Genomic DNA, 144,179 nt, shown 5'->3' with positions numbered 1-144,179 from the left:
CATGGGACTGAGTGAACTGATGAGGATGATAATAATTTTTGTGACTTTCTGTTTGAATAAAAAAAAAAAATCAGATTATCTTCCCTCAAGGAGATTAGAATCATACAAGGGAAAAGAGAGAATTATAAATAACTGCACTAACAAGATCATAGGAGGAAAGAGGCATGGATGGTACCAAGAGTCCGTATCATGGAAGAGTACAGAATATTTACATCCTAAAGAGAACAGAAGGGAAATCTCTGTGGAGAAGAAAGTACTGGCATTGGCTTGAAAGATGCTTAGAAAAAATATGTGGTAAAGAACAGCATGAGTTAAAGATGTACACATATGCATTCTTTGACACCATCAGTAAAAATGAAAAAGGCAGAAAGTGACTAGATGGACCTTTAATTGAACCATGAGAAGCCAACAACTAGCCAGATATTCATTAATTCTTCCAGCAAATATTTATTGAAAGATCCTGGATATCAGGCACCATGTCCACCACCCTTTCTGGTCTGACCTCTACTTGCCTGTCCACTTCAAATGTTTCTTTTCCCCACCACACATGCCATGTCTTAACCCTCCACTTTTCCTCCTCCTTCCCTCTTCCACTTTCTCCTCCTCCCTTTCATCCCTATGCAACTCATCCAATAAAATTCCCCTTCCAAGTCACTTTTATCAGGTAAATTAATACACCCCGCCGCCGCAGATGCTCTGGGTGGGTGCTCCCCACTGCTACTGCCACTATATATCACAATTAGAGACTAACCAAGAACATCAATACCATTTGGTATCAGTGATTGATGTTTGTATCCACAGTACATCAACTAAAAGTCAATAATAATTTGACAGTCGAGAGAACATTGTTGTTAATGGCAGGTGGGCTTGTTAAGGAAGTTTGGTAGATGGAGTCCCAGATGGTTTAAACTACAAAAACACTTTTCAGCTCAGCTTGCTGTGGTGAAGACTGGGCAAAGAATGCAGAGGCAGAAAAACATAATACTGTGTGAGGTTTCTTTATTTCCTCCTTTCTTCCTATTTGTAAAAATGGGTGGAGGAGGGGAGGCATCTGAAAGTATCCCATCACACTGAAGTTTTTCTTTCAGAACTCTCACCCACAACAAATCTCAGCAGACACAGGAACAATTTTCTCCAGGTGAATCAGGTCATTGTACTGAGCTTCCCTTTACAGCAAGGTATGCTAATGGCATTTTGTTCTTTCCTTCACAAAGGGAGCCAGAATATCTGCCTCATTTTCTCTAAACTATTCACATCTCAGCTAATGTCAGATTCTTTCTTGTTCTCATGCTTGGCTACCTCCATGTTGTTGACCTAATAAATCAAACGTACCCAAATGTCCCCAGATGTGGCCAGGAAAGAGAATCTGATTTTTTTTTTTTTTTTTAAATAAGCACATACTCGCCAATCATTTAGACTCCTTTGCACTTCTAGCGCTAAGGAGACAGTCCCATTATCTCACGATGTCCCCTGTTAGTTCTCTCTGGTTTTATTAAAACCTTTTCTCTTTCATTAAAATAAAAAGCCCCTGAAAAACTACAGTTACAGATTTTCTGCAACCCACAATTTATGGCTGCTACTTGCAACCTTCAAAAGCTTTTAAAAATAGCATCAGCTCTATTATTCTGTATTATGGTAATTGTAGTAAAGATTTAAGAGGCACTTTAAGACTTTTTAGCTCTACAGTATAGTTCTGTTCCAATTTCTTGCTTAGGCATTTGGGAAAGAAGCCTTATTTAAAAGCTTTACCCTCTGCCCTCTGATACACAATTTCCCTCTTAACTAGAGTAACTAGACCTCACCACACAATTAGGGAAGCCAGGTCTCCAATTAGAGCTCAGCAAAACGCAGGGCAAAGCACATCCTTCCAGAAGCCCATTCCATTTATATGCACCTGACAATAATCAAAATTTTTCTCACGTGCTAGGAACCTTTGACCCCTTTGTTATGCTTCACATCCCCTTGTTAACTCCCTACCCCTCCTTTGCTCCCATAGGAAATCAGCGAAGATAATCACAAGATTAAATAACTCCAATGCCACTAGTGCTAAAACGTTCAAAGCCATTAATATGACAAACGCCCAAGTGGCCACAGGGATTTATGTAGCACTGAAATTAAACTGACCTCACCCTATCTTTGACATAGATCTGTTCTTCCTAGTTAACCTGTGTTCTTCTCTTGTTGCCTAGTCTAGGATGATTGCAATTCAGAACAACCAAGGAGGGGCTTCCCTGGTGGCGCAGTGGTTGGGAGTCCGCCTGCCGATGCAGGGGACACGGGTTAGTGCCCGGGTCCGGGAAGGTCCCACATGCCGCGGAGCGGCTGGGCCTGTGAGCCATGGCCGCTGAGGCTGCGTGTCCAGAGCCTGTGCTCCGCGGCGGGAGAGCCGCGGCAGTGAGAGGCCCGCGTACCCCCCCCCCAAAAAAAAAAAAACAAAAAAACCACCAAGGAAACAGCTAATGGAATTTCCACAACTGAGATGAGCATTTTAAACACAATTCCCTCCACATACTACCTTGCTAAGGCATTTGTCTTGGGCACACACCATATGGAAAAACCATGCGTTCCCTGCTCTTTCCCTTCCCTCCTTTAGGATTTCAGTAGCATCTGGACAGCACAAATCTGTAATGGTCCCCAACTCTGCAAAGGACAGAGCCACATCCCAGACTTCCCTTGTTCTGACTCAAGCCTTCCCACTGCAGAGCCAGTTTTTTATTATGTCAACAGTTATCAGCTGGGGAGCTTTTCACATGAACTTCCTCACTGAGTGCGTTTTCCCCCAACTGCCAGCTTTCTCCCAAAGCAAAAGGATAGCTCTATTCCACACCCATAGTAAATAATCTTAAGTGTTCCCCCCTTGTTTCGCCTTGCTCCAAGTTTCCATGTAAATTTCAGAATAGTGAAACACACAGTGATTCCTGCCCACTGGTATTTTATGATTTTAATTTGCTCAAAAGCTCTGAATTTCATTATATTTTCCCACTTGGTGCATGGGATTTTTACAGTTAACAGATGTTCACTTAATAGAGCCTCCTAGTGAGCAAATCAGTTTTCTCCCTCTGGTATTCATGTAACTTTCTAGTCCTGCAGTAGCTGTTTCTGGCGCCTGCCAAGTTATCTGGCAGTGGAAGCTCAAATTGCAAAGTGCAACAGCTTTTTGGAAATGCTCGTTCCTTTAGTCCCACTCATCCCAACCTGACTCCTTCCTCCTAAACACCATGTTGGAAAGCCCCCAGGGGAAAACGTCAGCCTCAGACCATAGACAGGTTTCACTCACAGATGCAAAGATGTTCTGCACCCAATAAATATTTTCTCAGCCTACGGCAACTGCAAATGCCAAAAATTATAATGCACCCAAAATACTAAAGGAAGAGTTTCCCAAACAGCTGTCCCAGGCCAATCTCCAACTCATCAGTTGTTTGGAGTTTTTTTTACTCAAATGTATCTCAGGACATGAAAATAAGTCACAGCATTGAAGAAGAGTCTGCATCCCAGGAATACTGACATGTCTGCTTATAGTTTCTTACCTAAATAGGAGAGGTTCTAAGGGTGTCTGCAGAGGCTGTTATTACAGGTCTCCCTCAGTTTACAAACGTGACCTAAAAGTCTGAATATCTAATGTCCCACCAACCTCTTATCTGATTCAGGATATAAAGAATAATCTTTCTTTAAACTGAAGTATTGTTTTTTTGTTTGTTTTTTGCCACACTGCACGACACGTGGGATCTTAGTGCCCCCACCAGGGATCGAACCCGAGCCCCCTGCGTTGGAAGGCAGAGTCTTAACCACTGGACCACCAGGGAAGCCACAAATTGAAGTATAGTTGATTTACAATGTTGTGTTAATTTCTGCTGTACAGCAAAGTGATTGAGTTATACACATTCTTTTTCATGTTCTTTTCCATTATGGTTTATTACAGAATATTGAATATAGTTCCCTGTGCCATACAGTAGGACCTTGTTGTTTATCCATCCTACATATAATAGTTTACATTTGCAAATCCCAAACTCCCAATCCATCCCTTTCCCATTCCCCTCCCCTTTGGCAACCACAAGTCTGTTCTCTATGTCTGCGAGTCTGTTTCTGTTTCATAGATAAGTTCATTGGTGTCACAGATTCCTTAAGTAAGTGATATCATGTGGTACCTGTCTTTCTCTTTCTGACCTATTTCACGCAGTATGATAATCTCTAGGTTCATGGAATGATCTCTCTTGAGAGTCTATTTGAAACCCCAAATTATCCACTGAGTAGCAGAACTAGAGGACAAATATCTTTACAAAGAAATCAAAGCTCTCAACTTGCCAGAAGTCCTCTTGGTTATTTCTTGGTACGACTCCTAAGATTAGGGCTTGTAACAAGTGAAGGATAAAGAAAAGAGATGGGAGGAATTTGGGAATGTCATCCAACCTATTCCTTCTCTGCTAATCGAAGATTCCAAAACATCTGCAATGGACTTACTCCTGTTTGGTTCCTAACAAGAGCTGTCTGGCTATCTAATGTGGTCTTTTCTAATGACCTTATCTAGAATGTTTATACCCTCACCAGCTTTCCAGTCTGCCTGTAACATTAATAGTCTCTGGGGTAGTCATCCTTCAGGACTCAGGCCAATTTTCCCTCCTTCATGAAGTTCTCCCGGATCCCCACCATTTATCCCCAACCGAATTAATATCTACCTTTTTGTATCTGAGAAATACATTATTTTTTATATGTCTTACTGAACAGGTAGGTAAAGTGAGGTCCTTAGCACATAAGGTATTAACCTAATTTCTCATAGATGGCTTAACCCAGAGGCAGAAATTAAACCCAAGTGTCCAGTGTCTGACTGGAAGCACTTTCTACTATCTCACTTACAACCCACTTTATCATCTTTTAATTTTTACTTTTCTTCTATCCCTGATCCCTAATCATTTTGAGGCTTCTTGAACATCTCTTATATAGTAGGGGCTTTAAATGCATTCTTTACTTAATCCTGAAAGATTAAGTCACAGTCCAGTTAGGAAAACAGAAAACACGCTAGGTGTTCTAAACCAAGAGCATTTCAAGTAGGAAATCGGTCACGAAGGCGATAGGAGAGTTGAGAAGCGTAACAGGGATAGTAAGGCTACTCAGAATTGAGCCAAAACAGGAAGCTGCTACCTCAGGGCTGGAGAGATAAGGGAGAGGGCACGTCACCAGAGCAGATGGGTCAACCTCAGTGATGAAAGCTGAAGCCATAACCAACTTGTCTGCTGGGAGCTGGAGCCCTGGGAGAGATGCAGCTGCTGCCAGAGAGGCTGCAGGAAGCAGACAGAGGGAGAAATACTCTAACTTCTATGTTCCTCCAGCCCTCCACTCTCCCACCAGTGGATCCCATTGGCCAAATCCCGCACAAGTCAGCTGACAAAGGAGTTTGCGGAATCAGTGTCCGCTTGGATTTGGAGTAGAACAGAAGAGTGAAGAATGGCTCTGAGAACAAACAGGTAGCACAATAATTACCATCAACTCTACTTACCAGTTCAGGAGCCTTAGGCTGAAAGTGAAGATACCTACCCAAAGTGATAACTGATAAGCGATGGACTCTACATTCCAACTTCAACACTGTGCAATTGATTCCAATGCCCGTAATCTTACATTGCCCCCTAATCAATCCAAAGCCCATAATCTCTCAGTGTCCTGCCTTCACCCTCACACATGAACTCACAGTGGGTGCTTAATGGGCGACCAATGAATTAGACGTAACGCCAAACAAGCAGCCTGCTTCTGTTCATGTGTGAAGGCCTCCCTATGTGAGTTTCCAGAGGTTGCTGATTCCGTTTAGGCTTAGAAAAATTCTACTCATTTCCCACTTGTTGAAAAGAGAGATGCCACAATGGACTCCTCCAAATCATAAATTTCCATGGAAGATGGTTTTAGAGCCAGTCATAAGTGGTTCACATCTTAAATAATATGGGATACAGCTGTGTTTAACGAGCAAGGGTTTTGAAATTAGACTGAGCTGGACACAAATCTTTGCTTTGCTATTCACAAGCTGTGTAGTCCTGGACAAGTGAACTTCCCTGAGTATCAGTTTTCCCATGAGTCAAATGAAATGAAAATAACAACACCTACCATACAGGGTTGTTAGGTGGACTGTTAGGTCAGTTACGTAAAAGAAATAATATGGTACCTAACACACTTCAAGTGCTCGATAAATATTAGAAAAGATAATAATGATAAATGTTCAGAAAAGCATTCCCTGGGGGGAACACAGCTTTACACGGATAGACCAAAGAGTAATAAGGCTTCTCCTGAGTACTCCCACAGTAACTTGTGCTTCTGTGGTGATTAAAAAATAAGTTGGCAGTAACAGGTTAGCATCCCAGGGTCCCCAGGGTCCATACTATTACTGTGGGGGGCATTTAAATGTTTTTTTAGCTCTTAATCGGCAACAAGTTAGTAACCCAAGACTTATAAAGAACTGTATTTATCTGCATCCACTTGATCAATATTCACTCAGCATGCTTCAGCTCCTAGCATCTCAGAGGAATAAAATAAATTGTCAGTCAGTAGCACAATTTTGTTGTGATGCTGGTAGTAGTAATTTTTTTTTTGCTAAATTATTCACCTTCTCGAAAAGCAATTTGATAAATGTTTATTTCTTCATAATACATTCTAACAACCACTGATTTGTGACCCTCGCTGTGGACTGAATTTAAATTGGAGAGGAGGTAAGGACTCCACGAAAATGCTAAGACAGGGCCACAGACTAGCTCTAGGGCTCCTTCTTTCTTGCTCTCAGACAGCACACTGGCCTCCCATGGCAAGAGGGTACTAATTGAATTTAAGAGAGTAATAAGTGAGAAGCGAACACAAACATGACGGGCAGTGAGAACGCCAACACCACGGGCTTGGCAGGAGATTCGATGGGAGCACAGGGGAGCAGACCCACAGCCAAGCCAGAGACCAAGACTTGGAGATGTGTTGACAAGCGTCCTGGGAGACAAGGGGACAGGGAAGGGACAGGGAAGGTGGAATTCTGTGCGCTTCTGGTTTCAGAAAGCATCCTGACCAGGAAACACAACTAAAACATACATGAGGTTATTTTCTTCCTGCTGCCTCTTCTGAATAATCTCTCTCCGCTGCCCCCTGCACTGCCATTGAGAGGTTCCCCAGGTTGAGAAACAGTAAATGCTTCTTGCAGTCAGCAGGGTAGGAAGGTGGTTCGCCCAAGGGATCCCTTCTGCACTTAGTGCTTCCCTATCATCTTGATATCCTTGATGGCAAATGACTGAGAATTTCCACCGTCTTTCCTCCGGACATTTAAGAGGATTTAAATTAAGAAGAACTGCACCTCAGTGTGCCAGGGGCAGCAGGCCAGAGCGTTATTTTCCTTCACACAGGAAAAGTACAGAAGTGAACACCTGCTGCCTGGAATGTGGCCCTGCTATGGAATCACGCCACAGAAATTCCCTCACAGCGAAGGGTCATCACGAACATCCTGACTTTTGTCCTACCTGCACCATGAGGCAGACTGCTCGGGTTTAGCTTGGTTGGGACTACAAACTTCTAATCCATCATTTCCCATTTTCAAATTCTCTGACATAGAAAGTTCTGGGCAAACACCATACCAAATTCTTTCAGGTATCTGCTTCTGAGCATGAAGACTGTTGCTTTTTTCCCATCAACCACCATGTGTTACACATACAACTTTTAAAATAGCACAGGAGAATTTATTCCTAAGTGAGGCAAGTTCCCGACCTTTTGTACTCATGGTTGCCATAGTTTTAGTGCCAGCCTCTGAGCTCCTGGTGGCTCACCCTTTAGATTAGGGACATAAGCTCAAATACCTACACAGGTCAGGAAAAATAAATAAATGAGTGAAGCCAGCTAGGTCACGGAGTACAAGGCAATGGTATGGACTGTGGAAAACTTAGCACAGGGGCTCCATTCACTTGAGGCAACTATCACTGAGCTCCCAGAAAACTGCCTTCCTGGGGAAATGAAGTCTCAGTATTGCCAGTTCTTCTACTTTTGCCAAAGAATTGCCAAGTTCTTCTAATTCTTCAAAAAAAGCTGGAGATCTAAATTTTATATAAAATTAATTGGCAACAAATTCAATAAAAAAATAAAACAAATACAGCATGGGCCAACAGGTGCAGCTGCAGTTGTGATGTCTAACCAGTATTTCCCCTTCCAAAATCCACGGTACTTTGAATTAGGCTGATTAGGTTGCAGTAAGAAATTCAACCAAATACCTAGTGGCTCTCAATACAACAAAAGGTTATTTCACGCTCACATAACAGTCCACAGTAGGTCCAAATCTGTTGGGGTTAGTGGAAATGGAGGATGCTGGGATAGGCAAGTTATAGTTAACTGTCCCATATAGTTATTTAGGAAACCAGGTTAAGTGACTCTGCCATCTTTAGTACATAAATTCCAAGGTCACCCTGGGAGTTACTCCATCCAAGTCAAATATTAGCTCCTCTCTCCCGTTCCTTTGCACAGAGGCAAAGGGGGACAGAGAGGGAAGATGGGAGTAAAAGATAAAACCTGACTTTCTCCTCATATGACATTTTCTATTAAGGGTATGGGGGGTTTTTAGTCTAGGCAAATCTGGAGAAAAGCTGGTGTCTTATATCCGGGTTCTTTCTGATTTTTAAAAGCCAACAGATCAAAGATTTCACGGTATTTGAAGTCTGTCAAGGTATACATACATCATTCTCCACTGTCAGATGGAAAAAGAGATAAAGTTAATAGCGATTGCCAGTAATGGGCATTATTTCATGAATATCATAGAATTAGAGCTGGAAGCTCACCTAATAAATTGATCCCAGCCTCAACTGAAAGACAAGTGTTTATCAATGGTCACACAACTCATGCGAGGCAGACGGACAATTAGAAAAATCCCAAACCACTGTTTTCTCCCTTACTTTATGTTTTCTCCACACTGTCCAAGCTACAAATGTAAATCACTTTTCCAGATAGTTTAAAGGAATATTATTGTAAGATGGTCCATTTTTTTTTATAGATTTCGAAAGCCAGTAGTAAAATAAAAGGGCAGAGGGAATGTGGTGGACATTTGTCATTTTTCATTTTTTTGCCTTCCCAATACCCTCTCTCTCTTCTTCTGGCAATAGCACCCTGCTTTTCTGTTAAGGAAACACCTCTCCCCAGTTTTTGAATGTTGTTTGACCCCATCTTCTTCCTCAGCTCCTGGGATAGGCAGGTGCACCCGACCTGACCAACCAGAGTACTCCTACCAATTCAGAAACAAACACATGTTCCAAGAAAGTCAAGATTCACAGTTCAGGGATGTTTGTTAGATTGCTTGGGAAAAGAAAAACACGATTTCTGCTGAATCTGAAGATTACAAAGAGGCTATAAAGCCAGGAGCTATGGGCCTAGAGAGCAGAAAAATCCTGCTTAATCATGAAGCTAAGACAGGAAAACAGGTACCCGACAGAAAGGCCTCCATCCTCCAACATCATATGAACCTCTGACTCCAGCTGTATATAACACCAACCTTTTTTTTTTTCTTTCTTTCTTTTTTTGGCTTAAGTCAATTTGAGCTGACTGATTAAAAAAAGTCCTGCTAACAGAAAAAAGTATTGCAAAGAAATCAGATACCATACCCAATGGGAAAAAAGTCAAAATTGACAACTTATTTACTGTTTGTGAGGAAAGCTCCTTTTAGGAGGAAGACACAAAATGATAAGTAACAGTCACAGCAGTAAGTACTCAATAAGTGTGATTTCTGCCAGGTGCTGCCCCCAAAATTTTACATCTATTAACTTATTTTAATTTCAGAAGCCTGTGCGGTAGGTATTATCAAGACCCCCATTTAACAGACAAAGAACTTAAAGTTTACAGAGGTAACTTGCCCAAAGTCCTAAAATTAGGAAGTGGTAGAGCTAGGAATCCAACCTTTATTTTATAAAATTCAAAGATATATTCCTCATTCCTGCCATTGTAATATCTTGGGAGATATTTCCTCACAGAGAACACTGGTTCAAGAAAATGGTAAGATTTCCTGTAAAATGTTGAACAAAACACAAGTGCTTGTTCTACTTACCTGAAAGATAATAATCTTCCTCAATGAGGATTTTCCCTAGTCTGAAAATAAGAAAACTCAAGTCAGGGCCCCTGCTAACCTACATGAACCTCTGGATAAACGCAGCCTCATTTCAGGGCTGATCATCACAGTCACCCTCTCAGCCTAGTGCTTGTGTGCAGTGCACCAACTGCAGAACGAGACCCAGCAGCCCTGAGGAAAGTCCAAGTTAGTTCAATGAATTGCTCAACATTAGAAACCTGGAAAGAAACAAAGACAGAACCACAACCAAGGTCTCCAAATGTCCATGGCAGAATAAGGGACAATTCAACCTTCTCCTGGGTCCTTCTCCTCATTCCAGTATTGCTCACACACTCTCAGTGCTATAAATATCTGCGACATGTCTTTACCCCAGTCAGCTGCAAAGAATACAGGAAGCAAGTAGTAATGGACAGAGCAAGGGCTTTGCTGATGCCAGCTGTTTGTTTTGCTATCTGTGTGGCTTTGAGCAAGTTGGTTAAATTTCTAAGCATCAGTCTGCTCATCTGTCAAGTGGGAATAGATATCTAATCCACCGGTTGCTGGCACAGTGATTACAGCAAACAAATGACAGGTCTTCCTCTCCCACTTCTGCCGACACCTGCAAGTAGCAAACAAATGACAGGTCTTCCTCTCCCACTTCTGCTGACACCTCAGGATCTCTGCTTAGCTAGACTTTCTGAACAAGGCCCATACTTTTGGAGCATCCAGCAATAGTGTCCCATGACTCCCTGTTTTTGATTAATGAGGAGCATGCAAAGCTCAGTGGAGCTCTAGCTAGGGTGTTTTGATATACCAGTGGTATTCCTCCCTTTCCTCATTTATATTTTATTATTTTTTTTCTTTGCGGTACGCGGGCCTCTCACTGTTGTGGCGTCTCCCGTTGCGGAGCACAGGCTCCGGATGCACAGGCTCAGCGGCCATGGCTCACGGGCCCAGCCGCTCCGCAGCACGTGGGATCTTCCCGGACCGGGTCACGAACCCATGTCCCCTGCATCAGCAGGCGGACTCTCAACCACTGCGCCACCAGGGAAGCCCACTCATTTATATTTTAGAAGAGCCAGACCAGACACTGTACATTCAGTTTGCTCCCACAGGACAGAATTGACCTGTAAAGTGAAAATATCAGTGATAACTTTGCCAGAGATGATAGCAATGATTAGTGAGAGAAGGTAAAAAGCACTTAGCTGACCATAGAGGGCAACTGGAAAAGAAAATTCAATAACCAAAAATACTTTTTAAACATCCGGATAAAGTAATAGAGAAGTTCAAGAATCTAGTTAAATGCTATTAGTTTGTATTTAAGTATTTAAGTAGAGAGAAATACCCCAGTGTGGCAAATAGCAATTATTGCTTCTTGAAAAAAAGAATGAAAGAATAAAACAAGAAAGAATGGGGGGGGACGGGGGGAAGGAAAGAAAGAAGGAAGGAAGAAAGGAAGGAGGGAGGGAGGGAGGAAGGAAGAAAAGGGAGAAAGGAAGAGGGAAAGAAATAAAGAGAGGGAGGGAGGAAAACAAAAAAGAGAAGGAAAGAAAGAGTGAGAGAGAGGGAGGGAGGGAGGAAGAAAGGGAGAAAGAAAGGAAGGAAAAAGCCAATGCGATTCTTTATTCAGAAAAAAAAAATTAACTATCTTTCTTTTTAGCATCCTCTATGTGCTTTCTGTGGTACTAAGTAAAGTAAAAACTCATCCCTCCCCCTGAGTCTTATGCTTAGAAAAAAGTTAAACAAGAAGGGAAAATAAACAAATATATGAGATAAATATTTTTAGTTATCAGACAGCTGATGCATTCAAAGGCTACCAAAGTTTATAGGGTAGAAAATTCAATCAGATCTCCACTCCTCCCTTCCGTTCATATCCACATCCAATCAAACACCAAAACCAATTTTCTCCCCCTTCTCCACCTCTCTCCCAACACGTTCTTTCCATCACCACTGCCCCTCCCATGAGTCAGGGCACCACCATCTCTAGCCTTGACTAGACATTTCTGCAGCCTGACAGCCTCCAGGCTTGCCCCTCTCCATACTTAACATGAATTAGGTTTTTTTTTTAATGCAAACTGAATCAGTGTTGAAACACTTCAATAATGCTGAATAGGTTTCAGAATAAAATCAAAATAACTTTAAATGATATGAGAGTCCTTTGTACTCTGCCTACCTCTTCAGTCTTATCTCCTGAAAACCTTTCCTTTGCAAATTCAAGGCCAAACTGAATGCTGAGGTCTCCTATCTGATCTTTGACACATTCCCTTCTCTCTGTCCAGAACAACCTCACTGTCATTCATTGTCTTATTTCTGGATTATTCCCTATTCTTATATCTGGTTCATCCTTTTGGATTCAACTTTGAATGCCATGGTCTCCTCCATGAAACCCTCTCTGACCCTTCGCACAGACAGACAGGAAGAGAGTTGGTATCCCACCAGGGAGACTCCCCAGAATACTGTATTTACCCTAATCATAATGTTAAGGGAACCACTGACTGAAACCACCCACCCTGGCCAGGCACAATAGTAAGCACTTGTATGAGTTATCTTACAGCCGGAGGTCGAACAAGTACCACCAACCAGAAGAATTCGGGAAGGGTCAAAAGGAGAGAGAAGACACCAGTCCATAAGTCCTACCAACCTCCCAGAATCCTTCTCGCTGGAATCCATCTTGGCTGAGTGATGTGTGCACCACCAGGAAGGATCCTGAGTCAGAATGATTGGCCAGACGCAACTCAGAAACTAACTCCATTACAATAAAACCAAAGACCACGAGCCATGTGGCAGAGCAGACCTCCTGGATTCCCTTACCCAGCTGCTCTCTGCCCAGGTGCTCCTTCCCAATAAAGCCTCTTGCTTTGTCAGCACGTGTGTCTCCTGGGACACTTCATTTCCAAGTGCTAGATAAGAGCCTACTCTTGGGGCCTGGAAGGGATTCCTCTTCCTGCAACAACAATATTAAATTGGAATTTCTGTTTACTTCTCTATCTCTCCATTAGACTCAAAGATCACTGAATCTGGGAGTTCTCCCATCATCGTGCCTTACAGAGATTCTAACAGACATTAGGCGCTAAGAAAGTACTTATTAAATAAATGAGTGGATAGAGTTGCTGGGGAAGATATTTCTAAATCAGATTCAGAGGAATTTAAACATGTACAATGGAATGAAGAGGACTTTCCAATAATTTTTATCTTCAATAAAGCTTAATAACATGCAAATATCCTTAATGGTTGGCACCAAAAGGTATTAACTGTTTATCACCAAACGTGTTCCAACCTAAAGCTAGGCTCTGTATACATAAGACAGAATATTGGAGGAGATAAACTTTTGGACACTGGAATGTTAAAAAACAAAATTCAACCAAGTAAATTTAAAGGTCTAATTGGCTTTATTTAAGGGTTCATGGATTAGGCAGCATCTCATTTAGTAAACAGAAGGGCACTTGAGGGGCTGTGTAAAATGGAAGGTTTTTTTAAGCAGAAAGAGGGTGGGGCAAGAAGAAAAGAAAGGATTGTGTCAGGCCAAGTCATCATCCTCCGGGTCTTTATCATGCAGATTACCTCACCAGTGTTGATCAGGAAATTTCAGATGGACTGTTTCTAGGGTCTCTTTTCTGGGAAAGGCTGAAACTACAATAAAGTCTTGGTTTGTTGTTGCTGGGGGTAAAAGACTCCTGTTCTTTTTTTTTTTTTTTTTAACAGGAAGAAAACAAAACTCATTCTTTCTAAACCAGATTCCTCCATTTTAGTCTGTTCACTCTGACAAACAGCAAAATTTTAAACACTGTACTTGGGGGAAAAAATGCCCTAGATAATAAAAAATATTTGTTCCCAAAATATTAAGTGCTATATTAAGTGACTGAAAAAAAATGGATGCTCCAGGAAAGCAACAATGTTCAGTGGCTCATCACCACAGCATGAGCTCCCACTGTCTTAACCTGACATTTTACATTTTCCCATCTTCTTTTCTTGTTTTTCTTATTATTCCTTTCTGTACCCTTTCCAATAGCCCATGGGAATACTATATATTCCCAGATAAACCATAGTTTTATTTTTATATATATATATTTTTTAACATCTTTATTGGGGTATAATTGCTTTACAATGGTGTGTTAGTTTCTGCTTTATAACAAAGTGAATCAGTTATACATATACATATGTTCCCATATCTCTTTTCTCTTGCATCTCCCTCCCTCCCACCCTCCCTATCCCACCCCTCCAGGCGGTCACAAAGCACCGCGCTGATCTCCCTGTGCTATGCGGCTGCTTCCCACTACTACCTACCTGACTTTCCACATCTTGTAACTTTTTCCAAAATACTCTTTCCCTTTCCTGAGCTGGTGAACTCACTCATCAATTCCCAATTCACATTCTTACCTCCTCTGTGAAGTCATTTCCATCCCCTGGCAAGGTGAATTCATTCTACCATCTCCATTCTGCCATAGCTGTCTATTTATCTCTATTCAAATACTTTCTGAGGACTGTTAATTTCATAGACTGTCAATAGGTCATACAGGAACCAAGGGTTTCCATTTTCAGTAATTATGAAATATTGGGCTAAAGATGTACCATTTCTGTAGCATTTCTGAGTTCTTTATGCACTGTAAAACTTAAAAAGATATTATGGTTTAATGTATTTTTCAAATTTATGTAGTCATGAAATTCTTGAACACAGGACTCCCTTTCTTTACAAAATAATATGTAGGGCTAGTGTATCCAAAACATTTGAGGAAATGTGGCTTATTTTGTTGTTATCTACATGTCAGTCCCCACAAAGAGTCTGTATGCTCATTGTGAACAGTGAAATAAAATGGAGTCGCTTATGTCAAGGGGTTTTAAAATGGAGCCAAGAGGCCATTAAGGAAGTAGGCCTTTCACATCCTCACAGAGTAAAACATGAACTTTTGAAAAGGACCAAACCACAAGTATTCCAAATATTCTAAGAACTCCACAAGAATACCTACAACTTGTTCCAGGAAGGGACTTTTGTTTAGTGATAGTCGTAGCAACCAGTAATGTTTGATCAAGACTAGCTTTCTGTCACCAACACCAATCAAAATTCTCTGTTAAGGGCTTCCCTGGTGGCGCAGTGGTTGACAGTCCGCCTGCCGATGCAGGGGACACGGGTTCGTGCCCTCGTCCGGGAAGATCCCACATGCCGCGGAGCGGCTGGGCCCGTGAGCCATGGCCGCTGAGCCTGCGCGTCCAGAGCCTGTGCTCCGCAACGGGAGAGGCCACAACAGTGAGAGGCCCGCATACCACACACACAAAAAAATTCTCTGTTAAGAGAATTATGCAGGAATTCCCTTTTTTGTCTTTAAAAATCCCTGACTTTTGCTCCCTAGCGGGACACTATTTGGGTTACTACCCAAATCTGTGTACCCCACATTGTAATTCATTGATGACAAATAAAGATTTTGCTTAATTGTTGCCTCTTAACATTTTTAGTTTGACATAACTGGTGTCATAAGTGGAATCTCAAGCCACCTCGCTGCCATAGGACCAGCATAACCTGGAACCAGATGTGGTACCCACCTGAGCCTTTTGTGCACACCACTTCCACAAACCACCATCTCCTTCAACTGAGAGTCCTCTTAGGCTCTGACCTCCCTCCTTTGGTTGAGGTTCTCTGGGATCAGGTGGGCAATAGTCCTGGGAGATGATCGTCTTCTGGTGCTGCCTCATGGCTACATCCCTATGGTGCGTTCTCAATTTTTTTTTTTTTTGGATGCTCCTTTAATTATGAGATTGTTTTTTCCTAAGTCCTCCCAAGAGGATTATCCTCCCTTAGAGAGGTCAGCTGGTTTTATGTTTAAAAACAATGGTCCTTTATCTTGTAAATTTATATTTCAATGGACCAATAACACCAAGGATGACTTATAATTACAGTGACCATAATGGAGTTTTACTGAAGTCCCCAAACTTGTTTTCCTGCACAATAAACTTAAAAATCTTAGAACTAAACAAACTGAACGGAATGTTTGCTTTAATTTGGTATTTAGAAGCCTCTAAATGAGTCTATGAATCCAAATCACTTCCCTCCAATACATAAATTCTAAACTCTCCGAAAAGATTTCTCAATTACATAAGACTCATAACGCTTCTCTGTCACCTCCTTCTGCTATTCAAGGCTGTACTCTACCCTCCACCTCTCTTCCTTCTCTTTACCCTTCTTTTGCTGAATTTCCTTTGTATCCTCAAGACCCTGAAGGCCCCCTCAATCCTCCAGCCCCAACCTTTTCCACTCAACTGGTTTAAATTCATCCCTTTAAATGAAGACCTAATATTGAATAATAAAGGCACCCCTTTAAATGTAGCTTATACACCTTGGACTAAGGCAGAATTACAAATTATAGCCAAGGAATTTCACAAGATTACTGTTTGGCAGAGGAATTTAACATTGTCATTTAAACCTATGAACCTGGGTTTTCCTATTTCTGTCAACTAATTTACATGCTCATGGGATAAGGTCAGGCCACCATCGGATGGAAATCTTCAATTAACCATGTCAAATGATAAATCTAAAGCACCAGGAAGAGCAGAAGCCTTCCATGAAGCCATCCCTCTGTCCCTCCCAAAACCTATTGATGGGAATAAAATCCAAGCACGCACTCAAAGGACTCATGAACCTGTGCATGACTATTTTAACAAACTTGAAATTGCTTTTAAGGAAAACTTTGGATGCCTTTTAGACACAGAATCTACTAGAGCAGCGGTCCCCACCCTTTTGGCACCAGGAACGGTTTTGTGGAAGACCATTTTTCCATGGGGGGGGGGGCGGGGCGGGGAGGGAAGATGGTTCAGGCGGTAATGGGAGTGATGGGGAGTGGCAGACGAAGCTTCGCTCGGTCACCCGCTGCCCACCTCCTGCTGTGCGGCCCAGTTCCTAACAGGCCATGGACTCGCAGTCTGCAGCCCGGGGGTTGGAGACCCCTATACTAGAGGTCTTTTAACTCTATGTTCATAAATGGCCTAGATGAAGATCTTGCACTTCTAGTAAAGTGAGCTCAACTTAATTGGGAAACTATGGCAACTCCTGATTTGGTTAAACTGGCCAAACAACTGGTGCAAACCATACAAAAATCAAATAAATGAAAGGCCACTAAAATCATGAATTTCCAGCTTCAACAGCCATCAGCCTCCTCCCAAACTCCTTGGCAAACTAAATCAAAGCCTCCAAACTCTAAAAATCTTTGCCATTATTTACAAAAAAACTGGTCATTGGAAAAAGGATTGTCTTAACCTAAAACACTTTTAAACAATCCTCCAATGTTAAGCCTTTAGCTCCTCCATGGATTAAAGCTCCTTCAAAGACAATTAAGGAATTTTTCTGATCTTTCCCTTACTCAGCTGGGTGAAACTTCCCTTATGATCAGAAACAAGGTCATTACTGTCTTAATCAATATAGAGCCACACTTTCCATGCTCAACCTCACCAAACTCAAACAACCCCTTCCTCAGAGTACTGAAAACATTCAAATAGTGGAAGTATCTAACAAAACCCTTACAGCTTACAAATCCCTTCCTTTACCCTTCCAGCTGGGCCCCCTTCAGGACAACCATTCCTTCCTATTGAGCAATTTTATTCCTGTCAACTAACTAGGATGAGACTTTTTAGAAAAATACCATGCTGCCATCTTTTTTTTCTCAAAAGGGAGAAATAATTCTGGAACTCAACTTAGGCTCCATTTCACCTGGCACTACTGAAGACCTTTCAATGTCCTTAACAGTTTTGAACCTTAAACCAACTAAGGAAAATAATGAGAGCTTAACCCTCTTACAGCAAGTTCCTGAAAAGCTTTGGTCAAAAATCCACCACAGATATCTGGTGAGTTCACTCAGCACTCCTGATAATAATTCAAAGAAATCCAAGTAAGCTTCTCCCCAACATCAGATGCTCTTGACCATCTGACCCTTGCAGGAATTAAACTAATTATAAAAGAATATAAGGCCCAAGGTCTTATAATCCCTTGCACTAGCCCTTGTAACACATCCATCTTCCTTGTTTAAAAAAGACACAAAACAAAAAAACCTTGGGTAAGAATGGAGATTTACCCAGGACTTCAGAGCCATTAGTAACATGGTCATTTCTCAATATGCAGTTGGCCCTAACCCCCACACTCTCCTAACTTCCTTTCATATGGAAAGCAAATTCTTTACTGTAATTGATCTTTGCAGCACCTTCTTCAGTCTTCCTGTAGATCCTGAAAGTCAATTTTTGTTTTCCTTTACTTGGAAAGGACAACACTTTACCTGGACTGTCAAGTCACAAAGCTATACAGAGTCTATCCTACTTTTCACAGACTTTAAAAGTCAGACTTGGCAGATGTTACTTTCCCATATGAATCAACCCTTGGCAGTATGTTGATGACCTCCTCCTCTGCTCTCCTTCCAAGCAAGGAAGCATGTGAATGGGACAGTATTCACCTCCTCGAGCTACTAGCAGCCAAAGGCCATAACGTCTCCAAGGAGACACTTCAATTTGTCCGAACTCAAGTTAAATATGTGGGACATTTAATTTCAGATCAGGGACTCCTTCTGGACCCTGAGAGATTCCAAAGCATTTTAAACTTCCCGCAACCACAAACTAAAAGACAACTGAGAGGATTTTTAGGGCTGGTAGGATATCATGGAAATTGGATACCTAATTTTTCCCTAGTAGTTCAACCCCTCTACGCCTTGCTAAAATCTGATAAATCTAACCCTATAGAATGGGAAAAGAATGTTCATGCACCTCCTGCCAATTAAAAGAAAGGTTCAGCCTATCTACATTATTCGGACACCCTAATTATCAACTTCCGTTCTTCCTTTTCATATGTGAAAAGGAAGGAAATGCCTTGGGGTCCTTACCTAGAAATATCGAGATCAGCACTGACTCTTTGGCTATTACAGCCAACAACTAGACCCAGTAGTCAAAGAATTTCCTCCTTGCATGAGAGCCAGTTCAGCCACAGCAGCCCTTGCCAAATCAACAGAAGAGATGGGCTTCTCCTCACCATTTATGTTGTTCATGCAGTCCAAGCTTTAGTAAAATTCCCATCACATTCTACATCTTTCTACAAGCCTATCTCTCATGAAATCCTTTTGCTAACTTCGCCCACATTACACTCCAGCTGTAGCAGTTTTAACCCTCCACCTCTCCTTCCTCGACCTTCTGACAAGACACCTCATGACTGTTTAACTTTGACTGACCAACTACTGACATTGAAAGATGACTTGCAGGAAACTTCTATTATGAATGCCAAACTTCCATGGTTTACCGATGGTTCCTATTTAAGAAATGATGGAGGAAAATATTGCACTGGGTATGTTATTATAACTCCTTTTGAGGTGGCTAAATCGTCTCTGCTGCTGACAGCCACTTGAGCTCAACAAGCTCAACTATAGGCTTTGACTAGAGCTTGGACTTCAGCAAAAGGTAAAACTGCAAACATTTATACAGACAATCATTATGCCTTTGGGGTCCTTCATGATTTTAGTATGTTCTGGAAACCGGGAAATTTTCTAACCTCTGGAAAATCTCAAATTAAGAATGGATCCTTCATTAATGAATTACTAGATTCAATCTAACTTCCATCTGCCTTGACCACTGTCAAAGTTCCTGGACATTCAAAATTAGACTCAGAAGAAGGTGAAGGCAACAATTTGGCTGATTAACCAGTGAAGCCTGCCTTGAAATCTATCAAAACCAAGGCTCTTATAGCCAACATTAATTACCTCCTGACAGAAGATGTAAAATTCATTATTAAGGATGTGACCGATCTACGGCACCTCACAAGGAAAATCTTTATTGGGCTGACAATGGTTACAGTTTCAATCCACTGAACAATTTATGGTCTGGCCCAAATAAGAAACCTGCCTTGCCAGAGTCCATTAAATGACCCTCATGGAAATGGCTCATCAGATGACCCACTGGGCAGTTGATAAACTTGTTTCACAAAACAACAGATGGGGATATATTTCTAGGGCTGCTCAAGAGGCATGACTGGTTTGTACTGTATGTCTTAAATGCAATCCAGGGAAGACTATCCACACAGCTCCTGGACATTTTGACTTACCTAAAGGACCTTCTAAAGTATGGCAAATGGATATTATCCAGCTGCCCTTCTTGGCTGGAATATATTCCCAAATCCATACCTATCAAAGAAATCATAAATAACTCTACTCTTGGTGATGTACTATGTACCCCTTCTGGTTACACCTTTGTACGTGATTACAGAGGAGAACCATGGGCTTACGAATGTCTAGACAGTTGGCGCATGGCTGGTCAATGTCTTTTGGGCTACCACAGTATTCCATTTCAAGTGTTAAAGAAAAAACCCAAGTAAATAAAATGTGACAACCCTCTTTTCAAACCCCATCTACTCTGCATTGATTACCAGTGCCAAATAATTTGTTCCTTGGATTGGTGTGATCCATAATGACCTACTGATAAAAAATTTACCCCTAACTGTAGCTGAATTAGCAAACCCCACTGCTGGAGCCTCGGCCCAGCAGCAACAATCCTTGGGTTCCCTAGCAAGGAATAACACTCTATTATCTCCTTGCAGAATAAGACAACATCTATGCCATAACCAATACCTCCTGCTGTACCTGGATCAATACTTCTGGTGAATTAGAACTTGAGAAAATTAGAAAAATACCACAAGATCTCTCCATTCCCATGTCTTTTAATGGCACCCTCTGGTTCCCTATTGATGTTTTTAGCTGGCTTCCTTTAGGTAAAGGCAATTGGTTAAGATCAGGATCTAAAATATGATCGGTGATAATGTGGGGAATTTTTTCTATATGTACCTGTGTTTAAACTTCTTATACTACTACTTACTCAGTTCTTCTCCAAAACCTCTACAACCACCAAGATTACAGTCACTCAACAGGTTGAAATGATAAATAAGGCGTATTCATCTAAACTTCCTGGTGGCTTAATGAAGTTCCCAGGCAAGGAAACTACCTAACAACCACTTCCTGACTGCTTTCTTTTTGCTCAAATGTGGCCTAACCCTTATGACACTGACTCCTTGAAATAACCATTAGAGATTTAAAAATTACCCCCACGTAGGACATGACTTTCAGGAACATGTTCATCCCAGCAACACAGGACTAAGCTAATCTATGCTTGGTCAGCAATGCCTTCAGAGAAAGATCCAGATCCAAAAAGCTAGACGTGAAAGATGAAATAAAATTAAGTCACTTACGTCAAGGGGTTTTAAAATAGAGCTAGGAGGCCATTTAGAAGTGGGCCTTTCGCGTCCTCACAGGGTGAAACATGAACTTTTGAACTGGGCTAAACCACAAATATTCCAAATATTCCAAGAACTCCACAAGAATACCTGCAACTTGCTCCAGGTACAGAATTCTGCTTAGTGATAGCCTTAGCAACCAATCATGTTTAGCCAAGACTAGCTTTCTGCCACCAACACCAATCAAAATTCTTTGTAAGCCAAGTATGTAAACAGTCCCGTTTTTGTCTTTAAAAGCCCTGACTTCTGTTCCCAAATCTGTGTACTCTGAATTGCAATTCTCTAATCCCAAATAAGCGCTTTCGCTTGATTATTGCCTCTTAATATTTTTAGATTGACATCATTAAGAGTAGAACCCATTTCGTATTGGTCTCTGCAACTTCAACAACCAGGACACAGTAGTTAATGACTATCTCTGGAATTACTTTAGAGAAAGATGATAAGGGTGCTGGGGGAAAAAAGGTAATAGGGATGGCCAGCCCCATGGATCTCTCATGACAGAAGGAAATACACACTTACGTATACCTATACACCCACGCAGACAAACATAATATGACTTAGTTGCAAGTTAAATCCAACTCAAACTAACATTTACAAAAGAGAAATGTGTTGGCCATGCACCTGAATATTGAAGTAGGTTACAGAATTGATGAAAAGCCCACAAAAATCTAGGACCTAGGGAAAAGAATGAGCAACTCCAAGCTGTTGGGACACATATTCTCTCTGTGTCCATCTTCCACTCATTCCAACACTGTTTCTCTTTGTATTTATGTATCCTCCAACTAAAATAGGTTAGTCAAAATGGCAGGAACCCTGGGAACAGTAGCCAAACAAGTACCCTTATTGGAAAGCGGGAGCCTCCTTCTCCCAGGGTCTATATACCAATATCATGTAAGCATTCTAGTGGTCTTTGCATGGTTCATGAGCCCATGCTTAGGATCAATTTCTGCTGCCAGGGAGATGGATAATAGAACCAAGCCTGACCGCAGTTCCAGCCATTCCAGTGTTCAGGAGCCTAGGTGCATTACCCAAAAAAAAAGGAGACAGAAAGGCTTGATGAGCAGATCAGCAAAGAGCTACTACCGTTCCCTCTAGTTGATTAAACATGGCCCAACTAGAAGACTCTCTGGACACTTTACCCTTGGTGACACAGGAAGATAACATTTTACTGTTGTTGTGGGAAGAGCAGTGCCTCACTTTGTGTTTTGGCTTCAAGCATCTCTCTCCCACTGTGAAGGAAGAAAGTTTCAAAAAGCAAAGCAAAGGGACATAGAGAATATATACTTAGCTTATTAAAGCGGAAATATGCTGAGCATGACCTTAAAATGCAAATATCTGAACCCTTTGAAACCCCTGGAAGCTAGGTAACAAGAGAAACACCTGTCTGATAGCTTAACCATGTCAAGTTATGTCTTTATTTCACATGTCTTTTTTCTGGTAGAAACACAATTTGACCTCCAGACTACCCATAAAATTTGGACAAAAAATAAGCCAAGTTATACACAAGACTGTTACAATCAACATAAATCTAACATTACTTAATGCTTATCTTTTCCACTTTACCAGGAAAAAATTTGGAAGAAGCACTGGGATTCTGCTTTTCTCTACTGCTTACCTAGAATTTTCCAGCCATCAATGGAGCAGAGTTTAATTTTTCTGAGAGATAGAGAAAAATGAAGAATTAAATTGTAATTAGAAAAATTGCTTCAATTAGAATTGCACTTCAAGATGCTTGAATGGATAGGCTAAATAAGTTCAGGCATCCATTAGTTTCCAAATTGAATTAAAATATATTGAGTGCTAATTCAAAAGTCTAAAGGCAGCCAGCTGGAATAGAATGGGAATCATCTGGGTCTAAAAGGGTAGTGCAGACAACACAAAGCAAGGAAAGATGATGGCATTTTTTGCTAACCTGAAAGAACAAAACAGAAATCGTAAAAACTGCTAGTAATTTATTACAGCTCATTATACTAATATTATTGCTGTTTACTCCAAGCCTGCATTATGGGGGGTTCCCCTTTGATTCTGCACAGCACAACAGCCCAGTCCTAACCCTCCTTTCTGCTCCTTCGCACAGCCTTTTTTCTCTGCCATTTGCTGTATGCAGCAGAGATGACCTGTGGTAATTGCTGAAGACATTTTCACCCACATTTTTTAGCAAATGTAATTTCCTTTTGATGCAGCCACATCCTCTCCCCACCCTGCTGTGACAACGAACTCCAATAATCATGCGACTAACATTCAGATAGAGATCAAGTAATGCGGCCAGCTGTATCACAACTTTTGACTTTCAACTTTGTACTTACTTGGGTGCACATATTACCACATTTGAGGAAATGAAAAACATTTTTTCCTCTAATGAAAATAGCTTTTGGCCTGGGGTGAGGCTGGTGGAATTGTCCTGAGTTTAATTTTTTTTCTTCATATAATTTGGCTGTAACAAAAAAAAGTGAATCCTTTTCTATAACACATTTTCAAAGCACCTCACGGTTAAAATACTCATTATTTATAGACTTGAAGAAATAGTCCTTACTTTTAAGTGTCCACCAAATACTGTGAATCTTTAATTTTTTTTTTTTGAAGGAAGGGAAGGAGATAGAAAAAAGAAGGAGGGAGAAAGGGTTGCATATCATCAAGGAATATATAACAAATTACTCCAAAACTTAGAGGCATAACCATTTGTTATGCTCACGGATTCTGTGGGTCAAAAATTCAGACAGGGTTTGGAACTAGCAGATGCAAACTATTATATATAGAATGGATAAACAACAAGATCCTACTGTACAGCACAGGGAACTACATTCAATATCCTGTAATAAACCATAATGGAAAAGAATATGAAAAGGAATGTATATATATGTATAACTGAATCACTGTGCTGTACAGTGGAAATGAACACAACATTGTAAACCAACTATACTTCAATAAAATAAATTTTTTTAAAATTCAGATAGGACACAACAGGGATGGCTTGTCTCCTCTCCCACTCAGCTGAAGCCTCTTCTTGAAGACTTGAAAGCTGATGTATGGAAGCATCTGACTCAGCGGTCTGGCAGTCAATGGTGGCTACCAACTGGAGAACCTAGATGCGGCTAGTGTCAGTTGGAATACATACCCATGGCCTTTCTGCTTGGCCTGGGCTTCCTCACATAATGGCAGTATGAAACCAATATGATGTCTCCCAAAAGACCAAAACATGTTATGCCTTTGTACCACTTGCTCAGACACCCAGTAAACTGATGGACTAACATCTCCTTGGAGACCAGCCAAGAAACAGAGTATATCACTTGAACCAAGGTCACTCCCCACATGATGTCATCTTGGGAAGGAAGAAGAAAGGCTGCTTAAGAAGAAAAATAGACTTGACAAGTTCCTGAACTTTGAAATGACTGAATATTTACCCAAAGAAGATTGTTTTATATCTAAAGAGTTTGAGTTCATTTTAAACATGAAGCTTAAATATTTTCTGTTGTCAGCAGAAATGGGAGTCCAAGAACAAGATGAGATCAGTTATAAAAATCATAAAGAAAGCCACTTTTATTTTGATATCTGGGTTGAAATACAGACATTCCTCCTAAACTAGGAATTTGTTTAAGTTTTCAATATGTTAAGAAGTTAGCTCGGGACTTCCCTGTTGGTGCACTGGTTAAGAATCCACCTGCCAATGCAGAGGACATGGGTTCGATCCCTAGTCCAGAAAGATCACACATGCCATGGAGCAGCTAAGCCCATGCGCCACAACTACTGAGCCTGCGCTCTAGAGCCCATGTGCCACAACTACTGAAGCCCGCACGCCTAGCGCCCATGCTCTGCAACAAGAAAAGCCACTGCAATGAGAAGCCCGCGTGCACTGCAATGAAGAGTAGCCCCCGCTCACCGCAACTAGAGAAAGCCCATGTGCAGCAACGAAGACCCAACGCAGCCAAACAAATAAATACATGAAGTTTCTTTAAAAAAAAAAAAAAAAGTTAGCTCTTCCTTAGACCATAAGCTAATTGAGCTGATGAACTGTGGTTCCTTTCATCTATTTAATCTATTTTCAATGAATATCTACCATGAGCAAGGCATTCTAGTAGGCACTCAAAATATAGAAAAGAAGGGCACAGTCCCTTCCCTCAAGAAGCTCAGAGTCTATAATATAGAAAGAAAGCAAACAATTCTTTTAATAGGGGAGCTCCATTGGTCCATTCACACCAAAAGAAGATCCTGTACGTGGTTTTAAAACTTCAGGAGAGAATGAAAGAATCATCAAAGTTGTTTGCGAATTAGGAAAATTTGTGCTAAATACACAAATGGTTTATTATCTGCTAAATGCTAAGTACACAAATGCTAAATTTGCTACATGCTAAATACACAAATGGTTTATTATTATCTGCTTAGCTCAGTCAGTTAGTGCAGACTAGCAGTAAAGTCAGGATAGTGATAGTTAGCTCTGCACATGACAAACTATGCCCGAAAGCCGTAAGCTGCATTTCTGTTTCCAATCAGTCATCATCTTGAAAATGCACGATTAGGACTGACTGCCAAGGGTATATGGTTGAAAGGCACTCATTCTCTAAGAAAATATCTCAGTACTTAAGAGCTTCTGACTGTTGCTCTGTTCCATCAAGCTAGGGAGATGGGAGAGATGTCAATTATGACCCATTTTGGAAAACTGGACGTACTATATTTTACCAAATCTAAGACATCAATTATAAGATGCTCCACTATTCTATTTACCACCAGGAAATACAAATGGTATCAAATAAATGATGACACTAAGCCGAGACGTTCTCACATCCCAAGTTCAGAGATGTAAAATACATGAAAAAAAATCTCAGCTTATAATCAATAAAATATCATATCATGAGAAGCCCTGATACATCTCCAGGGAGAAATAATGAGGCAAGTTCTTCAGACAACTTCACAACAGAAAGTCTTAAAGAAGCAGAAATGATTTTCACTAGCTTTAGGATCCACACTCCTTGTCATGGCCTACAGTACAGCCTGGCTCTTCTGGGCCACCCTACCCTTCACCTATTCTGCTCCAGCTTCTTGATGGCTCATTCTGCTGTACTTTGTTCCCTCCACCTAAAACTCTCTTTACCCAGGGCTTCACCAAGAGGTATGCTTCATCTCATTCAGGTTTGAGATCAATTATCACATCCTTTGATCATCCCATCTAAATACCCCTCTCTCCTGTAACAGGTCTTATTTTATAGTCAGCTTTACCTTTCTACATGACACTCTACATCTGGTGCTTATCCTTCCTAAAATAATTATACATTTATTTGTTTTCTTGTTTATTTTCTATTTCCCCCCATGGATACAAGAACTTCATTAGGGCAGGGAAATTGTCTTTTCTCAATGTTAAAAGAATGCCTGACATATAACAGACATGACATAAATGTATGTGAATAATTGACAGTCATCTAAAAGTAGACAAAGAGCTAAAATGTTTAACCCAATCCTGAGGCTCTGATTAGCATAAATAGAGAAAGAATGTTAAATATGAAACTGGGTGATGCTATTTGAGTTACCCTCCAACAAAGCCCCTAGAATTTATTCTCAATTTTTTCAAGGTTAGAGATAATTAGAAATTGAAAAAGCAAATCTGGAGTTGCAACGTAAGGAATACCTATTGAGCCAAATTAAAAACTGTTAATACCTGTGTATCGAGTTTTCTTCTCATCCCCACCAAGGGACTCAATACTATTGGCTTTGGGAATAACCAAGTCATCACAGATAAAGACGAGAGAGATGACCACAAAGTGATAACTTTTATTACCGTGGAATGACAAGGATCATTTGAGGATCAGGAAAAGAATATAAACAGGCAACAAGGTGCCCCTAAAAGGTGCCAGGACCATCCTGAGAGCAATAATTTCCTAAGTGCTTACAGGTACCAGTTAAGTTGTCAGAGAATGACTTGGGTGGGCTAACTCCATTCATTTCCCACCATTTTCTAACTTTCCTTAAGTCACCTAATTGGTTTCAGATATTAAGCAGTTTTTAAAAAGGGCACAAAAAGGAAAAACATAAAAAACCAAAAAAAAAAAAAAAACAGAACTCATCGGTGTGTTAGAACAAAGGAGAAAAAGAAAAAGTAATATCACTAATCTCCAAGCCCCCTTCACCAACTCTTCCATCTTTGGTTTCAAGAATTGGGCATGTCATGTTTTGGGATGAATGTAGCTTACAGTGAGCCTCATGTTATGATTCTTCTAGAAACATCTTTCCCATCCCTGGAGGAGCTAAAGAACTTGAGTAGAGTCTTGGGGCTTTCTTTTTTAATGTATTTGATATAATAAAAATTTCAAAAACTCTAGTCTGTATCTAGAGTTCAGAGAGTTTAAAGGGACTCTCACAACTTCTTCAACCTGAGCGGAACCAGCTTCTGCCTGGTGCCTCTCCTCCGAAGATCATATACCAGAAAGAAAGGTAGGGAAAATTCCTCTGGGGTTATTTCATCCTAAGACCCAGAAGAAAAGACAGAGGCTTTCTTATAAGTTTTCTTATACAGAGATTTAGGAATAAAAGCTTAATAGATGACAGCGTTTCTCTGATAGCATACTGTTGATTGGCACAAAGTTATTTTCAAATTCATTGGACTATCTGCAAAGTCACCATCAAGAGCCCTGGATTTGAAGTATGACTAATTCGTGTTCTTATACCAGGAGAAAAAAAAACTATAAAAGAAAGTTCTCATAAAACTGGGCACAGGGGTGTGGGAGGTGGGTGGGCAATGTGGGCTTAAACAATTTGGCTTCAGGGTGAAGCACAGTTTGCGGGGAGTTGGAAGGTATACTGTTGTAGTTTATCTTATGACAGGGCCGAAAGTAAGCTCATCACACGAGATGAATTGTGTCGAAGCACAGCAGTGGAGGGCTGCCGCTCGCTCAGGCAAAACGGCGCCGTCTGTCCTGCTGTGGTAGTTTTTATTAAAGCATTATCTAGGTTTACATTTTAAGACTTGTTTTCTTATCATTTTAGAAATGCCAAAGCAGTAACCTATGTTTTTATTAATTATACAAGCAATAACTGGCTTTCTTGAGAACCTGCCGTGCTTCGTCCTTGAGCGCAAAAGGAGCACAAAGTTTCCACCATTGCTTTGATTACACTGAAGTAGCACAAGGACATTTCCTTGCGTTCCCACCACTCTGATTATACTGAGGACATCTCATGGATCAGTGCCCAAAGCACTCAACGCTTCTTCGCAGGCCTCCGGTTTGTCGCGGGGGGGGGGGGGGGCTCAAAGCAATCAGGACTGTTTGCAGTTCTGGCTTATTCGCCAGCCCCCAGTTTGCTGGGGGGGGGGGCTCATGGGTCACATCTCCTTTCCATGTCCTCAGTTATTCCATTATAGTATCCAGTCACTGCCCGGCTTATCTCCATCTCAGAGTCCTGTTTCTCCCTAAAGGAGAAGGGGAACTAGTGCTTTGTAGATGGGTCTCTCATAATCTCTTAATTGCAATTATTCAGACACAAAGAGAAATTCAAGTAAAAGCAACCACAATAATTGGCACGCTTTCCATTTTGAACACAAAGACATGTTCCCAGGACCACAGAGGTGGTAAATAGCAAAGCTCAAAGCCAGTACATCTCTGTGGTCTTCTCCCTGAGCTTTCATGTCAAGGGGAAACACATGAGAGTAAAAAGGTCAAGGGCAGGGGACAAGGAGGTGGACACAAGTGGCCTGTGACATTACAGACCATGGTTAACAACTCAGAGCTCTACTGGGGGATGGAAGGATTAAGAAAGAGGGGTTTCAATGATTCAACCAGATTTTAAGTGTTTCAACCACTTCTAAATCTTCAATGCAGACTGGACTCTAGGGTGTTTGCTCAAGAGCCTTCAGATGTGTCTTAGAGAAGGGACAGGAATGAATCTTAACTACCACCTCCCAAACTTTTTTTTAATTGTTGGAAAGTGATATTATTATTACTATTAAAAATTAATACTGGGCTTCCCTGGTGGCACAGTGGTTGAGAGTCTGCCTGCCGATGCGGGGGACACAGGTTCGTGCCCCGGTCCGGGAAGATCCCACGTGCCGCGGAGCGGCTGGGCCCGTGAGCCATGGCCGCTGAGCCTGCGCGTCCGGAGCCTGTGCTCCACAACGGGAGAGGCCACAACAGTGAGAGGCCCGCGTACCGCAAAAAAAAAAAAAAAAAAAATTAATACTATATAGAAAAATGAGGAGAATTACACATCAAAAAATAAAGATTAGGTTTGTGGGGGGAACTGGGGAGTTATTATTACAGGCATCTTTTATTTTCCACATTATGTATCTTTCTAATGTTTGACTTCTTGACATTGAGCATATATTACTTTTATATTTGGGGAAAACAAGGTGGTTTGAATTTTTTAATCACTGCAAGAAAATGAAAGATCACGAAAAAACATTTACAATGCAAGAGTCATTAAAGAAAAGTAAAAGATTTTGAAAGTTTAAAAACAGAAGGGAAGACATTCGAGCCAAGGAAAAAGAACTGGTGTTTTAATTAACAGTCCTCGCCTCTTTCATTTTCAGAAAAATAGATAAGGTACAGTGAGAAGGGAGGAAAGAAGCCACTTTCTTATTACTTGGAGGAAGAGGATTCAAAAAGAACAAAGCAGCTCATTGACAGGTCTAACCACAGACGTAAGAAGAGGGAGAAAAAAAAAAGGAGAATTTGGAATCATAAGCATTTGTTTTATCTGTCACATTTCCTTCTTCACGGAGGCACAATGAATTTGCAAGCCAGCTACTAAAAAAGAGTGGCCAAGTAAAATAGAGAGAGGGAATGGGAACCATCTATTCCCCCTAGGAACGCAGTCAATTAAATGCAGCCTGGAAGGGATCTAATCTAATATCAAAGAGGCTGTCAGGGGATCAGCTCCCCAGAGTGTAGGGTTAATGATGTAGAGCAGGGCAGCCTGGCCAGGAGCAGAGGAAAAGAAACTCACCAAGATCAGGTGTAACTAGAAAAGACCAAAATAAAATAAAATAAGCATTTCCAAGAGTAATGGAGGACCTTGGGCAAAACCTTCTGCAGACATGTCACAATATCCTCTGCTTGCAGCAATCCTCAAGGGGTTGGGTTCTCCAAGATTTAGCATGTTTCACTGTAAATCGAAGTTTTTTGCCTAAAATCATAATCAGCATTGAAGAATGACCTCCCTTGATATCATTCACAAGTCCTGGAGTATTAATCTAGTAGACCCCAAAGTAAGTCCCTCTTCTACCCAGGGTTCAACTGAAAGCATCGTATTAATCCTGAAGTTTTTATAAAAAAGAGCTCTGAAATGAAGGTTACTGGTAAAATTGTACCTAGAAATCTGAGTGTAAGTTAATTACCTACCAGCCTACTGTCCACTTTGGCGAAAATCAGTGGCCAACACAAATGGAGACAAGGTGAACTACTAAATGCTAGGCCTTCGCTAGCTGTGGTCAACTGAGCCCTCTTTCTAGAGTGCTGTGAATCTGTGAAAAGATTCTCCCGCTATTTCTGAGGCCAAGTGTGAGAGATGAAGAAAGAAAGAAACACAACCTATTCAAATAAACAGGCAGATAGACTGCAGCCCATGTTCAGTATTTAATCTTTTATAGTTACTAAAATTCATAAGCAACTTGTCTTTTTGGTTTCATAAATTTCATTTCCAACAACATGGTGGACCAGATATCTTGAAAGTTCACTGCACCTGAAAAACAATTCTATTCCCTTTCTCGCCTCATCCTTCCTAATCATAATCCAGGAGTTATCCTGATAATTAGTATTTCTTCTAGCTGTGTACACTGAGGGAAAAAAAAAAAGAAAAAAAAGGCCCACGATGTGCTTTAAGCCTTTGACAGATGCTATGCTTCTCATTTTACTCAATTCTTTTATTTAACTATTTTATTAAACTATTTGGTGATTTAAGTTTTCATAATCAGTAAATGTTAAGTCAGATAACAGAAAGGCAATATGAGAGACAGAGAGAGGCCTTTGTTAACCTTTGCTGGAATTACTCTCTTTGATGGAAATCAAAGAACAAACAACTCCATAGAGCTGTAATAGGTCTTTTGGAGAGAGAATAAAAAACAGTGTACTCCTCAAAGCAGTCATGGGAGCCTCACCATTATTTAGAACTTAATGGCTCTGAAAATAGTAGTGAGAAAGGAATCAACTACTTTTCCCTTTTGGAAAGAAGTGTTAACTCTTCCAGGATGCCATTTAGAGACCCAAGCGAGCCAGTTTACCCAATGGTGCATAAGTGGTCTCTAAAAATTAATGGACCTTTCAGAGGTTGCTACTTATTACCTGATGCTGAGGTCTAAGGCTAGGCATTGTTGAGGAGGAAAAAGGAAAAAAAAGGTGGGAACACACAGATGCTCAAGTTTTGCAATAGCCTGTTATCTAATCCTGAGAGTACAAATGGCTTTTGTGGATGACATTTATTTAGCACTTAATAAATGCCACACATCAGGTTCATCCCCTTACACACATTAGCATACTTAACCTTCACAACAACACTGTGAAGAAGGTACTGCTATTATCTGTGCTTTACAGAAGGAAACTGAGCCTTACGAAGATTTTTAAAAAGTGATCCAACAAATCCCCACACAGGAAAATTTATGGGCACAAAAAAAGAAAAACTACTTAACGAGAACACTAAGCATTTCTGTTTCTGGACAACTGTTCAGAGGCCAAAAAGCCACTATGCCTCTCAAAATAGTAAATGACAAGTCAAAAATGCATATTAGCACACCGTCTCAGGAACACTGTGAATTCCAACCACAGAATTCAGAATAAACCACAAACAGCAATGGAGAATTTAACAACAAGGGAAAACCACAAGCAATTAACATTAATAACCTCACATGGACATTATAAAACCATATTTATGAGTCTCAGACTCACAGACCCTCTGGATCCTGACCCTAGAAGTTTTTGTGATGGCAACAGAGCAGGATCTGATTAATGCGAAACTAAACTGTCATATCCATGCCCTTTTATTTGACAATCCATCATGTAAATGCAACTAAAGCACAGAAATTTGTCAGTGTTCACAGTGTTTGGCTTGGAACTTCTCTACAGACCCAACACTCATAAGATCTGTTTGAAGTTTCTAATCACTATCAAGCTCCCAGATTCTTAACGAAGTTAGTAAAAGAGTAGGGTAGTCATTATACCTGATCCATTACATTTGCACATTCATCGACAAAGAAAGTTTCCTGGAACCAGTCATGGACTATCTTTGCCTAGGCTATAGTGCCTACACAAGAGAGATTATTTTTCAGCAACTGACTTAAAAATAACGGAATGAAATATACACATACACACACATATGCATGTATATATGCATACATATCTACTTGCAAGTGCATACATATATATAAACATATACATGTATACTGCTGTAAAAAAAAAAAAAAAAGACAAGTCTTTGCCTAATAACAATTTCAAGTGTTTATATGAGCAACAAGCCAAATTCTACAGGTGCCATCAGCAGGAAACAATCGGACCCTCATCTTACTTCTCCAATATGGAGACCTACTGACCATCTAGACAGATGAAGAGACTGCCACGGGAGCACAGGCTGCAAAACTTGACTTGCTTTGGAAGGCTGTGAAAGGACATTACCAACTTTTTTAAAATGGCCTGTATAAGGTAATAGGTTCATCTAAATTTCAAAATGCTACAGCAAAAACACTCCTGAAATGTAAATGAGTTAAGTACATGACAAAACCATTACTTCATATAGAATGCAACAATCTTAGAAAAATAGTTACCTTCTCCCCACCCCCCTCCCAAAAAAAGGACCTAAACAGACATGACAACTAAATGTCATGTGGTATCCTAGATGGGACAGTGGAATAGAAAAACAAAAGGCATTAGGTAAAAAGTAAAAGAATCTGAATAAAGTATGGACTTAGTTAATAGTAATACATCAACAGTGGTTCATTAGTTGTGGCAAATTCACCACACCTGTATAACATGTTAATAACAGCGGAATCTGGGTGTGAGGTGGAACTCTCCCTGCTCTCTTGGCAACTTTCCTGTAAATCTAAAATTATTCTAAGATTTAAAATTTATTTTTAAAAACCTAGTAGGCATGACATTTTTTGGCAACCACAAACCTATAATCTCTACATCTGTCCAAAGGGGAGGAAAATAAAGCTTATTTCCTTACTTCCCCAGGCTCACCTCAAACAACTTTCTCGTCTCTAGCATGGTGCACCCCTCTCCGATCTTCAAGGATGACATTTTGTAAGATTCTGCACGTACTGTTCCACTGCCAGAAAAACTCTCCCTGCTTTTCCCTTTCTTTTCTGACACTTTCTTTTCTGTCTGAAATAATCCAAAAGACCTATTGCAAATGCTTAGCCACACATATACAAAAGCCATGCTGAAAGAGCGAAGTGGCATATCCAATCTTTCTTTGACCTTGATAGGAACCAGCAGAAAAAATAGCCCTGATTCATAAGGCAAATAGATTGTGGGAAATTCAACAAGAGATACAGAAGAGGCTCTAGTGTTAGGAAATGTTAACTTTCTATTCCCGTCTCATTTTCACTTTTGATGCCCATCAGGCTTTCCCTGCTACCTGGAGCCCAAAGCTGCCCAGCTCCTTTGTGCCAGCCTTACAACCAGAAAAGCAATGGAAACAGCCACTAACTAAGAGGCCAGGAGCCATCTGAGGTGGAAGCTTCTGGTCTGCAGAAACTCTGAAACTGATCCCAACAACTACGAGTAAGGATTGCTGTTAGTAGCAAGCACGGCAGATCTGTACACTCTTTTCTTGTTTAAGTGCCTGGAAGGCACACAATACTTTTGATTTCCACAAATCCATAGAGGAAACATAATCCAAACTTCTCCAAAGGCATAAAAACAGAAAAAAGTAAAATAAAAATAAATAAATAAAATTTAAACGGGGACTGTTTACAAAAGCCAAGGTGAGGGGCAGGGTGGGAGGCAGGCAGGCATAATTTTACATGACTTCTCCCCCTTTTAAGATCTAGAATAAGTGTCAGGTCGAAGATTTTGTCCATTCCCTGTCTTCTTGGTGGCACTCATTCCACTTGTAGTTTTTTTTTGTTTTTTTTTTTTTGCGGTACGCAGGTCTCTCACTGTTGTGGCCTCTCCCGTTGCGGAGCACAGGCTCCGGACGCGCAGGCTCAGCGGCCATGGCTCACGGGCCCAGCCGCTCCGCGGCATGTGGGATCTTCCCGGACCGGGGCACGAACCCGTGTACCCTGCATCGGCAGGCGGACTCTCAACCACTGCGCCACCAGGGAAGCCCGCACTTGTAATTATTAATATCTGTGTTCCCTGCTGTCATACTGCAGAGATCATTCCATTCTGTTAAATCCTCAGGACCTACCTTAGTGCTGTTACATAGTAAATGCTCAGTAAACAAACCTCCTTATGCCTCTTATCTAGTTTTTTAACTGTTTTAACACAACTGTGTATTTTTTTTATCTCTACTTCCTGGTCTTAATAAAGTACTTAAAATCAATTTGCCTTCAGGGGCTCAGCTATCTTATTAATTGAGTAAAAAAAACTGGTTTTAATTATAATTTCTCAACCTACGTTATACCCAAAGACAAAAGATTTTAATCAGAAATGTATTTACAATTAATTTGTCTTTTATTTTAAAAGGCATAGAAAACGTCTGTCAGTCACCTTTGAAAGATCTGGTTAAATGACTCAAACATTCCTGTTAATCCAGCCACAGGGAGTATTAAATATTTAGGAGTGTGGTGGCGTCTAGTTTGTCAGAACAGTTCCATTTAAATTAAGCTCCCCTGTTACCAATTGTAGCTGATGATTTAATTAGGTGGATGGAGTGAGTTACAATGATCATTAATAAGCTGTGTTAATGTCATCAAAATTCCTATTCTCCAGAGTTGGGGGAACAGGAAAAAAAAAAAAAAAAAAATCCTGCCTAGTGAGGAAGATGGCCTATTTCTCACAAAATTCATTCTGTTTTTTTTCTCCCTCCAGTAATTAGCCTTGTTTTGTTTGGTATGTTCACACTAATTACAACAACAGCTTTATTTTGCTGTGTATAAAAGATTGCTCCATTTGATTACATTTGCAGAGAGTCTGCACAGTATAGCTATTATAAAGTGTCCAAAAGGACGCTTTTGTGTTCTTTTCCCAAGGCATTCATAAGAGCTGTTCTTATTATTTAAACTGTGATATAAAGAGTATCAGAAAACTAATATGCAAATAAAACTAAGTTCTTTAAAGACTATATATCACAATAACCTTTTAAAAACACCTTATTTTAGAGCCCCCCCAAAAAAACTTTTCCATTTCCTAAATGAAAATTGTTATAGAAGAATGCCTGAGAAGAACATCATGTAGGACCCTGGATTTGCTTCAGAGGCTGACAGCTCCCGGAAAATTTCCCTGCAACCTGCTCAGAGGGCAGACAGACAGTAACACTGAGCAGGAAGAGAGAATTCCATATCCGGTTGTGACCGGACCCACTGTGACCTGCTGATCTTAGTGATTCCATACAGCACCCACAAATGAAAGAGGTTTTCTCTTCTCATCTATTAAGCTGAAGGTGATCTCAGCAATGAAGAATCCTATTTCCAATCCCCAGTTATCCACAGGACAAACCCTATACCATTCGCTCACAGGGACAAGAGGAAAATGGAGAGCACATTAGTCCTCTGAATAAGGAGAACAACAGCCTTGAGCGATAGGCTCAAAAAAAAGCCCATCTGCCCAAGAAACTCCCTTTAAACCTAACAGGCAATTCCCACAAGGATTCATTATTTCTAGGGGTCTCTGCATTGAAATGGATGAAGACTTGTCCTCAAAGAAAGAAACATTAGACAACTAATTCAATAGAAAGGATTAGTTTATCTCTGGAAACAATTAGAGTCACTATCACCTAGAAAAAGTAAGGTGGCCTGAAAAATGCACCAGGAGGCCAGCAGCTTTTATTTGAAAATAGGAGGGGCAACATCAAGAAAATCCCATGCAAGGAATTCAACGAAGGGCACATTGGCAGGGTCCATCAACATGAGACCTTATGAACATTCATTCATTTTTTCAGCATTTTTTTTTACCAAATATGCAATATATACAAGGTCCTGTACTTGCACTAAGTGGGAGAAGGAGAGAATGTAGCATTGGATGACCACCACTTATTTGCCAGCAGCTTTCCCTGGGTTTCCTTGTTTCTCTCTCATCACAGCCCCTAAAAGGTTGTCATCTTCATGTTACAGGTGAGGAAACAGATGCATCGAGCACTGAGCAGTCTGCTCAAGATCACACCCACCAAATGGCAGAAGCAGCATCTAAACTTTCTTCTGCTGACTCAAATCTCCATGCAAGTTTCTGCAGGAAAGACAAAGACATCCACCTACCCTCCAGAAATGGATCCCTGAACCAGGGAGAAAGGGCAAAGATAAAGATCACTCTAATAAATGTTTCTGTGATGATGCTATAAGGAAGGATACGTCTAGTGCCTTAGGAGTTGAGAAATGAGGGAAGAATTGAAAGAAATGAAATATAAGCTAGACCTGTGGTAGATTTTGGCATGTGACTCACAAAGCATTCCAAAAGAAAGACAAAATATAAACAAAGGCACAGAAACAAAAAAGTACAATGTAGGTTTGGGACACAACGAATGATTGATTTTGGCTTCAAAATAGGGTACAGGTAAGCAATATGCAGTGGGTGAGTTACAACGTCAGCTTTGGAATGAGGCTGTCTGTATTCCAATTCCAGCTTGACCACTCGTTAGCCGTGTGAACTTGTGCAAATTATTTAAGCCCTCTAAACCTCAGCATCCTCATCTGTAAAATAAGGATAATGGTACGTATCCCAAGATTTGTTTCAAAGATTAAATGACATGATACATATCAAGCTCTTAAGAGGATATCGCATACCTGGAAAGTGAGTGTTAGCAATTGTTACTGTATGGAGGTCGTGGGAGATCAGCTTGAAATAGAAGGTTGGGACCATACTGAAGACTGGTGTGAATGCCACAGAGAAGAGTTTGGACAATGTATTGTGGGCAAGAGAGAAATAACACTGAAAATTTTTGACTCAAGGAATTTTATGATGAGAGTTATACTACAGAAAGAATAATGTGGCAGTGGTGTCCATAATGGACTGGGAAAAAGAAAGATGAACATAATGAAGACACCAAAGATATTCTATAATTAGCCCTCATGCCCTACTGCAGAGGCAGTGTGCAATTAATGAGCTAAATATTAACTGATCCTATAAACTCACTGCCTCTACAGTGATAAGAGATGCATAAATGAGATCCAATGTCAATCACTGGCTATGTAACTCTACAAATATTGTCTCCAGTCTTTTATGTTTTATAATAGATGTTTGGGATACAGCATTGATCGTGACATTATTCCCACCCTCAATGCACTCAGTCTAGTATGAGTTCTAATGGTACATATACCAGTTGCTCAATAAATAGTGAATGGAAGAATCAAGCATAATCACATCAATATTTTTAAGGTCAGAAGACCAGCATTAAAATCTCAGCCCAGGGCTTCCCTGGTGGCACAGTGGTTGAGAGTCTGCCTGCCGATGCAGGGGACACGGGTTTGTGCCCCAGTCCAGGAAGATCCCACATGCCGCGGAGCGGCTGGGCCCGTGAGCCATGCCTGCGGAGCCTGTGCGTCCAGAGCCTGTGCTCCGCAACAGGAGAGGCCACAACAGTGAGAGGCCCATGTACTGCAAAAAAAAAAAAAAAAATCTCAGCCCAGATACTCATTAAATTTGTGACTTGGGTGAATTATTTAGTATTCCTAGCCTCAATTTTCCTTACCTGGAAGTAGGGATAGTGAGAGTTACAAGCTGACATAATTATAGTGAGGATTAAATGAAAACACATACTTGAAGACTGTAAAGACTAGAAGATCTAGAACACAAATTAAGAATATTTAAAACATTTAAGGAACTAGAAAAAAAGGAACTGAAAGCACAAAGAGGGGGAAAAGAGACTATTAAAAATTATCAGGAATTTGAAAAAGAACCAAAGAAAAGTTTTAGAAATGGAAAAATAATAGGTAAAACTTTAAATATATTGGATCAATTAAACAGAAAATTAGACACCTCTGGCAAGATGAATAATGAACTGAAAAACAGAAATGAAGAAACAACTCAGAAGTAGTAAGTACACAGAGTTAAAGAAAATCAAATATGAAAAGAAATTAAAAGAGAAAAAGTATAAATTCCACCACTTAAATTTGGAGTTCCAGAAATAACGGGAAAAAAACTAAGGAGAAAAAACATTTAAGTGAGAACACTTAAGATGTCTTCAGGACAGTAATACTCTGGTTTGGAAAACAAAATTCTGAAGTTTGAATGAAAAGAATCACCAAAAAAGACATGCAATAATATTTCAGATGAACTTATTTGCAAAGCAGAAATAGAGGCACAGATTAGAAAACAAACTTACGGTTACCAAGGCAGAAGTGAGGGTAAAATGAATTGGGGGATGGGATTGACATATATACACTACTATATATAAGTTATATCCTATATAGGATATTAGTTATCCTATATATACAGTAGGATAACTAATGAGAACCTACTGCATAGTGCAGGGAACTCTACTAAATCCTCTGCGGTGACCTGAATGGAGAGGAAATCTAAAAAAGAATGGATATATGTATATGTATAAGTGATTCACTTTGCTGTACAGCAGAAACTAACACAACATTGTAAAGCAACTATACACCAATAAAAAAATAGATACAAAGAAAAGACATAGTAACGAAAACTGAATTATACCAAAGACAAAGAGAAAATCTTACAAGCAGCCAAAGATCAAAGACAAACTCATGGTTGACTTCACTTGACTGGTTACAAAAGCCAGAAGACACAGTAATAAAATCTCCATAAAGTTCTGAGAGAAAATAAATGTTAATCCAAAAGTGTAAATTTAGCAAAACTTACAATTTCAAGAACAAAGGACAAATACATTTCTTTCAGACAAAAACTTTACAACCAACATATACTCACTAAAGTTATTTGAAAGAATGTACATTAGAAAGTTGGGAAATGGGGACTTCCCTGGTGGCCCAGTGGTTAAGAATCTGCCTGCCAATGCAGGGGACACGGGTTCGAGCCCTGGTCCAGGAATATCCCACATGCCACAGAGCAACTAAGCCTGTGTGCCACAACTACTGAACCTGCACTCTAGAGCCTGCGAGCCACAACTACTGTGCCCACGGGCCACAATTACTGAAGCCCATGTGCCTAGAGCCCGAACTCCACAACAAGAGAAGCCACCGCCATGAGAAGCCTGCGCACCACAACGAAGAGTAGCCCCTGCTCACCGCAACTAGAGAAAGCTCGCATGCAGCAATAGAGACCCAACGCAGCCAAAAATAAATAAATATATATATTTTTTAAAAAGCAAGTTGGGAAATGATTTCTGAAAAAAGGCTTAAAATGCAAGAAGAAATCTTGAACAAAAAGAATGATAAATGAGGATAAAAATTTACTCTAAGATCAAATTTACTATAAAATAAAAATTACTCTAGTGAGCATGATGAAAGTATCATCTAATTTGTGTGGTTAGAAAAACAGCACATAAATAAAATATTTGATAATATATTTGATGGTAGTGGGCTGTATATGTTGAAGTATCATTAAATCTTTGTGATGTTTGAAAAATAGGTATTTTAATTTGTTAAATGAAACTGTAGAAACAAATCCAAGACTATAATATTGAATATCAATACTATGATACTCATAATAAAAGCAAATGAACTCTTACAAAAAGAAAAGAGAGGAATAAAGTTGGATACACCAAGTAACTATCAAGCCAAATAAAGTCAGGGAAACAGAATTTATTTCAGATAACGTACACCTAAAGGAGAAAAACATCATAAGGAACAAAAAAAAGGATATTATAAACAGGTTAAAGGAGTAAAAAATCAAAACAAGAAAAAGTGATAGAAAGGGGCAGGGAGAGACAGGGAAAGGAAGAGAGAGGGAAGGAGGGAGAGAGGGAAGGAGGAAGGAAGGGAAGGAGGGAGGGAGGGAGGAAGGAAGGAAATAATAAAGGTAAGGACAGAAATCAATGAAATGGAAATAAATGACAAAACCAAAAGTTAATATTAGCAAATCCCTGGCAAGACAAATCAAGAAAAATCATTTAAAATGTATATTTCAGAATTAAAGTGGGTAAATTATTACAATATAACAAGTATTAAAAATATAAAAATGCTATGGAACATTATGGTAACAAATGTGAAACCTAGACAAAAAGCAAACATTTTCGGAAATATGTAAAATGTCAAAATAGGAAAGTTGAATGGGCCAACAGCCATCAAATAAATTGAAAGTGGTAATTTTGGCAGTTTGTTTTCTGTTAAGCTAAAAGTGATATGTTAAACGACAAGATTCCCAGAATCCCCTTCCATGAATGATTCTGAGTTAGCTCTTGCCAAAAGAGAAATGTGTAAAAGATGTGGAAGGTGGAAGTGAAGTACGGTCAGGTGTGGTGATAGACCAGTGCTGTGCTGAGGCCAGCCTGTGCCGTATCACAGAAGTTCATTATGCTTATTTCTTCACAACTTATCCTTCAGAGACCATATTGTTAGCTTGAAATCAGACACAGTGGCAATATTTACACCACAGGTATTGGCAAAGACTTAAATCAGGAAGCCACCCCCTCCCCTCACGACCCCCCACAGAGAGCCTGTTATTAAATATTTTCAACAAATTACTATGACAGATACAAAGCTGTCCATAGGTTTCCTACTGAACAAGAGTAATTCTGGGCCCATTATCAAATGCTTTGAAGGCAGTGATGATCTCTGTCTTAATTCAAGAAATTCTAGCAAGCATGAAAAGAATGTGAGCTCCCTGATTATACTGCAAAGCTAAGGATTAACCTAAAACCAAATCTGGATACAAGAAAATGACATTATAGGGTCATTTCAATATATGAACATAGATCCCCAAATCTTAAATAAAATGGAAGCTAACTGCTCTAATTCTATATTAAAATGTGTACATCATAATTTGACAGTTTACCCCAGGAATGTAGAAACTGTAACATCAGACAATCTAACCACCATAATGCACCATATTAACGGACTAAAGCAGAAAAAAAGACATGATCATTTCAACAGAGGCAGAGGAGGCATTACACAAATCTCAACAGTTTATAGGATTATTATTAAAAAAAAAACAAACTTGTAAAACCTGAAGTAGAAGGGAACTTGCTTAATTTGATAAATATCTGCCCAAATTTCCACGTAATCAATGGCACAAGTGGAGACATTTTCCCTTCAACATCAGAAACACTGCCAGTCCTCAACACTGTACTAGAAACCATAAGCCATAAGAAAGCCATAGCCCGATACCATAAGCCAAAGAAAAGAAATTAGAAGTATGAGGATTTTGAAGAAGGTAAAATTACTATTACTTAGTAAATATTATCTCTTGCATAGCCAACCCCAGAAAATTAATAAAATACTTTTATTAATAAGAGTTGAGAAAACCTTGTAAAACATTAGCGTGAAAATCTACACATTTGTCTTTAACAACAGCAACTAGATAAATGATATAACAGAAAACAAGATACTAGTGACAGCCATGACAAAGCAGCTAGCAAAAATCTAGGAATTACCCTAAACTAAAAGGACATTTGCAGGAAAAAAAATAATAACTCTATTGAAAATGTTTTAAACTGAGTAAAAAGTTCATGTTCAATAAAGAATTTCATAAACAAAATATGAGTGACAGACTGAGGGAAAACATTCACGATAATTAAGACAGTCAAAGGACTGATTACAATATACAGGGCATCCTTATATATCATCCAGAAAAAAACTGGAAATCTATAAGTAAAATGGGCAAGGTTATGAATAGGCAACTTCCAAAAAGAAAATCCTTTAATGCCTAATAAGCATATAATGTTTGATCTCATTAGTAATCAGAAAAATGCAAATTAAAAGAACAGGATGCCACTTTACATACACTAGAATGGCAAAATTTAAAAGATCAGATAACATCAGTTACTAAAAGCCTCATGAACTACTGGTGGGAGAACATCAAGTCAGAGTATATGCTGGCACCCAACAATCATCCTTATGGAGACAACTAGGAGGGTAACTGTTGAAGCACTGTTCTCATACTAAAATGCTGGGGTCCTCCAAGCTGTCCATCACTAAAAGAATAGGTAAGTAAAATGTAATAAATGTATATGATGGAAAAAATAAATAATAAATAATATACTTTATAATAATAAAATATATTTTGAATGTTGAGGAGATAAATCAGGAGTGTGTTTTACAGCCTAGTACCACATATGTAAACTAAAACCTCACACACACAAAAATAGCAGCATGTTTGTTAAGGATGTATACCTGAATAAACTTAGGAACATAAGATTAGAAAGAAATATGTTAAATTCAACAAAGTGAGTGCTTATAGACAGAGTGGAATGATGGGAAGGATTGAAGATAAAGAGAGAAAACATCATTAAAGAAGATAAAAGATATTAAGGAATGATGTGATTGCCATAATTTAAGATTAACTCAATTCTTGCACCTAAAGTTCACACTAAGAAAAACAAACGGTCAATGGCACACATCTACGTGTTTGAAGAGAAATGACCATCTATGTCATGTAGCTAAATGCCAACTGTAAATGCCAACTGACAGATTCTACTCTCCCAAACTGATTTCCAGGTGGGTGAAACATTCTTATGTCCAAAGGATAAACTTGAACACCCAAATGAAAGGGGAGAATAGTATTTCTCTCTTCTACCCTGTCCCCCACTTGCAAAAAAGACAATAACACTGATATTGGCATAGGAAGAAGCTGCCATGTCTAAATAGTATGCAGTTTTTCAAATCACAATTTTATTATCTCTATACTTCTGAAAATTCCCAAATCTCCAAAGAGGAATAACTCTCATAGATCTCAGATTCAGTCAGGGGATAAACTTAAAACAGAAGTAAAACAAGGCACAGTTTGTCTAGAGATTTTTCTTTAGAAAACATAAACTACTCTATGTAATTATGTTGAGAATTGAAAACTGCTACAGATGGCTTACTAAAACTATTAATACCATAAGACCATTATATGCAATTTTGTCATTAATTGCTAAAATCTCATTGATTTTAATCTACAGAACTAATAAATCCAACATACTGTAACTGCTTGTAGTTTTAAACCCTAAGAAATTAGACATTTTAAATCTTCTTGTCTCTGCCCTTAACTAGGGAATTTAAATATTAGAAAATAAATTTGAGCCTTCTGCTTTAGGGAGGAAAAACATAAAAACAGATGAATTCAGTGTGTACTATTTACCTCACTACAGCCTTTCTATAAAAATTATAAGATAAAACTGAACATTAGCAAAATTTAATATTCTTGACTCAGAATATGACCTAACATGGGACTCAGGTAAAATAATATTATAACCTTGATAGATTTTAGAACATATTTTCTTATGATTATAGTTATACATATTTATTGTTGTTATGCTTATGACTTAAAATAATAGTATTTATATAAAAATATTTTCAAATATATAGTCATAACAACTGTAAATACTCTTTACTAGGTTTTAATTTTACACTTTAACAGTAGTCAAACACAGAAATCTTAATGGCTCTTGAACAGACCGTGTTCTTAATGTTAAAGGATATACAAAGAAAGGGATAGAGTGGGAGAAAGAAAGATTTACTTTCAATATTAAATTATTCTGAATTATTTTATTTCTTTAATCTTTGCACGTATAATTTTGATACACAAAGAAACAAAAATGCAGATAATGGTTATGTCTAAGAGGTAAGATTACAAGATATACTTAATTTTCTCCTTCATACTTTTATATATTTTTCCAATTCTCTTCCAAAAGAATATATTTCCTTTTTACTCAGAGGTAGAATAAAACTTAAAAGTAAAACAAGACAGCCCCTGCCAGCAATACTGCTAACCAGATATCTAGAGTACAGCACAGACACAAACCACCTAAATCTCTAGATAAAATATATTTTTAAAAAAGAACACTTTTTAAAATTCATGGCTAAGAGTTTTTTTTAAATGAGAGGAAATGGAGTAAGATGCTGGACAAGAAACAAACATTCCAAGTTCTAAGGGAAGCTTATTAATATTGATAAAAGTCTAAAATTAAATATCCATGTTCAACTTTAACATTTTACTGTAAGCTCTAAAAAAAGTATAGTGTCCATTTTCATACCAGTTTTTAAATAGTTTTAGTACCATCTGAGGATATGAGAGGACTATCACTGCATATTAATATGGAAATTTTGCCTTATTCAATATATGGTGTTGAGACCATGGGCTGGTCATATGAAAAAAAAAGAATCCAATTGAAACTCTCTCATGCATCAAAAAATTCAAACTAAAACCACAATGAGATACTACCATAGACACATTCAAATGCCTGAAATTAATAAGACTGACAGTAGCAAGTGTTGGCCAGAATGTGAAGAAATTGGAACCTTCATACATGGTAGGTGGGAATGCAAAAAGGTACAACTACTTTGGAAAACAAGTTTGGCAGCTTTATAAAGTTAAACGTAAACTTACCACTCCTAGCTTGACTCACAATAGTCAAAAAACTGTAAAGAGGTAAACAGACGCACAAACTGCGGAATATCCACACAGTGGAATGGAACACCACTCAGCAAAAAAGAGAATAAAAAGGAACCAAGTAGTGCTACATAGAAAAACATGGGCAAATCTCAAATACATTTTGCTTAGTGACAGCAGCCAGATGCAAAATAATACATACCGTTCGGTTCTGTTTATAGGAAGTTCTAGAAAAGATAAAACGAACCTCTGGTTACAACACAGATGAGTGCTTGGTTGGGGCCAGGAAGGTTAGAGGGACTGACTACAAAGAGACACAAGGGAGCTTTTGGAGGTGATGAAAATGTTCTACATCTTGATTGTGGTGGTGGTTACACGAGTGCACACATTTGTCAAAACCCAAGCTGTACACTTTAAATGGGTGTATTTTATGTGAATTAGGCCTCAATAAACTGTATGTATATGTATAATTTTAATATGGATTAAAAACTTAAATGTTAAAGACATGACATTAAACACCTTCTGGAGAAAATATACCAGAAAATATACCAGCTCTACCCAGTTTTCTGGGTAGAAAAGAATTTTCTAAATAAATCACAGAAAAAAAATCATAAATGGAAAAGAGAAATGGTTTTGACTACATTAAAGTTATGAACTCCTTTTCTTCTCAGATACATTAGAGTGATAAAAAAAAATTAACCAGCAAAAAGATATTTGAAATATAAAATGACAAAGGATTAGCATCCAGAATATTTTTAAACTCCTATGACTCAAAAAAGACAACCCAATCAAGCAACGGGCATAAAATAAAAATAAGCAATTCACTTAAATGCAAACATGATTGTCTAATAAATAGACAAAAAGATGCTAAACCTTGTTAGGGATCGTCAAATTAAAACTACAACTTGATACCATTTCACACCCACCAGATTTGTAGAAATTAAAGTGTCTGACAAAGTTAGGTACAAAGACAATAAGGCTTTCAGTAAGACTGGTGGTAATCTAAATTGGCACAAGGGTTTATAAAAGTATTTATCATTACCTACGAAAGCTGAATAAGTCCATACCCTGCGACTTAGCAGTTCTACTCCAAGGAGTAAAATATTTTAAGTAATTAATAGCAACCTAGGTAAATTGGGTATACTAGATTTCCTTTAGGGCAGTAGGTCTAAAATCTTAGCATGCATGAGAATCCCCTGGGAGGCTTCTTAAAGCAAGGATAAATCCCTGGGCCCATCCCAGAGTTTCTGATTCAGTAGGTGAGATGTGGCCCTAGAATTCGCATTTGTAGCAAGATCTCAGGTGATCCTGATGCTACTGGTCTGAGAACCACACTTGGAGAAGCACTGCTCTAGAATAATGTGCTGTCCCAGATTTACACCTTGACACAGACGTATAGGAAAGAAATTCTTCTTTTGCCTGAGATATCTCCTCTGTCATTTCAAGGAGAAGCATTATCCCTGAGAAACAAAAACAAAAGGGAAGTAACAGTGAAACAAGTTTACTCCAAAAAAGGAGTGTGTCTCAAAGGGACTGACGCCTCTGATTTTAACACACAGTAGATAGTCTAGGTTAAGTTACTTGCTTTGTACACCTACAACCTGAAAAATGACACTAGTACTTTATCAGTTTCAACAAAACTAATCAATCATTTTCTAATTGAGAGACTTTTCTGCCAACATGTCTAGTTTCTTACTAATCTGTATACTGCTTTTTATAGAGTATTTACTAAATTATGCAAGAGATCTAATTATACATATTTTTCAGAAGACAAGATGAGTAAACCATGGACTTAAATAGCAAGAAATGAACATCTGATTTTAATTTACTTGCTCTCAACATCAGGAAAAAGAAGAAAATTCCAATTACAGGTTACATTCACAAAATCTAATACAGACTGACAACCTCTAAACAATTTATTTCAAAAACCATTGTTTTGCAATTCCCAAAGATACTTCCCCTGAGATTTTCCATGACAGGTTTAAAATCGTAAAATTATGTGAAACTTGTACAAGGCATATAATATTGGACCAGATTTGTCATTTTATGTTATGGCATCATCAAGCAATTTCATAGAACCCAGTAACCTTCTATGACTAACAAAAGAAGATACATGGTTATTCAAAGAGCTATGAGGGTTTTTTTTTTTAACAAGAGTGATTTTACCAAAAACAGGAAACCTCCTATACATGAGCTTTTCATGTATCTGAACGCAAATAAACTCATTCATACAGGATGCCAGTAACTAGTCAATTAAAAATTAATACAATAATCATCTAAAACCAATTTCCACTAAAAACAAATAGAATTATATAAGGTTCCATGAGCAAATACTAACTACAATAGTTGTTAATAGTGTAATAACTGAGAAAATTATTTCATGTGAATAAATCAGTGAGGTGACAGATACACCTGAGTAAGTACATGGGCGTGGGTAAATAGATAATAGGAAGAAGGGAAAACTTAAAGAGGATAATCAATAATTGTTTAGTCAAGAACACTTATTCAGAGACCCACCAAAGATGCTAGCACCCTATTGTCAAAAGCCAAGAAACGCCCCATGATTTATAGCCATTTAGTAGGCTGATTCACTCCTCTAAACCTGAAGCTTTCGTATTGTAAAATGGGAACCGACAAGGCTGCCTCATCCGGGGGCAACATGCATGTACTCCACAAAGCACTTTGCTTTAGGGGGAAAGCAGGAGCCCAGATGCATTTCTGTTCTACTTAGTCAGACTTGTCACCCCCCTCCAACCAGAGGGGCTTCCTTTCTCTACTTCAGGAACCATACAGACTAACAGCATTCCTTTTATGAGCCTATCCCATCCTGTTGTTCTAAGAATTAATTAAAGGAGGTAATGAAGCAATATGTCAAACATGCATAAAGGTTAAAGGAGGTAATGTATGTCAAATAGTATAGTGGCTATAATATAGTAAGCACTTAATAAATGTTAGCTATAATTGTAATGGCAGCTTTCATCAAGATCTGATGATCATGGGAAAAGAATCTAAAGAGTGGATATATGTATATGCATAACTGATTCACTTTGCTGTACACCCGAAACTAACACAGCATTGTTAGTCAACTATACTCCAATAAAATTTTTTTAAAAGATAATCAATTAAAGAAATACCAATAAAAAATTCCAATAGCCAATAAAACCCTTGGAACTTTGTTTAAAAGGGAAAAAAAAAGATCTGATGACCAGGACTATGAAAATATCATCAAGGACAGAAAGATTTTAATACCGTACTCTAGCTGGATCCAATTAAAAAGGAACCTCTCAACTTTCTGAAGATTCTTTATCATGATTGTAGTGTTGATTACATGACTGTATATACACTGTGAAAAATTAATGTGCATCCTTAAATTTGGTAACTTTTACTTTAAATAAATTATCCCTCAATGAAGTTAATTTTTAAAAAGAATATAAACAAATCTGCTGGAGTTCTCCTGAGATTATTTTTTTGTGCCTGACAAAGAGATAGAAGAACATGAGGAGATCTGTCTCTCTTGTCACCCTGGCAGATCCTCTACTTCCTACCTTGAACACAGTCATGTTAAGATGATTTCTGGGCATTTGACAGCCATTTTGTGACCAGGAGGTAATACATCTCAGAAGCAAACAGAGAAATTATAGAGAGAATAGAGGAGGGAAAAGACATAAAGCACAGGGAGTTCCCTGTCAGTCCAGTGGTTAGGACTCCGTGCTTCCACTGCCGGGGGCCCAGGTTCCATCCCTGTTTGGGGAAGTAAGACCCCACAAGCTGCGTGGTGTGGCCAGAAAAAAAAGAAAAAAAAGCTTGTAGGTTCTATAGATATCAATGAGCTGTCAAAGCAATCTCTCTCTGTTCTTGTGTTAATCCAAGAGGCAATGCTGTTAGATCTGCGTATCTATGACTTGCAGCACAAAGCATTTTGACAAGTACTTACAGCACACAGTATTTATGGAATGTGACAGAAACATTGCATAGGGAATATCAGATGACACAATGAACAGAGTCTTCAACTACAGAGTAGTGGATATTTACTGTTGTGCCTTCCTTGTACCTCTGCCTTCTTCTGGAAACAACATGCTTTGGGGGGTCTTGCTCCTCTCCCATTGGATCAATGTCCCATTCCTCACTACTGTGGGTAAATTAACCATTCAAACAGAGCTTTTTAATTGCCCAATTCAGCTGATTATTGGTTGTTTCTACTGTAAGTTAATAATCACCTTAGTCCCTTAAAAATAAATGTTTTTATTTATTATTTGGAGAAATAAAATGAACTTGCCTGGGTCATTTCCTCAATACTACAGAAGCTGGCCCCCCATCATACAAGTCTAACTAAAGTTGTCTTCCACTGAACTTTTCAGTATGCAGAGCTATGTGTACGTGTAAAAGTATGTCTGAATGCTGTTATGAGCATAACACCTAATGATTCGAGTTTGAGATGTTTATACTCATGTCTAACCACACAGATAGAACTCTATTTAAACAATCTATAATTTCAAGTTAAAATACCATGGGACATTTCTGGTTGAAACTTCATATTTACCTTTCCACTTACCTCAAATTCTTCTCATCCTTCAGGATCTATCTTGAGCCTCCTTTTTAATGGGGTTGTCAAACTATGACAACTTATATTGACTTTCCCTACTCTTAAACCATCCAGCATATATCTGGACTCTACATGTTAACATGTTGATCATTTCATATTTAATTTTATTTTCCAATCTTATTTCTAAATACTGCATGAAATGCTTGACATACAGTAGGTTCTTAGTATATACTGTCTTTGAAACTATCACCCTTTATCATCTATCCAAACCATGGGTAGCATGGTAAAGACAGAATGCTAAACTTATGTTTAGTATTTAAATTAAAAAATTGGATACTAAATTAATAGCTTTCTTTTAAAATCTTTCTTTTTAAATTAAAATATGGAATCTTAGAAATAACATGGTCTAATAAAACGTGTAACATATTGATCTTCCAAATAAACCAATGGGTTTTTCCAGGGCCTCTGATTAACATATTAAAAACACACTATTATGCATTTTTAGTATTCAACGATTTTTTAAAGTTATGATTTCTCATATTTGCTTTGAGAGATGCATGAGACAGATGATATCACGCCCTGTGATATAAGAAGATACCGGAGCTACACAAATAATAATTAGGCTCTCCTAAATCTCAGCTCCCTGCCTGTCTTTCTAGAGACAGAGTTGTAGAAATGGCATTATCTCATAATTCTAAGAAATGTCATGTCCTCCATAAAACCCAATTTGTTGGCAGCTAATAAGTTGGAATCAACCTAATGGGTCAGACAGTATGATCCCATATATACTTGCAGTTCTTAAAAACGTAGCTTTTTATCATAAAATATGATTAAAGTAAATGTGTGACTAGAAATAGAAAACAGTAAAACAATCATATACCAAGGTGATAATGATGATACACTGAGAACTCAGGTCACAAATTTCTATATTGATGGTCCTGTTAGCAATTAAACTGGTAAAACTAATGTTAGAGCACATACATGCCCAGAAGCATTATTGGAGAAAACTGTGAAATGGAGTTGATGTGTTCCAATATAAATGTCTGCTATCCTTCCCATCTGGAATGATTACTGCTCAAAAATAAAACTAACATCCCCCAAAATGTATATATCATGCCTTTACTTTCTCCTTAAATCCTTAATATTACTTCATCCTCCTCAGCATTTATCTGTATCTAATCCATCTTCTTCCTACTAGTCTTACAACTAAGAACTATCACTCTTCTTAAGAAGAGCCTTAAAGTTGATTTTATTTTTCTCTCCCTTTCCACTTGAGCCTTCCCCTCCACCAAAAGCTGTCTCCTAATCTACCTACCCTTGGTCCCTATCACTCAAGTCTTCTTTTGCTTTCAGCCTGTCTACCTCCCTCCCTGTCTTCACCATACAAGATCCTGAAAGAGTAGCTCATGCTTGTCTCTACTCTTAATCCATAGCAATCTATGCCAACTACCATGCCCAACTGCCCCTGAGAAGGTTTCTAATGGCCACTTCATCACAAAATCCTAAATCTATTTCTCAATCTTCCATTTTCTTGATCCCTATATAGCTGTTTATAGTCTTGACAACTTATCTTCTGAAACTCTCTTACCTCATGGGACCATTATTTTCCTATGTGTCTGATCCAATGCAGGTCCTCTTGCTGCTCCTTCACTAAATGTGAGCTACCCTGCAGACGTATCCTGGTCCTCCCCTCTACTCTTTCTACTTCTCCCCCTACCCCCCTGCTATTCTTGATATATTAATCCAGTCTCATGGCTTTAAATATCACCACTATTCAGAAGACTCTCTGATCCATATCTCATCTCTCTCTTCCCAGCCCGGACTCCTCTTGCAAATTCTAGTCTCCTTCCTGATCAATTCAACTTTCAAACATTTAGTCTCTGTGTTCTCTGGGACTGAGAAATTCATACAATAATGTTTCTTCTTTCAAAGATCTCTGTAAACGTAACTACAGAATATCTTTGATAAATACTGAACATGTCCTATCGATACATCTAAAGATGAAATCATCTTCCCATTACCCATCTTTCCCATCACCATTTGAAAACATCTTCTTCTTCTGTGCTCATAATTTTGGTTAATGGCACTGCCATTCTTATAGGTTTCAACTTTGAAAAACAACTTCCTCTCCTTTGCTTCCTACTTATACTTAGTTTTGGAATCCATCCCCTCCACCTTATTCCCACTAGAGTCTGATTGGGTCATCACTATTTCAAGGATGCAGCACAGCAAAGAAATTAGAAGTACAGACACTACAGTCAGGATGCCCAATTCCTCATCTTACAGAGGAACACAGCAGGGGAAAGCAGCAATGAGGAATCCACAAGAATAGAACTAGCAACATTCATGGTCAATCTCTTGAAGCTTAGGACAGACAAAGGCAAGATGATAAGTAAAGGCAATTCTTACCAGAATAGGACTCTGATGGGTGCCAAAGTGTTTTAGTTACCAGAGTACTCACCAATGAAAGGGGGGGGGGGTGGGTGAGTGAAGAAGACATGGAAAGGACAGCATCTACTCCAGTGATTGAGGCTCACAGTGAATACTATTTTCATCTTTTTCATCTGTATTCACAATATTTGAACTGCACCATAATTTCGCTTCCCAGAACCTAGCCCATAAACAATAGGTATTTAAATATCTGTTGAATGAATATTAACAAACAGCAGCCATTTACTAAGCACTTATTGAGTACCAGACACAGAAAAAGTCACTACACATATAGAAGAAATTATTTCACCCTAATTAGACGAGGAAAATGAGGCTCCCATGATTAAAATATTTTGCCCAGCCTCCCATTAATTTACAAATGATTGGGTCAGAATTAAAACCCAGTTCCATTCAACATGAAAGTCTCTACTCTTTCTGCTGCATCATAATTAATAATTCTTTGAAGATACTAAAAGATGTTTTGAAAGGTCCTACAAGGCTTCAACCATGATCTACTGTTTGCATGAAATGCCATCATGAAAAGTAGAATCCCTCCTGAAACACATAAATTTAACTCCTTCTCCCCACATAATAACTGTTAAGCTGTTGTTATTCATTTTGTTTGTAGAAAGGAACGGAGAAGGGGTTGTACAAGAAAGTAAGTAAAAATAGGGTGGAAACAGAGTGAGAAACTAAGATGATCAAAGATCCCTAACTCAACACACTTTACAATTTTGCCTAAGGCCAGCCCTGAATTATCATCTCCAAAAATCCTAGAAATAAGACTTATCTCAAAGAACCAGCTGTCTTCATTAAATATAAATGACCAGGAAAGGCAATATGTGAGAATGGAATAACCCACGTCCTACTTGTCCAAGGCAAAAACTTGGAGAAAACCAATGTGAGACCATTTTTTTCTCTGACCTGTGACATAATTCTGGAGGCAGGCATTCCAACTCCCAAGAATTAAAGATCAACATGTTGAATTTTATCATTGTAAATGGCTAATGTGAATTATTCGAACCAACTACCCCCTTCATCTCCAATACTACATGTAGGAAAGAAAATTAAGCAAAGCAGAGTGTTCTCTTTGTTTGACTAAAGCCCCACCATGTACTAACTATGGATTTGAACAAATAACTTATTCTCTCTATACCTTAGTTTTCTTTTCTTCAAAATGTGGATAATAACAGGACAGTTGTTGTTATTAAATGATTTCTTAAATGAAGTAATAGAAGAGGGTTTAACAATGGTAAGCATCAGTAAATATTAATCGCATTATCTCCACCCCCTAGAAAGTTCCATAAGGGCAGGGATGTTAGTCTGTTTTATACATTACTATATCCCCTTGAGCCTATGAAGTATATATCATATAGGACATGTCAATAAATTTTTCAATGAGTGAATTTTTAAAAAAGTAAATAAAACATGTTTACCTGAGTCCTCTGACAATACAAGTAAAAGTGGAGTTGCCTTTGTAATTAGCTAGTCGGCCAACTGCTTCTACTCTCATTCTACCAGATTATTGAGCCCTGCTCTGAAGACCTCTGGGGTAACAGTTCCCTGTTTTCATGATTAGAAGTGTTTAAGGCAACTGTGGTCCACCTCCTCATTTATCCTCTTAGTGCTTAATACTGCCCATCGGTTCATCAAGTTGGTCATATCGGTCATAATCTCTAGGGAAAGAAGACACCTCTTTCATTTGGGGTTCTGACTTTTATGAGGAGAATGCTGCTGGTACTAAAATAATAATAATTAATGGAGATGAGGTCATCAACATTACTTGCATTATGAATCCCTTTTCCCTGACCAGCCAGGTGTTTGATGGACAGTCACTTCATCGCTCAAACCTCCACTGTTGGGAATCTCCTACAATGAACGTAAATTCAGCTTTATTTGCTGTGGGATGAATGGCAAGCAATTAACAAACATTCACAAAGTATTTGGAAAGAGATAATGGCATGATATAAATGTTACAGATTATTGCACCATGAAGCTTAAAATCGTAATCAACTCTAAGATGGGTTAATTGGAAAGGTAACAAAAACTCTTCCAAAAAGAGCCTCCTTCCAGAGAAATATCAAAAAGGAATTGCTTTTCTGTGGCCGATAAATCAATACCAGACCTTCACCCCTCATCCAAACCCTTGAGGAAATAAGGATAAGAAGAAGCTACATGGCTATGATGAGTAGGGGGAAAAAAGAATACTGATAAAAAGAAAGATAAACATAAAATCATTACCTATCCAGAATTAAAGCAGAGAGAGTCCTGGCTTTAAACTAGGTTACTAGGGTGTCACAAACAATTTTTATGCAAGTCACAAACAGCGTAACATAGAAGGCAGTGTGCACAATAGCAAAGAACATCCTGGCTCTTTGCTGACTGGTACTGACTGCTCCCAAAGGTATACCTCCAACTCATTCTCAGTATCCTGTTATCTCCACTGCATACCAAATAGACACCTCAAACCCAACATGTCCAAAACCAACCTCTTGATCCTCCCCTAAAAACCTGTACCCCCATCAGCCACAGTGCAGCCATTCTCTGCAAACTCCACCTTCCAGTTGCTCCAGCCAAAAACCTTGGACTCAACTCTTCTTACAACCCTCATTCAATCCGACAGTAAAATCTGTTGGCTCTAATTTCAAAATATACCCAGAAATCAACTTCTTACCACCTTTACTGATACTGCTCTGGTCCAAACCACCATTTCCTCTGGCCTGGATTATTGAAACAGTCTCCTAATTTGTCTCTCTGCTACCTCCCTTGCTTTCCTTCCCGCCCCCCATACATTTATTTATTTATTTATCTTTTATTTTTGGCTGCATTGGGTCTTCATTGCTGCACGCGGGCTTTCTCTAGTTGCGGTGACCAGGGGCTACTCTTCATTGCGGTGCACGGGCTTCTCATTGCAGTGGCTTCTCTTGTTGTGGAGCATGGGTTCTAGGCATGCAGGCTTCAGTAGTTGTGGCACGCAGGCTCATTAGTTGTGGTGCACAGGCTTAGTTGCTCTGCGGCATGTGGGATCTTCCCAGACCAGGGATTGAACCCGTGTACCCTGTACTGGCAGACAGATTCTGAACCACTGCGCCACCAGGGAAGCCCCTCCCTTGCTTTCCTTTAGTGTATTCTTAGAAAGTCAAATCACGGCATTCCTCTGCTCACAATCCTGAAATGACTCTCCACTTGACTCCAACTAAAAACCAAAGAGTCTTTATAATGGCTTATAAGAACCTACATGATCTATCTCCATCATCTCTGAGCTGATCTCCTACAACTCTTTCTTCCTTCCCATCTACTCTAGCCAAACTGGCTTCCTTACAGCTCCTGGATGGTACCACGAATGCATGTGCCTCAGGGTCTTTGCACTTGCTGCTCCCATCTATCCAGATATCCACATTGGCTTGCTCCCTCACCCATTTCCCTTTTATACTCAAAAGTAATAACTCAGTAAGAATTTTCCAAGCCAATCCTTCTCCTTTCTAAAATTGCAAGCCTCACCCCAACCTGACTGTCCCTTTAACCCTTATCTATAATTTTTCTTCTTATTATCTATCACTATTAGGCATTACCTGTTGAGTATTTATTGCTGAATACTTCCCCTCGTTTGAACGTACTCTACATGAGGGTAGTAACTTTTGTCTATTTCTTTTCTTTTTTTGTTCACTGTTGTCTCTCCATCCCCAGAAAAATGTCTGAGATATAACAAACACTGGATAAATATTTTTACTTTTTTATTTATTTTTTTTTTTGCGGTTCGCAGGCTTCTCACTGTTGTGGCCTCTCCCGTTGCGGAGCACAGGCTACGGACGCGCAGGCTACGGACGCGCAAGCTCAGTGGCCATGGCTCATGGGCCCAGCCGCTCCGCGGCATGTGGGATCTTCCCGGACCAGGGCACGAACCCGTGTCCCCTGCATAGGCAGGCGGACTCTCAACCACTGTGCCACCAGGGAAGCCTCGGATAAATATTTTTTAATTTACTTTTTTGCCATTTTACTGGTCCTTGAAATTCCAAGTGCCAAAATTATTGCACTAATAATCTGTGCTAAAGAATCACATGGCATCATCAAGAAAAATACCAGGAAGGCAGCTGGCTTGCTCTCAAATTTTCAAATTGTATGACTTCTGGGCATGAAGATATTAAAGGGTAAAGTTGGAATTTGATTTTTCCATAGTTATTAATATTGAACACTAGCCCTCTAATCATAAAACGCAAGGCTGGTTTTTACTCGTGAGTCAGGCTGGAGGGGAAGAAATCAAACCAAGATGCACATTTCATACTCTGGCACCGTCCCTTGGATAAAAGAGACAGTTTTGTTCAACAGCTAAAACAATGTTTTTAAAGTGTAAATTCTAAAAGAAAATTAAAACTGGCAGCTACTTGATGTTTAGCAAAAAAAAAAAAAAAACCTCCTGTTCAGCAATCATTAAGATCTAGAGCTGCAGAAATTCCCTCTAATAAAAAATAATTTATGATTTTCTTGGAGTTGAGAAAATGATGGTGCACCTGAGCCTCTGACTTATAAAAAATGCATCTCCAACTCTTTTTTTTAACTGCATCTTTATTTCAGCTTTACAGCTCTTCAGTCGAAGCAAATCACAATAGTAAGCCCTCGACAAGAAGGTAAAGCCCACAAAAGGAAGCTTTCTCTAAACTGCAGGGGAAAAGGAGCAGACTTAACTTTGCAAGACCCTCTCAAATGTGACACAGTGGTCTTCCCTGACCATCCAACCTAAGTGTCCCCTCCAGCATCTCCCAATCATCCAATTTTAATTGTTGACAGAGCAATCATCCTTCTCTTGCTGTGTATTAACAGTCCCCGAACTCTAGACACTCTCAAAGACAAGGACCTGTCTGTCTGGTCCACCAATGTACTTACAATGGCCGAAATGACACCTGGCAAAGAGTAGGTGCTCAGTACAGATTTGCTGCATGAATGATTCCATTGTACATTTGAATTTTTCCCTCTTGCACTCTGTCCAAGTAGGGGCTATGATTCTAACTCTTGCCGATTAATAAATTAACCTGAGCATCTAAGAAGATTCTAGAGAAATGCACGCTTCTTTAAGGTCTAAGTTCTGCCTATACAAATTAGTGCTGTAGAAAAGAAAGTCCTATAAGAGTAAGCCCATTCCTGTTCCCCTCCCCAATTCCCAATACAATAAATGAAATGTACATTCCTGTTGGCTTCTATGTGCTGGTGACATTTAGTTTTAATTCGAACCAGTCTTCATAAATTCTGGTACTGTGCACAACATCTTAAATGGCTCTATTCTTTATTCAAAATCATCCCTCTCATTCCCAGAATTGTAATAAACAGATCTTCTAAAGGGGAAATAAAACTCTGTCAACAACAGGCCTATTTCAGTGATTTTTCAAAAGGTATTTCTTGCATTCCCTTGGCTAGAACTTCCGTTTTATGCTTGGGAAGTTGTGTTACATATACATGTATTTTAGTCCAAATGGATGTGGCTTTTTGTTGTTGCTGTTACTGTTGTTGATTTCGGCTTTTCTATTTTCCACTTCAGTATGTTTGCAAAAGCAAAACTTCGTATTTCTCTTATTTCTGCATTTGTGAGTCTCTATTACTAAACCCATGTTCTCTTTCAAAGAAAGCATACTCAGAACACTCTGTGATTCATATTTTCCCTAATGAAAAAAGTCAAATTGATAGATCAGAATATTTATAGCATATAATAATCTCAAATAACCTCTCACTTTTCTACACAACTTTTAAGGACTGACTTACATGCATAAGAATCTTTTCTAAGTTTTGCTTCCCATATACCCTCACTATCAACTAGGGTCCTCAGAATTATCATCAAGCCAGAGACCGTTCCACACTATCTTCCACAATGCTGAGAGAGATGAGTGGAACGGAGGAAAATATTTCCAAAGTCATCACTCCTTCCTCCTCTAATCAACAGCTTCAACGTCACCAACCCCTTTCTCCGGCCCCAAGCCCCTTGGTGACTTAAAACCTTCAGACAAATTTTAAGTAATTTTAGCTAATCCTAAGGAAACACTCAGAACAGTATACCAAATGTATCTATAAAAGGGTTTATCACAATATTATCCTATTATAGTATCAAAAATATACATATGCGCATCCATATTGGACAGAAGAAAAGACTGTAATGAAATAAAACCATTTAATACTATGATACATCCCTAAATAAAGGGATTATCAATTATTCTTGTTTTCTTTTTACTTTGTGTTTCTGTTTTTTTCAACTACTACGTGTTCCATTAAAAATTCATAGTTTTAATGTTTAATAAAAATCCTTTTAACAATAAAAAGTAGAGGAGTCCTCTGATCATAACTGTCTTTTTTTAATATTTGTATCTGCCTTAACTGCCAGAATAAAAGGAACAGAGTCTCAGCCTAAGATAATATTGAGAGACTCAGTATCATGTGGTGAAAACACATCTCCTAAAAGCTAACTACCAACAAGTCTGTGGATATAAAAATAAAGAAGAGCAGGAGAAAAAGGAGGAGGCTTTTCCAATGCTAGAGAATGTATCTTTCATAAATTTCACCCATTGTTTCTTTCCTTTTCTCTTAGAAGCCTATGGAGCAACATGGGATTTCTGATTGATTACATTTATGAGTCAACATGATCAATGACTATTTTTCTAGCCAAATCTTTTGACAGATGAGCAACTCACAGCTTTTTGGAGGCATCTCCAAACAAACAAACAAAAAATCTTATCCAACGCCATCTTTCCCCAATTTGTACTTATATTTTACTAGAAATATATATCAAGTTACCATCTCCCATATTAACTATTTTCATCTACGTTTTTCTTTCTAATCCTCATCCACAGACACTTCTATTTCATGGAGTTGTAAACATGTTAAAAGATTCTGCATTTTGCTCTCTTCGTTTAATTTTAGAGAGATTCTTATTTTAAACTATTGTATGGTTTTAATTCAAAGAGAAATGATAATTCTATGAGATTTTGACTAAAGATATCTTTCCACCCAAGTATAAATCCTAAAAGTAAAGACAGCCATTAAAATTAATTACACCAAATTGCTTGAGCAAGGTAAACAGAAAACCCAGGGCCGAGTGCTAAAAACTCGAGTCAATTATCAAGCTATAATAATAATTATAATTATTATAATTATAATCGATAATCCTCCAGCCTTACTTTTACAATGACATTAGAAATAACATTCAATTTTTTATATATAAGCAACGCTCTCATGGAAAGCTGGTCTATGCTAATCTTTTAAACCTATTACCAACATTTTATGCATCATAATCCTAGCTAAATGAGAGTATATATATATCTATTTAGGTTCTCCCAACAACAGCACTTTCTAAAAGGGTCCCTGCCAGGCAGTAACACCATTCATTTACTAAATATTGCTTGGGGACCCAGCCATGCATGACTCACATTAAGGCAGATGGGAGTTTCACAAGTCATAACCGAGGTCTGTGGAATAAACGGAGTAACCCATTATTGGTTCTTCTTCTCTCGTATCTATTTAACGTGGATCATAAAAAGAATTTGGTCTACTATGCCTTATTCAATTGCCAGATACCATTAGGTTCATATTTTTAGACTTTGTTTTCCCTTTGAACCTAGGTATCTTTTATCCTCATGAGTTCACAGGTAGGGGGAAATCTATACCTTAAGCCATTATCCTAAGACTATATCTTGATCAGCCACCTGTTGTCTCTTAATTATTTTATTCGCATAAATACAAGTAAAGGAAATTTGATACTCATAAAAGTTGTACATAGGATGTAAATCTGTATTCTAATGACACCAAATACTGCATGTATTCACACCACAGAGGATAATTGTTCTATAACAGAGCAGTCTGTCAATTTGATTTCCTAATGTTAATATTACTCACCCAAATGATGATGCTCACTTAGGGCTATACAAACAAACAAGTAAGAGACACTTGTTTCTAAGCGTTCAACAATATGATGAAATAAATTACAGCCTATCCATCCAAGAAAATATGTCAAAGCCATTGAATATGATGTATAGGTCCCTATTTATTGTCCAGGACATATTACCAATTAAAAATTAGCAAATAATAGGTCAAGGTGGTAGATGATCGAATTTTAAGACTGTATATGTGCGTTAAAAGGGAGAATGGAAGAGTATACACCAAAATCTTATCAATGGTTATCTCTGATAAGATTACAAATGAGCTGCTTGCTCCTTCTAACCTATCAATATTTTATATAATGATAAATTTAAGTCTATATGATAAAAAGCTTGGGGAAAATGTCTGAGAGACAGAGAAAGTAAGAGAGGTGAGTTAGGATCAAGCGAGACAGACAACCAGCCCGTCCTTCAGTTCAATACCAGACAGGTACATGCTACTTCATATAAAGGATAACTTTATTGACTTGGGTTAAGAATCCTGAATCTAACCATCAGTTTGCAACTTCCAGGACACAGACAGTTAAACCTTAGCACACCAACGCGTCTTTGCCATTCTTTTGTCCTGTGCTGCAGACTAGCTCAATTTCCTTACCCACATGTCCTCCATTAATTGTCTTTTCAATGGATTACTAATAAGTTTTTGATGTTAAGCAAACATCCTATTAAAGTGCGACCAAACACTGTGACTATTTGTTTAATAACACAGTCTGAATGAAGGATGGAGTTCAATTAGCACTGGAGCTGATACAGGCTTCATTAGGAAGGAGAGGCAATTAAAAATGGAAGGCTGCAGGAGGCACCGATGTGCACATCATGCGGCAAGTGGAAAAGGACAAGCGGCACAGAGTTCCTTTGAAAAAACTGTAACCTGAAGACTTCAGACAGAAAGAAGGATCATTAGCACAAAATTAAGCACCCTAACAGGGTGATTCCTATCCTGCCAGCTCCAGAAATAATATGAGGCCAAATCACGTAATCTAAATAAACTGCAGGGTGTCAGGACAATTGGAAGGAACGGGAATTATCTAACAGATAGAATTTCAGTTAGCAAAGAGCTTGGTTCATAGACATTGCTCAATGGATACTGCTGAGCACTGTTTGAGGAGTCAGAAGACCTGCCTGTACCATTAACTAGCTGTGTGACCTTGAATAAGTCACCCAACCTCTGTAGATTTGTTTCCCTCTTTGTAAGATTAAGGATTTAGATAAATGAGCTCTTCTACAAAAATTCCATAATTTTACGATTCCAATTACTCATTGTTATCATTGTTACCTTAGAGATCCAGGGGACAGTGCAAATCACAAATTACCTAAAATTTACCAATATTCATATTATTTTCTTAAAAAGATGGTGGTAAATATAAGCAAAAGTGCTGTAATTTTGTTTTTTTAAGGTACATACAGATAGGTATTTTTCATGACTAAAATCCCAGGATGTCTTTGATCTATTCCAATTTCAATATATGTTCTGGAAATTTTAAACCGATATGATAAATCCAATCTTTTCTATACCTTTTCTTTGTGGTATTGAGTATTTACAATTTAGTGCCAGACATTTGAGGAGAAATAAGTGCGACTGAAGGATGAAGAGGAGATTCTTTCATCTATTAAACTGTTTAATGACAACTCTGTCATACGCCAAGGTCACTCTTGAAATCACAACCTTGTGAAGAGGCCCATGGGGATCAGACCAGCTGCCTAGTGCCTGTTTCTCCTCCAGAGATCCCAGGAGGGAAAGAAACCGAGCCAGCCTTCCACGGTAGAAACAGCAGATAGACTCACAGAACCATTTTGAAGAAGGGCAGGAGAACACTAAATAAGATAGGCAACGGGTGTGGGAAGGAGGAGTGTAATAACAGAGGATTTGAAAAACACAAACAATTGCAATGAGCACGTAAGGAAGCAACTTTGTTTCTAGAAATTTATTCTACACAAGCATTTATTCAAATGGACAAATATATGTTCATTCAATACTCATTCAACAAATATGTAAAGCAACATTTGAACAGAGACCCAAAGGAGAGATAGGGGAGTGAGTCAGGAAAGTATGGGGGGAAGGGAGAGGCTGGAAGATTTCTAGGCAGTGTAAACTACAAACACAGAGACCCTAAGGAAAAACTGTGCTTATTACATTCAAGAAATAGCAAATATCTCAGTGTGGCTGGTATGCAGTGAATATGGGGGAAGAATGGTAGAGGTCCAGGTCAGAAAAGTAGCAGGATGCTGGTTTATGGGGAGCCTTAAAAGACCACAGCAAACACTTTGGATTTCAGTGAGTTAAATGGGAGATACTGAAGAGCTTTGACCAGAGTGATTTTTAACTGACTGAGTTTTAAAAAACGACTCTTGGCTGCTGTTGGGAAGAAGAGACACTGCTAGAAGATGATGACAATAATTTAGATAAGAGGCAATGATGGTTTGGACCAGATGTTGGTGATAAGAGGTGCTGAGAAATGGCCAACATATTTAAAAAACAGAATCTGCATATATGTAAAAATTAAAATCCATAGGATTTGCTGTTGAATTCGATACAATAATCTCTGTGTTAGAGAAAGAGAGATATCAAGGATAATGCCAAGGTTTTAGGCCTAAACTGGAAAAATGAAATTTGCATTTACAGAGATGTTAAAGACTAGGATACTTACTTCCATATAGTTTCCTGTTTTCCGGTAACTACAAATAATCTAAATAGCAATGAATAGCATAATAACTAAATAAATTATGGTATACCCATACGATAGAACCAGTAAGATAAATTAAGACAGAACCACACAACCTTTCATGGAAAAACATCCTCAACACATAATAAAGTTAGTCACAAGCTACAGAAATATGACAAATAATATACAACAAACTTCAATAGTAGCTATCTTTATGGAAACTGGTAGGTTAGGAGTGACTATCATCAATTTTATCAATTTTACCATAGACTAAGATTTTAACAACTTACGTATCTTACTACTCTCCATTAATAATTAGCATGTATTACATTTTATATTTACAAAAAATTTATTTTAAGTAAACGTAAACAAGAACATCCAGCCAGTGTCAGTCTATAGCAAAATTGTGAAAGGCTTGGACTCTGAATTCAAATGCTGGCTCTGTAGCTTATTAGCTACTGACCAAGAGAAAACTGCTTAACCTCTCTGTGCCTCAGATTTCCATTGTTAAAAAATGGATAAAAATAGTACCTATCTAAAAACGGGGTTGTGAGGATTAAATGAGGTAATAATTGCACAGTTCTTAAAACAGTACCTGGAACAGAGAACATGCTAAACTGAAGTGAAAAACGAATAAAACTCTACTGTGAGATAAATCATCATAAATTGCATAGACTTTACTTTTTTTTTTTTTTAGTACAAAGAAGTACATGTGCATGTAATTGTGTATGTGTATATTTAAAGTTGGTGGGTTTACACCGGAAGAAAATGAACACTAATGAGGACTTGAATTTTAGTCATTGTCTGTGGGGTTTTTTTGTTTGTTTGTTTTGGGTTTTTTTGTGGTACGCGGGCCTCTCACTGTGTGGCCTCTCCCGTTGCGGAGCACAGGCTCCAGACGCGCAGGCTCAGTGGCCATGGCTCACGGGCCCAGCCACTCCGCGGCATGTGGGATCTTCCCGGACCGGGGCACAAACCCGGTCAGCAGGTGTTCTCTCAACCACTGCACCAAGAGGGAAGCCCATAGTCTGTGTTTTGAGGAGGAAGATATTTAGACTGGCACTCAAGGAAAAATTGTACTTATTACAGTTTAAAAATCTAAAAGATCAATATTCGAATTACAGGGGTCCCAGAAGAGCAGAGAAAAAGAAAGGGACTGAGAAAATATTTGAAGACATTATAGTTGAAAAATTCCCTAATATGGGAAAGGAAATAGTCAATCAAGTCCAGGAAGCGCAGAGAGTTCCATACAGGATAAATCCAAGGAGAAACACGCCAAGACACATAGTAATCAAACTATCAAAAATTAAATACAAGGAAAAAGTATTAAAAGCAGCAAGGGAAAAACAACCAATAACATACAAGGGAATCTCCATAAGGCTAACAGCTGATCTTTCAGCAGAAACTCTGCAAGCCAGAAGGGAGTAGCAGGACATATTTAAAGTGATGAAAGGGAAAAATCTACAACCAACGTTACTCTACCCAGCAAGGATCTCATTCAGATTCGACAGAGAAATTAAAACCTTCACAGACAAGCAAAAGCTAAGAGAATTCAGCACCAACAAACCAGCTTTACAACAAATGCTAAAGGAACTTCTCTAGACAGGAAACACAAGGGAAGGAAAAGACCTACATTAACAAATCCAAAACAATTAAGAAAATGGTAATAGGAACATACATATCGATAATTACCTTAAATGTAAATGGATTAAATGCTCCAACCAAAAGACTTAGACTGGCTGAAGGAATACAAAAACAAGACCCATAGATATGCTGTCTACAAGAGACCCACTTCAGACCTAGGGACACATACAGACTGAAAGTGAGGGGATGGAAAAAGATATTCCATGCAAATGGAAATCAAAAGAAAGCTGGAGTAGCAATTCTCATATCAGAAAAAATAGACTTTAAAATAAAGACTATTACAAGGGACAAAGAAGGACACTACATAATGATCAAGGGATCAATCCAAGAAGAAGACATAACAATTGTAAATATTTATGCACCCAACATCAGAGCACCTCAATACAGAAGGCAAATGCTAACAGCCATAAAAGGGGAAATCGACAGTAACACAATCATAGTAGGGGACTTTAACACCCCACTTTCACCAATGGACAGATCGACCAAAATAAAAATAAATAAGGAAACACAAGCTTTAAATGACACATTAAACAAGATGGACTTAATTGACATTTATAGGACATTCCATCCAAAAACAACAGAATACACTTTCTTCTCAAGTGCTCATGGAACATTCTCCAGGACAGTCCATATCTTGGGTCACATATCAAGCCTTGGTAAATTTAAGGAAATTGAAATCGTATCAAGTATCTTTTCCAACCACAATGCTATGAGACTAGATATCAATTACAGGAAAAAAATCTGTAAAAAATACAAACACATGGAGGCTAAACAATACACTACTAAATAACCAAGAGATCACTGAAGAAATCAAAGACGAAATCAAAAAATACCTAGAAACAAATGACAATGAAATCGCGACGACCCAAAACCTATGGGATGCAGCAAAAGCAGTTCTAAGAGGGAATTTATAGCATTACAATCCTACCGCAAGAAACAAGAAACATCTCAAATAAACAAGCTAACCTTACACCTAAAGCAATTAGAGAAAGAAGAACAAAAAACCCCCTAAAGTTAGCAGAAGAAAGAAATCATAAAAATCAGATCAGAAAGCAATGAAAGAAACAATAGCAAAGATCAATACAACTAAAAGCTGGTTCTTGGAGAAAATAAACAAAATTGATAAACCACTGGCCAGACTCACCAAGAAACAAAGGAAAAAGACTCAAATCAAAAGAATTAGAAATGAAAAAGGAGAAGTAACAACTGACACTGCAGAAATACAAAGGATCATGAGAGATTGCTACAATCAACTATATGCCTATAAAATGGACAACCTGGAAGAAATGGACAAATTCTTAGAAAAGCACATAGCTGATTCACTTTGTTATGCAGCAGAAACTAACACACCATTTTAAAGCAATTATACTCCAGTAAAGATATTTAAAAAAAAAAAATGGGTCTCTTACAAACAACAAAAGCCAGAAGATAAACAAACAAAAAGATCAATAGAAAGAGACAATGGTAAATTAAGAGAAAAACAGTCCATGTAGGGACAAAAGACCTGAATGAACTACTCCAAATTATCAGGTTGATTACTTTTAAGAAGATCTGGTCTTTTAAAAGTATATTGTTACCGATATTATTTTGGCTTATTTTTTAGAACTCATTACCATATATATACCAAAATAGATTGTGACCCTGAATATGATTCCTCCATTTTCCTAGAAAGAAGATTCCTAAAATATTTCTAGCTGACTTAAGCACATAAACTTTTACATTAAGATAGAAGAGTTAAACATTTACTTCTAATGACTTTTTTATTCCTTACACTCATGTTTAAAAATCACATATTATATGAAATATATTAATTTAGAATTACTCCTCTTTACTATTCTCATATTACTTGAAGTAATTTTTTTTTAATTTATTTAGTTTTGGCTGCGTTGGGTCTTCGCTGCTGCTCGCAGGCTTTCTCTAGTTGTGGCGAGCAGGGGCTACTCTTCGTTGCAGTGCACGGGCTTCTCATTGCAGTGGCTTCTCTTTTTGCAGAGCATGGGCTCTAGGCACGTGGGCTTCAGTAGTTGTGGTGCACACGCTCAGTAGTTGTGGCACACGGGCCTAGTTGCTCCGCAGCATGTGGGATCTTCCCGGACCAGGGCTCGAACCCCTGTCCCCCACATTGGCAGGCTGATTCTTAACCACTGCACCACTGGGGAAATCCCTTACTAAAATAATTTTATTTGAATTCTTCACATGTATCGTTATCATTATGTCTGTATCAACTCTGGATCCTCATTTTGAGATGTCTAACAGCTTTCCAGAGCTCATCGAGTTCTCCTCCGTCTAAACTGTTTGAATTTGTGAAAATGCGATCGGTAGCAGTATTACCCACACCTGAAGCCTCATCAGCATGACATTAGGGCACTTACTCTTCTCATCATCCTGTAGGAATATATTGCTAATTTCCACAAACCCAAACACACAGAATTTTCCTTCCTTAAGGACTAAAATGTTGGTTTACACTGGCATACAATGCTTAAAGTTGTGAGGTCAAACCCCCAGGAACAATTACAAGCTGTGTTAAATAGTTTTACTTCTTTTTAAAACCTATGATGGCAGACTAGCTCTTTAAGGATGCAAAACTAACATTCAGTGGTCTTTAGGGCTTCTGTGTTTTCCACAAATCTTAACGCTATTTTACAGTGCATCCCTTATGAGAGGCTTCCGAAGAACTTTTTATTAAATGCCACTCAGTCTTCCGATGGATAATATTTTAGAGAAAAGAAAGCCTTTCTTATGTTTAAACATCCATCAGGCAGTATGCTAAGCATCTTATATGTAATGTGTTCCATATGAAATTTTCAAAATAACCCTGTGAAGTGGAAAATATTATTGTTGCCATTTTCCAGATGAGAAAACTGAGGCAGTTAAGTAACTTGCCCAAGATCACAAGGCTAAAAAGTGATGGAATGAGTATTTGAAACTCCAAAATCTATGCTCTCAGCCATTACTTTCTATGGTGCTCCCAGTCAAGACTACTGGCATAACATCTGTTTTTGAAGAAAGGCTAAGAACTATGAAAGAGAAGGATCCAGACAAAAGCATGAGTCTTTTCACTAAAAAAGACGAAGAATTCAAACAGGAGAGGAAAATATGGCCAAAGCTGGTTTTTTAAAAACGAATATAATTAAATCTTCACAGACCAAAGGAAGAACAATTTTTCAGAAAAAAAGAGACATAGCTATTTCAAGATATTTTTCTACAGAGGACATTACAGAACCACAAGGGATTTAAGTTGAGTAAAATTTTTCTAAAAATGCAACTTTTAGGGCCTGGGAAGTTTACTTAAGAAAACATTAGAATTTATCCTTTCTGGTTTCTTTTTACAAAGTAAAGGGTAGGGCTGGGGAAGCTATGTTTTTTCCTATGACCAAAATTTCTCCATAACAACTGTCTTTGACATCAGTGGGTAGAAAACCTCGTACTGGACAATCAGCTGTGTAGGAAGGAAAGGACTACTAAATTAAGTAGTCGAGTCAGGAAAATATGATTCAGCTTCCTTGTGATTTATTCAATGGTGTTTCTGTGGAATGCACTGGATTATTCAATAAATATACCTTGAGTATTCATTATTTGACTAGCACTTTGTTAAGCATTTTAAGTTTCTAAAAAAGGGTCTGTCCTCAAATCTACTTAAAATTTAAGAGTAATTATTATTGGATGGTAGGATTATGTTGATTTTTATATTCCCTTTTGGACTATATTTTCTAGCTGTATCAACCTGGGGAAATTAATCTCGCTAAGCCTCCATTCCTTCATACATAAGGCAGGAATAATAGTATATCCATCTCATAAAGTTCATGTGAGAAATAGATGAAATAATGATACACAGTAAATGTTTTTCAATAAATATTAGCTATTGGGCTTCCCTGGTGGCGCAGCGGTTGGGAGTCCGCCTGCCGATGCAGGGGATGCGGGTTCATGCCCCGGTCTGGGAAGATCCCACATGGCGCTGAGCGGCTGGGCCCGTGAGCCATGGCCACTGAGCCTGCGCGTCCGGAGCCTGTGATCCGCAACGGGAGAGGCCACAACAGTGAGAGGCCCGCGTACCACAAAAATAAATAAATGAATGAATAAATATTAGCTATTATTTCATTTTTATTGGGATTTTATAAGGTTTAATTTTATTTATTTTTGGCTGTGTTGGGTCTTCGTTGCTGCGCACGGGCTTTCTCTAGTTGTGGCGAGAGGGGGCTAATCTTCATGGCAGTGCACAGGCTTCTCATTGCGGTGGCTTCTCTTGTTGCGGAGCACAGGCTCTAGATGCACAAGCTTCAGTAGTTGTGGCATGCGGGCTCAGCAGCTGTGGCGCGCAGGCTCTAGAGCACAGGCTCAGTAGTTGTGGCACACAGGCTTAGTTGCTCTGTGGCATGTGGGATCTTCCTGGACCAGGGCTCGAACCCACGTCCCCTGCACTGGCAGTGTGATTCCTAACCACTGTGCCACCAGGGAAGTCCCTTTATTGCAATTTTTTTTTTTTTTTGCGTTACGTTCCCTTTTATTTTAAATGCTTGCTATTTTTAACAGGACTGCTACAATCCAATTGTGGTTGTGGAACAATATGATACTTATCTGATATTAAACAGCTTTTATTTAGCTAATTTATTGCTACCACAAAAAAATATGTAATTAAGTGCATAGTGAATGTCAAACAGAGTCAAGAACTCAAAGGAGAGATCACTTTTGCCTGGAGTGATCAGAAATGACTTGACAGACATGAAAACTTCAAGTTTCCATGAATGAAGATGAAGCAGGAGAGAACACAGGCAGCCCATGTCAGAGGCCATGGAAAAATTAAGCTCAAATCATGGACCTTGGAATAGAAGCAACCAGGGGGTAGAAAGGAAAGAACAAAGAGCACTGAGGGCATTCCTTCATCAATTCCCAGGTTACAAAAGCCTTTCCCTTTTAAGTTTTTTCCATCCTGACATTCGCATTTCCACTTCTCAGGTGAAAAGCTATTCTTCCTTTTCCTATGGCCCAAGCTCTGGCAATTTTCTCTGTGTTCCTTTTCCAGCTGCAAGTCTTTTAAGAATCAATTAAGCTCACCTACCCTTGCCAAGTGTAGGAGTAACAGGTAATCATGGCTACCCAGAAAGAAATATGAAAATTCTTCTCTGTACCAGGTGCTATAATACAAAAACCATAGGCTAATGAATCAGCCTTAAGTTCCGGTCCTGGTTTTGCTTACATAACCGACATTTCAGGGCCTCAGTCTTTCCATCTGTAAAATGGGGTGGTAACACCACAGTTGTTAAGAATATTAATTTAATAAAGTTGATAAGGTGCTTAATATAGCTGATATACACTTAGAACTCAGAGACGGGGTGGTTATGAAAATGAAGGCACAGAAGAAAAGGAGGAGAAGAATAAGTGAATACAAAGACAGAACTTCATTGCAGACTTTTTTTTTTTGGCAACGCTTGTTTTGAAGAGAGTCAAAAACAAATGAATCATTGGGAAACCAAAGGAGAAAAAATGTGTTTCAAAGTTGATTTATCCTGTATTCTAGTCTAACTATTTCAGCAATAGAGCTCCACATTTTGTTTCGCAACTTGAAATTTTAAAAATGTCCTCTAATGACTTATTCAGAATCTGTTAACAACCATACTAATTTAATTGCCATTATATTTTAGTGAGAGAACCCTATTCTCCTTACCCTAAATGATATAGCCCTTAAATTTTTTTCTGTCCACAAATGTTTACAGCCACTTCATCTGTGATAGCCAAAAACTGGCAACAACCCAAATGTCCATCGACAGATTTTACATCCATACAATGGAACATTACTCAGAAATAAAAAGGAACAAAATAGTAGTACCCACAATAACAGGGGCAAACCTCTAAAACACAGTACTAAGAAAAGTGAAACACAAAACACTACATACTGTAGGGATCCTTTTATATGAAATTCTAAATAAGATAAAAATACAATGATAAAAATCATATCAGGCTTCCCTGGTGGCGCAGTGGTTGAGAGTCCGCCTGCCGATGCAGGGGACACGGGGTTCGTGCCCCGGTCCAGGAAGATCCCACGTGCCGCAGAGCGGCTGGGCCCGTGAGCCATGGCCGCTGAGCCTGCGCGTCCGGAGCCTGTGCTCCGTCACGGGAGAGGCCACAGCAGTGAGAGGCCCGCGTACCGCAAAAAAAGAAAAAGAAAAAAAAATCGTATCAGTGGTTGCCTGGGGCTGGGGATCAGGGCCTACTGCAGAGTCATCAGAAAATTTAGGGTGATAGAAATGTTCCTATGTCTTGCTTATGGTGGTTGCTTGCACCACGGTATACGGTTACCCTAATTCAAACTCTACACTAAAAGGGGTGAATCATATTATAAGTTATACCTTAATAGGTTGGGGAGGAAAAATCTCTAAAGCAACTGCTGCTTCCTAACAAATAACAAGAACCTTCTCACACACAGTTTTAAATGAACAATGATGCAACTCCACCAAAGCAAAATCAGGTCCTAGTATTTTTTTCACTCTCATTCAAAAAGGTTATACTGTATTCCCAAACTATTTGCATACTACAAATGTGAGAAGAGCCCTTATTCACCTCTGTATCTGACTTCAAAAGCTCTGATAGCTTCTAGCATTTGTATAACCTCAGCTGCTTTCCATACATCATTGGTTTCTTCCCCCAGTATCATTAATTTTGCTGTTTACGTGACCTGCATTAAACGACATAAGGTCCGTTTTACTAACACCTTCTATCTCCACCCAAAGTTCTGAGTAAACTCCTGAAAGAATTTGTAAGAGAACTTACTGCAAGCAGCCGAAACAGCCTGTTGGGCCTCAAAATGGTTTCCCTCGACAATCAGCGTGACGTAGCAAACCGGTCCCGCTCGCGCTGCGCCTTCAGTGAGTCCAGGATCATTTCAGGGTGTTCAGGGAACTCCTGAAAGCAGTCCATCTTCTCTTCGGCCTCCACAGCTATCAGCTTGCTGTCCAGATATTGCGTCACTGTGAGGGGCTCCGGGATCTTGCCGAGCGCAGACCCTGGAAGGGAAGAGCCAGCAATCCCACTCACCCCACTTGGGGCGGAGCCAGCAGAACGGCTTTGGGGCTGGGCGAGGGCGAGGGCGAGGCCGCGTGCTGGGAGCAGGAAGTTGGCTGCGTGGGGCTGGGCTTATTCGGGCTTGGCTGAGCCGGGGGCGGGGATCCTAAATCACTGCCCTTCCTCCTTCCACCTGACCTATCTGACTCCAGGTGTGAGTGCTTCTCACCCGGACCTCAGCATCAGCCCTTAAACTTTTTTTTTTTTTTTTTTTTGCGGTACGCAGGCCTCTCACTGTTGCGGCCTCTCCCGTTGCGGAGCACAGGCTCCGGACGCGCAGGCGGACTCTCTACCACTGCGCCCCCAGGGAAAGCCCTTTTAAACTTTTTATGATGGGTCTAAGCTTTGCCTCAAAAACTCTTCCTCATATTTACACTGTATCAGCCAACATAGCCAATAAAACTGTCTCCGTTCATTCAATGTTTTGCGTTTATTCCATCATATTTGTTCACATAACCAACATTTACTGAGCAAGTTCTGGGTCAGAAACTGTGCTAGTTGCTAGAGTTATAACACTGACCAAAGGAGATGCAGGCCCTGCCCGTCCCTGGCTTTACGGTCTGGTGGAATCACACGCTGCACACTGCCTCTGGTGAGGGCAGCAAAGGGACTGTCCCTGAACATCTACTGCTCACCAGACTGTACAAGGCACTTAGCCTGCCACCTCATTTTAGCCCACAACAACTGCATCAAGTTGGACTCTGATTATTTCCCACATTTACAAACAAGGACCACGAAGCCCAGAGGTTAAATCATTTGTCTCATATACTGGTAGGGTCATCCCTAGGCAAAAACATAAATGTGACTGTGATATAGCTGATCCATGGTACTGTCTTGCCCTCACCTTGCCACAAAGAGCCTTTTTCTAGTCTCCTTAAAGGCCTCTATATGAGGGATCATCCACTCGGCCAAATTGGTGCTCATTAAAATTTTAAGCCAATGAATAACGTTTCCCTAAAGTCCAGTGGTTCTCAAATTACAGCAATACTACAATTGTTTGAATGGCTGATTCGAAGTCAGCTTGCTGGGCCCCAACCTAGTGTTTGATTTAGTAGGTCTGGGGTAGGGCCCAAAAATTGACGCGGCTGCCAGGGATGCTGAAACTGCTAGCTTAGGAACAACGTTCTGAGAAGCCCTACTCTAAAACAATGACTGTGGCTTCTAGCCCACCTAACGTAAAGAGTTCAAAGTTAACAACAACAAAATCTACAAAACTCTTCTTGTTACCTGCCTGACACATGGGAACAGGAACAAGCAGAGCGCATGAGAGAAGTTTGCACCCTTAAAACGTTTACAGGTGAAGCAAATGAGGTTCAGAACAGTTGTATGGACCTTAATATAAACTATGGACTGGGGATGCCAATGATGAGTAACTGTAGCTTCTCAGCTGGAACGAATGTACCACTCTTGAGGGGGATGTTTGTAATGGAGGAGGCTGTGCATGTGTTGAGGCAGGAAGTGTAAAGACATCTCTGCACCTTCCACTCAATTCGGCCATGAACCTAAAACTGCTCTGACAAAGGATAATCTTAATTTTTAAAAAATATTAGGTAGTCCTTGGTTTTCTATAAGTGACAAGGCTGAGGCTTGGAATCAAAGGCTATATGACATATAAACCAAAGAATTTTCTTACTCTGATGCTAGAGTTTTACACATGGAGAGCAATAAGTACATTACAGGTATCAGACATCACTCCCCTTAGTGCCCAGGATGGCAGAGTAGGGGGACTTGGGGTGGCCTGGACCCTGTAAACAGCCTCCTCCAGACCAAGTTCAGCTGAATCTCTTGAACTTCTCTTAGGCCCTGGCCCACACCTAGAGTTTGCAGTATGTAGGTTTGAGTGGGGCCCAGAAATCTGCATTTCTCCAATCACACAGAATTTTGAGAAAAATTATACGGTTGTTCATGCCTCAGGGAAATATTAACCATATCCAAAGCAATCCTCTCCGCCGTTACTTCTTACAATGTTCTGATTAGGTGTTAAGTACTGGGGTCAACATCAAAGCCCAGCAGGTAGCAACTCACCCTCCCTCCCTCGATTTTCCACATGGTCAGTGAGCTCTGCAAATCGGACTCGTATTGGGTCAGTGGATCTTGAATCTCCTGGATGATCTGAACAGGAAAGATGGCCCAGCAGCAAGCCAAGACTGAATTCATTTCCCTTAAAATCTGCATTCCATACCTGGTCATCTCCAGTTCTCAATTAATGGAACCGAGCTTCATCCAGAGCATCCGTTCCCACAAAACGGTCTATTATTCAAGGAACCAGAATCTGATCAAGCCTTAAGGATGTGTGTGAATGTGAACAAAAAGAGGAAAGGGGGAGATTAATTAGTATGCACTAGAGGTTAAGAAACTGTTTTCCTACCCAACTCATGTACTCATTGATCAAATGCCTACCCTATACGCGTGCTCTACGCAAGACCCTGAAATCTCAAAGGAGCACTAAATCATGCTGTCTTCCCTTATGCAGCCTGCAGTCTAGTAAGAGTCCGCTATTCAGAAGTAGAGGGGAACAACCCTTGCCTCATTTACACAAAGAGGGGACCCAAAACAAGTAAAACCAAGTTGGAAAAAAGTGACCAAGTAGTAAAGTAGATGGATTTCGCATCTTCACTTCAGAAAGGAGGCACTGCATACTTTATCCAGCAACATAATGAATCAATTCTCCACGTTTTCCTTTCTACATAGGATTCGGGAGAGCCCTGATCAAATTGTACCCTGCAGTTGCCCCCAAATCTCTCCCCGACAAAACAACTGTCCTTCCATTACTCACACCCTCCTTTCGGTTATGCTGTTTTCCCTGATCCTTTTATAAAGACAGTTACCCCTCAGCAGATTTATGCCTTAAGCCAGGAATCCTCAGACTTTGGTGAGCATAAGTATTTCTTGAAGCTCTTTTAAAAATGCAGATTCCTGGACCTTTCCCTCAAGATTTCAAGTCAGTTATCTAGAATAAGATTCAGAAAGCTCCATTTTTAACAAGTACATGAAGTGTTCGATCCAGACACTGAGCTTTAAATGTGGTGTTGCACTTACTGCTCAAAATAGCCCTATTTACAGAGGGGGACATAAAGCGAAAGAAAAATAATTCAACTAAACTTACACAGCAAGGAAATGGCAGACTCAGGATCCTAACAGAGCTTCCAGACCCCCCAAACCCAAGGACAACCCCAAGTAGGCAAGCCTGATGCCAGAGGTAATTAAACTGAAAACTAACAAAGTTTAAGGGGAAATGGAAGGAAGGCTTAGGTTCAGTCAGAGGAAAGGTGAACAATGAAATCAGAAGGGGCTCAGAAACAGACTTCGCCAGCCACTCAACTTTGGCTAGGGCCAGTTCCACTCATGCTAAGGCCAGCAGAAGTGTACCGGTATAAATAAGGCAAAGCAGTTTCTATAAATGTGTCAGAAAAAAACTTGAGGTTTTACATGCAATTAATTGCAAAGACATTTCTTAATGGCAGCCTCCTCTTGACTTTCCAAATTAACGAGTCAGAAAAGCACTCCTCTCAATAGCATCTTTAGAAATGGGCAAGCCCCCCTCCTGGGCTCCCATTAAAACACAGGACCTTCGGCTAAATGCTGCAATGTCCTCCAATCTAGAAAGTCATCTCAAAACTGTAAAAGCCTGTGCACAGATCCCTTCCTTGAATTCCTTTGGTCCCAGAAAAAAAAGAGAAGCAGGAAAGAAATGAAGATGTGTCATCTTGGTTAACATGTCATTTGGGTAATATTGTGGATAACACTAGAGGTAGTTAATTGATTTAAAAGATGATTCTTCCTGTGAAGGAAAATGTCTTTTTTGTTGATGAATAAAAATTATGCAAGTAAAGAGGGTGGGGCTGGAAAAAAAAACCCTCAACTATTGTATACCAGGAAGCACACTCAACAACAGCATTTTCAAGTTCTTTCTGTTTTTACTATAGTGTGTGTGTGTGTGTGTGTGTGTGTATGTGTGTGTGTGTGTGTGTGTGTGTGTGTGTGTAACATATATTGGGAGGAATTCTTATATAACATCCAATCTATGAATAGATGAAGTCTAATGGGCTACAGCCTATCACCAAATTAAACTCCAAGTTAAAGGCCTGGGTGGCTACCTGGAAATTAGCGTTCTGTAGAGCCTTGCCTTTTAAATGAACCAACAAGGGCCCACCTGTGTTTGTTGCATGTCCCTTGGATAATTAATGCTGGTAATAACACCGAAATGTTAGCACACAAAGCACCTGGAATGCAGCTCGCCATACACATTCTAATCACATCTGCCACCTAACTCTCCAAATGACCTTCTGCAAAACAATGACTGTCTCTGAAACCACCGAAGCCAACCTAGGAGGAAGCCGTTTTTTCCCAGGATTTGGCTGCAGCGGAGCAGTTCCTAAAGCTAGAGTGGCACCAAGTGGTCAGGACAGGAATCAGTTTGTATTCACAGCCTCTGGCCAGGCTGCATGCCTGTCAACACAATGTTGCTCCCAGGGCTGCAGGAGGTCTCAGCCCCGTCTCCTCAGAATGGTGACCAGGACCAGAGAGGAAAACAGAGGCCCACATACCCCTGATACCTTAGAGGTGATTCTGAAACTCACATAAATCCTAAACTCTCCTAATTTTAAGGAGACTTACATTTTAAAGATCACCAAAACAGGGGCGGGGTTGGGGTGGATAGCAATGAGGACTGCCTATTCTATATCGCTGTTTATAAGTCACATAGTATTTTCTATTTTTACTAAAGTCTGTCTGTGTCACTGTGCCCCACAAAGAAAATGAGAAATATTGTCTCCATATGACAGATAAAAAAGAAGGGGTGAAGTGATAAGAACAATAGGGAGAGTATTAGAGAACAGGTAAGTGTTCTATGAGTTTTATAGTCCAATTCTCCTCCTGTCCGTTAGCTTTTCATGGCCCCAACCAATCTTTTTGTCTCACACACACGGTTTCCCCTGGGACCAATATCACTACTCGATATTCTGACTTTCTCTTCTTTTTTTCATATTTGTCTTACTCTGTTTCTTCCTGCTTTTCCCCTCTAATGGCTCAGACTCAGATAACTTGGGTGCCTTCAAAGACCACTAACAGAAAGGGTTTCTCCCTCCTGTGGTATCATATAATTATAGACATACCATTTTCCCATAATGCTGCAGCATCGTTAATCACTTCAAATACAGAGAGAGCCAGGCATGCTTTTCTGGGAGCAAAGAGCTCACGGTCCCATTTCAATTTGTGATTGTATCAATAATCTCAAGACTGTCTTAGGTGAACTAACCCATTATTTCTAGAGAAACTGGAAGGAAACTGGTAGAATCATATAGGTTGGCTGACACAGGGAGTATGTTTGTATGATATAAAATTCCAGATGACATGTGTCAGCTGCTTTGTCCTTTGTTTCTAAGTGGCAAAAAGGCAATTTTGCCTTTCCTGTCAGGGTATTCATGTAAGGAATTATGAGAACCTCTATCATTAAAAGAACAAATTATCTAAGGATCTCTCCCACACACAGCAGAGGCCAGTATGAATTTAAACTGCTTATAGATCAGAATAAAAACAACAACAAATTAATCCTGATGTACTTTTCTAGAATACCCTAGTGTAATTTTCATGCTGCAGCCCCTACACATCCAAGACCCAAGCAAATCTTGTAGCAATTTCACAGATAATATTATGGCAGGTTGGAAAGATTAGAGGAAGCAACATTTCTAAAGAAATCATTTCATAGAACAAAAAGCTTAACATAAATAGTGTAATTTGTATTGATTATTTCTCATGAATACATCTTTAACCAGGCTATCTTCAACATAGAATAAAGAGATCACAGGTCATCTCCAAACAGGAAAATACTTTTCTTTGGGATAATAAATGAGGAATAACACATACTGCTATGGTCAAACAGTGGAACCACAAGACTGTAGGAGGGAATGTTAAGATATAATTTGCCTTTAAAGAAAATGCATTCACTTGTACAAAAAAATGTCTATTGAGTATCTACTATATGCCAGGTACAATCTTCAGGACACCAGACAAGTCCCTTGGACATTATAATTGTGCTGTGTAACAATAATAAACAAATGAATCTAAAGTCAGGTAGGGAAAAAACGCTACGAAGCAAAGTATACCACTTGAGAACTATATTATGAGCGGCAGGGTGGTCAAGGAAGGCCTCTCTAAATATATAAACTTGAAAGCAATGAAGGCCCATGATCAAATGTGCATTTTAGGATTTAACCCTAATAGCAGCCAAAAGGAAGTGCCAAAGGGAGAAAAGAGTGGAGGTACCCAACAATGGGGATGACTTTTATTCCATAGGGAGGGTGGAGAGGGATAACTAATCCTCAGGGATATTAAGTGCCTGTTCCTCAACTTCCTAGAATCTAAGTGCTTATCCAATGCCTTCTGCTTTGGCAAGGGAAAGAATAAGGGTCACACTATAAACAGATCATCCTTGACATTTCACAGAGGTTTGAAGTAATTGCCATGGGATAATAGCATCAAGACTTAAGCTTATAACAAATGTTACTTTTAAATCAGTTATGCAAATACAGCTTTAAGAAGCCTGATATATGTAGATTTATGACTAGTGCTTCACAAGTAATGATCTAAAAAAAAGTCTTCTAAAAAATTACACTAATGTCTAAGGGGAATTTCTAATGCAAAATAAAAATAAGAGAAAAGCAAACAATGGACCACTAAAGTTTTTCATCAACAAAGAAATGTAGCTTATCTACTAGAAATAATAATATAGGGCTTCCCTGGTGGCGCAGTGGTTGAGAGTCCGCCTGCCGATGCAGGGGACATGGGTTCGTGCCCTGGTCCAGGAAGATCCCACACGCCGCGGAGCGGCTGGGCCCGTGAGCCATGGCCGCTGAGCCTGCGCGTCCGGAGCCTGTGCTCCGCAACGGGAGAGGCCACAACAGTGAGAGGCCCGCATACCGCAAAAAAAAAATATATAATAATAATAATAATAATATAAACCCACTGATTTCTTTTCTCACACAGCATATTTTACTGAGCTTTTGCATATATCAGAAGGCAAAAGCAGCCAGCAATCTGGAGCTCTGGCACATAGTAGATTTCATCTCATTTTGCATATATAGGGCCTCATGCTGTGGAATTAACAACTTTTAGATTGTTCTAGTGCAACCATTGAGCTGTTGCATTTGAATATGATGCATATTTTTTAATTTAAATAAAATACATTTAATATTGATTTTTTTCATCCATATTCAGTATGCCATCCAAACCACAAAATATACTGATGGTAGAAAAAGTCCCTTCTGGAGCTTAACAAATCTTCTATGATTCTATATGATGTTTCATTTATACTTAGTACAAATTTGCCTCTCCAGAATTCCTCAGCCTTCTGTAGTCCAATCAATAATTGTTGATAGTTTATAAAATAAAAAGGGTTTCTCCAGATACTAAGCAAGTATATTATCCAATGTGTTTTATGAGATTCTATAAAGATATAGAATTAATTTCTTAGATGTGTGGCTATTGAATTAGCAAAGCATTGGCATACTACCAAAATGGTCAATTTTATAAGGAGACGTAATAAACATCACATTAGCCTGTACACTGAGCATAATCAAAGGTGAGTATGTTTGGGACAGATTTCCTCTGGGCATGAAACCATGAGTGGAAATTGCCTGGAAATGCTTGAAGGACCTACTACAGTGGAAAATTTTCAAAACAACTTCTTAATGACATGGGGAAAATGATCTAAGAAATTATTAGGAATTAACAAAAATATATTCATAGTTGATGTTTATGGAATTTTACATAATCCCGTCCAGATTCCAGATGAGAAAACTAGCAGACAAATATTTGAACAGCATCATTGAGTCCTGTAGGTCACTGGTGAGTTTTGTTTGCCTGGGGTGGTGATATTCTATACGACAATTAAGAGAGGGAAGATAAATAATCTAACAGTTCAGATGAGACTTTTTTTTTTACACCAGAAATTTTAAAAATATTTTTAAGTGTTTTTTTTTTTTTGGCTCCATTGGGTCTTAGTTGCGGCACGTGGGATCTTCGTTGAGGCATGCGGGATCTTTTTCGTTGCAGTGCATGGGCTCTTGGTTGCAGCATGCAGGTTTTCTCTCTCTAGTTGAGGTGTGCAGGCTCAGTAGTTGTGGCACGCGGGCTTAGTTGCCCTGCAGCATGTGGCATCTTAGTTCCCCAACCAGGGATCGAACCTACGTCCCCTGCATTGGAAGGCTGATTCTTTACCACTGGACCACTGGGGAAGTCCCTTTAAGTTTTTCAATTTAGTAAAAGTACAAGAAATAATGTACATACTCTTATTTATAATTATATCTTCTTTCTGAGTTTTATGTGAGCTCAAGTGAAAACTTTTATTAAAATGCAGAAAAGTCAGATCATATGGTGCAGAGAAGCAAAAACCATCTACTTTAAAATGCATCCCACAAAAAATTTATAATTTCCTGATAGATCTCCTGTCATCTTCAAAGACTATCAGTGAAAGTAGCAAATCCTTAATCATTTTTAAGTAGCAAATCCTTAATCATTATCAAAAGAATTTAAATTTGAGGTACCCATCTGTTGCATTTTTTAGAGGCTCCAAACACCCTTCATAGAGAGAAACCTTGGTTTTGAACTTCAGTGATTAAACAGTGGTCTCCTTTGTACAATCTGCTATACTGCTGTTAGATAGCAAGTATTTTAATACCAACCTTCAGTCAAGAGCCTCTTGTCCTACAAGACACTCATTATTCAAGAAAAAAAATATCATCTACATTTAAAAAATGAAAGGAGGGAATCTGTGCTTACATAAGTGTTTTATGTTGTATTTTTTTTTATCTCCAAATCAGAGGCTTTGCAATTATCAGAATTGTGAAGATTTTTCCTCTCTGAAATAATAAAGAGACCACTTAATTATCAACTCATGGTCATTTTGCCTGCTACGTGCGGATTGCAAAACCCAATAACAACTCTAATGAAAAGCATTTCTTCATGGCCACAACCTCTTTACACCTGGACTCTGGCTTTCAGGAGATGATTATATGGCTGCTGCAAGAAGGTCACCACACGAGGCTAGAGTCACAATCCAGATACCTGAATTCCTCCCAAGCACTTTACCAGCACATTGCAAAATGAATGGCTCCAAACGATGGAGTGGCTTATGAAAGAGACTTTCAAAATGTCATTTTAATTTTAAAATGTTTTCAAAAGACAATTTCAAGTGCTTTTAAAAGACAATTTTAAATAACTATCACTGTACACAGAGGTTAAGATAATGGACTGACTCTATAAATGTAGTTTGAAGTAAGAATTAGGGTAAAAGGAGATGAAACTAATATTTTACAAGAATTTTCACCAAAGTAAATGAAACAATGCTTCAATAGGAGAACCTAGGAAGAATGCAGAATTCTACCCATCAATTTGTTATAAACAACAGCATATGTTGTGTTTTATTTTGAATTCTTTGATAAATGAATGTTTATTCTGGGATCAGTGGTTCTGGGTGAATGGCAGATTGCAGCAGCAATTGCTTTCTCACCAAGAGAATTATCTAAAATCAGATCTCCTTTGTTTGATGAAACTTAAATTGCAGGGGGAATATTTAAACATCTAAGGAGAAAATCCATAGATAAGCTAACACATGGCTCCAAGATGCATTTAGCAGAACTAATTGTCTCTATTATTCTTTTATTCTAAAAGCTACAGATAGAATGTAGAAGTCAAATAATAAAATGCCGTATCATTACAGGTACCCTGATAAGGGACAATAGGCCACCAAAATGCTATATTTACTTCAAGTGATATTGGAGGACTAGGGCAAATGAGACATTATGTCTATGGTAAATCCAGCTAAATAACAGGATTAGGAAGAAAAACTCCTTCCCTGTGCTGTGTGATATTTCTGTGAGGCTAAGCAAAACATGGAAGCCATCTCTTCTGTGCAGTGTCCACGGCCACACATGTCCTCAGCATGCCCTGGGACCAAGAAGGCTCTCTGTTCCGTTAGGTGACCACAGACCCACCGCCTTGATGAAAGTGGTAGAAAAATTAACCACAGTTAAGAGCCTAGCCTCACGGGGTAGATGTATTTCGGAATCCTGCATCTGCCACTCATTAGATGTATAATCCCAGGTAAAGTACTGAACCTTTCTAAAGCCCCTTTTCCTAATTGGTTAGCAATGGAATGATAAGCCTATGTAAAGTATCAAAAGGCTATCTTATCGCCATATTCTTGCCTCTCATGTACTTCTCAACCCACTCCTGTATGGCTTGTTGCCTCCCCACTCCACTGAAACAGCTGTCCTTAAAGTCACCTTTGTCACGAAGTCACCTTTGTCCCAAGCCAATGGCCACTTTCCCAGCCCCCACTGTGCTACCACAGTGCCTCAACAGCATGGAACAATGTTGGCCACTTCTGCCTTCGTGAAACAGCTCCTTCTCTCTGCAGAAAGATGCACAAAAGAGATACCGCTGTGGTGCAAGGGACAGCAGCTACCTGAGTTTCTTTGGGCTCTTGGAACTAGGGTTCCAGCCTTCCTGACTTTGGGTTCTGTGACCCTGTCATGAATCTTTGCTGTGAATGTCCCTTTGGGGTACCTTAAAAGATCAGAGACACTATACAGATGGACAGGACCACCATTTAGTCAATTTTAAATTTTTCTCTTCAATAGCCTGCATTGTGTCCCCTCGCACACCTTGATTTCTTAAGCTTTGGCAACAGACAAGCACATAACATATGCATTTGACAGGCACTGGGAAGGGGTGAAAAGAAACATGAAAGTCCATCGTGGGGCCTCCCTGGTGGCGCAGTGGTTAAGAATCCACCTGCCAATGCAGGGGACACGAGTTCGAGCCCTGGACCAGGAATATCCCACATGCCGTGGAGCAACTAAGTCCGTGCGCCACAACTACTGAGCCTGCGCTCTAGAGCCTGTGCTCCGCAACAAGAGAAGCCACCGCAATGAGAAGCCCGCACACCGTAACGAAGAGTGGCAAGCCTGTGCGCAGCAACTAAGACCCAGCGTGGCCAAAACTAATAAATAAATAAAATAAATAAATTTATTAAAAAAAAAAAAGTCCATGGCTCAATGTGAGTCATTCCTAAAGCCCCTTCACCAATTAAGTGGTGTCCCTGGAGGGTTTTTTGTTTAAAATAAATAGCCAAGGCTTTGCCTCTTTGCCATGGCCTTCCCTATTATGAGATGAGGTCAGGACAGACAGTTCATGTCCCTGACTCACAGCTAAGGATGAGTTGGCTCCTTCCAGGAATCACTAAATCACACGGTCCTCCTGGCAAAGGACACCACCGGCTCAAACAGGTATCAACAGGACTTGGAATCAAGCCTCTTATGTTTCTGCTTTGCTTGAGGCCCATCTAACTGCCCCTTGAACAGGTCACTCCATCTCTCCTGCATCCTGGCAGCATCTAGGTAGAGAGATTCAGTGCTGTCTTATTGCGAATGCACTGTGACTGTCAGTGGTGTGTCTGCTAAGACAAAGACTGACAAATTGCGCTCCTCACATTAATTTTCAAGTGCATTTTTAAAGCACATGCCTCTGATGAAGTATTTTGAATAGTGCTATAGATGTCAAGGAGACATTTAAAATATCTCACTCATAATTTTTGAAAATCTTCCTCATTCAAAGTTGTCACAGCTTGACAGCTTAACTCTGTTTTGAGTATATTCTTTTACAATGTACTACAAACTGATTGAAGAGCTGACAAATCTGACTTAACCCAAACAAGAATCTTTAAATATAGCTCATTGAAAAGAATGTTTAATGAAAATGCATATACAGATATTACATCTAGCATCCTATTTTTAAGAAGTCAAATTACACAATTAAAATCTTTACTGAAAATATGCCTCTACCCCAGGACTAGAAAATGGAAAATCACTCCCTGATCTACTGAGACAAAATCCTGAAGTTAGTAGAAATTACTCTGATTGAATATTCATTTATCTTTTTTGTCTAAATAAAAGCCAGCGTTTTGTTTTCTGTGTGTAACTTTAAATGGAGTTTAATACAATTATTGCCCAACTGATCCATTCCTTTGAATCCAATGACTGACCCTAGCTTGTACAAACAACTTATAAGAAAGAGAGTAAAACACTGAAATAAAGTTATTATAATTCTTCTCTAATTCAGGCTAGAAAAGTAAACTTATGATTATTAAGTTAAAAAAAAGAAGGAAAAAGAAGAATAAAAGGGATCTGTAGCTAAATAAAGGGGGAGAAATTGGTTGTGGAAAGCAGGAGATAACCGTGAGTCAGGGTTCTTACTGCACTGAGGGTTCTTAAACACCCACAAGCAAGGCAAACCCTTAAAATTCCGCCGATATCAGCAGAGCAAAGGAGAGAAGTTTTTCTGAAGAAACAGCCATAAGATTACCTCCCAAAATATCTTTTGGTCTTTGGTTTGGCTAAAATACATTTAGCTTCCTACAAACCTTTCTGGCATTAAGATTACGTCACCAATAAGGAATAAAAAAAGAACAAGCCATAACATAAGGCAAAAATTCCTGCCAGAAAGGGGATGAAGTGGAAAACCTTTCCAGTGCTGGCATTAAAGGAAGAAATAAAAGAAAGAAAGAGAAGGATGGGAGCATCCCAGCAAGTTACCACCTTCAGGGGAGAAAAAGGCCCAGAAATGCCAACCATAATTCTGTAGGAATTTGAGAACATTCGAGTGGGTGCCCCATTTTCCTGGCTGTGGCTGAGGTAGCCATGAGCATCTCAGAGAGGGCTGAGTGTTCAACGTGGCACCGCATTCCACCTGGCTTGAAAATGATAGAACAGCATCATGCCCTCTGGGCTTGGCAAATACTTAAACCAGATTCTTTGTGGATGTTTCAGATCCTGCTTCCCCTCTGGGCCTATCAGGGAACAGCTCCAATGACATGGGTGGTATTTCTCCTTCAGCATGGTTCTCCAGTGGCCCCTCCGCACAGAGACTCTCATCAATGGAAGCTCTTTGTCCCCCTCTTGGGAAAAACCTAAAGCAGTTCAGGGCCGGGTCTGCTTTTCATGTGGCCCACATTTGGACCATGGAAAATGTGCATTATCTGCTTGGCCGTTAGCAGACATGTAGTTATTTCCTAAATACAGTCTTCCAGAGGCTCTCTTCACCTTTACTCAGGTTCCTCTGGCTCCCTCTGACATGAGTGAGGCCCCACAGTCCACAGCTGTGGCAGCTGTAGGCTCTCCTAGCAGTCCCAATGAAGCCCCCAGTTCTTATCTAGGCCTAAGGTAAGGAGCAGACAATCCCCACCTCACCTGGTTGGAGAACTAGCAAGAAATTGGACTGCTTCTCCACAATGAAGGCAAGGAGGAATATGTCTGGAATATTGGGGCATCTTTTAATATTACTATGCCCTGTGATTAAGGTCAATGGAAAACTACAACAACCCCATCCTACCATGGCCCAGACCCTTCAGGAATGAAGATTTGGGGCAGCCTATCGGGTATAGAACAACGACTAGCTGAGTACAAGTGGCATAAGGAATGGGTGATAGAAGAAAGTAGTTATAAATATCAGCTGTGAGCACATGACTAGTTATAGAAATGAGGGCTGTAGTTGTAATGATGTCATGAGTCCTTCTTCCTTATTTTGTTATGAATATGTTTGTGTATGTTCATAAAAAAAACAAAAATCTTTGTTTTCTCCCCTTTCTTATTTCCTTATCATGTAACATACATGAATTGACTTTATATCATAGTATTTAAGTTTTGTTAACTTTACAGCATAGTATTTAAGTTCCATAAAATCAAGGAGAAGAGTAAACATCATTCAAGGAATTTACATCTTCTCCTAGGGGAAAGATTACTGCAGTTCTGGTTGCACACAGAATGGTTGTATCACGTTAGGTGGATATACGACCTTGTCATTGTCTTTGGAGATTAAGAATGGTCTAAGGTGATGCATACAGGTACCAAATTGACAAGAGGAGAACTTGTGATGGTTAATTTCATGTATCAGCTTGGCTGGCCTGTGCCCAGGTATTTAGTCAAACATTATTCTGAGTAATTCTGTGAGGGTGTTTTGGATGAGATTAACATTTAAATCAGTGACCTCTGAGTAAAGCAGATTGCTCTCCATAATGTGGGTGGGTCTCATCCCATCAGTCGAAGGCCTGAAGAGAACAAAAGACTGGTCTGCCCAGAACAAAAGGGAATTCTTCAGCAGATAGCCTTCATACTTGGTCTGTAACATCGACTCTTCCTGGTTTTCTAGCGGACTGCCTGTGGACTTACACCACAACTCCTTCCTGAATCTCCAGCCTGTTGGCCTCTTTATTAGATTTTGGACCCACCAAGCTCCACAATTGCTTAAGCCAATTCCCTAAAATAAATCTCTTCCTATAAATATACACATTCTATTGGTTCTGTTTCTCTGGAGAACTCTAATTCAGGGTTTAGCATAACATTCTCTAAAGAAGGTCTCCTCATCAAAGCCTCTCTTCTCAACATTTTGACCCCTTGCTACCATTTTGATTTGACTGAAAGATCCTTCTTTAAATAGGCTGCCTTTTAATCTGGCACCTTACTTAGTTAAGGAGCATCTGTAACATTTTACCTTTGAAAGATCCTACTGAAACTTTCTATTACAGATGCTCCTGAGGGGAAGGGGACAAGAGAAGACCAGTGCTCAGGACAAGGAAATCTCAGAGAGTAGAGACCTCATAACCAGAGACAAAAAGGGTTTGTGGTGATCCACAGCAGATGCCAGCATGCCTAGGCCGCACCAGCAATTCACATAGGATGGGAATCAGCTCAGGACAAAACAGTCCCGAGAGGTTAGTGCTTTCTCTGAATTGACTGTATTTTGTAAACCCAACGTTTATGGGTTTTTTTCTTTCCATGAGAGGGAATAAGTAAAAGAAAAACATGATAGCAATATGAAATTAGTTTTAGAAAACCAAGAAAGCTACATGTTTATTCACATTTAAGTCATAATGAAAATTTTAGTTTTTCTGATTCTATTTCACAGAGAGAAATTTTTGTAACTGAAAGCTAACTGATTTCTTGGCTGTAATAAATCAACCACAATATAAGCTAAGCATGAGTATATGGTGGATCCACACAGAATGTGGAAAAGCATGGAACACATAGATAATCAGCAGTCAAAGAGGAAGCAGGGTAAAAGGAGTAAGACTCACAAATTGACCAAGACTGGGACATTTCCATTAGCCTCTTCTGGGATTGTCTAGAAATGTCTGAATCCTTGGAGAGGACAAATTGTAAGGAAATGTTAGAACCATAATGTAGTTATAACTGTATTTTTATTGTAAAATGTTATTGTAAAATAACATGTAAATAAATAAATAACATGTAAATAAAATGTAAAATTTTATTGTAAAATGCACATAAATGTGCAGACTTGTAAAATATTCATCGTATATTCCTGAGGTAAGAGAAATGGTCATAAAATTCATCTACTTCCAGATATTAATAGCCCCAAACACTATTAATAGGGTTCTAGATGTCGACTTTTTTTTTTTTTTTTTGGCGGTACTCGGGCCTCTCACTGCTGTGGCCTCTCCCGTTGAGGAGCACAGGCTCCGGACGCGCAGGCTCAGCGGCCATGGCTCACGGGCCCAGCCGCTCCGCGGCATGTGGGATCTTCCCGGACCGGGGCACGAACCCACGTCCCCTGCATCGGCAGGCGGACTCTCAACCACTGCGCCACCAGGGAAGCCCTAGATGTTGACATTTTAAACACTTCTGTCTTTTAAGCAATCAAGACCAACAACATAGTATAATAGTTAAGTACATATTCTAGACATTCCAAACCACAGCTCTTTCTTTTATTAGGACTGTGACCTTGGGAAAGTTATATAACCTCTCTATGTCTCATTTCCTAACGTGTAAAATGGGGATAATGGTAACAACCTCGTAGGGGTGTTACGCAGATTAATAAAGGGATTTATTATCTATCCAGCTCTTAGAATAGTGCCTGGCACATGATGAGCTCTACATAAAGATTTGTTAAATTAAACTAATATGGTAACACATTAAGACCATGATGATAAAATGTGTAAATTGTGCATTTTGCTTTCTTGGGATATTTCATTTATTTTTGTTCTAAATCAGTCATTTTTATTTTCTTTATCACATTCAGAAAAGGGGGGAACCCTCAATTGCAATTATTATTTTGAAGTGGCTTAAATCAAGTAAGCCAATGAAACAGCTACAAATAAAACTGAGGTTCTAGTATAGTACTAGAAGTTTGGAAATAGCACTAAAATAAAGGAATTTTAAGATTGTGGAGATATTAAATTGATATTTAAAAAGAAAAGAAGGAAACATAACTATCAGTCTTTCATAGGGAAAAGATAAAAATACAGTGGAGCTTTGAAATTCGAACTACCCTAACTTTCAACTAGCTAGAGTTTCCCATTTGATTGAAAGTTATGAGTATTTATAAAGTTAAATTAAAAAAAAATTCTAGCTATGGCTTAGGGAATACCCTAGTGGTCCAGTGGTTAGGACTCTGCACTTTCACTGCTGAGGGTGCGGGTACCATTCCTGGTCAGGGAACTAAGATCCCGCAAGCCCCATGGCATGGCCAAAAAAATTAAAATTAAAAAATAGATATGGCTTATAATCAACCAATATTTAGGCCAATCTATTTACTATAATCAATGAAATTGATAAATTGGGATGATTTACATTATGCACTGTAAGATTTTTAATTAAAAGTGGTTCTTATTATGCTTAATTTATTATTTTTAAAGACAGGAGAGTGAGTGAACTCAAACATTAAAGATTTTCAGAGCTGGAAAAACAAAGGATGCCTAACCTTTAGCTAACTAAAATATAAAAATTTTTAACCCCATTCTTCCAGCTTTGAAGTTTATCCAAGTTATATTACTAAGTCTTGATTTCACTTTGGGCATACTGCTTACCACATTTATAGTTCTGATTTTTATGCTGGCAAAATTATTTGAAATGCACATAATTTGGTAAGGTGCTTGCTAACAAAGAATACATATTTCTGCAACCAGTAACACGAAAAATAACCACTCGAGGACAAACTCATAATAGAAGTTCACAAAGTCAGCAGCTTAGATGCTTTTGTGGGGAAGGCTTCTGGTTTTCCATACAAGCTAACCCAGAATTGAGAAATAGGAAAAGTAATGTAACATAATAGCCACACACCAAAAGCATTGCACATGAGGTAGACCAGGATATGAGTGAACAGATTGTACTGCACACGGGGCTTCAGGGAGCTGGAGTCTATGCTCATTACCACCTGTAAGCTTTGGGATTTCCCAAAGTTATTTACGCAAATAGAGCCTCACATCATTAAATCCTCATCAGTGCTGTCACTCTCTGCCTCTGACCACACAGAATGCTAAAAAAGGAAATGGGATTTCAGAGCTTCATCTTCAGGAGACTGAGAGGTTACAGTTTTCCTTCCTGGAGACCTGTGTCTAGAGACTGAGGATCTCCTGAATATTTGTCTTCAGTTTCTCTCATTTGTCCTTTGTCCAGAAAGGTCATTGTCTGCTCCTCAGAAGAAGTATCACGCCAAGCCTCTTCTGTGAGATGTATACCTCTCAATTCTTTCTTATACCCCTCAAGCTAGAGGCAACCTTGAGCAGAAACGTGCAGGGAATATTATTGTCTTAGGCAGGTTGGGCTACTACAACAGAATACCAGAGACTGGGGGGCTTCAACAGCAAACATTTATTTCTCACAACTCTGGAGGATGGAGAGTCAAAGATCAAGGTGCTAGGAGATTCAGTTTCTGGTGAAGGCCCTCTTGTAGACTTCTGCCTCCTTGCAGTGTTCTCACATGGAAGAGAGAAAGAGAGAGAGAGAGGAAGAAAGGGAAGGAAAAGGGAGGAGAAGGAGAGGGGAGGGAAGGGACAGCTGAGTGAGAAAGAGAGTTCGAGAGATCACTGTCTGTTCTCATAAGAGCACGTAATCTTATATGAAGCCTCCACCCTCATGACCTCATCTAAACCTGATTACCTCCCAAAGGCCCTACCTCCTAATACTGTCATATTGGGTTTAGGATTTCAACATATGAATTTTGATATCAGGGATGCAAACATTCACTCCATAACAATTTTCCTATGTGGATTCTCTAATACCTAGACAACAACCACACCCTCACTCTCTCTTTGTATTATACCCTCTGGCCTGGCAAAAGGACAGCTTTGATAACAAAGGTAAATAGTATTTTCTGATCTTTCTCTTCCGCTTATATGATTCAGAGAACATCAAAGATTAAAATGGGACAGAATAGCTTGAGTAAAAAGATCAGGCTCTGAAATCAATATCTGTTTGATTTTGTATAAAATGCTTAATCTTGTTTCCTCCTCTGTCAAATTGGGTAACAGTAATACCTACTTCCCAGACTGTGTTGTGAATATTAAGTGAGATCCGTTTGGTCATTTCTTCCAGTACTTCTTAAGTACCTACTCTGTGCAGATGCTGTTTAGACACTTCAGTTAGCACGGTGGAAAGGACTGTCAAAATCTCCACATAATGGAGCTTGCATTCTAACCAAAGAGATAAACAAACTTGTGTACTTTATAGTTAAGCAGTGCCAAGAACTGTGTAGAGAAACAAAAGCAATGTGAAAGGCTAGAGAGTAACAAAAAGTGCTATTGGGGATAAAGGTGGTCAAGCAAGGCCTCTCTCTGGCAATGAATTTGAGTGAAGATCTATTAAAGTGACAGAGCAAGCCATGCACATATGTGGATGAAGAGACTTCTAGACAAGAGAAAAGAGCAAGCGCAAGTTCCATGGTATGGCAACATGCTTGGGGTCTTCAAGGGACAATGAGGAGGTCACTGTGGCTGATGTTCAGTGGCCAATGGGCAGAGTAGGCGGAAGTGAGGTCTGAAAAATAAGGGGAAGGGAGTAGAGGAAGATCACGGAGAACCTGGCACAGAGCAAGTGTTCAAAAGGTGGTTATTTTTAAAATATTTCATCCCTGTGTTGTTGATGCAAGTTAGGATTAGATAGCCTTCCTCAATACTGTCAACAAGTCCTCTTTGCAGAAAAACACTTGTTGAACAGATTATGGCCCCATCGCTTTCCCACAGTGCTATCAGTAGAGTATTTCGGTTCTCATTGACCCTTTCAGTGAGTCGCAATTGCTTTTCCACTATCCAAGGTCCTGTTCATCCTAATGAAGATGCATCATTGGCACTTGCTTCGCGCATGGCTGGGAAAGAGCAGTACAACCAAAAGGCCCCATCCAGATGGAGGAGCTCAGTAGAACATCTGCCTTGCGTGTCTGTCACCTCCCTACCTCCTGCTGCTGTGTTAGCTGCCAGCCATCATAGCAGCTCCTGAGTCAAGGGCCCTCCTCATCTAGTGTTTTCTTGGAGCTTTGACAGATTATCTGCAGTCATCATGCCATCTTTCTTAAAACTGAAGGAATATCCTGATGGAAATCTGTCTTTAAAAAAAAAAAAAAAAACACTCCAAAATGGGATCCATTAAACTATAGTTATGCCTGCAAGTTTTATATCAACTGGCACTGGGCAGTTAATTCATTTGCATCAATAACACGGATGGCCTATAGTGGTCCATGTGACATTGAAGAAATGAGACAGCTATGGAGAATGCATTCATCTCTCTCCATCTCCTCTACCACTGCTCTAAGTCCAAACCACCACCATCTGCTGCCTAGATGATTACAATAGCCACCTAACTGATCTGGTCCAAACCACCTTAGTCCAAACTGTCACTTGCCTGATCATTATTAATACTAAGTAGCCTCCTAACTAGCATGTTTCCACTCTAGCTCTCCTTACCCCAGTTGATTTTCCCACATTTAGCTATGTGAAGAGATTTTGGGTTTTTTTGGCCACGCTACATGGCATATGGGATCTTAGTTCCCTAACCAGGGATCGAACGCATGCCCCCTGTATTGGAAACAACATTAACCACTGTAGCATCAGGGAAGTCCCTTAAGTGACATTTTTGAAACCAAATTCTGAACATTTGAGTTTTGATTAAAACCTTTCTATGGCTTCCCAGAGCTGCTAGAGATTATTTATTAGTGATAAATCATGATTCCTATTAGCACCCTGAAGGTGATGCATGATCTAGCCTTTGCCTAGCTCTTATCTAACAACATCACCCTCCTTGTTCCCCATACCTTAGTCTTATCAGCCTTTTTTATGTTCTGCCAACATGCTATGATCCTTTCTGCCCTAGGGATATTTTAATACTGTTGTCTCAGACTGGAAATCCTTCCCAACCTCATCACACTTCACCTACTAAACCATCACCCTTCATATTCCAATTCTAACACCACTTCCTCAGAGATACCTGCCCTGCACTCCCAGACAGCTCCATCACCTGCCTTCCTTTCTATAGTTCCCCCTACCCTACTTCTGAAGCTTTTATAGTTTGTAATTACATGTCACTGTGATTCTTTTATTGAATGCCCATCTCCCTCCACTAGGATATATTCACCAAGAAGCCAGGGACTTTGCTTTTCTCACCTCTTGAATCCCAGCATTTTCTGATTCTGAAGCTCATGCTCATTACACTCCTTTTTGAACAGACTTGTCAAAGAACAAATAACCATTTAAACCTAAATGGCTCTCAGTATAAACACTGCCTGTATAAGTTTTTCAAGCCTATGCCATTTGATGCATTTTATATTGGAGAAATAGCAACATCAATATTTTCAAACATGAGCTTGAGCTAAGAACTGAACTAAGAGCTGAGTTGCCCATAACATTTGTTGTGAGTAACATTTGCAGAACTAAAGACTTTTATCTACTCTTTTCTTCTCATTGAAGTTTTATCCAAAAAACTCAGCTGTGGACATAAGCAGCAAGGTAAAAATGGAACTGACCTAATCTTCTGCTTCTGTGAGTTTACCTAATTTATTTAGTGAAAATGAATATCTACTTGCTTAATTCTGTTAAGTCCTGCTTGGATTCTTGGTACCAATTCCATATGTTAAGTGAACTAAAAAGGCAAAGCCTTGCTCTATTATGACATCATTCCTTCCTTTGAAAATTAAAAACTATTTCATAAATGTGTTTATTAACACTACCTTAAACTTCTGAGTTTTTCAAAAGGTATTATTTTACACTGTGGAAAAAGAATAGAAGAATGTCACTAATACAGCTCAATTATAAATTCCCAGAAAAAAATAACAAGAAAGAAGAGGAGGAAAGACAAAAATATAAAAAGATAAAGCAATATTTAGAAAGCAGAATAATTAGTCATAAGTCTCAGAATTAGGGATTCTGTATGAAATCATCATGTTATTCTAATACAGAAAAATGCGATAGTATTTATATTAAAGTACCCCCTAAACTAACCACTAAATTATAACAATTTAAAGCACATAAAATGGTATTTGATATTCAGACATCACAATATCAAAATTCTCTCCACTCATGGGCAAAAACCTTATTTCTTTAAGAGAAGCAACAGATATTTATTGATTATCTACTATATGCCAGGCAATGGGATCCATGAGTAAAGAAAATCCAAGATTTGTCTCCATAAAATTTAGCTATTACCAGGTAAATATAACCAATAAGTAATAAGTATAATCAGTACATTATATAATTTGTTGGAAGATGACAAATGCTATGGAGAAAAACAAAACCAGAGAAGAGTTGAGAGTAGAAGAATTGCAATTTAAATTGCAATTTAAACAAGGTGGAGATAGGAGGCCTCATTAGGGCTGTAACATTTAAGCAAATTTTGAGGAAGGTGAGAGAGCTAGCTAGCTACTTGAATATTTGGAGGAAGTGCATTTCAGGTGGAGCTCAAGACTGTACCTGGGATATTCTAGGAACAGCAAATGGCTGATGTGGAGCAAGTGAGGCAAGAGATGTAGGAAAGGAATTCAGAGAAGGGCTAAGAAGTCAGATGATGTATTTTCACTCCCCTGTTGGTTAATGGTGTTGAACATCTTTTCATGTGCCATTCATGCATACTCTCTGGTGAAGTGTCTGTCCAAGCCTTTGCTAATTTTGGAATTGGTTTGCTGGTTTCTTTACTATTGAGTTTTGAGAGTTCTTTATATATTTTGGATAAAAGTCCTTTGTTGGGCATGTGTTTTGCAAATATTTTCTATCAGTCTATAGTTTGTCTTTTCATTCTCTAAATAATGTCTTTTGCAGAACAAAGATATTTAATTTTGATGACTTCCTATTTATCAACTTCTTTTATGGATCCTACTTTTGCAGTTCCATCTGAGAATACTTTGCTTAACCCCAGGTCATGAAGATATCCTCCTAAAAGTTTAATAATTTTAAAATTACATTTGTAATTCATTTTGGTGTCTTTTTTTTTGGCTGTGTTAGGTCTTCATTGCTGTGCGTGGGCTTTCTCTAGTTGCAGTGAGCGGGAGCTACTCTTTGTTGCAGTGCATGGGCTTCTCATTGAGGGGGCTTCTCTTGTTGTGGAGCACAGGCTCCAGGTGCACGGGCTTCAGTAGTTGTGGCACACGGGCTCAGTAGTTGTGGCTCACAGGCTCTAGACTGCAGGCTCAGTAGTTGTGGTGCACGAGTTTAGTTGCTCTGTGGCATGTAGGATCTTCCTGGACCAGAGATCGAACCCATGTCCCCTGCATTGGCAGGTGGATTCTTAACCACTGCGCCACCAGGGAAGTCCCTGTAATTCACTTTGAGTTGATTTTTATATAAGGTGTAAGAATGAAATTGAGGCTTATGTTTTGCATACAGATTCAAATAGTTAAAACACTGTTTGTTGAAATGTCTATTCTTTCTCCATTGAATTGCTTATGCATCTTTGTAAAAATCAAATGGTGGCATGGACATATATACACTACCAAATGTAAAATAGATAGCTAGTGGGAAGCAGCCGCATAGCACAGGGAGATCAGCTTAGTGCTTTGTGACCACCTAGAGGGGTGGGATAGGGAGGGTGGGAGGGAGACACGAGAGAGGAGATATGGGGATATATGTATATGTATAGCTGATTCACTTTGGTATGCAGCAGAAAGTAACACACCATTGTAAAGCAATTATACTCCAATAAAGATGTTTAAAAAAATCAAATGGCAACCATACACTGAAATATTATTTAGAAACAAAAAGAAATGAGCTATCAAGTCATGAAAATACATGGATGAGTCATAAATGCACACATTTAAGTTAAAGAAGTCAATCTGAAAAGGCTACATACTAGTTACAATTATGTGGCATTCTGGAAAAGGCAAAACTATAGCAACAATAAAAGATTAGTGGTTGCCAGGGATTTAGCAGGGAGGAGGGGGTTAGCTAGTTGAGTCACGGGAGAATTTTCAGGGTGGCGAAACTATTCTGCATGATATATAATTGCTGATACAGGGCACTATGCATCTGTCAAAACCTATTCAATTTTATAGCACTTTACAATGGACCTTAATGTATGCAAATTTTTAAAAATTACTAGAATGACATGGGATCCCAGGATGGACTATCCATGAGCCCATACTGATAGAAATAAATGACTCAACAAATAAATGAATGGGAAGAAGAACTAAATATTTTATGCAGAAAAATTCCAAATAGTTTACTTGCATAGTCCTTCCACGGGGAAGCGTAACTGCTCACTCCCTAAGTGTGGGCTATGCATAGAGACTTGTCTCCAAATAGTAAAGTTCAAAAAGGAGGAGAAATGAGCAACTTTTCATTTGAGAAACCTGACAAACACTATTTCAGCCAGATGCTCAAGGTCAACACCAACCGTGATGTCATATTGGTGGTATGTGTTCTTGATATGATGTGATGAAAAAGGCAATGTACCTCTACAGTCTTCTTCCCAAAAAACTATAGCCCCAGTTTAATTACGGTTAAAATGTCAGAAAAATCCCAATTGAGGTGCAATCTGTAAAAGACCTGACAAGTACCCTTCCAAACTGTCAAGGTCAACAAAAATAAGGAAAGTCTGAGGGACTGTCAGAGTCAAGAGAAGCCTAAGAACAGGTGAAAACTAAATGTAATGTGTATCTTACCTGGAATCCTGGAACAGAAAGTGAACTTTAGGTAAAAGCTAAAGAAATCTGAAAAAAAGCATGGGCTCCAGTTAACAATAATGTATTAATACTGGTTCATTAATTGTAACAAATGTACCACACTAATGTAAGATGTTAATAATAAGTGAAACTGTAGAGACAGGATATATGGGAACTCTGTATTACCTTCTCAGTTTTTTCGTAAATCTAAAATTGTTCTAAAATAGTTTATTTTTAAATAAATAAAATTCCTCAAGTGTAAATATAATCAAAGGGTCATATTTGTGTTAGTCTATTTCTGGAATCTGTTCCATTTCATTGATCCGTGTGTCCATCCTGTTGGCAATACCACACCATCTTGATAACTGTAGCTTTATAGTAAAAGTTTTTAAATTGGGCAGTTTGATTTCTGTAACTTTATTCTTCTTTCTCAAAATTGTTTCAGCTATTCTAATTTCTTTGCCTTTCCATATATATTTTAGAATCTGCTTGTCTGTATCTACACAAATCCTGCTGAGATTTTTATTAGAATTCTGTTAAGTCTATAGAAAAATTTGGGGAGAATTTAAATCTTTCCTCTGCTGAGTCTTCTTGTCTATGGATATGGTTTGTCTCTCCATGTATATATATCTTCTTAGATTTCTTTCAGCAGCATTAGTACTTTCAGCAGACAGCATACAACATATTTTGTTAGATTTTTCCTAACAATTTCACTTTGGGAGCCAATCTAGAATTCTGTACACTGTGAAATCATCCTTCGAAAGTGAAGGAGAAATAAAGCTTTTTCTTAGACAAACAAAAAATAAGCAAGTTTGTTGCCAGTAGACTTGCCTTGCAAGAAACATAAAAGCAGCTCTTTAGAGAGAAGAAAAAGTTATAGTTTAGAAACTCAGATCTACATAAAAAAGGGAGGTGAAACATAGAAGGAACAAGTGAAAATCAAGTAAAATCTTTCATTTTTCTTATTCTTAATTTATCTAACAGAAAACAGTTTGTTTAAAATGATAATAGCAACAAAGAATTCAAGTATGTATAATTTTATTCAACTTTATATATTTATATATGTTGATATACATTATTATTATTTATTATTATATATTTATTTAATATATATGCTTATGTGTACTTATGTATAAGTTAAATAAATGACAGTAGTGATAAAAGAGACAGAAGGGAGGAATTAGGATTATTTTTTTATTATAAGGTATGCACACTACCCATGAAGTATTATTTAAAAGTGCACTTGGATTACTTGTAAAAGTATACTGCAAACTCTAGAACAATCACTAAAAAAAGTAAAAAGAAGTATAACGGATATGATAAGAGAGAAAAATGGAATCATATAAAATGCTCAATTAAAACCATAAAATGCGGAGATTGGTTCAAGATGGCGGAGTAGAAGGACATGCTCTCACTCCCTCTTTTGAGAACACTGGTTGAATAATCATCAATAGGAAGACACCGGAACTCACCAAAAAAGATACCCTGCATCCAAAGACAAAGGAGAAGCCACAATGAGATGGTAGGAGAGGCACTATCACAATAAAATCAAATCCCATAACTGCTGGGAGGGTGACTCACAAATTAGAAAACACTTATACCACAGAAGTCTACACACTGGAGTGAAGGTGCTGAGCCACACGTCAGGCTTCCCAACCTGGGGGTCTGGCAACGGGAGGAGGAATTCCTAGAGAATCAGACTTTGAAGGCTAGAGGGATTTGATTGCAGGACTTTGGCAGGACTGGGGGAAACAGAGACTCCACTCTTGGAGGACACAAAGTACTGTGCATATCATGATGCAGGGGAAGGAGAAGTGACCCCATAGGAGACTGAACCAGACCTACCTGCTAGTGTTGGAGGGTCTCCTGCAGAGGCGGGGGCAACTGTGGCTCACCAAGGGAAAAGGACACTGGCAGCAGAAGTTCTGGGAAGTACTCCTTGATGTGAGCCCTCCCAGAGGCTGCCATTAGCCCCACCAAAGAGCCTAGGTAGGCTCCAGTGTTGGGTTGCCTCAAGCCAAACAACCAAAAGGGAGGGAACCCAGCTCCATCCATCAGCAGACAAGCAGATTAAAGTTTTACTGAGCTCGGCCCACCAGGGCAACAGCCAGCTCTACCCACCACCAGTCCCTCCCATCAGGAAACTTCCACAAGCCTCTTAGATAGCTTCATCCACCAGAAGGCAGACGGCAGAAGCAAGAAGAACTACAATCCTACAGCCTGTGGAACAAAACCCACATTCACAGAAAGATAGACAGGATGAAAAGGCAGAGGGCTATGTACCAGATGAAGGAACAAGATAAAACCCCAGAAAAACAACCAAATGAAATGGAGATACACAATCTTCCAGAAAAAGAATTCAGAATAATGACAGTGAAGATGATCCAGGACCTTGGAAAAAGAATGGAGGCAAAGATTGAGAAGATGTAAGAAATGTTTAACAAAGACCTAGAAGAATTAAAGAACAAACAAACAGAGATGAACAATACAATAACTGAAATGAAAACTACACTAGAAGGAATCAATAGCAGAATAACTGAGGCAGAAGAACGGATAAGTGACCTGGAAGACAGAATGGTGGAATTCACTGCTGCAGAACAGAATAAAGAAAAAAGAATGAAAAGAAATGAAGACAGCCTAAGAGACCTCTGGGACAACGTTAAATGCAACAATATTCGCATTATAGGGGTCCCAGAAGGAGAAGAGACAGAGAAAGGACCCAAGAAAATATTTGCAGAGATTATAGTCAAAAACTTCCCTAACATGGGAAAGGAAATAGCCACCCAAGTCCAAGAGATGCAGTGAGTCCCATACAGGATAAACCCAAGGAGAAACACGCCAAGACACACAGTAATCAAATGGGCAAAAATTAAAGACAAAGAAAAATTATTGACAGCAGCAAGAGAAAAACGACAAATAACATACAAGGGAACTCCCATAAGGCTAACAGCTGAATTCTCAGCAGAAACTCTACAAGCCAGAAGGGAGTGGCATAATATACTTAAAGTGATGAATGGGAAGAACCTACAACCAAGATTACTCTACCTGGCAAGGATCTCATTCAGATTCGACAGAGAAATCAAAAGCTTTGCAGACAAGCAAAAGCTAAGACAATTCAGCACCACCAAACCAGCTCTACAATAAATGCTAAAGGAATTTCTCTAAGTGGGAAATACAAGAGAAGAAAAAGACCTACAAAAACAAACCCAAAACAATTAAGAAAATGGTAATAGGAACATACATATTGATAACTACCTTAAACATGAATGGATTAGATGCTCCAAGCAAAAGACACAGGCTTGCTGAATGGATACAAAACCAAGACCCATATATATGCTGTCTACAAGAGACCCACTTCTGACCTAGGGACACATACAGACTGAAAGTGAGGGGATGGAAAAAGATATTCCATGTAAAGGGAAATCAAAAGAAAGCTGGAGTAGCAATACACATATCAGATAAAATAGACTTTAAAATAAAGAATGTTACAAGAGACAATGAAGAACACTATGTAATGATCAAGGGATCAATCCAAGAAGAAGATATAACAATTGTAAATATATATGCACACAACATAGGAGCACCTCAATACATAAGGCAACTGCTAACAGCTATAAAAGAGGAAATCAACAGTAACACAGTAATACTGGGGGACTTTAACACCTCACTTACACCAATGTACAGATTATCCAAACAGAAACTTAATAAGGAAACAGAAGCTTTAAATGGCACAATAAACCAGATAGATTTAATTGATATTTATAGGACATTCCATCCAAAAACAGCAGATTACACTTTCTTCTCAAGTGCGTATGGAACATTCTCCAGGATAGATCACATGCTGGGTCACAAATCAAGCCTCAGTAAATTTAAGAAAATTGAAATCATATCATGCATCTTTTCTGACCATGATGCTATGAGATTAGAAATCAATTACAGGGAAGAAAAACGTAAAAAGCACAAACACATGGAGGCTAAACAATATGTTATTAAATAACCAAGAGATCACTGAAGAAATCAAAGAGGAAATCAAAAAATACCTAGAGACAAATGACAATGAAAACACGATGATCCAAAACCTATAGGGTGCAGCAAAAGCAGTTCTAAGAGGGAAGTTTATACCTATACAAGCCTGCCTCAAGAAACAAGAAAAATCTCAAGTAAACAATCTAACCTTACACCTAAAGGAACTAGAGAAAGAAGAACAAATAAAACCCAAAGTTAGCAGAAGGAAATAAATCATAAAGATCAGAGCAGAAATAAATGAAATAGAAACAAAGAAAACAATAGCAAAGATCAATAAAACTGAAAGCTGGTTCTCTGAGAAGATAAACAAAATTGATAAACCATTAGCCAGGCTCATCAAGAAAAAGAGGGAGAGGACTCAAATCAACAAAATTAGAAATGAAAAAGGAGAAGTTACAACAGACACTGCAGGAATACAAAGCGTCATAAGAGACTACTACAAGCAACTCTATGCCTATAAAATGGACAACATGGAAGAAATGGACAAATTCTTAGAAAGGTATAACCTTCCAAGACTGAACCAGGAAGAAACAGAAAATATGAACAGGCCAATCACAAGTAATGAAATTGAAACTGTGATTAAAAATCTTCCAACGAACAAAAGTCCAGGACCAGATGGCTTCACAGGTGACGTCTATCATTTAGAGAAGAGCTAACACCCATTCTTCTCAAACTCTTCCAAAAAATTGCAGAGGAGGGAAAACTCCCAAACTCATTCTATGAGGCCACCATCACCCTGATACCAAAACCAGACAAAGACACTACAAAAAAGGAAAATTACAGACCAATATCACTGATGAATATAGATGCAAAAATCCTCAACAAAATACTAGCAAACAGAATCCAACAACACATTAAAAGGATCATACACCATGATCAAGTGGGATTTATCCGAGAGATGCAAGGATTCTTCAATATACGTAAATCAATCAATGTGGTACACCATATTAACAAACTGAAGAATAAAAACCATATAATCATCTCAATAGATGCAGAAAAAGCTTTTGACAAAATTCAACACCCATTTATGATAAAATCTCTCCAGAAAGTAGACATAAAGGGAACCTACTTCAACATAATAAAGGGCATATATGACAAACCCACAGCAAACATCATTCTCAATGGTGAAAAACTGAAAGCATCTTCTCTAAGATCAGGAACAAGACAAGGATGTCCACTCTCACCCCTCTTACTCAACATAGTTTTGGAAGTCCTAGCCATGGCAATCAGAGAAGAAAAAGAAATAAAAGGAATACAAATTGGAAAAGAAGAAGTAAAACTGTCACTGTTTGCAGATGACATGATACTATACACAGAGAATCCTAAAGATGCCTCCAGAAAACTACTAGACCTAATTAATGAATTTGGTAAAGTTGCAGGATACAAAATTAATGCACAGAAATCTCTTGCATTCTTATACACTAATGATGAAAAATATGAAAGAGAAATTAAGGAAACACTCCCATATACCATTGCAACAAAAAGAATAAAATACCTAGGAATAAGCCTACCTAAGGAGACAAGAGACCTTTATGCAGAAAACTATAAGACACTGATGAAAGAAATTAAAGATGATACAAACAGATGGAGAGATATACCATATTCTTGGATTGGAAGAATCAATACTGTGAAAATGACTACACTCCCCAAAGCAATCTACAGATTAAATGCAAGCCCTATCAAATTACCAATGGCATTTTTTACAGAACTAGAACAAAAAAAAAATCTTAAAATCTGTATGGAGACACAAATGACCTCGAATAGCCAAAGCAGTCTTGAGGGAAAAAAAGGGAGCTGGAGGAATCAGACTCCCTGACTTCAGACTATACTACAAAGCTACAGTAATGAAGACAATATGGTACTGGCCCAAAAACAGAAATATAGATCAATGGAACAGGATAGAAAGCCCAGACATAAACCCACGTACATATGGTCAACTAATCTATGACAAAAGAGGCAAGATATACAATGGAGAAAAAACAGTCTCTTCAATAAGTTATGCTAGGAAAACTGGACAGCTACATGTAAAAGAATGAAATTAGAATACTCCCTAACACCATACACAAAAATAAACTCGGGCTTCCATGGTGGCGCAGTGGTTGGGAGTCCGCCTGCCGATGCAGGGGACACCGGTTCGTGCCCCGGTCCAGGAATATCCCACATGCCATGGAGTGGCTGGGCCCGTGAGCCATGACCACTGAGCCTGTGCATCCAGAGCCTGTGCTCCGCAACAGGAGAGGCCACCAGCAGTGAGAGGCCCGCGTACTGCCAAAAAAAAAAAAAGATCAAAAATTAATCATCTTAGTTTCTACCTTACAAATCTAGAAAAAGAAGAGCAAATTATATCCAATATAAGGAGAAGAAGAGAAGGAATAAAAAATTACAACTAGTAGACTGCAGCCTTGCAAAATTCACCTATTAGTTCTAGGAGTTTTTTATTCAGTTTGATTTAGTTTGGTTTGTTTTTGTTGTTGTTGTTGCTGCTGCTGCTGCTGTTATTTGTAAATTCCTTGGCTTTTTTTTTTTTTTTTTGCGGTACGCGGGCCTCTCACAGATGTGGCCTCTCCCGTCGCGGAGCACAGGCTGCACACGCGCAGGCTCAGCGGCCATGGCTCACGGGCCCAGCCGCTCCGCGGCATGTGGGATCTTCCCGGACCGGGGCACGAACCGTGTCCTCTGCATCAGCAGGCGGACTCTCAACCACTGCGCCAGCAGGGAAGCCCACCTTGGCTTTTCTATGTAGAAAATCATGTCTGCAAATAGGGACAATTTTATTTCTTCCTTTTCAATTCATGTTGTTTCTTTCTTTTTGTTGTTTATTACATTGGCTAGGCCTTTTAGTAGAGTATTGAATGGGAGTGGTGAGATAAGGTATCCTTTCCTTGTTACCATCTTCCTGGGAAAAGCATTCAGTCTCTCACCATTAAAGATTTTGGCGATGGCTTTTTTACAAATACTCTTTATTAGGTTAAGGAAATGCCCTTCTATTTCTAGTTTTTTGAGAGTCACTATAAGAAATAGACGTTGAATTCCGGCAATTTTTTTTTGTGTGTGTGTGTGTTGGTTGATATGATCATATGGTTTTTCTTCTTTAAAAGTGTTAACTCAGTAGATTACTTTGATTGATTTTTAGATACTAAGCCAGCTTTACATTCCCAGAATAAAACCTGCTTTGTCATGTTATATTATTCCTTTTATGCATTGTTGGATTGAATTTGCTAATATTTTATAGAAAATTTTTACAGTGATACACATGAGATAGATTGTTTTATTGTTTTGTAGTTTTCTTCCCTTGTGATGTCTTTGTCTTGTTTTTATATCAGGACAATGCTGGCTTCATAAAATGAGTTGGGAAGTATCCCGTCCTCTTCTATTCTCTGGAAGAAATTATATAGAATTTGTGTTAATTCTTTAAGTGTTTGTTAGAATTCACCAGTGAAACCACCTGGGCCTGTAGATTTCTTTTACAAAAGATTTTAAACTATGTACTCAGTTTTTTAATAGTAATAAGACTAACCCTGTTACCTATTTTATCTTCAGTGAGTTTGATAATTTAAATTTTTTAAGGAATTAGTACTTTTTATCTATTGCTGAATGTCAAATTCACATGTATAGAGTATTTTGTAGGATTTCTTTATTATCCTCTTAATTCTGCACACTCTGTAGTGATATCCACTTATTTTATTTCTGATATTTGTACAGATATTTTTATCTGTAATTTTTATCTTTTCTATTCTTTGGTCAGTCTTATTAACATCTACTTTTGACACTTCAGATTCCTTATAATAAATATTTGTTATTTTATAATAAGAAAAATATTATAATTTTAAATACATTTTAAATTTGCTTCTTCTACATTTAAATTATGAATAAGAACGCCAAAAACATGGAGTTGATATGTGGACTAAAAGCAATAATGCACATAAAAGTTCTGTACAGTCTATATTCATGTTAGCTATTATGATTATAACATACATAAGTAAAGGAAGACAGTTGCATAACTGATGTAGAAAAACATTGTTATACAACTGAAAAATAGATGGTAATATTTGAATTATGATTTGGGGGTGTTCAAGAGAATAACCTAATTTTTTTTTTTTTTTTTGCCACACCACACGGCATGCAGGATCTTAGCTACCCCAGCAGGGATCGAACCCTCGCCCCCTTCAGTGGAAGCACATAGTCTTAACCGCTGGACCACCTGGGAAGTTCCTCGGAATAACCTAAATTTTAAAACATGGTTTCCCACAACATTTAGAGTACGGTTGTCCACAATTAGATATATGATATTTGTTTACTTAAAATTTTTAATCACTTCTGAAAATGACTAATCACAACTAAAAATTTTAAATCTTTGTAGATGACTATAAAGAGCAGTAGAAGGTAGGCAATTATCTCATTAATTCTGAAATATCTCATGTATTTCTTTGAAGACCAGTCACCTAAACTAAATCCTACTGCATAGTTAGTGGATTCCTATTACATATTTAGGTCCACAGGTAGATTACCTGTGGGCCTAGAACATGCTAGCTTACTTGTCCTATTTTTCAAATTAATTAAAGAAAAACAACCAATATAAACCTGTCCTGAAAAGAAACCATTCAGATAATATACTTTTAAATCTTACCTTTTATATTAGCACAGAGTTTAGGGCCAAATGGGAGGGTGGGGTGCGGGAATTACATTTTCTTTTAAAGCACTTAAGGTGGGTTGGTACAAATACTCCATCTCATAAAAAGAATTGCTGAATTTTCCCCCTCTGAAGTCTGGAAGCACTCTACCTGGCATTTGGAAGATGCTACTCTATGAGGAAGTGGTCCTCTAAATACTGAACTCTCAGAGCCCCGTGAATTCGCAGGTATGAATGAGGCAAGGGAAATGACAAGACGAGAAGGATTCCAATTGTAGGAGAGAGAAGAGCATTAGAGGAAGCCGACACATTCAGCCATGATTTATGCAATACTCAAGTACTAATTCTCAAGCCAAGAGCACACTTTCAGGCTATATGCAACCACCAAATTATCATAAATTAAGCTCAGGCAAAAATAAGGCCATAAAGTGGACATTTTACAGTGGCTATTGACTACGATGTTCAGTTTGCATTAAATCTTCTGAAACATTATTAGTTTGTCAACTGAATTAGTAACTGGTGTCTTCTTGGGAGGGAAATATATAATGCTTCAAACTCCATATCTATTACTCACCACAATTAAAGTCACTTGCTGTAAGAAGCTGCTATCTATATGCATCAGACTAATTATTTTGTGCTTCTTTACTAAGATAATGGGACACTGCTGCCAGTGGGCAAATCTTGATCATACATTACGTGGTACTTCCTAGCAATTTTTGATGAAAACCACAGGTAGAAACAGATTATAATGGGAACATCTAATAGAAATTCATCTCCATTTTGCTTCAGATGGAAGACATGCTGCTTGGGCCCTGAAACTTATTCAATTTCATTCAAATGGGATGCAGATTTTTCAGGCAAAAACTAAACTCAAAAAATATATGTTTCAAAGGGTCCTGGAAGAGAGTGAAGACTACTATAAATGTTGACCACTCAGGTTTACTGCTCCCAAGGTAGGAATAGAGGGCTGAACTCCTACTAAGGGCCATTATCTTTGTTATACCCTATTCCACTGGCAGTTAGTAACCCCAGGTTCACAAAGCCCATGAGGAATACTGTTCAGTCCTTTCATAAATTTCCCCCCCACTCCACAGTCAGGTCTCCCCAATACTGCGCAGGTCCCCACTGTCACCTCCTTTGATGTCCTGCCTCTGGCACTGCCTCCTAGGGCAGAAGATGAAGACTTTTCCAGGGAGACATTGAATAGGAAGGCATCTCCTACCTGGGCCAAAAAAATTTTATACACGTACACACTAATGAACACATACACACACAAACACATACATTCATACATATATTCACAGACACATTCACATGTAATATATGCACGCATATATTTATTTTATGTAAGTGTGTATATAGGATATGTATATCCCCCTCCTTGTCTATAAACCAAAGCATCCGTCACTGGCAATATGACTGATAGAATGCTCAGTGAAGTATCAGATAAGTACTCAATAAAATATTACTTAAAATGGAAAATTGCCGAGTTATTTTTGCTAAATGCTAGACAATGTACTTCTTAAGAACAACTTATTTTTTATTCATTTATCTGCTCATTCATTTAACCAATATTTGATGAGCACCAACTATGTGCCAGGTACTAAAATAGATGCCAGAGATACAGCCCTAAACTCAACAGTCTCAGCACTCGAGAAGCTTTCATTCTTGTGGGGAAGAGACAAACAGGTAAATATGTCAGATGGTGATATGTCCTATAAAGAAAAATAACGAGTTGCAGTGAAAACAGAGTGATGGTAGGCACTCTATATATGGTGATCAGCAAAGGCCTCTCTTACAGGGTCATATTTTAAGAGACCTGAATGAAATGAGAGAGTCAACCAGGAAGATAACGGGAGGAAGAACATTTTAGACAGAAGGAGCGGCATATACAAAGGCTCGGCAGCAGGAGCGTCCTGTGGCTGGATTACAATGAGAGAAGGGGAGAGTGAAAGGAGATCAGAGAGAGAGGTCAGAGAGAGAGCAGAAGAAAAGATAATGCGAAGCCTTATAAGCTTTGGTGATGGCTTTGGCTTTTACTGAGTGAGATGGGAGCCATCAGAGGGTTTTGAACAGAGGAGCTACATGACATGACCTTCCATAAGGCTTTCTCTGTTTGCTCTGTAGAGAAAAGATGGCAGGGAGAAGGAAAAGAAGCAGGCAGAGAAATTAGGAGACGACCACAATAATCTGAGCGAGAGAGGATGGTGACTTGAACCACAGCACTGCAGTGCAGGTGGTGAGAACTGGTCAGATTCTGAATATGTTTTTAAAATAAAGACGACAGGACATGCTGATAGATTTAGGTGGAGCATAATGAAAAATAAAGAATCAAAGTTTACTCCAAGGTTCCTGCCTGAGCAACTGGAATAAGCGAGTTGCAGATAAAGCGCCAGGAGGCAGTAGGTGCTAAGAGATGCCAGCAATCAGTATGCATATTACTTCCTTGGGGTGAGACTAGTGACTGTCCTCTTAACCAAGCACAGGTGTCCTAATGAATAGCTGTAATGAAAGCCTCTGTCTTTGAGCTGTTAGTTTTTATCATCAAGGGGGACTCTAAATGCCAAAAACTTCTTCACTGGGGGAGGGAGCTGGAGACTTAAAACGGAAGCCACAAATAAATCTCCAGGGATCTCATGGACAATTTCTATAAATTTTCTTTTTCTGCTATATTTTAAGATGTGCTCAAATTTCCACAGGCAGCATACTAAAATCAAAATTATTCCAATCCTTCTGATGTGGAGTTCTAATTACAAGTGACCATTCAAAGTATGCTTTAAATACAGTGAACGAAATATAGAACATAAAATCAAAACCAAGCAACATGGCTGAATGCAGTCTTTTAGGAGGTATAGCAATGTGGCTTCTTTAAGGAGCTATGTTTAGAACAGTCAGCCTGAATAGTCAGCACATTCGTTACAAATAAAAATAGCTTCATGGAAAATATAAGTAAATTCATAGAATATAGAATGATAGGCCTGGGGCTTCCCTGGCTGTCCAGTGGTTGAGACTCCACGCTTCCAATACAGGGGGCACGGGGAACTAAGATCCCACATGCCGCACAGTCAGAAATAAATAAATAATAAAAATCAGAATGATAGGCCCACAATTACTGAATAAGAGAGGATAAAGTATACTATAGGTATATTGCCAAATTTAAAGTTGACAACCAGGCAGACAACTATGATCTTCCAAAATATTCTTCTCGTAGCCTTTTCGAGAGACAGAATGTGAACGGACTGAACCGCGGGCAGGACACAGGAAGATAATTCTAAAGATGTCACCCATGCTCTTTCAGAGTTTCTAGACTCTATGATGAAATTGTAGAGGCAATTTTACACTGAGAAAAGAAGTATGTCTGCAGAACAAAACAGATCCATACATTTGCCATCCACAACTTAGCACACAAATGTGTGACTAGAAAATGTTATCTATACCAACGCGTGCTAGATATTCTCTGTTTGCCCCTCTAGGTCCACTCTCCAGCCTTCTTCATCCTGCTTTGCATCTCAGGAGTCTGATTTTTATTGGCTATGTCATCTGAACTCCCTGGCCCTTTGGATTTAGCCAATGGAAAGCACCAGATTGAGATCAAAGAGCAAAAGGAGAAAAATATTTTTCTCTCTGCTGGACCACGGGTTGGTCCACAGTTCTTGTCCAGGAGTCCTCTAAGTCTGACCAAGTTCTGATAACTACTCCTGCCCCTTGCACCTATTTCCTGCTATTGCTAGCTGTGGGGGCCCATCATCCCTTAATAGTTTCCTTTAAACTTGCCCACACTTTTGTGAGACATGTACCAAAATGTTCACTGCAGCTGTATTTACAATAGCCCGGAGATGGAAACAACCTAAGCGTCCATCATCGGATGAATGGATAAAGAAGATGTGGCACATATATACAATGGAATATTACTCAGCCATAAAAAGAAATGAAATTGAGCTATTTGTAATGAGGTGGATAGACCTAGAGTCTGTCATACAGCATGAAGTAAGTCAGAAAGAGAAAGTCAAATACCGTATGCTAACACATATATATGGAATTTAAGAAAAAAAATGTCATGAAGAACCTAGGGACAGGAATAAAGACACAGACCTACTAGAGAATGGACTTGAGGATATGGGGAGGGGGAAGGGTAAGCTGTGACAAAGTGAGAGAGAGGCATGGACATATATACACTACAAAAGGTAACGTAGATAGCTAGTGGGAAGCAGCCGCATAGCACAGGGAGATCAGCTCGGTGCTTTGTGACTGCCTGGAGGGGTGGGATAGGGAGGGTGGGAGGGAGGGAGATGCAAGAGGGAAGAGATATGGGAACATATGTATATGTATAACTGATTCACTTTGTTATAAAGCAGAAACTAACACACCGTTGTAAAGCAATTATACTCCAATAAAGATGTAAAAAAAAATAAAAATAAAAATGCTAAACATTAAATATAACAAAAAAAATAAACTTGCCCACACTTTTGTAAATAACTCATTATTAAAATCTCTTTAATAACCCTTTTGAATTTACTGTCTGTTTCCTGCCCCTCAACTGATACACAGTAATCTCCACACTTGCTTCATAATCATTTGTTGAGCTTTTTAGAAACATAGATTCCCAGATCCTACCCAAAACGGAGTGAAACAGAATCTCTATGCCTGGAGCTAAAGAACACAAAACTTTAATAAACAACCCAGGTGATTCTGACGCAACCATCCCCAGACCAGCATTTGGGAACAAGTGCTCTGCAGATCCTACCATACCAAAGAGAATCATCTGAAAACAAACATGGTGCTTCCAAAATACAACCCCAGCTATACTTCCCTCTAACACCAGAGCAACCAGTACTCAGAAAAAGAAGTGGATTCTCCATGGGGACATCCAAAGCTGAGGAAAACGAGCATATGGTCTGCAGTGATAGGAGATGCTCCTGAGCACATTAAGTAAATGCTCAACTACCCCTTTCACATTTGATTAGATCCTCATTTGAAAATCACTTTTCAACCATTTTGCAGGAAATGAAATCCATTCCCACCTCCATCTGGTGCCAAAATTAACAAAGTGGAAAATGCCGACCTGCTTAGGCCTGTCCAGCTTCAGCTTAGAGTAGGCACCAGAGCACCCAGTGCCTTTCAGCCTTGGAGAAATGAGCCTGTTTATTCCTGAAGACCATGAGCCTCTGGTAGGACCAACGGATATACAGAATCAAGAGCCCAACCTGCTACAATCTCTGAGGATCTATTCTTCGTTCCAAAGCCAAAGGCATCAGGAGATGGGCTAAGTTGACCATCTGTTCTTCTCTCTGATAATATGTAATTAAGTAATTTATTTATTCAGCGCTTGAACCCCCTCCTCTCGCCTCCCATTAGTCAGGGATGATTATGCCAGATCCAGCTGTAGGTAACATATTGCACACTCAGATGAGCGCTGTGCTACAAAGCACTCTGCTAGCCTCCTGGCTATGGCCACCTCTCAGACCCTACCATAGGAGTGACTGCGTGAGGCTTGCTGCTCTGCCAGCTTTGCTCTCTTCCCCAACGATTAGGCAGCACTTTCCTGCTGTGCATCAAACCATTTACTGTGCATATTTAATTCATTTGTTCAAAGATGAATTTACCCACATTCTCTGATCACTTCCACGAAGCCAGCTTACTGGCTAGGCAGCACCGATGGATTTGTCCCATCTGGCAAATTTTATCTAAATATGTAAACAAACATAAATGTACCCAGAGCCTGACGCACGGCTTTAAAAGCAATGGGATTGACTCCATAAGCCTCCGGCTAAACTTAGAGCTGAAACTATGATTACATATAGCATATGTAATGTTTTGCACATTACATGTAATGTTTTGCGTATTGCATCTGTTATTGTGGCCTGACCAACAAATATGTCCCTTTTTCTGATAGTGGCTTTTTAATATTTTAAAGGGGAACCATCACTCCTTACCCTATGTCCCTGCAGTTTCAATGGGTCTGACATGATCCAAGGTTGGGCTTATGACCTTGGCCAACCCAATAAATGCAAATTCTAAAAACAGTTGAAAAAATGGAGCTTCTTCCACTGAGGTCTAAGAAGATATCCAGGTTGCTTGGGTCATCCTGGTGATAATCTATCCATCTAAGTATTAGCCGGCTGAATACAATCAATCAAAAAGAACCAGAACTCAGAGATGAAGAGACCAAGTCCTCAGCAAACAGGTCACCATTTGAGCCCCAGATCCTGCCGCCGCTATACCTATTCCAAGCCTTTTCTGGTATGTGAGCCGATAAATTCTTGTCATTGCTTAAGTCACTTGGTTACTTTTTAACACTTGCAAACTTAAGAATTTTGATTAATATATTTCTTTATTTTAAATGTGATAGGTCACTGTAAAACCTCAACCGTTCAGGCATGGATTGGGATAAATTCACCTGAGCTTAGCATATTAGCATATTCTTTTTTGTAATAGATGGTACAAATGGAAGTTAGTAAATATAAATCAGTTCCTGAAAAAGTAACTTCAAAACAGTAATTCCAAAACCATAGATTCTTGAGAATAGGAAAGGGCTAAAGGTTACTGTAGTACAAACTAATGGTCAATGATATTAGTTCCCTAACAGTGACATTACTCAAGTGGAGGCTGGAGGACCCTTGCCCAAGATACTGTAAAGAGTGGTATTAGGGCAATGAAGATATTTGTTTGACGTCCACAAAGCTTGCTGTGGTAAGCTGAATAATGGATCCCAAAAGATATCCCTGTCCTAAACACTGGAATCTGTGAATGTTACCTTATATAGCAAAGAAGAATTTTACAGATATGATTAAGTTAAGGATCTTGAAATGGTAAGGTTACCCTGGATTATCTGGGTGGGTCCTAAATGTAATCACAAGTACTGAAACCTACATTTAGAGTCTGAGAACCTAACTATTGCAGATAAGATAATGTCTACCTGTGTTTGATTGCTCCCAATGATGAGAAAAGGACAAAGTCGTCAACCATTTGTAAGGTGGACTATCTTTTCATGTGCAGCTGCCTCTAGTCAGCAAGAGGTTTTCCTCATATCAAGCCCAAATTTACCTCCTTCTATAATTTCCGTCAGTTGTGAAGCTTTCTGAAGAGACAGAGGATATATTTGATAGGTTTTCCACAACACAATCCATCACACCCCTTTAAGTTTTCTTAAGTATATAACTGTATCGAATCAACACATTATACACCTTAAACGTACACAATGTTATATGTCAATTATATCTCAATAAAGCTGAGTAAAATATATATTCTTTGATTTAGCAGCAATGTCATGGAAAAAATTACACATACTTTCAATGTAAGGATAACATCTATGGAGTATACATGAAATAATTCAGCAAGAAAAGTTAATTTTAGGGCTTCAAGCAAAAATATCAGATCAGATAACTGGAATACCTCCTGTTATAAAATATATAGATATTCTGGTTAAAAAATCACAAGTATCCTTTTAAATACATGTCTGAGCTTAAAACTAAGGAAAATCCCCAGGAATCAAAAATGAAGATGGAAGGAAACTCAGTGAGACAGTACCAAGTTGTCCTGGTTTGGTGATTGGGGAAGGGATTGGTCTGGTCTCAGCCCAGGGTCTTCGATTTTAATAGCTGCACACATAGGACATAAGACCTGGGACCTATGTGAAACAGACAGTTGAAAATGAGACCTTCACCCTTAATCCAGAACCTTCAGAGGACTGCACTTTCAATTAAATGGTGTTTTATATGCTCACTGGCACAGGAAGGTAATAAAGAGGCAGATGCAGTTCTACATTCCAGGCAGGAGGAGTGGGGGAAGCCTTCCCTGAAAATTCTTAACCTGAAGCCTTTCTTCCCATGAGTCTGGGTTTATTTTATACTGTCTTTGCAGGGCCCTGTATTCCTAAGGCAAGAAATTAACATAAAAAGTTATCCTGGAACACCTGGCAGGAGAAAAGGAGAAATTTACCTCAGTAGAGAAAGACTCAGCCCAAACCGCATAAAAATCCCATGGAGAAAGCTCTACTGGTAATGCACATGCAAAACAAAATTATAGAGCTCAAGAGGAAAAATCTAATGTTCATGATAAATCAGCAGATAAAAAGAAGAACTAGATGCCCCACCCCAAAACTTCAGATAATAAAACTGTCAGAGATCATTTCTTTTTAAGTATGCTTAAAATGATTAAAAGGACAGTGTATTGAAAACATGCAATTAATTCTGGTCCTTCCCAAAACCCTTCTAAAATATAGTAAACCTTTTTCCTCCCTAAGGCATAAACACACAGATGTAAAAAGAAAAAAAGTAAGAACTAAACAAAAAAATTTTGAAGGATGGAAAGCTGATGGACAAGTGATAATTTACTAGTAGACAAGAAAAGGCTACATTCTAAAGTAACAATCAGAAAAGCCAAGAAGTACCCAATTTACCCTACAGATAACACCGCCATAGTCAACAAGCCTCACACATATGCTCAAAATATTCATAACCCCACTGGTACATAGGAGCAGATGACCCAAGTATGGGCTAATATTTGAGAAAGAAGATGTGAAAGTCAGACTATACCTGAATTGCAACTCTGCAACTTTGTACTATGTACAAGTATTTACCCTCTTTATGTCTCAGCTTTGTAAAATTAAGAAAATGATATCTCCAATAGTTAAAGTGAAGATTAAATAAGTTAGTATGTATTAAATAAGTTAATATGTATAATGCACTAGAAGAGGAACTAGTGCAGAGTCAGTGTTTAATAAATGGTTGCTACTACAGTTGCCATTGTTGTCTGAAGAGAGGACAAAATGAAGACACTGAAGCCAATTAGAGAAAATGGAGATCATATAGGGTGAAAAAAATATTTTAAATTAATAATATCCTCAGAGAGATAAAATATCTTGGCTATTGTGCTCAGGAAAAAAGAGCATACGTTTATTATTTTTTTTAAATATATACTCAGAGAATAAATACAGTCAAAAGAAAGAACAAAAAAGGTTTCAAGAAATCTCTAGAAATTTGGAATGGTGGGAAAAGGATATCTGAAAAACCACTCTATAAAAACAGTGGAGGGGCTTCCCTGGTGGCGCAGTGGTTGAGAGTCCGCCTGCCGATGCAGGGGACATGGGTTCGTGTCCCGGTCCAGGAAGATCCCACAGGCCGTGGAGCGGCTGGGCCCGTGAGCCATGGCTGCTGACTCTGTGCATCCGGAGCCTGTGCTCCGCAACGGGAGAGGCCACAGCAGTGAGAGGCCCACGTACAGCAAAAAACAACAACAACAACAACAGTGGAACACTAGCAAAAATTGTCAAAATCAACTTATTCAGACCACTGGAAATTAAAGAATGACATAAAACAATCCAAGGAGTGTTTATTCAAGGAAAACATCTGAGTCTCATAAGGACAATGAGATTGGTGGTGTTTTAATGTAACCTATTCCTAACCTATTCCATCACCCTCTACCCAGCTCTGCAATAACCTTGAAAACCAACAGTCTAACAAAGAGAATAGCTGTGGAAACCAGCAGCCTTAGGGAATTCAGGTGTTATACTAAGAAATATCTAATTAACACAAAGCAAAACAGTATGGAGGGACTTCCCTGGTGGTCCAGTGGTTAAGACTCCACGCTCCCAATGCAGGGGACATGGGTTCGATCCCTGGTCAGGGAACTAGATCCCACATGCTGCAACTAAAATATCCCACATGCTGCAACTAAAGATCCCACATGCCACAACTAAGACCCGAGCAGCCAAATAAATAAATATTAAAAAAAAAAAAGCAGTATGGAGGAACAGAGAAACAAAAAGGACAAAAGACATAGAGATATAAATAGCAAACCTGCAGACATAAATCCTACCTTGGCAGTAATCTGCACTAAATATAAACAGGTTAAACACTCCAATCAAAAGGCAGATATTGACAGATGCATTTTTTAAATATATATATTCCAACTATATGTTGTCTACCAGAGATACACTTTACACTCAAAGACACAAGTAGGTGAAAAGTAAAAGGACAATAAAAGACATACCATGCAAAGAGTAACCAAAAGAAGTTGGAGAGGATATACTTTTATCAGGCAAATTAAACTTTAAGACAAAATTGTTATTAGAGAAAAAGGTATTTTATAATGCTGAAAAGATCAATCCATCAAGAAGGCATAACGATTATAAACATATATTCAACTAACACAGCCCCAAAATAAATGTAGTCAAAACTGAAATAATTAAAGGGAGAAATATATAATTCAACAAAAATAGCTGGAGACTTCAAATCCCCACCTTCAAGAATAGATAGAACAATTAGACAAAAAAACAAGGGAACAGGGCTTCCCTGGCGGCGCAGTGGTTGAGAGTCCGCATGCCGATGCAGGGAACACGGGTTCGTGCCACGGTCCGAGAAGATCCCACATGCCGCGGAGCGGCTGGGCCCGTGACCCATGGCCGCTGAGCCTGCGCGTCCGGAGTCTGTGCTCCGCAACAGGAGAGGCCACAACAGTGAGAGGCCTGTGTACCGCCAAAAAAAAAAAAAAAATCTGTAGGGTAAGCTGGCAGACTGAAAATTCAGGTAAAAGATAACACGGCAGTCTTGAGTCCAATTCCACAAGGCAGGCCAGGCAGTCTGCTAACTCAGGCAGGGTTTTCATGCTACAATCTCAAGACAGAATTGCTTCTTCCTTAGGGAATCTGTCTTTGCTCGTAAGGCCTTCAGCTGATTGGACGAGGCATCCCCTCATTATGGAGAATGATCTACCTTACTCAAAGTCTACTGCTTGCAAATGTTAATCACATCTAAAAAATACCTTTTTTTTTGCGGTACACGGTCCTCTCACTGTTGTGGCCTCTCCCGTTGTGGAGCACAGGCTCCGGACCCGCAGGCTCAGTGGCCATGGCTCACGGGCGCAGCCACTCCGCGGCATGTGGGATCTTCCCGGACTGGGGCACGAACGTGTGTCCCCTTCATCGGCAGGCGGACTCTCAACCACTGCGCCACCAGGGGAGCCCATGGAGGAATCTTAAATGCATATTACTAAGTGAAAAGAGGCCAATCCAAAAAGGCTATGTACTGTATGATTCTAAGAATATGATATTCTGGAAAAAGCAAAACTATAGACACAGTAAAAAGATCAGCAGTTACCAAGTTTTTGGTAGGTAGGGAGGGATGAATACATGGAGCACAGGACATTTTTAGGGCAGTGAAAATACTCTGTATAATACTGTAATGATGGGTACATGTCACCATATATTTGTCCAAAACCATAGAATGTACAACATTACGAGTGAACACCAAGGTAAATGATGGACTTTGGGTGATTATGATGTGTCAATGTAGGTTCGTCAGTTTTAGCAGATGTACACTTATGTGGGAGATGCTGATAATGGGGAGAATATGCATGTGTGGGAGCAGGGGGTATTTGGGAGACCTCTGTACCTTCCCCTCAAGTTTGCTATGAAAAAAATTTCTCTCTAAAAAAAAGTCTTAATTAAAAAATTATGGGCTTCCCTGGTGGCGCAGTGGTTGAGAGTCCGCCGGCCGATGAAGGGGACACGGGTTCGTGCCCAGGTCCGAGAAGATCCCACATGCCGCGGAGCGGCTGGGCCCGTGAGCCATGGCCGCTGAGCCTGTGCTTCCAGAGCCTGTGCTCCACAACGGGAGAGGCCACAACAGTGAGAGGCCCACATACCGCAAAAAAAAAAAAAAAAAAAAAAATTATAATAAAAGTGGCAAGTGGGAGGGGAAAAGAAGGATAGAGTATGATGAATGCCAGGGCAAAAGTGAAAACAAAATGCAATGGATATACTGAGGTCACATGTGATTAGGCAAGTGTTACTCAGCAGTGTTTTTTTTTTTAATAAACCTTATGGTACTTTTCCACGTGTTACCACCTACTTCACCCTCATTCCCATCTACACAAATACAAAGGGGGGGATGGGGTAACTACAGTTAGGACTTCACTTAAGGAACTGAAAACTCACCAGTCTTCACAGATCTGATTGCTGTACATCCAACCATGTTCTCTACAAAGAGAAACAGCAGCTACTGCTGCTGGTTTAAAATACGATGTCATATCTAGTGGTGAAATAACATTTAGAAGACTCTACTTTAGATCTGAGTATATATGGTGGGGAGAGAGAAGGAGGCCAACTTTTTTTTTTTAATAAATTTATTTATTTATTTTTGGCTGCATTGGGTCTTCATTGCTGCGTGTGGGCTTTCTCTAGTTGCAGCGAGAGGGGGCTACTCTTCATTGCAGTTCGCAGGCTTCTCATTGCAGTGTCTTCTCTTGTTGCACAGCACGGGCTCTAGAGGTGCGGGCTTCAGTAGTTGTGGCATGAAGGCCCAGTAGTTGTGGCTCACGGACTCTAGAGCTCAGGCTCAACAGTTGTGGCGCACGGGCTTAGTTGCTCCGTGGCATGTGGGATCTTCCTGGACCAGGGCTCAAACCCATGTCCCCTGCATTTGAAGGCAGATTCTTAACCACTGAGCCACCAGGGAAGTCCCAGGAGGCCAATTTTTAAGAAAAATCTTACTTGTCTGGTGGGACTCATGCTTTATCTCAAACACAAATGTGCTATTAAGTGAATCTAAAATAAGTGATACAAATCCCTCTACTGAGCCAGTGGGAAATTCCAACTTTTGTAAGTTGGGAAGTGCTAAACCAGCAACCTTTTAGAAAAGAGTATCTGTCTTTTTGAGCTGTTTCTGGGGAACTGCATATAAAGCATTCTGAAAACAAAAATACTTCCCAATTTTTCCAGGATTTGTTTGCCATCTTGATACAAGGCTACCCAGGACAGATACTGTCAGGGCTCAAAGTATTTTCAGGATTATACTCACAGTTGAAATGTTCTCCAATATGGTATCTGAATATCAAAACCAAGACAGCCCTTGAGGAGACTTAAAAAACAAAAAATTCCTTAATTTTTTAGTCCCTACAAAATGTCTAAAGGAATTATTTTCTCTACCAATATTCCTATCACTTAACGATTTGACAGGCCTTTCTGCAAAATGTCTTTAGCAGATTTACAACTAGAAGAACTGGGCATATTTTGATTGACTACAGTAAGCTACAAAGTGACATAATTCTGATTGATTTTAGGTGGGAAAGAAAAACCATATTGCTAAATGTTTCTGTCTTCTTATGGGTGGGAAGAGTAATTGCTGGTCAGGTCCCAGGGGTTTCAGAAATGGTTAAGTACCCAAACTTCATTTTCTAGTTAAATCTTTGAGTCATTCTTCTGATGATTAATTCAGCTTTGCAAAAATATACTCTTGTGGCAACTTATTTGGAATAAGAAGTCAATGACAAAACCTTAACTTTTTTTTTTCCCTCTCCCGTTGCAGAGCACAGGCTCCGGACGTGCAGGCTCAGTGGCCGCGGCTCACGGGCCCAGCCGCTCTGCGGCATGTGGGATCTTCCCGGACCGGGGCACGAACCCATGTCCCCTGCATCAGCAGGTGGACTCTCAACCACTGTGCCACCAGGGAAGCCCCAAAACCTTAACTTTATTGAGCTTATATGTTGACACAACTTTCAAAAGATAACTAGATTTTTTTAAGAAAAGATTAATTTATACATGACAAATTCAGGAAAGATGACTAAAGGGGAGTTAACAATGTTTGGAGTATACTCCTAATATGGGGAGGCTATTAGAGACTGAATGTTTATGTCCCCTCAAAATTCACATGTTGAAGCCCCAACCTCCATGTAATGGTATTTGGAAAGGGGGTCTTTGGGAGGTAATTGCGGTTAGATGAGGCCATGAGGGTGGGGCCCTCATGATAGGATTAGTGTTCTTACAAGGAGAGACACCAGAGAGTTTCTCTCCACACACACACACACACACACACACACACACACACACACGCGCACACACACACACAAAGAAGAAAGGTCGTGTGAGGACACAGGGAGAAGGCAGTCATCTGGAAGCCAGGGACAGAGGCTGCACCAGAATCTGACAGTGTTGGCACCCTGATCTTGGACTTCCAACTTCCAGAACTGTGAGAAAACAAATTTCTCTTGTTTAAGCCATCAAGTGTATGGTATTTTGTTCTGGCAGCCCGAGCTGGCTAATACAAGGACCGTATCCCAGAAGAAAGTATCATGCTCTAATATCCTTTAGCAGACATCTTTTGGGATTTGCCTGCCTAGCCCACATCCCTACTGCTGAGAACAGACACCCCCTTCACCCACAGGGTATTAATGGTACTCACTCTCCTGCCCATAACTAACTGGCCTAGGGGTAGACACCTGGCAAACCATGCTGCTCTGAGCCATACTAGAACCTAAGGCAAAAAGAAAAAAATCAGTAATAGTGATCCTCCCTTTATTCAAAATTTTGTATTCTGTTCACCACGGAATTTTTTGCATTAATTTTTATTTTGTAAAATATTACATTGAAGTATTATTTATCCAGATTATTGATATTTTTAGTCATTGCCTTAAATTTTGCTGAGGCTCCACTCACCTAACCCTAGACCCATCCCTGCTGACAAAGTTAGGTATCCCCTGAATTTGAGAAATGGTCTAAGAAAGCCCAGTCAAGGGATCTTACACTGGCAGCCTCAAGACTCCATTTGGCCTGTAGACTCCAGTTGTGTGTGTGGTTTTGTTTGTTTGTTCTTAGATTTTTTTGATGTGGACCATTTTTAAAGTCTTTATTGAATTTGTTACAATATTGCTTCTGTTTCATGTTTTGTTATTTTGGCTGTGAGGCATGTGGGATCTTAGCTCCCCAACCAGGGATCAAACCCACACCCTCTGCATTAGAGGGTGAAGTCTTAACCACTGGACTACCAGGGAAGTCCCTTTGGTTGTGTTTAGTTTTACCTATACTAATATTGTTTAAGTTGAATGCTTTTAAGGAAGAAATGCACTCTGCATATTGCCACTGTCCCATTACTACCTGGTAATTAAGGTGTGGCCCAGCTCCTGACAGCCTTTGGGCCTGACTCTGACCTAGCGGGTGGGACTGGTCACTGAAATTGAGACCCTTTGAGGCCACCATATTCTGCACATGCAGAAAGATGCAGAAAAAGCCCAACTGCAGAAAGAAAAATGAAGTAGATGTGCGAGAGGAGCAAAAAGGAGACCTCCAGGAGAGAGAAGAGTATAAGCTTGACTACGGTGACTTTGAACTTCCTGTTCGTATCACCCACGGGCAGTTCTAATTCTACCTTCAGTCTGAATGAAACACCCATGTCCCTTCTCACTAACCACCCCTTGCTCTCCCACCTTCCTGGGCTAGGGCTCCTGATACGTGGAAACTAACAATCCTCGCCAAGGCTCCTAATGAGGAAAAACCATTGTCCTTTCTTACTTTCTATTTACTGTAAAATGAGCAGATAAGCAATCCGCCAAGGAAGTTCTGTCCTGCTCAGGGTCGCCAACCTGTGCAAACAGCTGCCATTTGAAAGGAGGAATGATCTTTCACTCCACAGCCTTTGTTGTGTGGTTCATAACCCCGTCTGTGCCGCAGATATAGTTAACACTTAAAAACTGGAGAGCACAGAAAGGCTGGATGGAGACAGCCTCCAGGAGCTACAAAGAACACCCAGGCTCATGCTGTGATTTACTATTGTTATAATTATTCGGAATCAATTTTAATCAAGAAACAGCATACGCATTTAAATAAAATGAAAAAATAAAAGCACTGGGAAGAAAACCAAAGTTTGATTCCAAGCAAAACTGAAGACTTCAGCCTCTGCAAAGAAAATCTAATTCTGCCAAAATTTAGTATATTTTACATTTAATTTTGCTCTGATTTATGACTGAATCTCCTGTACCAATGGTACATAAAAAACCATTAACTCTGTGGAGGCAATTGCTAGTTTTTATCATAAAAAATGCATACTGCTCATACCATTATTGCTTAGGAAATTAGGAAACACAGCTTCTAATACCCTGTGCGTGGAATACTGTAGCAAACCACTTAACTTGCAATAATAGAGTATTGACTGGGTACAGTGATCTGTGAGCCACGGCCACAGTCAGATTAAGCTATCATCACACTGTGCTCGATAGAGCCGCTCTTATAATACATTCATTCCACCTTAGCCAAAGAATAGCTAACAGATTAGCCACAAACAGGCTTAAGAGGCTATTCCTGTAAAGTATATATTATTTTCCTTGTTTCACTTTGTTTTCAAATACTTAAACTACTGACTTCCTTTTTCCTCCTATCTGCAAAATCTTTAGGACTTTGGAATACTGTAAGCCCATGATTTAAGCAATATCTGAATTAAGAGAAGGTGTTTCTGAGGCTAATTTCATGTTTATCCAAGAGAATCACCATCCAAAAGGTTGGATTATCATTTGCAGGTCTTGAAGGTGTGAGAGGATAAATTTAAGAGCTTTAAAATGCCGTTTAAGTGAGTCTCACTAGCCCAACGGCATCAAAGCACATATATGTGCATGCTCTTTCTGAATGCTGGCTGTGATCAGCACCTCCTCCCCCTCCTCCCTCTCCCTTCTTCCCTTTCCCCCTTTCCTCTTCTTCTCACAAACACACACACACACACACACACACACACACATATCACACATCACACATACACTCACTCACTCACTCACACATAGACTTTTCATTATTCCCTAGTTAATCTGGGGAGGTGATCCAGCATATTACATAGTGACAGGATATGATATCTTCTGGTTCCTGTCACTATTCGTTAATGGACGCTGGAACATTTAGTCTAAAGCCTTTTCTTTGTATCCCAATTAGCACTGTGGACAGATCCTAAGTGTCTGTGGCAGATGAGCCTTAATAACAAGAGAAAAAAGGCACCACCCTGGAAAATCTATCCAAGTTACAGGTCACAGGAGGGAAAGCCTCAGTGGGAGACATAAAAAACTGATATGCCCCCAAAACACTCCTCCTGTTTTACCGTAACTAGTATTACTCCGTTGATTTCAGGCATTACCTAAATGCAGTAACTATAAAAATATGAGTCTTTTGAACATATCATTGGGGTCAACTCTTCATAGGTTTCTCATGTTCCTGCAAGTTTTCTGAGCAGAGGCATTGACAGTTTTTGCCTAGACTATCTTGTCAAGAATGTTTGAATAGCAAACAGCCTTGGAAGCTAGAGATAGTATCTTCCTCTGGGACAGAGGACAGATTTGTTTCCTGACCAATGTAAGACAGATAATGTCTCCCTCTGAGACAAAAGTTGGTCAGGTTTATCAGCAGCCCCTTTAAAAAACTGGAGTTTCCTAAGCTTGGGGTTCCTCAACCATGACACAAACCCATTACATGCACAGCTATCCCATTGGACCTCTTCTGCATCATCCTTTGGACTTGGGGACAAGGGGAACCAAGGAAATCATGATGCTCATGCTGCCTGGGGAGCCATGAATAAGGAGGTCTGTTGTCTCTACCCTGGAGTCTTATGTTTTCAACCGGCATCCATGAAATTGTCGCAGGCTGACTCCTTAGTTTGCAAGTAAGTTAAAATTTCGGACAATCACAGCCCTGGACACTCACCACACTTAACAAATTAATATGTAACTTGAGAACAACCAACTCTTTCCTCACAGGAATAACAGATTGCTTGACTCCTGAATTGCAGTGGTTCTAAGGGATGTTTAAAATATTCCCCAGACGCTGTCACTCCCAAAAGAATGCTTCACACATGCCCATGAACTGATATGTCAGCAATAGCCACCACACAGAACTGCCATGTTCTCCCTCTCCTGCACCAACTGCCTCCATAGGTGTTTTGAGCTTCCCCCCAGCAACTTCTCACCACATCCACCCTGTGAATGCCAGTGTCCATGCAAGAGCATGGTCTCCAGAGAATCCTCCATGACGCCAATTCCAAAGGTGCCAAAACAGTGCTTAGAGACATCCATCTTTTCCATTCTGTGCCATAATGTGACACCGAGGTTCTGCAACACAACTGATTGGGCACCAGAATCCCTAAAGACTCTCATAAGAAAAAAAATTACAGCAACTACTGACCATTGCCCCATTAAGCAATGAACTCAAACCCATTCCACTGTATAGGCAAGAAAGACAAAACAACACCCTCATCGTTTTTGTCTCTCCTCCTCCTTGTAACCTTTATTGCAGCCAAACTACTCCCTCCAATTCAAACTAACAATCCAATGTTCTTATATCAAAGGATACAGACAGATTCTGGGCAAGTGTCCAAAGGTTCCATTCATCCTGGTAATAGTCTATTACAAATCCTTTTTGTTTATAAGACTATCTGCCAACCAAGGAGCAGAGAACTACATTAAAGAAAATGGAACACAAGTTGGATAAATACTGCAGAAGAAAACAGAGAGGGAAAAAAAGACAAAAAGAAATGTCCTAGACTTTAAAGATATACGGGAAGTATGCACCTAGGCATTTGAACACGTTCTTGGCAGTAAAGACAAGATTGTCAAGGTCATCTTCAGCCTTGAGCACCTCTATCCAGGGAAATAGTTCTTTGCACATGTACTCCAGGCTTTGAAACTGGTCATGCTTTTATCTAGGTGATGATGCTCATTTGTATATTCAAATATGCTAACTAGTAATTATGAAAGGCAGTACATGCAAAACATGGGCGGACTAGAGTAATCGCTCAATAAAAAACTAAAGAAAAACTGAGTTTTGCTACCTTTCATTTTTCTGTCTTCATCCTCCCAAAAAGAAGAAAACGTAGACTTGCTAGGGAACAAGAAAAGCATCTGGATCAGAAAGCCCCCCAAATTTCACATTCAATCCTGCCATCCAGACAAGGATTTAGAAGCGCTTTTCCTAAACCAATAATTGAGTGGTGCCTGCCAATTTCTCCCAGAACTTGGCTTTTCTTAACAAGCCATTCCACTGCCTTTATCCCTTTTGTTCTTTGCAATGAAAATAAGAAAAACTGGATGAATTGCACACAATCAGCAGGGATATCATGGGGGTAAAATTTGTGTAATGAACTGTAAAAAAAAAAAAAAGGCTTTTGAACCATGGAATTTTCTGAGAAAAATCCACAAATAAAAAATACCATCTAGAAAGTTGACAGTTTTATAAATTGCCCATAAAACAGTAATGCTCAAATTTTTTTTACTAGCCTAGAAATTGTTTAGTTTTGATAGCAATGATCCAAGTAGCAAGGACTATATTTCTATGAGGAAAGTGGTAAACACGTAAAATGTAGCCAGGACCAATTTTTGCCAAAAAAAATCAAAGAAACTAAGTTAATTAAAGACAATGAACTAACATCTCACGCAACTCAACAGTGATTTCACTGACAGATTTCTCAGGAAGGCTGTACCGTTACCCAGACCTCTGGATCTTTCCACTGCTCTGGTCCGGTTCTCTGAGTCCAAGTTTTATCCTAGTTTGATCACTGAAACAATGTTCAGACCACTTATGGTTTCAGAAGATCTAATAAGAAAATTTCTATCTGAATCTTGATCCTGAAAGAGGAGATTTGAGAAAATGTAGCAACTTTGTGAAACAGCCTCTCCCAAAGCTGAATCTACTCCCTGGGCGTAAGTTAAATTACTACAGAAGCACTGAGTGTTCTGCAGGACCATGGTATCATGAGGTCAACAGCACAGGTTTGGCAGAGGCCAGTCTCAGGTTCAAATCCCAGCTCTGCCAGCACGGCCCAGGTGGCCTTAGGAACGTTATAAGAGATTTCATAAGCCCAGGTTCTGCTTCTCTGAGAGAGGGATACTAACATTCCAATACATGTCCTCCGTGAAACTCTGATGATCAACCATAATACATGAAGTAGAACTTTGCTATATAGCAGAATTGTCACAGATCTCAAACGACTTCAACACTAGCAGAAAGAAAAGCACCACTGTGGAATAATAGCTACTTTGATTGTGATGAGATAAAAAAAAAAAAATCCCTACAGGAGAAAAGAGGAGTGTTAAGAAGAAAACAGTTATTCATAACTTCTCCTTCTGGAGGTATCTGTTTTACTTCTCCAATCTCTAAAAGCTGCTGAGGCTTCAGCTTCTTCTATGAACAGGAGCTGACCAGTGATGGGAAAGGATGCTCAGAACAGCAACAGGAAGTCATGTAATCAGCACTGGCTGAGAAGCCCTAAAATCTCGCCTGGGCTTCGCCCCTAATAGGCTGTACCTGGGGCCCTTGCTTAACCTCTCTGCGACCCCAAATTCTCAATTATAAAATGAGAGATTTGAACTGAAAATGTTCTAGAAGGTCCACTAGAGCTAACGAAAAAACATTCTAAATTTCCACGATGCTACTGCACAAAATACACAGATGACCCAAAAAAGATTGCAAGTCAGGTTACCTTTCCCCTGGAGAAACTGAGCTTGCGTTATAGGAAGCTCATGCCTTGTTTGGCAATGAGTGTCCTGATCCACGGCGCTGGGCATCCAGGTGACCCACATTTCTGTATAAATGCTTCTGCTGGTGCCAAGGGCTGCATGTGGCCTGGAACCAGAAAGGAAGAGATTAAATGGAAGGCACAAACACCTGCCTCAAAGCCTGCAGGGAGCTCTAACCATTCTGATGGGCCGTTTGTGGTAATTGTCCTGTCTTATCCAATAAACTGGCTCTTCAGGCACTGAGAGGTTGATGCCTGCTGTCAGTTGACCGTAATTCCAATCACCTCCATTGCAGATATATGTTTTATTTGCATCACACCTGTACCACCACAGATCAAGAGAGCCCAATTAAACTATGATTAGCACATATGCCACCTAAATCTGACAAACGTCTGTTCTCAATGAAATTAAAGAACTGTGTTAGGGAAGGCCAGATGACCACTTGGGTGTGGGAGGGTGCTACCAATGACATTGAGAATATGAGACATGCAGAAATAGATCTAAAAGAAATAGGTTTTGTTAGTTGCATTTTCTATTGCTATTGATAGACAATTTTTGATAGCACATGCTCAGACAAAGGAGAGCATTCCATTTTAAACACCTGCTAGCAAATCAAGTGGCAAAAGAATAGGATCACATAGCTTGACTTAAATAAGTACATCCATTGCCGGGGCACCTGGGCAATTCGCAACTGGATACAGCATCATTTGGGCTATTGAAACGTAAAGCACAGATACAGACAAGGTCATTGCCGTGACTAATACATCATCCCAACTTGCCTCCCTGCCTGTATTAGTTAGGGCAACACCAGCTCCTCTTAAAAATAAAACTGTTAGGGCTTCCCTGGTGGCGCAGTGGTTGGGAGTCCACCTGCCGATGCAGGGGACGTGGGTTCGTGCCCCGGTCCGGGAAGTTCCCACATGCCGCGGAGCGGCTGGGCCCGTGAGCCATGGCCGCTGAGCCTGCGCGTCTGGAGCCTGTGCTCCGCAACGGGAGAGGCCGCAACAGTGAGAGGCCCACATACCGCAAAAAAAAATAAAAAATAAAACTGTTAGCATCTAGTGAAAGTGTTCTAGGTGAGCAGGCTACTCTCCTCCACATGGAGATTTAGAGAACCAGAATCCTACTGTCTGGTGGCTCTGTCAATTCCTAGGCCCCTGGCGTCTCCTGTAACCAGATGACAGACAGGGGAAAGACATGGTCAAAGAGATACTGGTTTCTTAAAACTCTGGCCCAGGAAATAATACCTCTGCTCCTTTGCAAGAGCAGTCACATGGCATATCTGGATGCCAGGAGGACCAGGAAATGTAGTCCCTAGGTGGGCAACTTCTTCCCAAGGTTGATCCTATACCATGGAAGGCACAGCACTCAATTTTGGTGGACGGCTAGTCTCTTCTACAATCACATACTCTCATATAGAAATGTGTCTACTTGGGAGCCAGTTTTTACAGCCCAATCCTTTCAATTGTACTTTATCATTGACTAGATATGTTACATCCCAACTTCCTGCTTTTTCCTGGTCAGTAACTTCATATGGCTATCACACTGAATGTTTTTTCAAGGTATTCGAGGATACCCAACCAGACAATAAAGATGCCTCAGAAGTGTACTATTAGGAGCGAGAAGAGCATACTATTGCCTTCCTCATGAGGAAAGAGAAACTATTGATTTGTCTTCATTTTTTTGGTCACTCTGCTTTCAAGCTTTACACCCATAGGGTGACAGGCTGGTTATAGTGTCTAACTCTGCCTCAGGAACCTGGATCATGATGTGAGCCCAACACCAGCTTTGCCACCATCATCAATAGTAGATTCTCACTCAGGCCAAAATCGGGGTGACAGCTCATGGCTCTGTGAACTGTGGGAAGGGAGTATAGATGATAGAGGCTGTGGTCGAAGATGATTGCCAGATGGCATAAGAGAGAAGGAAAGATATATTAAGAATGTCTTATTCAGTGTATCAGTTAAAGTCTCAAAATCCTGCTTGCCTTCTTAATTGAATTCTATCTTTGATACCACTTTTAGGATTGAAAGAGCATCCTGGGATGGCTGAACTTTGTTATAGAAAAAAGAACACCAAGTCATAAATGTAAAAACAGAACAAAAAACCCAAAAACTTGTCATTTATAAGAACTGCACCGAAGGAAGCACGAGACTGTTCACCAGCCAGGTGATAGGAACCACCACTCCCCAGTTTCTTAACATGCTGAAATGACAGTGTTTCTTTTGTTCCTGAGTATAGCTAAGATCCCCACCAAGATATGTCTTATGGACAGCAGGTAGAAGTAGCTTACGTCACTCAAGTAGGGAAGATGGGACCATGTGACTTTCAGCAGAGGAGGAAAAGGCAGATCTTGTAATCATAAGCTAGCCAACTTTTAAAAACCTATTTAAAAGGAATTCTGATAACACTCATTTTGATGAGATCAAAATATGCACATAAAGAACAGAATCTATGAGCTGCACTTTATGTCCAGGGTAGTAAGCCATTAAGGATCTCTGAGCTTAGAGTCTTAACTTCTAAAATGCATGATGTATTTTAGAAGTTAAGAATGCATCAAGTTCTGTTGATTATAGAGAGTCTGATTTTCTAGTCAGCATCCACCAAAAGCAGCCACAGAAAATGCTTCTGTAGCACAGTTCTGCTGACTTATGATCCCTACTCTGCCGACTCTCATCTGCTTCTAGGCACAGCTGTTTCAGATGGAACAGTACTTTATGCAAACAGTGCGAGCCTGGCCTCAGAGCAAGGAAGTCCAAAGAAGAGGAGTTGGGGAAATCAGTCTTTTATAGTTGGAGCCAAGAATTTGGACCATCACCTATAATTTCAGATACCTGTGACGTTACAAGGCTTCCTCTTTGCTGAAATGCACTGCCTGAAGCAGATCTGAGAGAGATGTTATGGCAACCCTGTTCTCTGGGTCCCTGAAAACTTCCATGAGACTGCCAAGAAGATGAGCAAATCGGAGGATAATGAAGAAGGCTGTAGCATGCACAGTGCCTCATCTATTTTTGCTGAACCTCAAGGAGAAAACCGCACCCAAGTTGATGATTACAATATTAGAATCCATGTAAGCGTTTTTCGTTTGTTTGCTGGCTTGTTTTTCTATAGAGTTCAACAGTACAGACTTTCTATTAAAAACAAAAACTAAAGACAGTGAACCAAGGAGTAGAATTTCATATTCAACAAGATACATGTCATCAACAAGAGCAGGACCTTTGGAAAACTAAGAGAAATAGACCTTCTAAAGAACAACACTTCTCTCGGGACCCAACAGAATGTTTTACAGAAGTCAACCTCCTGCACTCGGCTCCTGGCTGATGGCTACCAACTGCTATAATCCTACATCTTCCAGGACTTTCGAAGGCTAGGATTTGATCCATAAGGCAAAGTATAAATTGTAGTGTTTAAGAACAAAGCCTTTGGAGTAAGTCTTTCTTATTTCATATCATGGCCTCACCACTTACTGAATAACTATCAGTAAGTTACCTAATTTCTATTAAGCCTAATTCACACATGGGAGAAGGAAGAGCTGAAGATATATATTTTTAAATATATATATATATATATATATATATATATCTTTATAACAACAGTTACCTTTGGATAGAGGGACTAAGCATTAAATTATTTTATTTACTTTATCTGCATTTGCTAAAAAATTTTACAATTGAGCATATATTATTTTTATAAAAAGAAAAACAAACATGTCATATAATAATAAACTTAACTAAGGAAACTGGAACTTAATGAAATAATGGTTTTAATAGAGTAATTCGTGATAAATCCAAGCAATAGCTAGATCCCAACTTTGTTCCTCTAAATACTGTCAAAATGCCAAAAGTCAATTTGAAAATCAGTTGATGGGCTTCATTCTAAATAAAGGGAAACAAAACCACAGCACAGTGTAACAAATAAAATTACAAAACCTCCCCATCTCACCATTGGTCACTCGATTCCATTCCTCCAGGCCTTAGCTAGCATGGTAACTGGCTCCCTTGACAGTCCCATAATGCCTCCTGTACCAGACTCTGTGCTGTTATCCAGATATATACCTCTCAGGACTTCCACAAAACTGTCCTTCCAAAAGATTCCAGCAAAATGAAACATTCTGCTGGAATGTTTTTAAACAAGTTATGGAAACACAGAAAGGACGTTTGCTTTCAAAGTTTTAGCCTATTCCAAGGACCCTGTTGAGATTTTTGGCTCATTCTCCAACAGCCCTGACACAAAACTCAACTGATAGAGGCAGTCCCGCTTCATGATGGCTGACTGAACATGGAAGGTGCATCAGCCAACCTGATCATTGAGGAACTTCAGGAAGATAGAAAAAACACATCATATGATTGACAGTGAACTCCCGAAGAACTTACAACCTACAACCTACAACCTCAGGCAAAAGAGAAGACCAACAGAACTACAGAATAATCCCCAAGTACGAGAATCAGGTACAGTAGCAAGCTTCAGCAGAGTCAACAAATCTTGTGATTGTCCATGAGAAAATTAAAGTGCTAGAGAGCAGCTGCAACGGTCCCTGCTTTCAAATCATCTTCAATACATTTTGAATGAAAGCCTCAAATACAACCCTCTAAATAAAGTGGAAGATATGCCCCCAAAAGACAACTCAAGCAAGCACTGGAACACTATGTTGCATGAAATTCCTAGCATCCAAAGTTAAGCTACTCATGCACCTAAAGAAAAGGCTACACGGCCCAATGTCTCTCTCCCCTTCTGCCCTACACAGCTGTAGAGCCACAGATCCTGTAATCATAACTGAATTATCTACCATAAGAACAGCTATTTTCATTTATGCTGAAGAAGTCCATTCCAACTACTAGTACTGATCAATCTAGACCCCAAATTATAAATATAAGAATGCCAAAATAACAAAACTTATGAGGAAAACTAACAAATGAAAGAGATAAAAGGCTGAAAACCAAAATAACCAATCCCTGTAAATGAGCTTATGAACAATAGTGAATATAAATTTAAATACATAACAATTATCCTCAAGAGATTTGATAGGACTTACAGCTATAAAAGAGCACTGTGAAAAATGATCATCAGTCAGCAAATTAAAAACAAGATTGCTAAGATTTTTTAAAAAAGGAAATAAATCAACAAAATAGCAAAATGGACATCAACTAAAACTGCATTAGCAAGGTGAAAATCCATCAAATGGACCAAGAGATAGAAATTATAAGAGAAGTGGCAAAAGTCATGATAAATCTTAAATCTTTCAAGACAGATCTTAGAAAGCCAGTATCTCTCTACCATGAGTTCTAGAAGAAAAGAATGAAAAACATGGAGAGGGAATATAATGATAGAAATAAACATCAATTTTCCTTGACTTAAAGAAATTTTCCACAGGACATGGCCCACTGTAGAAAAGATAGCTAGTTGTCTCACTATATCCATTCTCCCTTTCTTCTCTTAAGAAACGCCCTGAGAATTTTAGCTTATCACAGAGGACCAAGCTAAATACTTTCTCATCCCCTCTTGCTTATTGGTCATGTGACAAAATTCTACCCAATAAGATATGGGATGAAGCAATATGTGCAACTGTGCGCAATTGTCTTAAAGAAAAGAAAAATGCCTTCCACTTTCTCTTTCCTCTACCCATTGGCTGGAGTACAGATGTAATGGAACAGATATTTTAAATCAAAGATCAGCAAAAACAGCCATGCCCTTGTATTTACTTATTTTCAATGGCTGCTTTTGCACTATAATGGCAGAGGTAAATAGTTGCAACAGAGGCCTTACGGTTCATAAAGTCTAAAATATTCACTGTCTGTCCAGTTATAAAAAAAGTTTGCCATCCCCTGGTTAGAATTTTAAAGACTGAAAGCATACGTGTTGGTGATGATATGAAGCACCTGGAATACTCAGGCAATGCCAGTTGGAGTGTAAAGTGTTACAAGCATTTCCTAAAACTGTTTGAAAAACAGTTGGAATAAAGTAAAGTATACAGCTGCCCTGTTACCCAGCAATTTCACATCTCTATATATTCCCAAGATAAATAAGTATGTGTTATGTGTGCATGTGTGTATATATCCACAAAAGGCATGTTCAAGACTGCTCAGAGCTGCTTAACATCACTAATTATTAGAGAAATGCAAATCAAAGCCACAGTGAGGTATCACCTCATACCAGTCAGAATGGCCATCATCAAAAAGTCTACAAATAGTAAATGCTGGAGGAGGTGAGGAAAAAAGGGAACCCTCCTACACCATTGGTGGGAATGTAAACTGGTACAGCCACTACGGAGAACAGTATGGAGGTTCCTTAAAAAAACTAAAAATAGAACTACCATACAATCTAGCAATCCCACTCCTGAACATATATCCAGAAAAGATGAAAACTCTAGTTCGAAAAGATATATGCACCCCAATGTTCATTGCAGCACCATTTACAATAGCCAAGACATGAAAACAACCCAAGTGCCCATCAACAGACAAATGGTTTAAGAAGATGTGGTATATATATACAATGGAATATTAACCATAAAAAAGATTGAAATATTGCCATTTGCAGCATAATGGATGGACCTAGAGATTATCATACTAAGTGAAGTAAGTCAGGCAGAGGAAGACAAATACTATATGATATGTGGAATCTAAAAAATAATACAAATGAATCTATATACAAAACATTAATAGACTCACAGTCTATTAATATCACATAGAAAACAAACTTATGGTTACCAAAGGGGTGAGGGAGGGAGGGAAAAATTAGGAGTATGGGATTAACAGATACAAACTATTATATATAAAATAGATAATCAACAAGTATTTACTGTATAGCACAGTGAACTTTATTCAATATCTTGTTATAAACTATAATGGAAAATAATCTGAAACAACATATATATAAAAAAATGAAACACTTCGCTGTATACCTGAAACTAACACAATATTGTAAATGAACTATACTTCAATAAAAAATTTTTAAAATAAAAGTTTAAAAAAGACTGCTCAGAGCAGTTTTATTCATTATAATTGAGTGGATAAACATATTTTGATATATTCATACAATGAAAAACTACACAGCAATAAAAAGGAACAAACTACTGGTATGCCCAAAGACATGAATGGAACCCCAAAACATACTAATAAGTGGAAGACAGACACAAAATAGAATTTACTATATGATTTCACTTATATGAAGTTCAAAAAGAAAAATTAATTTATGATGATGGAAATCAGAATGGTTAATATAGGTGGAGGATGTGTATTCACTGATAAAGGCATGAGGAAGACTTTTGGGGTGCTAAAAATTCTATAACTTGATCCGGCTGGTGATTACACAGATACCTACATTTGTAAAAATTCATCAGGCTATGCACTTAAAGTTTTTGTACTTTACTGTATACATATTATAACTGAATAAAAACTGAAAGAAAAAAAGCTGAGATAAACAAAAATATATATATCTTGTAATTAACACAGAACAATTGTTGATTAATGTTTGGCAAAACAGCAGGCCATAGAATTGAACACATTACCTGAAAATGTAAGACTGAAAAAGGTAAGAGGCTAGAATAAGAGATAAGCTCTTCTAAATCATGAATAGAAATAAATCAACTGCAGTGATATTCAATAAATATTACAATGTTTAGTAAAAAGAATAAGACATGAGAAACAAACACAGTATAAGTCCATTCACACAAAATTCAAAAACAGATTTAAAGTATATATATTAGGAATGCATGCTTAGGTGGTAAAACTACATAGGAAAACATGGTAGTGAATCTCATTACATTAGGAGAGTAATTACCTTGGGCAATAATAGAAGGGGATGTGATAACAAAATGATGGGGGAGGGGAACTTTTGGCATGCTGGTAATGTTATTTCTTGACATACATGATGATCGTACTGATGTTCACATTATTACTATGTTAAAATGTACATATGTTTCAAGCACTTTTCTCAATGTATACTTTATTTTGCGCAACAAAAAGGTTTTAAATGAAGTAGAGATATAGAGAATTGAATAACAAAATTCATTCACCATTATACATGTGTTATCTCTTCCTATATAGGTATGAATATTATACCCATATAGATATAATATTATAGACACATACAAATTTAAATGTAACATGTATTATATATATGTGTGTGTGTGTGTGTGTGTGTGTATGTACCAAACAGAGAAGATGCATTCTATTCAAATGTTCATAAAACCTTTTTGTAAAAGTCCATCATCTACTAGGCCAGGGATAATTTCATCATTGCTGCAGCTCAATCATGGCTGTGAGCTTCCCATGCTTTCATTTTCCAGGTTGGGGTTTATGTGTTTGTGTTTAAACTGTCATTATTTATCGATGTATGGTAGGGGAGAGAAGATAACTCAGCTTTCAGTTCATGTGTTGCAGGTCACGAGGAGTCACATTCACCCACACTTCATGTAGGACAGTGCATTACCCAGAAAGCCCATAGGCAGTAAATGAATGGATGCAATAAATGAATGGGACTCAGGATTGTCTCTCCAAGGCAACAGTCTGAGAAGAAAGGTGCTCTTCTTACATACTTGGTAGCCAGAGGGACGGACTAGGACAAAGGCTAACTGTGTTACCCTTCCCCCATAGAGCTGAGATGTCTCAGAGAAGTAACTGGTTAGCCAGGGACTACATTTCCCAGTTCCCTTTACCATTAGAGGCAGTTAAGTGACTAAGTTCTAGCCAACAGAATATGAACAGAATTGAGGGCCTTAACTTCCAGACATGACACATAAAGACCACCCACACAGCACTCCATCGTATTCTTTTTATCTTTCACCTAGCTAGAATGGAGGTGATCCCCCAGGGTGACCTTAAAAACTATTTGTTGAAGAGGAAAAATTCTCCATCAGTCCAGGTCCCTGAATAACTGTATGGATGGTAGGATAACTTACTACCACGCAGTGGGGGTGTAAGGATTAAATGAAATCACGAAAAGAAGATGCTTAGCACAGTGCCTCACACATCATACGTGCCGAGTGTGTGTTAGCTTAGTAAGTACCCAGGAAATTATTACAAGGACCTTAGAGTCTTCAAAATGATTAAGTTTCAAGAGATGAGCTCTTGAAGATAAAGGAAAGTGATTGATGACAGTCTACTCAGCCCATTTCTTCCAGTTAATCACTCCTTCCTCCAAAGAATCCTCTGTGCTTGGTTATATGAGTTGCACAGTAGGCAACGGAAGCACATTTGAGGAATAAAGCTGCAAAACCGGCTCAATATGCTAACCATCAGGGACAAAGATGGACCAGCTGGAGACTCTGAGATGAGTCCCTAACATCAGTGAGCAGAAAGGAGGAAATCGTAGGTAAATACAGGTGTAAAGGTAAAGTTTTTCCCTGCTTTTTCCCTTTCTGCTTGCATCAAGAATATGTGCATGTATACAAGCACACACACACACAAACAAACACAAACACACACACACAGACACACAGATAGATTGCTGCACTGCAAACAGTATGGGTGATTTTATTGATGATTCTCTCAAATCATCACTAAAACAAAATAAGCTGTTCACTTCACAGCTGGAGTCAAATAGAGTGAGGACAGTTGTCTCTCCCTTCTCTGATGATAAATGAGCCTTCCCCTCCTTACTCGGGTCCTTGACCCAAATTCACAGTTATTCCAGTGACCCAGGCAGACCTCTGAGATGAAAAAAAGCCACACTCACAAATGCCTAATGAAGCTTGTCTCAACTCTTACTATTGTAGCCTGTCCTTCTAACTCTAACTGATTTGCTAAGGTAGCTTTTTTTTTATCATCAGCCTAGCAGACAAAAATACCTAATATAAATTAAACACACCCCCCTCTCTCTCTCGCCCACATTTCACGAGCCCTTCTATCCCTTGTTTACTTTAAACTTTCTCTGGAACTTCATATTCTCCTTTTTAATCTTGGCAGTAAGCAAATAAGTGTCTGGCCTTTAAGAAGTTCTTTGGTGAAAGAATCTTTGAATCATGTAAAGGGAACTTTTCTCCCCTCAACAATCTTTTTCAGTGAGGCACAAATTTCAGTCAATTGAGAGGGACTCTCTAGAACCCTCTTTGAAAATGGTTTGGAAGCCACATCAGAGCTTAGCAGGAAAGAATGCCATGATCGAATAGCAGTGTTTACACAGACAGGGAATGGTTGCATATTAGAATATATGCCATGTATTTGTCCTCTCTAGGCGTCAAGATACAATGATACATAGAAAATTCCAGAAAGCAATATATCTAGCCTATTGTATATAGATATAGACATAGATACAGATATTTAGAATCCCGATCCTTCAAAGAAGATAACACAACCTGATCTCAAAGCACATTCCTTGAAATTGCTTGTACTTGTTGGTTGTTTCCTACAACCAACTACTTTAAACTCCTTATGTTGTGAATCAGAGATAAAATTAAACGGCTTACTCAGGGAAAAAGAGAAAAAGAGCTCTTAGAAGTAAGGCCCCGAGGTTTCTGTGTTCCTTTCACAAAACCAAACTCTCTGAGAGATCCTCCAGCCTGAGAGCCTCCTGGAAGCCATGTGCTTTGTGGCTACCTGGATGTCTGTCTCCAACAATGGAAGGGTGCGTGTTAACAGCCTGTAGTAACAAGACTCCATTATTGCCAGAACATAACATCTCAGAAGGACTCCCAGCTACCCAGAGTTTGCAGAGAGTTCCATTTAGCACCATCTTTGTGAGGCGTGAACACCTGACACAGGATGAAAGTGGAGGAACCAGCCCTGGGGAAGAAGGGCTTCTTCCCTTTTAAGTTTCTGAACTTTTCTAGGTCTGTGGAGGTCCAAACCACAGAACCAAGGAAACTGAAAAGGAAAGCAACAAAAGAAGCTGCAAATCAAAAGAGCCCTCTCCACTACACAGCTCCTGCCGTTCTGCTTTCATTCCACACCAGCGTCATCTGAATGGATAGCAGCGCCTCAGCCTCCCCGTACAAAGTCAACACATTGTATGGAGGAGTGTGTACAACTTGCAAAGGAGCAGACTGGCTGCTGGCTAAATTCTCCAGCCCCTTTCCGTCTCCCTCTGTGCTCTTTTTTCTTTGCGGGGCTGGGGGCTGCGGGGTTTTCTTTGTCCTATGATTCCTAGGTTCCCCTGGGATCTTCAGGAACACCCTAAGGACACCCCTCCACCCACCCCCCATATGGCCATGCCCTCCCTGAGAGCTGCACCGCAATTAGGACCTTTCTCTGCCCACCCACTATACCTGTCCTCTTCGTCCCTCTGCCTGTTACTCTGCCATTAATTTCTTTAAAGCTAGTTGTGTTCGTCAAAGCTCTCTGGGTTGTATAAAGCAGAAATACCCTTCAAACTAGGGAGAAGGACCTTTTGGAGATTATGTGAGTGAGTGAGCTTATGAAAATAAAGCAAAAGCAGAGAGGGATCCAGATGTTGTAGGGCTCAAAGTTTAAACAATGATTGCGGGGAGCAAGGAGGGTGGGAGTCTCTGTAATTTCAAACACAAAATTAGGTTTGAAAGCGAGTATTTATTAAGAATGAGAAAAGAAACCACAGCAAATTGCGATGTTTTAAATGTTGACAAATGTTACAAATACCACAAAATCCAGAAAAATATCCTAATGTTTTTGTTAATTAACTGGCTGATAAAACTCTTGTAATAACTTTGTCCTGTTCCTTTTACCTGCTTACTCTTTGATCACCTCTCCACATGACAATAACTTTGTAGTGTAATTTTCTCTAAGAGAATAAAAAGATAGTTCAGTCTTTCTTCTGGCACAGTGGATCAGAATTCATTACCGAAGTTGGGATGCAGAAAACATGCAACATTACACACAGGGCGTGCTCACTGTTTGCAGTACTGATACCACCTGTCCTTGCTGTATGTGTTAGGAGCTCTAACACATTATATTTTGCATGATTCACAACAATAGAAAAAAATATACGATTTAAATTGCCTACACTGCATAACCAAATATATTCCTCCCTATTTCCATTTTGATAGACATCAATGAGGACCGAGTCCTCTTCTTATAATTTTAGATTTCTGGTTATTTATGTGTACAACATTCTCCCAAATCTTCCTTCTCCTCCACTTTCCACATACAACTGATCCTAGGAACTATACAATATATTCATATTTTAATCAGATCACACTTTCCCGCTCTGTCTTCTCTGTAGGAAAATGGTTATGGACTGAGGGGAGGGGAAATGCAGAGTGGAAGCAGAGAGAGCAGCTTGGAGGCTCTTGAAGCAGAGTGTGCAAAGGACGACAGTGATTTAGACCATGGTGCTAGAGGTAGAGATAGTAAGTGATCAGACTCAGACAGATTTTGACAGCAGAACCAATATGATTTGCTAATTAGTTATGGGAGACAAGAAAAAAAAAAGTTGAGCCAAGTAGATAAGAGGACCATTTTCACACAGGATTATTCTGAGTGCTAACTGAATTAATGCTTGTAATTGTGCCTAGCATGATGTCTGGAACATAACTGGAGCTCAATAAACATTAGTTGAATCTGAACCTTGTTTATATTATTCAAAACCCCCCCCCCCAAAAAAAAAACCCTGAGAATGAATCATATAGCAGACCCTATGTTGTTCCTGGCTTGATTATTCATGACAACAAGCATTTCTGAAAATTTCCCTCACTGGCCCCTACAAATCTGCTGAGCACAAGATAGGATAACAAACCAAGCAAACAATTAAAATAAGATACTTATAAAAAAGAATGTAGAGCACAATCTTATACTTATCTACATAAACACAACTCACAACAGCTCAAAATAGATGTATCTAGGGTGATCACTTCAGTGCAAAGGAGGAGCTACTGAAGACTCATTCTGACAAAACTTGCTGGGGTTTTTAGATCGCCAACCTAGTGATTCCAGTACCCACCCCTCAACACCCTTATAATTCCCACGACTACACAGCTTTGAAATTATACCCTTATAGGGCATAATTTTTAATTTGATAAATTCATGCTATTTCAAATCTCTCCATTAAATGAAATATTAATATTTGCATTATATCACTTCACCATTTGCTTAAATTTGCACAAAATAAGATCTTACCATATAACAAAATTATCAACACAAGTTATTTCTAGTTAGCGAGGTTTTGAATGCGTCTTCTTTTTTTTTATCTGTATTTTGTAGAATGTTTGCAATTACAGCATATTACTTTAAAAGGAAAGAATGTATTTTTAAAACATTAAGAAAAAAGGCTAAGAAAAACAAGTGGAAATATTACTTGATTACACCTCAGTAATAGCAACCTCTTGGTAAATAAAAATAAAGTTGAACTTAAAACTTTTTTTTCTTTTTAAATTTTTATGTATTTATTTTTGGCCACGTACCGCATAGCTTGTGGGATCTTAGCTCCCCAACCAGGGATTGAACGCAGGCCCTTGGCAGTGAAAGCGTGCAGTCCTAACCACTGGACCACCAGGGAATTTCCCTACTTTAAACTTTAATGAGAATAACTGAGGATAATGGTGCACATTCTAATGGTGCAGTATGATATATATTTTAGTCATACATATATATTCACACCATCTTTGGTCCCTGCCTTCCTCTTCTCTCCCTAATTCTTCTCTTTTCTACTTCCTTCTCGCAAGAATATAGCATAGTTCATCAAGAACTTCCAATATGCCATGTGCAAGCCTTTGTCATTAGCATTTAGAACGTCGGGCCTAAAGAAATCTCAAAGGGCTTATACTTTGTAGAAGAGATTTAAGTCAGTATTTACCACAAAATAAGAAAATTTCCCAAGAGAATATGGCAAATACTGTAGGTTGGCTCATGCAATACTTTTCCCTTTCCCTTTTCTTCCTGTCCTGCAAACCCACCTAGATAGATGTAAACCCACATTTCCAGAGACCCCCACAACTAAGGATAGCCATGTGACACATTTACAACCAATGACAGCTATGCAGATGTCTCCTGGGAATTGCTGGGAAACACTATCCCTGTTTGCCAGTTCCTGCCTGGAATGCAAGCATAATAAAGTGGCAGCAGCCACGTTGGGACATAAGGAAAAAAGTCAAGAGAACCACAGAGACTTTGGGCCTCATGTCTTGGACCCACTGATCTACTACCAAATGTCACATACCTCTAGACATTTTTGCATGAGAAAAAAAGAAGCCTTTATATATTTATGCCTATTACAAGTCCAGCTCCTGCTATAGACAAAGGCAAATCCTAACAAATCCACAGGCCTAAAGTGGCTTTTTGCCTTTAACTAAATCTTTACCACCTTATGTTCCTAAATTAGCCACTTTCTTCTGATATCACAATTTAGGAGAATACTAATTACCTGATGGTTCTGGAAAATTGAAATTGTTTACCAAAATAAAAAATCATATTAGGATTTTTAGACCCAATGTTCCAATTCATATATTATGTATGCATTTATGGAATAGGGAAAAATCAAAGAAGTAAATGAAATAAATCAAATAAAATCACAAACTTGACAATTTCAAAAACAGTTATTGGGGAAGAAGTCCTTAGAGTCAAGAGTCTTCACATCTGAGAAGCCCTGTGGTGTCTGCAAATCTTTCTGTGTCAACAAACCAGCTTTGCCCTGTAAGAGGTGACTGAATGCTCAGAATGTAAAAAGGCCACTAACTCCTAACGTGGAAGTTTTTCCATCTAGTCCATGGCCTAGAGGGTATCTGCACCCCACCCCCAATCAAGAAGAGTACAGGAGACATCAAGGCCATGAAAAGGTAACGGACAGAAGACAATCTCACCAAGATTACATTCCATAAACCGGAATTGGCAACATCTGCTCAATCTACTGTAGATAAACAGTGAACTATTTTCCATCTCATTAACTGAGAGGATGAGATATTAAATAAACCCCAGGGGCCTCATGCTTTGTTATCACATTTAGGGGTTGGTCCAGACTTGCTGCATTAGCTAATCCTTATAACGGTTTACAGTCTAAAATCCTACCAATTCCAATCTCTCTTTCTCTTTCTCTCTCTCTCTCTCTCTCTCTCTCTCTCTCTCTCTCTCTTTCTCTCTCACACACACACACACACACACACACACACATATTCCCAAATGGCTTAAAACCAAAAGTTCCTGCTTAATCTGGCTGTCTCTCTAATTACTAGTCACTTAGCTTAAATTATTAACCATGTCTTCAACTGTGATATATGATACCTATAGGTCTCCAAACAGGATTCTAATAGAACTATCTAATTCTATTAAACTGCAAACAACTGCTCATTAAATATTTATTAGCCAGCTTGCATTCATTGCAGATAGATTGAAGTGTCAGCAAATCTCTCGGTTCCCTCTTCCCAGAGCTCTGTCACACAGAAGGTTCATCCAAACCAGCTCATCAGAATCATACCTACTGATCAACTGACAATTACCTCTTTAATGAAAATCAATGGAAACAAAAAGAGTTTAGAAGAACTTACAAGATATGGTATGGATTTTTTTAATACTTGCTTAAATAAGTAAATTGGTTAAAATATAGCTAACTTGATTGTAAACACTTAAGGTTTATTTTACCAGGGGGAAAACTGCTGATGGTTAAATAATTAGATTTTCTTCCTCAGCCTGGTGAATTGCATTTTTAATAAAGGAGTTGAAGATCTGTCAGTTGCAGCCACTCAGGAGTGATGCTTTTTGATGCTGTACTTTCAGGCTAAAATAACTTCTTTCTTAAAGCCATATGAAAGTTAACCTGACACCTTTGGCAGACAGCATGCCTTAAGATGGTAAGCATGTGGGCAGTTTCAGACAATTAGATTATGCAAGATGGCAACTGTTCATTCACTTAAAATGCAAGAACCATCTGGATTCTCCCAGAGGAGCTGGGGAAAATGAACAAGGGAAGTCCCTCCTCTAGACAAACCATTTTAACATGAATCATTCAAAACCCAAATTGTAAATCAATTCTTAACAGCAAATGGCCATAATGCAGAATATAGAAGAAGGGCAGGAATATCATCTGACTCTCGTTCAACTAGTGTCTCAATAGTATAGAAAGTCAGGCAAAAGGAAAACAGGAATTACTATAGCAAATAATCAGTAGTAGTATAAATTTTTGCTTTCTGGTTGCTGTATTTAAAGATTCAACCTCAGACAACTGCCTTGTAGGTTGATTTTTGAGAAAACACTCCTGTCCAGAAGCAAAATAATTAAGATGGACATGAAAACCAACACTAGGAATCTCTAGTCATTAAAAACAAAGCAATGGGAAAATAAATAAATTGTGTTATATTCACACACTGGAATAAAGTATTGCAATACAAATGGACAGACTATTGCAACATGAAAAATGGATTAATTTCATAAACATCATGTTGAGTGAAAGAGCTAGACCAAAAAAATAACAGATTCTGTGTGATTGAATTTCCATAAAATTCAAAAACAGGCAACATTAAGCTATGTTTTAAATAGAATAGTATTTACCTTTGGGAGTGGGAGGAAAGGTAGTGACTGGGGAGGGGACATAAAGGAGATTTTTGAAGTGCTTGGTAATATTCATGCTCAGTCTACAAGCTGGTTACACAAATCTAGTCCCTTTGGGAAAATTTCTGTACTTCTGAATGTGTGTTATTTTTCAATAAAAAGTTCACTTTCTAAAAAGTAAAGCAACAGAGCAATTTATTAGTGTGGCCTTAGGCAAGTCACTTATCTCTGGACCTCAAAAGTTCCATCATGCGTAAAATAAGCAGTTGGACAAGACGGTCTTCAGATTTCTATTACAAAAATGCTCTGACTCTACGAAAGATCACTAGTCTCACAAGGACAAAATGAATCAATAAATCTATTCTGACACCAACCTCATTTTAGTAGTCAGATGTCTTCCTCCACCCCCTCAACCTTTCTACACCCTTTATTTAAATAGTAAAAAGCAAGTTTTTAGGCAGCACACTTACATAGAGAATCTTCCTGATAGATAGATAGATAGATAGATAGATAGATAGGTAGATGATAGGTAGATGATAGGTAGATATGCAGATTCATAGATAGAGATAGTCTTATAACACCAGACAAAAAGGAGAGGTAAAGAACTTTCACACACTCATGAATGTGCCCTTCAAGTTTCTTTCCATTTTTCATTCACATGGAAATATTTAACTTTTGAGTTATTTTATCCATGGTTCTGAAGTCAGACAGGCATGGACTTATAAGGAATGCAAAAAATCTGCCCTAAAATACCTCTTTGGCCTAGCTACCTAAGTGCCTGATGTTCCCACAATTAGAGCATCTTAGATCAATCAGCCCTTCACCTAGCAGAGAATTGACCTCTGAAGATGTGAGACATAGGACACAAGCTTTGTCTATGTGGGAGAGGATGGTAGAGATCAGGAGCCTGGTGCGTCTTTAGAAGACAGGATGCTGATACTGGGTACCAAGATGGCATGTCCTCACCTGCCCAGAACTAAAAACCAGACAACACTGTTAGGGGATGGGACCCAGGTGTTCTCTCACGGTTCATTTCCCACCTAACATCAACTTATTCCTGGTTCTCCTCATGTTTCTACAAGAAAAAGTCTTGTGATTTCACCACGTGATAAGAAAATAAAATCCCATTAGTGGCTTATTTCCCCTAAATAACCACAAGCCACCAAAATAAACTGTTCACTTTTTAAACTATTAGTTATATATACAACACTATAGGAGGACTACTCAGAATTTCCCTTCACTCATTGTAGAAACCAAAGCATAGATCTCTCTTCTCATAGAATTTTATAAGGATATGTTGCAGTTTCACTGGGAAATGAGCACATGTCACCAATTCATGGCCAAGATAATGGACAGAAAGAACCTAAATCCCTCAAGCATGAAATATGACAACTTTTAAACTCCCCAGTAGTGTATCTTTTAAAAGGACAAAATAAAGTACAAGTCAAGAATTGTTCTTTAGAGGAATATCCCTAGATCATGTTGTCAGGAAACATAATATGTCATTTCTCCTTAGACTTCAGGTAGAGTAGAAGTGCCTGGAGAATATGAAATGAGCAAGTTACCTGCTGCTGTCTTTTATAAATCTTAAACAGAGACAAAAATTAGTTTGGTTGGATTTCCTTAACAAGGTGCAAGCATCTCTAGAGAACACATTCTCATGAGGCAAAAAAGCTGCCTCTAAATGTCTCTGTTTCATGCACTCCCAGCTGGGATTGGGGATCTGCTCTCTCCTTTAGAGGCAAGGGCTCTGCTGTGCATCTGGGGAAAAGATGGGGAAGAATTATATTCTGGTTTTTCTTTCTTTCTTTCTTATTTATTTATTTATGGCTGCATTGGGTCTTCGTTGCTGCGTATGGGCTTTCTCTAGTTGCGGCAAGTGGGGGCTACTCTTTGTTGTGGTGCGCGGGCTTCTCATCACAGTGGCTTCTCTTGTTGTGGAGCACCGGCTCTAGGTGCATGGGATCAGTAGTTGTGGCTTGCGGGCTCTAGAGCACAGGCTCAGTAGTTGTGACGCACGGGCTTAGCTGCTCCGCCGCATGTGGGATCTTCCCCGACCAGGGATTGAACCTATGTCCCCTGCATTGGCCAGTGGATTTTTTTTTTTTTTAACATCTTTAGTGGAGTATAATTGCTTTACAATGGTATGTTAGTTTCTGCTTTATAACAAAGTGAATCAGCTATACATATACGTATATCCCCATATCTCCTCCCTCTCGCGTCTCCCTCCCACCCTCCCTATCCCACCCCTCTAGGTAGCACGTAGCTGATCTCCCTGTGCTATGTGGCTGGCAGGTGGATTCTTAACCACTGCACCAGCAGGGAAGCCCAAGAATTATATTTTGAAGGTATATGTTTAGGCGTCAATCTTATTCTCCAGTCTGTAAAAACAGAGCAATTGTGCAAATACTATTTAACTGATAAAAAATGCCATTGACCCAAGCCTAGTAAAGGAAAATCCTGTGATAAAACAGGCTTTTCCACTCCCAGAAGGTAGGAGCAAGTTGGGAGAAGAGACAAGAACATAAAGAAGAAAGTATAAGAGGGAAACTAGAGCCTTGGCTACAGCCAGAACCATTCCATAAAAAAATTCAGAGCTGCACAGATGCTGAGGCCCACAAAGATGCTACTCATGTCGCCATCCCTCAGGGACCCTGAGATTTCTAGTCTCTATCCCATATTTATCTTTCTATAATAATAGAAGTTCTATCATGTGTATGGCTACCAGGTTAAAAACTACGTTTCTCAGCCTTCCTTAAAGCTGGATGTGGCATGTGACCAGGTACTAGCCAATAGGAGATGCAAGCAGAAGTTACGTATGCCTTAAAAAATAAGGCATATACAATTCTGTTGTTCTTTGTTTCTTCTTACTTGCTGGAATTCAGACATAGTGGTAGGAATTAAGGCACCTATCATGAACCAAGAGTAAGAAAGCACAGGCTGGGCTTCCCTGGTGGCGCAGTGGTTGGGAGTCCGCCTGCCAATGCAGGGGACGCGGGTTCGTGCCCCGTCCCGGGAAGATCCCACATGCCTCGGAGGAGCTGGGCCCATGAGCCATGGCCGCTGAGCCTGTGCGTCCGGAGCCTGTGCTTCACAACGGGAGAGGCCACAGCAGCGAGAGGCCCGCGTACCGCAAAAAAAAAAAAAAAAAAAAAGCAAGCACAGGCTAAGCATGGAAGAGCAGCAACACAGAAGGTGCTGAGTCCCGATGCCACGGACCTACCATATAAACCTGACTGCTTACACTTAGCAGCCAAACCAATATACTAAAACATACAACCACTAATTGGTTCTTCACCATCCTCTGTTCCATTTGCAGTTATGCTTATCCCTCCTCTCAACATTGCCCACTGCTTCCCATCAAGCATGGACGATTGCCCCATCTAACATCCTGGCACAATGGACTGCCCCCCACCACCACTACCCAGACCGGGGGTTACTACAGATAGAAAACTTGCAGGATCATGGTAGTTTGAATCAAGAGCTCTATCCTAATCAAGGTGGGACCATGATGAACCAGTTTGAAATCATCCACTGAGCCTGGTCAGCAGTGGCTATATTATCCCTGATGACAGCTCAATAGCTTTTTTCTCCAGCCAGGAAATTTGAGTGGTGAGTCAGGGCAGGGTTACCTAAATAGATTGTACCTGCCAAGACCTGGTGCCTGAATAAATAAGTGCACATGGAATGGAAATTAGGAGGCTGGACTGAAAATAAATTTAACAGACTGCCTCCTCTTTACGTACTCCTTTTAATCAGCTGGTTTCACGAGGTTTCACAAGGTTTCACTTTGCAGAGGAGGAGATGTGACTCATGAGCACGCTTGCCAGAGACAGATGCTTTGTGGGTTTTGTTGTGTTTAAAAAAAAAAAAAAAAACTCTCAGATAAGGATCTGCAAGAAATTTGGATGAGA

Source organism: Grampus griseus (assembly GCF_964374135.1).
Source record: "Grampus griseus genome assembly, chromosome: 3".
Taxonomy (NCBI): Eukaryota; Metazoa; Chordata; class Mammalia; order Artiodactyla; family Delphinidae; genus Grampus; species Grampus griseus.
The sequence above is the reverse complement of the archived record's forward strand: the minus strand, read 5'-3'. Positions refer to the sequence as shown.